The sequence below is a fragment of the Diadema antillarum genome, unplaced genomic scaffold (assembly GCF_040938485.1).
Source record: "Diadema antillarum isolate AM-2024a unplaced genomic scaffold, OU_Dant_1.0 seq00000860_RagTag, whole genome shotgun sequence".
NCBI lineage: Eukaryota > Metazoa > Echinodermata > Echinoidea > Diadematoida > Diadematidae > Diadema > Diadema antillarum.
In genome coordinates this window covers 482763-610043 of record NW_027271730.1, presented here as the reverse complement: position 1 = coordinate 610043, position 127281 = coordinate 482763, and the positions used below count along the sequence as shown (strand labels likewise).

At 39.4% G+C, this 127281-nt stretch overlaps 1 protein-coding gene across 1 annotated transcript; it reads left to right on the top strand.

Annotated features, from left to right (window-relative positions):
* The first annotated feature begins 8228 nt into the window (after positions 1 to 8228).
* Positions 8229 to 80483, top strand: LOC139740543 (carbonic anhydrase-related protein-like). The gene is made up of 9 exons (XM_071651133.1): positions 8229 to 8394; positions 28136 to 28330; positions 29110 to 29157; positions 31805 to 31929; positions 56720 to 56815; positions 61183 to 61245; positions 71298 to 71349; positions 79164 to 79276; positions 80349 to 80483. The coding sequence occupies exons 1-9, from the start codon at positions 8229 to 8231 to the stop codon at positions 80481 to 80483; spliced, it is 993 nt and encodes a 330-aa protein (XP_071507234.1).
* The last annotated feature ends 46798 nt before the right edge of the window (positions 80484 to 127281 follow it).

Here is a 127281-nt window from a genome sequence, read left to right as displayed (position 1 = left end):
CGTCAACAATAGCAACACAAAGATCATATGTGTAAGTTATGTGAAAGAAAACTTATCAGTGTAGCAGAGCTGCTGACTGGTAAACTTTTATGATACCACATGTGCTTTTCTTTATGAAAGTTGAGAAAATGTATTTTTGAAATGGAAAATATGTTTGATTTACCATCCATAGTATGCTCACCTTTTCAAATTTCAACAAAACTATGATTTGTTGTTTGTTTGTTTGTTTGTGTGTTTTTCAGCAAGATGAATTTGTTGTTGTTCGTTGTGGATTTCTACTGTGCACCAGCATTTTTTTTTTTAATACATGCATAATTTGGCAACCCTGATACATGTGAGAGAAAACATCGAATGGAGCATGTGGTCATCTCCTGAAACTTGTTACTTTTGAAGCCCTCTGGTATGGGGTACATTCAAACCCCATATGGTGGTGGGTACCTCCTGAACAGTACCCCTTTGTTGCTGATGGGGCCAGGATTATTCTGTGACTAACTTTCACAACGTAGACTCTATGACAACAAAAAACAACCAAACAAAGGAAACATGCTGTGTTTTACATTCTATCCCATCTCGTATTACATGCAGATCAAGAGATGGGAGATTAGGTTACTGTTTCTTTGTGTTTGACTCCTAGATCTATACAATTGAGTCTGGACAGCCTGCAGTGCTAGTATAATTGTAGTGTAAATCCCTCAATCACTGAAACTTTTTTGCTTTTTCTTTATTCCAAGCAGCAGAAACCTCCAAAGCATAACAGGCAGACAGGCCGAAGATTCTCTCAGGTCAGTGAGTGAAACTTTTGTTGTTGTTGTTGTTTGCTTGTTTTTTGTGGGATATCTGAAATGTACAATTTCCTGATTTTAGAAAGTGAGACAGATTTAGATTTTCCTGACTGTTGTAAATATCCAGATATTGTAGTTATTACAACAGAAAATGATTTGCATGGTGTATGTATGTGTGTGTGTGTGTTGGGAAAATAAGTGACTACCATCTCTGAGTGTTGATTAGCTGCGGTGTACATTTGCATTTTGTTATGGATAATGTGTTTATTCCCAATTCATCAGATGCAAGCCACAAAGAAGAGGATAGTTCGCTAACACAGTGTGGTTTTATTTCATTTTTGAAGTATTTTTACTAGAAGATAATATGACAATATGCATAATCCAAAGTAGAGTTGAAGTTATTAGGTGCATCGATAATATCCCTGACAGGGTGGTGACAAGTGTGATATCAGTTCCAGGGCCATTGTTGTAGCAACTTATTGTTAAAGCCTGCATTTTGGATATATTTTCTTGGGTCCTAGAAGCTGAAATATGCTGTTATATTTTATCCTGAAATAGGTAACAACACTTGTGAGTTACAAATGGCAACTTCTGACAATAATGCACTTACCTCCCGAGTTGAGTAACATGCAGAGAACTGACCCATATCTTTTTGCCAGTCGCCAGAAACAAAAATCTTTGGAGAAGACATTGTCATATTTTGAGGTGTAACAGTGATTGTAATGCAGTGCATGGACAATAATAATGTTGCTGTTTTGGTGATGATGATGAGGATTACTGTTAATATTATTGTCATTATTATTATAGTTATCTGTGATAGTAGTAGTAGTAGCAGTAGTAGTAGTAGTAGTAGTAGTAGTAGTATTCTTCTCCATCCACTCATTATCATTGTCATCATCATCATTAGGTGATCTGAGTATCCTCTCGTTACCATTATCATTATCCTTCATCTAGCGTATTTATTTTGTTGCTTCATGCAGCCGGGACTGTTTGAGAGTGAGGGGATCGTGGAGAAACCCAAACGTCCTGTCAGCGCAATCCATCAACAGAGGACCGACGCCCAGAGGTCAAGACCTAAGAGTGCAGGTGAGAAACGTTGAGAGATGAGTTGAACAAATCAAGCAGAACAAAGGCACACTATATCTTGTGCAATTGCTTCAAGATTGAGTTTATCTTAGAGTTCAGGTTAGTGTCAATCCCCACCACCCCCGCCCCCCGCTCTTGTTTTCCTTTGCAGTAGCATTCATAGAAGTTGAAAGTAGAACTAATGAAGGAATAAAGTAGCATATCAGAAAAAAACAAACCTATGTATACATAGAAGATATATTAAACTACTATGAGGGAAACATATTATAATGTAGGTCTTACAGTATAGAAACCCAAAGTCTGTGGTTTAGTTGTAAAAGCTCTGGCTTCCACAATGAAGATCCTGGGCTTTTTGATGATAGAATGGTTTACCAACCATACCCCTCTTACCCCAAATGCTACCCACGTTACTAAGGTATTGATAATGGTACTGCTCTCAGGGAGAACAGGCTTCTCTGGGTACAGAAGACTGTGTCACTATCATCTTATTATCTCCTCTATTTCAGTTAAATCGGTGAACGTGAAAGGGGATAGACCTCTCAAGTACGAGACAACTCGGCCGATATCCGCCAAGAACATCAGCACCACTTTCCTCACCAACCCCACCAACCCAAACCTCCCCAATGCAACCAGAGATGGCAAGAAGCCCAGGGCCAAGAGTGCCAGGGCGTATCTTGGCATCAACTCAGGCGACGCCTTCTACCAGGGCGAGGCAGCCGGAAGCCACCCAGCCCCCACGCCCATGCGGGACCACGAGGCGGAGGATATGGGCCATGTCAGTCCCTTCAGGGACGGGGTGTCGGAGGACCTCCGGAAGATCGAGCTGATGGAAGAGGACTTCCGGAAGACGGCTTCCCTGCTGCAGCAGAAGCTGGGTATCTCAAATTGCGGTGCCATATGACCGGAGCAAGGAGGAAATTAACCCGTTCATCACCGTCTAGCTGAAGCGAACACTGCTCTGGTTGATTTACACAGAAAGTGCTCTCTATTGTCTGCATTGTTTACCCCACCCGTGATCCCCCCGTACAGAGTAAATGCAGCCCCATTATATATCATTCTCTCGTTAATAGACCAGTAGGTGTTAAGGACTCCCTCACTCTTACAGTACTTGTTGTCATGAATATAATAAAAAGACTTTTTGCCATAGTTTGTAATTTGATATTTATGTTTTTAAATATAGTGCTGCTGTTAATTTATCACTTGTGGTGTTACAGAGTCAATAGAATTTGTACATAAATTGAGAGGTTTGATTTTTGTACCCCCAAACTAAGTAGACCAATGTCTTTTTCAGTCAAGCCAAAAAAACATCAAAAAGGTTGGTTTGAGAATACCAGGTATTTTGTCTGACATTATTAATCAAGTAGCCTTTGTTAGATCAAATGATGAAGCTGTATGGATCTTGCAAGTCAATTATCGCTCAGATCATCAACTGATGACTACAGAAGAATTTTAGAGTGGTGAAACCTACAATGTGATTCGTGTGGCGTACACATTACATCTTACATTACAGTAAAGTTTGTTGCTAAAGTCGTATGTATGTGCTTCATTCGACTGCAAAGTTTCATCACCATAAAGATTTCCATGGAAGGTCTTGTAAGGGGTTTGAGAGACCAGGCTATATTTGTAGAAAGCTGGGCATGTCCAAACAAACCACATCACTATAGGCAAAAGCAGCAAAATGGCAAGTAGAAGTTGAGGGACTCGTATTATAAACATATTTACAATATATTCAAGTTACCTGAGTGCATGCAGCTACAGCACAACCAATGCACTTGGGGAGTCTGTGTCGTCGTGATTGTAACTGTTGCAAGTACCGTCTGTTGCACGCATCTTTAAGTGGAGCGCAAGTGAGGATACCATCAACTGTCTGTGAGCGGGGTTAAAGTAAGGGGTAAAGGTTGGATGTGGACAGATTAGTGAGGATTTATCTCATTTGTTCTAAAGTTTTATGTGCCTGTGACTTTTAGATGATGTCACAAAGAGTAGTTTTAGGGTTTGATGGATAGCAAGATGCATTTTTGGCCTAGGGAGTAAATTTGCGTGTTTCATGGTAACACCTGTGATTCAGTGGATTTCGGACCCTGTAGCTCCTAGCTTGCCAAACTGCAATATGGCATCTTATATACACTACAGTTGCAGGGATTCGTTTGTTTTGTTAGTATGTGATGTGACTATGGCTTTATTTGTTTGGTTCTTCACTCCCTCAACCATGAAGTTTCCTTGGTGCCACCTTCTCACTCATGTAAATGATCAGGTCCGAGGTTTATTTTGATGCAGAAATTATCACTTTGTCCTCTAATATGTGCAACTCTGAATTTCACAATGTATTCTATGTTGGAGAAAGATTGGATGGAACTGGTGTTAGTCATCGAAAAGGTTGATGTGCACAAGATTAAAAAGATGTGTGTATATATACTGTATATTACACCCTGTTAAAGGATTTTCTCATTTGAGAAAGAAACAGGAATTGTAATCTTTGAAAATGATGGCAAGATGCTAGTTGCCGTGGCAAAATTTCCCCAGAACACTGAGTTAAGGTGATCCCAGTTCAACGGTGGGAGCCCTTTATAGTTAAACTGCGGGGAAGGAGTCTGAAACAAAAATGGCTACTTTCGGCTTGACACAACATTTTATGTGGTGAATCAGAATGCGTACAAAATTCAGTTCAAAACATGTAGACTTTATTATCTACCAGACAGCACTGACTGTCTTGTCCAGCAGCCCTTTCATATCGAGCTATCAGTTTGCTTATTCCTGCCAAATACACTTCATTACTTAGAATGTAGTTTGCAGGCATTAGTAGTGATGCCGTGTCAGGCAAGTCTCACGGTAGGCTCTCTGGTTGTTGGGGATAACCCCTTGGAAAATTGTGCTATGGTTTGATATACGAATGTACAGTGAAATGTAATGAAGTTGGATATAGCCAGATACCTGATATTGCAAAGTACTTTTGCTGGTCCCATTCCTTTTATATGCTTTGTTTTTATCCCTGATATAATGAGATACCTTATACAACAAGGAAATTTCGGCTGTCCATAGCAGCTCGTAATAAAGAGGTATCCATGTATCAGTTAAAGGGACTGTACAATACTGGTTGAGGTGATGATTCAGCTACATGTTTATCATTCCTAAGTGAGATAATGAGAAACCTCTTATGAAATATGAAAGAGCATTTAATTTTATAAAAGGATGCAAAGTTTATTTGATGAAAATTGGTTTTCAAATGGCTGGAATACCCAAAAAAGTGATAATAATAAATGGCGACAGGCCACACCTTTTATTAGGATCCCTTTGTTTCACCTTGTTATGGGATATCTCAGCCATTTCAAAACCGATTTTCACCAAATAAACTTTTGATACAGTCTCTTAGAATTGCATGCTCTTTTTTTTACTTTCATAGAGTGGTTTCTGAATATCTCGTAAAACGTTCAATAAAAGCTAAATCCTCACCTCAACCAGAACTGTACACCCCCTTAAACCCATCCATTGGCTACAACAGCTCCATCCTTTGCATACACATGTTGTAATGGAGGCTGTGCTGAGTACATCGAGGACTCTTTGATGTACAATATTTGGTGGTAGTAATGAGAGTAGAGCCCTGATATTAGGACCTTTTTTTTTCACACTTATTGGGACTAGCAAGTGGATAACGATGATGATGAAACAGCATCTATAGAGTGCCATTTATCGGTAGAAGTATTCAAAGAGCAAAGAGTATGCAAGATGAAAATGGCATAGAAACTTTACAATGGCAATAAACTTAAAATCGAGCCTATGCAGCCTTTTGTATGGTTCCTTAGGGACCAAATGTTGTTATGTTATGCTGTAGAGGGCTTTTAGCATAGCAGTATGATGGAATGTTACCATTCATTCACTTGTAGACGAAATACTATAATTTGAGACATGCCTTGAGAGTGTAAGCATGCTCATTTCTGTTGAAAATAGACCCCGACCTCGCCACACATACACTTCGGGAAACTTGATTCAATGTCCGTATTGACGCTTGAAATATGGACTGAAATAAAAGCAGAAAAGGGAAGATGTCATAAATATCCTTTGGATTAAAATTCTAGAGTCTTGATGGTTAATCTGAATTAGAAGTGATAATGGCTTAATCATTTACCGGCAAGTGATTTTAAGCACCTTTGAGGTGCAAACCAATATTTTAAATGTGATGATATTACCACTTGGTCTTATTTTCTCATCTGTTTTTGATCCAATATAGATATTATTCAAAATGCAGATGTTTTGAGAATTCCTATGATGCAATATTGAGTTTCCAATTTCAGTGAAACTTTCACCATATTGTTTGCTTGCCTTTGCTGTCTCTGGTGAAGTCAACTTTAATATGGACTGGACATTCTCCTGTAAATCAATTATAGTTGTAAATGCCATTTTACCAGGCAAATATTAGTATAGTCATCTTATGAGCGCCATCAGCATTATGAATGTGGCTTACCGATATGTATAAGAAAACATTACCAGTACTTGATACTTTATCCTTTTTTTCCTTTGTTGATTAGGGGTTGGTACAGGGTGTGGTATTTGCGTGACTTATTTTGGCGAGATTCCATGTATGGAAAGCTCTGTTTCATCATCTTGACAATCAGCTAAATTCTTCCAACTAGTGTCTTTCATCAGTATTTCAGAATACAGACCATTTATGCTTGTTTTGTTTTTTTCATTCGAGTTACACTTGATGGCATAGGACATAACTGTACGCCATAATAATGGTGTCTTGAAGAACAATAGCAAAATTGAATGTCATTGTGTCCTGTGATGTACCTTGGCATTAGCTTTTCCAATAAAGGGTTTTTTGATCCTACTATCGACGAGACGTTTGCAGAATGTTTAATTAAGAGTGATGAACTTTGCGATGCATTCACCTTGATTTAGGGTGCTGGGTATCATATCATATCCACGGGTTTTTTTTTCCCCCTCTGAGCTTCACATGGAAAACTTGCTTAGTGTGCGTTGTGTGTTTGTGTGTGTGTGTATGTGTGCGTTGTGTGTGCGTATGTGTGTGTAACTGCGCGTGTGTGAAGTATGTGTGTAAGTGCATTGGCGGACTGTCTACCAAGTGATTTTGCATGATTGCTGCGCTTTGAATTGGGTCAAAACAATTCACGCCACGCATTTTCTCCTCAGAACTTTACAAAACAACAATGGCAACCCCAACCGCTTTCTCAAAATTTACATGATACAGGTGTACCTGCGAACAGCTGAAAAATGCAAACACCTTTTTGTTACAGAAAATAGAACTATAGAGAAACAGGTGATTTAGATGACTCGCCAACAGACATTAGACCAGACTGTACCTTGCATGGGTCCGAAATAGTTAAAAATCTGTCTGCCGTATGAAAAAGAATTGCACAGGCTCTCCAGCAGGTGTTGTTAGATGCTATTGGTATCTTAAAGGGATAGTATAGTTTTGATTGAGACGGGACTTCTGGTTTTCAATTTTGTGAGGTAGTGAAAAACATGAAATAATGAGCATACATTTGTAGAGAAATTAAAAGTTTATTTGATAAAATTGGTTTTGAAATGACTGAGATATCCAAAAACAAAGTAGTCCTTATAAAAGGCGAGGCTCAACTATTATTATTTTTTAGGGCCACTTTGTCTTACTCTTTTGCAATATCTAAGCAATGCCAAAACTAATTTTCATCAAATAAACTTTGAATGCCTCTTGGAATTGAATGTTCTTTAATATTTCATAAGTGATTTCTAATTATGTCGTAAAATGTAAAAATCTGAATCTCCCATATCAAGCAAAACTATACGCATCCCTTTAAGGTTTGTCTGTGGTTTTTTTTTCTCTTTGTTTTATGTATAAAACGAAAGGCCTAGGCACAGACTTGTTGGAAGTTGAGTAAGTGCTCGTCAGTTTGACTTTTGTCTCTGAGGAGTAAAAGGAAATAACTTTCTCAATCTCTAAAACGGCACTGACATCGCGACAAAAGAGGGAATATCAACAGATCAGTTAACACAAGAAAGCTATCCCTTTCGAGGAATGCGGTCTGGGCGCAACTCTGCTTTATTCCACAGGCAAACGTCGGCAGTAGAGCTACCATTCTAAAGCAGAAGTCACGCAGTCCTGCCACCATGCCCTCGGAACATATTGAACTCAAACCACTGCGTACTGGAATACTGGGAGCGAATCTTCCATGCATTAGATAATCGTAAACGATATTGAGCACTTTCTGGAAGGCAAGGGTTTTTATTCTACCAAGTCTGGACCTAGTGTTGTCATCGTATATACATTTTACCATGAGTCGCAAAAGCTTCAGAGCTAGGGTGCTACTTTATTAAGTTTGTTGACTGATTAAATGAGTGCGTTTACCAGCGAGGCGGAGGGGCATGACGTCCATATTGAAGTTCACCAAGTTTCGAAAGCGCTATTTGCGCGGGAGAATCCTGACACGACGCAGCGCCTCCCGAGAGAAACTCCTGCCGTGGGTCAAGGATGAGCTGTCCGAGGAGGCCGTTATGACAATTTTCCCGGTCTCAACTTATTCTTACAAAGGTACGTATACTGATTCATATCGTATCTTGAAAACATCTCAAATCGTAAACCAAACAATTAACTCATAAAGAATGCCACAAAATCTTGCCACGCGGTCCCTTTTTTTAAGCTATCTTTTCAATGTCTGATTTCGTAAATTACATGAAATTAATGTAACTTGATTTGTCTGTAATCCGACTTTACTAAATACATCAACGAAAAATTGTTCGTTATTCCATGATAAAATACATGTAATTTACAGTGGTTGAGACTAGTCTATATCTGCATTTAATGTAAACAAATTTACATTCTCTGCAATAGTTCTGCAAGTACAATCTAAGACAAGTGCAGAGTTATGTAAGGGCAGGTTAAATTATGGTTACGTGACAGCACATTTTCCGTATACCATTGGCCATAGGACTCCTTAATCATTTTTTCTTTACAGTTATGCAATGGTCAAAACCTTCACCTGAGTTTGTTTTTTTAATCCACGTTGACATTAGATCTTGGCCCTTGGGTCCTAGCTCCAGGCAACTAGGCTACTTGGTAGTATCGTGCTTTTTGCCACTCCATTCACTGCCGTTCAGTCATTGTATGTAGCTTTACGTGGTGAGATCTCTCAGCTCTAGAACTCGACTTTAACGTAATGGATGGACGTCCACTGAACGGGTGCCATGTTTTACCATTAAAGGGTGCATCACATTCCCTCTGAAACATATTCTGTCTGAGCTCCGAAAGTCAGGAATGCCCTGGCCCAAAGCCATTTTGAGAGCCCCGTTTATGTCATCACACAATCGCGTCATTATTGATAAGGCTCGTTCACTAATGAGGAAATTTTATCATTTTATCATTTTATCTATTTGTTTGTACTTTAGTGGGGTTTTTCCTTTTGTGTTGTTCTTTAATTGATTTTTGTTGTTTGCTTTCGATTCTTTGTGTTTTGTTTTTGTTTTTGCTGGGGAGCTAGACGCAATATCGAGTTATTCAGTTGTTATTGTTCATACTTAATTTGATTCCCGGAATCCTGGTTGCATGTGTCTGTTGTAACTATGTCGGGCGAGCCTCGAGCAGCTGTCGGAAAGTTCCTTATGTCCCTTTTGAGACATAACCTTTATTTAGTTTATCATTAGTAAAAAAAAAAATAGTAATTTATTTATTTTGTGCAAATCAGTGGGGGGGGGGGGGACATAAGGAACTCTTCCCCAGCTGTCTAACTATTCGTCTACAACAGTAACGCAGATATGTAAATGATGTCTGCAAACTGATCTATTGTTACTATTGTTTTTACTGCCCTTTGTGGTCAATAAATATGTCCTTTCGCTGATTTCGCTAATGGTTTAAGGTACAATGTACATTCATGGAACTTAATGAATATTCATGTTCTGATTGGCAGTGATTGTCTTGGAAACTTTAGAGTCAGCGATCCACGTCAATTCAAACTTTCATTATTTTTTGTGTATGCAGTGCCTGAGAGTTTCTTTCTTGTTCGAATTGTTCTTGTTTTGTGTGAGCCTGCGTGTTATTTTGATTTTGTAATTTTACATTTGTATATTTATGTTATACTGTGTGTGTATATTTTTCACTTTTGTAAAATCATTTGTAATTCAGCCCCTGGCTGCGATCAATGATTCGTTGAAAAAAGGTACCATTGATAATAAAAAATATAATAATAATAATATTTCAGTTGCATTGCTGTTCTTGTCCCGTGTGCTCTTTCCACCTAGGAATTGAAATAATTATACTCTTGTTCTCGAGTAGATAGAAACAGGAAGGTGTTTCCAATTGCTTTAATGTTCCACGCTCCAACAAGCCGCTCTTCCAGAGAGTCTGGGTACATTGTCATTGGGGCATGGCGACCAAAGATAAGTGATTCTTAATTCAAACGATAATTTAAAACCGTATTTCAGAGGAAATGTTGGAATCCTCCACTGTAAAAACATCGGTGTTAGATTTAACACCATGGGTGTTAAATCTAACACCGATCAAACTTCAATAGAGGACCACACCCACAGGTGTAGAAAATGTATTGTGACGGTGTTAAAAGGTGTTCACCTGGCACTTCGTGGTGTTGATTTGACACTGTGGCTGGTGATATTTTTGACACTGCGCTAGAGTTAATTCAATAATGACACCGCATGGTGTTGATTTGATATTTTTGGTGTTAATTTCAATGGTATAACACCCTTCCAGCTTCAATAGGGGACCACACCAACTGGTGTTACTATGGTGTAAATGTATTTTCACATTTTTTTTCAAAAATCAAGTACTTTATCAGAAAATGCTTTATCGTCTTGTTGAAGTTCGAAATTACCAAGAAGTGCAGTAACTAAGAAACTATTCAAAAAACAATTTTAAATTTTGAAGTGACACCCGGAGGTGTTAATCTAACACCATGAATGAGCACCGGAAATTTAACACCAGCTCGGTGTTTCATATTTAACACCGGACTTTTTGCAGTGTGTATGGGATTAGGGCATGATATTGTACGTTACCTTGAACTTTGGATCTCGAAGTACTCTCACTGAAAAAAAAAAGCGTAGATGCTGTCCTGGAGAGGGTTGCGCTGTATCAGGTGCTGCTAGTGCTCTGGATGTTACAAGTGCCTTGTGGCATCGGTACCCTGATATTTACATTGCATAGTGTGCTATAGGTGTAGTGTGCAGGTGATGTATGTGTGTTATGGGAGGCAGCATGTCTCGAATGACAGTTAATGTTACTCCCGGAATCTAGCTACCTAGAATTTGAAGCTACGACAGAGTTTGGAAGAGTATTCTATAGATGCAAATAGATCTTAGATCTCGAAGCGGTTCACTTACTTCTTGACTATTCTGCTGCGTTTGACACCATCAACCATGTACAGCTCCCCAACAGACTAGAGTCTGGAACGATCTTAAAAGATAGATTGCATCTTACTTATATGACCGCCACCAGATGGTTAATGGCGCCTTTTCCCGCTCGTTTCCTCTTAGACATGGCGTCCCCCAACCAGCCATGATCCGTATAATTAGTCCTTATGCTGTTTTTTTTTCTGTTAGACACAGCCACTCTTTCCTTTATAGTCGTTGATTCTTGGGAAGATGTATATATAAATCCTGCTATGTATGCCCTACGCTGACTATACTCGTGTTCTACAGTATAGTATTTGTAATGAGTAAATAATATTTCGCAATGGTGTTTTAATAAATGTTCAAAACCTAAATTGCTTTAAACCAGAGTTTTTACATATACATTCACAGTTCAGGCTACGCGTATCTCTCCCAGAACTTTCTTTTGAAAACAGTGCCTTCCAGTCCATCAGAGATATTGTATTCATAGTCATTTTAGATAAGCATCCAAATCGTCAACAGCACATTAAGAATTCATTCGTGCTGCTGTACGTAAAGCGTGTTTGTAAAGCTGGTAAAAACCAAAAATTATTCGATCAGTTTCCACTGAACTTCTTACTCATGCAATCATGGTGTCGTCTCATCTCGATTACTGTAATTCTCTTCTTGCTGGCTTTTCTGCTTCAACGTGCAAAACTCAGAGAATTCAAACTACAACTTCTACGCTACCCTCTCAAAAGATCTGATTATGTGACTCCAGTTCTCCGATCCCTACATAGGTTTCTCTTAAATCAAAGTATCACCTTATAGTCCTTACCTTAAGGCTTATAAGATATGTAATATAACGTTGCCACATCATAATATTAAAGACTTGATTGTCTCCGCTCCTCTTTTTCAACCCGACAGCACATTCTGTTCTTCCTCTACTCTGCAATTATCATAATGAGTCTGCCATTACTCCGTTTCTTTTGAACAAAGCTTATCTCATATTCAAATCACTCAAAATTTAGACAATTCTTTATCAATGCTCAAAACTCACTTATTTTAAAACCTTTTTTTCCTTTGCTATATACATATCAAAATTTTTGTGATTATCGTAATCTACCTTAATTTAATTTTTCAGTTCTGTATTTGACAATGCTCCTAGAAATGCCTGCCTCAAGCGCAACATTAATGTTCTTTATTAAAATATAATGTACGTCAGGTTATTGAGAGCCATCTGATTGTTTTGTATATTGCTTATCTCGGTCCTTGGATCCCATAAGCATACACACAGATACAAACGTACATCATCACACAAATACACCTACACAGAGAGAGAGAGAGAGATACGTAGAACGAAAGAACACGATTAAAGCTCACTCTCATAACCCACAAAGTAGAAACATAAAAGCTGCAGTGCTCTGGGGGAAACTTGTTACGCACCGAATTATGACTAGGACCGCCTTAACGTCTGAGATAACGTCTGAGATTTTATAATGCCAGTGTCTTTATGACACTAAAACACCATTAACATACGCTGTGCTTTCAAGTTGAAGCGTTTGCGCGATTACCACGGTGTTTCACAGCATCACACACAAGTTGTACCATATGCGGGTTTTTTTTAAAGTTTTGCTGTAGTGGTATAGTAAATTTGTGTATTATCTGAGTGAGGTATCTGCCACCTAAAGTAACAGAAAAGAACAACAGCAATGCCTCAGTATATTTCTTTGCTTCATCATGTTTTTGGTCAGGTTTTCTTTGTTCACATGTTTTTGCCCATACACAACAGTTATGTTTAATCTTTGCTTGACACCATGAATTCACCTTGATTAATTTGTCTGCTGTGGCAATGAAAAGTATTTAACTTGCTTGTATTATCGCCTTGTGCCAATTCTAGCATATCTTTTAATGGCATGACTCGTTCAGCGTATCGGTGCTATAGCTTCACCGATAATTCCGTATCGTATTTTTTCTCGCCAACAGCTGACGCTTGCGACGCAATGCATTTTCCATGGCTCTGTATTCCAGCATTAAGCAGCCGACCGTTCCTCCTTGAGATACAATCGAGCTAAGGACTTATCACGCTATCAAAGTTGCAATATCTAGTATGCCGTTTCCATGGCAACAGCAATCTACCGTCAGTCCGTCCGCTATTTTTTTTTTCTTTTTTGCCTTCACCTAAGTAATACGAGCATTATGCATGTGGAGTCTTTTCTCCCTCTCCCAAACGCTATTTTTAAAGCGAGTCAAACTGACAGGACATATTTTTCTCTTACTTATTGTGCGTGCCTCATTGAGATGCCAGCAGCGAAACCCGCGATATTCTGGTTCTTCGCCTTGGATGCTTCAGTATTCTCATAGGAAATAGAGCAAGAAAGAGAGAGATGGAGAGGTAGAGAGGTAGAGACGTCTATCTGAATCAAGGCTGCTTACAGACGAGCATCCATCACGGGTTGGGAATGTCCATCGTTTGATTACCGGGAATCATCTTTTTCTGACGGCTGCGGAGAAATTAATCGCTTCCCATGCACAAGAAGAGCTTCTTGTCGCGCACTCCTGTGTGATGCTGATGCGGTCATCTTCGTGTTTTTACGAGGAATACATATTTAAGTACACTGCTATGCGTGGATAGATAGCCATCCGCGGCATGTAATTAATATTGCACGAAAGATGGAAGTTTGACACGTGAATAGCACCTGTCTCGACATCTTCTTCTTCTTCCGTCTTGTCTCTACCCCTCCTCTTCTTTCCTGTACTCTTCTTGTGATCGTTTTCTGCTCTTTTCGAACCGACGTCTGCAACCAACATTGCATCGTCTTTTGAAATCTGAAATATCCCTAAATAAGACTGTGAGAAAAGCAGGACCACAACGACTCTTGCGTTCTGTCTGCATCTTGCGAAGAGTCCAAGCAGCAAGTCGAGGTCGGAAGAAACCATGACGACGCCGACGAAAGTCAGGAGTATGGCCTCCTCGTACGGTAAGACATCCGTTTGGTTCTGTGTGCCCATGTGTAGGAGTGATTAATAGCTAATTATCCGTTGTCGTGGCTGGAGAGGAAAACATCACATTACATCTAGATCTTGATGGTGTTGTTTTAATGTCTCCTCTTTGGAGACTTGGCTTCTTTCTCGACCCCCAGCCTCCCCCTTTTCTCAATCACATCCATGTTGACTCGTAATGTTTATGACTGCTCCCTCTCCAAGCACACAAATCAGTACCTCATTAAGCTCACATTTTATGGCCTTTGGCGGATATTGCGGCCTGGAGTGCGCAGTCTGGCGTGACAACCAAGCCAAACATGTCGTGGGAGTTACGAGAGAGAGAGAGGGAGAGCGTCAACAAGTCATGGCGACTGCCCTGCGGCCAGGCCTTTCCTACGTGAACGGTGAAAAACAAAAAAAATTAACGCATCCAGTCGCATTTATGGGGCCGCATGGAGTCATTTTCTTCCTGGGCGCATGCGCATTGCGAGTAGCCGAGGTGCGTTCGTATGCGTGCATAGTTGCTCTCGACTCGGGGGGAGGTTCTTGTTTGCTTTCATCTAGACATCAATCGGCGTTAGCACGGTCATGGTGAAAGAGACGAGAGCGGAAGAGAGAGGGTGAGAGCGGAGCCGATGTCAGTCTAATTCGTGTGTGACGTGGGGTAGGAGGTTGCGATCTACCGAAGATGTCCGGTTTTGAGCAGACCACCTGTTCTGAGCAGACCACCATTCGGTGGAGCTACCTTGATGATGGTAAATATCCATTTCGGCAATGCTTATCCTGGAACTTATCTTTATTTATCTATTAGGCCGTGCGACCGTTTCGGTCAGCTATTCGCTTTTTCATTCATCTTCCTGCCAGCACGCCTTTTTGTTGCTGCGGCTTTTGTTGCCGCTGCGATAATGGAATCGTTTCTGTCACTATAGCAACGCGTGCCTACCTCGAGCAAAGAACTGTGCAGATTTAGAGAGAGAGAAGAAAAAAAAAAAGAGAGATGCATTTTGTGTGTGCATTGTTTCAGTGTAAATCTTTCTTTCACGAAAACAAACGAGAGCCGAAAATATAAACTCTGTATACGGAAACCAAATGTTCTAAATGACCTTATCAAAACAAAGTAAATTGTGCTGTGTATATTCTGTGTCTAGACTACGAGGATTGCCATAATCCTAGAGAAAATGGTTCAAGAAATCTCTGATACGAGATATTGTAAAGAAATGTAATTTACCAACTGCTGATTTGCTATTGCTTAGGCCATACTTAAAACGCATTGGTGCAAAGAATCATTATACTCATATAATACTAGCTACTGCCATATGTTGCATTTTTATTCATTTGCCACAAAAAAAAAAAAAAAACAGCGGCAAGAGAATCATACTGGCCCAACTCCATATCTACCTGTCAATCAAGATTTTCCTCCGCGAACAAAATACGATCGTTTTAACAGTGCCATGTCGAAAGGCTTGTTAGCCGATTCGGCCGCAACCGGGTCCTTGCCTAATCATGTACCATTGTAAGCGAGTTCGCTAATTGGAAAATTGTGGCAACCCCCATCATCCTTTCTGTTCATTATCTCTTTCTCCCTCCGCCTCCCCCTCTTCTATCTCTGAATCTCTCCCCTTCTTCCCCGTTTTGATTTCTCATCATCTATACGTACATCTTGATAAATTCGCGTCGCTTAATGAGGTCGATTAGAACTACACTAATTTGCTAAAGGGTCGGGAAAACATGTGTGGCGTGTTTCTCAATCCGTTGCTACCATGCAGCATCAATTGAAACAAGGTTGCATGGGAAGAGGAGAAGATGAGATTGCACGGTGAAAGACTGATTTCTGATATGAAAATGATGTAAAGAAATTTCTCTGTGGGGGGCTTGCAAGAACAATATCACAACACCGATTATTTGCAATGATTGACCAGAGTGTCCTAAATGCAGCAATTTCAAAGGAGGTTCGCCGCAAGTCTGAACAACCCCTTTAAGGCTTCAATTTGTTTACTAGTATTTGCTTGGACGCCACAAATGTTTTATTGGTCTAAATCGACTGTCATGTTCACTGTTGCTAGGTTGAGACAGTCTGTGCATGGCTTTGCTTGTTATGATATACCTAGACCCAGGTCTATCATCATGATCATGATTTTTTTTTTCTACAGTCTGATCATTGTTTGAGGGTTTTTTTCCCTGACAATTCCAGCATAGCAAAATAAAAGAATATCGTTTTATCATCTACTCCCCTAATTTTACTGCATCAGGTGGTTAATGTATTTCTGGTCCGAGTTTTCTGAGAAATGTATTCAGCGTGAGAGATTGTATCCATTAATGTCTTACCACTCTAGCAGCATCAACGTTGTATAACTTTCTTTTCTTGTACAAGTATAAAAATAAATGAAGTCCTATTGTATACCAAATGCACCTTCAGGTATAACAGCCGCGCTCGCACTCTTTATTACTTCTTGCGGGGATTATGGCAAGATCTATGGCACAATAACGAACGGCGAATAGTAGGGCGATACATCATAGGTATCACGAAAAACTCTTTTTTTTTCTTTACTGCTCCCTCATTAACTAATAATTTGTTTACCAACTCCTACATCCGCCTTAGAAGCAGATCTAATGACTTTTGAAAAGTAGCTTGCTTGACCCACAAACTAAGACCCCCGCATGATGCGAACTGAAAGCATCTTAATCTCACTCCGTTTCCTGTTATTTTGATACTGCATATGGACTGGGATTCTGCATCATACAAAAAAAAAAAGACACACATACACAAAAAAAAAGGTTGCACGGGCTGCTTTTCCACTAGCGTGAAAGTAGCATTTTGGTTAACCAAGGAGGTAGACCTACTAGTACGAAGCGAGTCCATTTTGAATCCGATGTCACCCCTCCTGTCCTAGCTGTCATGAAGCAGACACTCAATCCACCTCTGATTCGGATGTTATTATTATTATCATTATTATTATTGTTATTATTATCATTATTATTATTACTATTACTATTATTACTATTATTATTATCATCATCATTATTATCATTATTATCATCTTCATCATCTTCATCAGTATCATCATTACTATTACTATTATCATTATTATCATCATTATCATTATCATCATCATCATCATCATCATTTATTCGACCAGATAAAGTGTACATACCACAAACTTTACAAACACCAAACAGAATCTAGAGTGAACATTACAAGAGGATACACTGTACTATTACATGTAGCACAAAATCACAGAGGTAAAGATGGACAGGTGACAACTGTGGGTCGGGGCACACATAAGTAAAGACATTTACTATTGCCCGTATTGTATAGCAGGTGACCCAAACAGTCATCTTGCCCCCAAGGAACATTGATAAAATCCAGAGGGTGTAGGATTTCGATCCCAAATGTGAGAAAGTCGCGCACCCCTCCTTCACCCCTCTTTGGAGAGGAGTAGGTCCACCCCTCTTTATACCATCCCCCACATGCAAGAGAGCAACCACACCCATGATCATAACCACGCCCTCATCATCACCCATCAGAAGCACGCACACGAACATAATCTGGATACAAGTGGTTACTGAAGGAAGACAAAAGTAGGCATTTTGTGACATACAAAAGAGGAAGAGGAGAAAAAGAAGAAGAGAGGAAGAACAGGGGAAGAAGATTGGAAAAGAACGCGAGAATAGGAGGAAGATAAAGGAGAAGAGAGAAAGGGAGCAAGAAGAGAGAAAAAATAAGAAAATACGAAATAAACAGAGGAATAGAAAGTATAGAGAAGAAAACAAGAGACAAGATGGCAGATACACGTGAGAAATGACATAAATGTCGATCAAGTATCTCTATTATCAAAGGGTCTTTGGGTCATCTGTGAAAGCATTTAATGATTTGATGTGATCTTATCGAATCACTGCCAAATACTGTGATGTGATGGTGATACACGCTTACCAGATGAGCTCCCTCCTTTTCTTTCTTTCTCTCTTTCTCTCTCCCTCTTCTTTTGTTTTGTTCATAAGCTAATGATGAGTTGAAGATTGTTACTTTATCTCGCTTGTCTGGGTTGGAATATGATTTAATTTCGAGATGAAATCACCATTTTTAGCTTAAAGATGTACTCAAGCTTTTAACTCCTTCTTGCTGTTGATGGCGATGAAAAGAAACGTTGCCGTAAATTAGCCCCTAGAGCTGTGGTTCGCTTAATGGATTCCCTAAATGCATGAACTGGTTGTTCTGTGTTTGATTAGAACGAAGACTTATGATCCCCAAAGTTTTTGTAAGTTTTACCTGAGCGACACCTTTCCGATTCTTATCCTCGAGCCGAAAGCTGATGTTTGCATGCTTCAGCTTTCCGAGAGATTTGACATCTTTGCCTTAAGTGTCCTTTCCCAACACGGTTGATCTCAGTCGTTTCCGCTTTAAATCAATTATGTCAACGCGGCAAAAGGCGGTCTGCAAACATGAATGCGTGGGCACTACCTTTGCTCGGCAAGCAGAAATCGTCGGCGTATCCACCACCTTTCACAAGATCATTACATGAATGATTCTCACGTTTTATTTGTGAAAGATATATTGCTAGAGATTTTTCCCAAAGGAAAGTGGCAAAGATAGGCCAAGGGCTTGAAGGGGGGGGGGGGGGGATGTCATGGTTTTATATTTTTGTCCCCTCCCCAAGAAAGACGTTCTTAAGACGGACACACATACATGACCATGCATCACATTAATTTCATTTGTGTCTCCATGGCAGTATGCGACCGAAATTTATAATACGAGCAACGCGTGATAATAATTCTAAGCAAAACCGCATCGAGTAAATGCCGTTATGAACCATTATTTCGATCTCCTTACTTGAGAATGAAATCATATCATGAAAGAACTTACAATGACGCCTAATGATGTGCCAGCAAAGGACGGAAGTCATACACAGAAATGATTTTAGAGTGTGGGTTAAGATATTAGAATAGCAACAACAGTCTGTGATATGACTGTTTCATTCTATTCTACTTTAGGTCAACGCATTTTATTGATCATATACAAACAAAAACAAATACGTTGGCTCCAAATGCTACAACTGTCTTTACACTTTTTGTATAGGGTGGATGCCCCTTGTAATGAGGTCTCTATGCGCTGAGACAAAGCGGTCAGGCAACTAAACAGGGATTTTTTTTTTCTGAGCGATTTATTCATAACGCGTAAAATCAATAACACAGTTGACACCTGTGTAGAGGTTTCTTGACACCTGAGAATGTAGATTTTATTGATTAATGCAAGCTTGGGAGAACAATCTGCGCTCGTGTGAATAGAGAGCATAAGATACTGAAATGAAATCATTTCCCTCGCCCACGCGCGTGCTATATCAATCTTACGTGTGCTCGCACTTTTATGGGTTTCGTGCAATCAAGGACATGGACACTGCGAGGGCACCATATACACAGAGATGATACTGGTGTCTCTATAGGCTGGGAACATCACTCTCCAGTGTGTATAGCTGTGAGTTAGGAGAAGGTCAAGTTTTTAATAAATAATGACAGCGTGACACTCATGTAGTTCACTCCAATAGACTTGCATTATTAATGGCTATACTCTGTGAATCCCCTCTCAGATGAGTTCGAGGAGCGTGGCGCTGCACAATAACTGGCCGGATGGATACTGTGTATGTAAGTGACGCTGCCAGTCGTTCGCGGTAATGGAAGAGAATTACCGTTCCCATGGTTACAGATGATACCGCACCGAATCCACTCGCATCACCGCATTGCAGGTGGTTATAGGTAGATGGGGGAGGGGCAGTCTGTTTCCAATAGAGATTCCCCAGAGATTGTGGTTCCATTAATCGTTAATATCAGTCTGCTAATAGAAAACACTGCGGATCCGTGTTCTCTTCGTAGCGACTCTGCTTGTACATGCGAGCTTCATTGTATTTAAACACAAAATAACCAAAACACACACTAATACGACTAAACAAAAAACACGAACACATACATTACACACAGAGGAAAGCACAATACAACAGGATAAATAAAACTGCGTTTGTTACACAAGCTAGTATGAGAGTACTGTATGCATGAATATCATCTGTGCACTTTGAAGTTGTATCCGTCAGAGATTGATTCTGTTCGACGTTGCTATTGAATACGTCACCAACAAAGCGCGATTATGGACCCATTAGGAGTTAACTAATTACTTACGGGAGACGGGCGCGTTATGTATCAAATCTCATGGGGATTGCCACATCTCGGAAACATCGAGTTAGTATTATACAATCTGATATTATTATGTGTGCGAGCGTGTTTTTTTTTTTTTTGCAAATACAGTAGGGCCTATAATGAAAGCACGCTCACACGCACATATCATGCATATTACCCATACTAATGAGTATGTGTGTTTATATAGGCCTAAATAGATTGTATGAATGTACACACACACACACACATACACACCTACACACCTATATAATCATATATCTATCTATATATATGTATATACATATACATATATATGTGATATAATTATATATATATACATATCAAATTATACATAAACATGCATATAGATTTTATAAAAGCTTTTCTCCCATTTCAAGACCAGTTATCAATCCACCAATCTCTGCGATGAGACATTTATGAGGGCTTCGTGTCTCCATAGTTTACAGAAAGGTAGATTCCATTTTGTCTCCTTTTTTGTTGAACATTAATTTCATACGGTGAGTACAAAACAAAACGGGGGGATTTTTTTTTTTTTGTGGTTATAAAGATGACTTTGGCCGTACTATCCTTCAGCAGGTACTTTAAACAGCATGGATAATCTGATGGCTATCCTTGGTGTCTTAAAGATATTTAGGCCTACGTCAATACTGAAACAGGTCTGATGTCGAAGTTTGGGATGCATCATGTTTTACCGGCTTTTCTCTTCCTGTATAAACGTGCAGCTTAAGCCTAGATTCTAAAACATGGTAAACCAAGTTTGGATCTCGGAAGACTTTCAAATTGGTATGGCGTGACTAATATTCTAAAGATACACTGAAGCTCATTAACAGAATTATCGTACTTAAAACACTCTGCGTGGATTCGACTAAAACCGATGGAGAGTTTGATTTGAACGTTTGAGTGCAGATTAACACAGAACAATCCCATAGCATGTACACACTGTCGAAAGTCTCTGGCACAAAACGGGTTAAAGACGAACTATACTTTCTCTTGTGGGGACAGTGGGTACCCCATCGTGGTTAATGATGCGAAACATCAAAACAGAGCAACACGCACAATTGCAGCCACAAGATCAACGTCGTGACGTCACCTAAAGTGAAAGACAGCCCCATCATATTCCGCAAGTTAACCCAAAGGAATTCACTGATATCAAACGGGTGCAACAGCGAATCCTTATACAATATATACATATTATAAAAGATCAGAAAATAATGGATTTTCCAGCTTTCAAATGTTCTCATGGAATACGGAAATTTCAATCAAAATAACATTGTTATACTTTACAGTTGAGAAGATTTTATACTCTTACAAATTTCCCGATGGCTCGCACTCAAACGTTGACAGTCAATATTTCAAGAAATATGAAATAATAGGAAAATAAAAACGAAGAATATAAAAATTCTGTTTTCATCAAAGCCTACTGGAGTTGTTCAGCAGTAACTAAGGAAATTAGAAACACTGAGTTCTTTACTAAGGATCTGCTTTACCCAGGGTAGTATCTTCAATGTTGCCACTGTTCTACCAGAGGGCCCTGAAATTATTATTACCCTAGCTTTGCCAAGTATACCCATTAGGTCGCAAGGGACATGGTGGGTAAAAACATCTTGTCCAAGGACGTAAGCACTCGACTGGATTCAAACTCGGCTCCTCCGATTGGGAGTCGGGAGTCTCATCCATAATGCCACAGCACCCCCACCCTTTTTCGACTCAAACTAGATTTTTGAAAAAGATTCAAAAATGTTCGATCCAGAGAGAGATTGTTTTATGTGACGCATTGGTGTCCTCACCTCATCTCATTTAAATATGTGATTGTGAAATAATGTTTCGTGAAATAAATGAAACTTAGAAATGTCAAGATTTCATTTTCTTTTCCTCCGATTTGCACGAAACTTTAATTTCCTGTCTGTCTGAATTATACACCGCACTCCCGTCATAACAACTTTAAGTCCTCAGGGAAGGCGGTATTCTGTCGTTGTATCGAAATATCCTTATAGCCGAACATTCTAGTATACCTGAAGATAATTATAGAGATGTTATCATTTGTTAATTTGTCATGGACCTTAAGTTTAACTTCGTTGTAAGGAAAAAAATTCGCTAAAATCGTGTTCGTTAAAACGGGGAGTGCACTGTATTCCTTATGATTGAAATCAACTTACTTTCAGAGTGGATATTTCCTTTAAAGCGCGCTGTCTGTACATGCACTTGCAAGAGCAACTGGCGGCGACATTCCGATTTCTGTCTAGTCAAAATGTCAGTGTTATTCCTGCAAATGTTCACCTTTTAATGGATGGGATGTTTCATTTTATTTTCTTCCGATTTGCTGCATTATCAAATTTTGTCCTCGTTTGGAACGCATTTCTTCTCGTTCAATTTTCCGAGTAGAATAGTGATAGTCTGTCGCGGCAGATTTTGATATTCACGATTATATTTACGATTATCGCAGGATTGCTAACGTCGCTCCCCGAACTTAGCGACTCCTCTATTAATCTACCAGGTCATCGAATAGGACGCGTTCCGATGGCGTAGCAGTTTTGTTTATTCTTCTCTTGTTTGTGCGTGTATATGTATGTGTGAGAGAGAGGGAGAGAGAAATGGGTGGTAGATGGAAGGAGGGCTTGTTGCCCTGTCACGTGACTCGCCAGAGCTCCTCGGCGTTCCTCTTGTCTGGCGCGCTCGCGGAGGCGGCTAGCTGATGAACCAGAATACACAAGGCCGAATGAGTTGAACCATGTAAAGCGTAATGGGCTACACCGACCGTGACATCCCGCGTCGGTTTGAATCGTGTCTCGCCGGCTGGCGTCGCAAACGAGGCAAATGAAGACGGAACAACGGATTGTTCCGAGGTGACTCGCCCCGTAACTATCCCGTCATCAGCCGTAAAAAGATTCTTGTCATGGCGCGCAGGAACCGGAAACGGCGGGCGAAAGCGCACCTTGACCCAATGTCTGCTGCTAATCGCCGAGGCTAGTGAACACGCGCCTCGAGAGCAGACAACCCCACGACGGAGAGTTAAGTGCTGTATAAATTCAGTTAACCCGGCAGATTTGCTCGGCTCACCGCCGTTTGATCTGTTTGATAATACGCACTATCTCTCGGGAGAACTCTTATCCAGGGACCTCATTAGCAGATGATTGAAGCTAAATCTTCCAGTGGCCGATATTGTGCCAGGGCTGATTACCGTCTCCTTACAAGATGCAGCGGAAAAAGGAGTCGATATTTCTTCCCCGGCTACATAGCTGTTGTATCCATTTTTCCCAGAGATATCGTTGTTGCGCACCGATGTATTTTCTGGTCCCTTTGGACCATTAAATCTATAAGCTGATTTTATTGAATAGGACAATCACAGATAGAGACATTTCTCTTGTGACTTTTCTAGAGGGCTAGTTTTGTTTCACTATGACCGATTGTTTGCGTGCATGTTCTCCTTCAACTCGTGGACTGGATTATTTTCCGTTGAGACATCGCAAGTACAAAGAAAGATTAATTAGAATGCATTTTCTTGTATTGACACCTGACGAGCCATTCACTGCAGAACGACGTTTGAAGTCTCATGTTTAGATTTATTATACGTATCTATTAGTTGCGGTGTCTCTGACACCGACGTTTTGGGGTTGTTTGCTTGTTTGTTTGTTTTCCACAGTGAGTAATATTATGTTTAGAAAGATATTGATATTCACAACCATCGTCATCATCATTATGACCACCATGCAATAATCGCCAGTCCTCTGGAATATTATCCAAATTATTGTCTGAGAATCTACTGGTGGACAAACACGACGAGATTAAAGTGGAATGTTGTTTTGCTGCGTAGACAAGATTCGTTTTCACTGCCGAAATGGAATGTAGATGGTTCTCTGTAATGACGATCGTTTTGTGTGTGTTTGTGTCGTGTGTGTGTGCTTTCATAAAGAGTCTAGATATAATTTTCATATACTCTTAGGGAACGAGAACATCAGTTTTCTAGGAAAGACGAATTTTCAGGATATTTTGAGTCTTCCACTCACGGACTTCACGGATAGATTACAGGCGGAATACGCTGAAAGTCTTTCTACAAACGTTTGATTGGTATTACCGGATGAAATCGAATTCACAAGAGAAAATATTGCCGCCAGAATACTAAGATGTCATTGGCAGTTAGTTAGGCTCATGATATTCTTTAAATTTCTTTACTTCGCACAAAACAATGTTGTTTCTGTCAGCAAAACATGTACGACTACCAAACAACGCGGTCACCATGCAACAAGGGTACAATCGACGCGTTGGTCAGCCTTTACAGTCTATCACGGAGTGCCGTACTTTTACTATTTTGAGGATGTAAAATTCATCTCCAATAAGAAAAGATTGAAATGGACAATTAATACCGACAGATCGTGTCTTAGTATTCAAGTTACTATGAAGGTTTTTCGCTGGTTTTAACAAATCCTTTGTGGTGTTTCAGAATCAAAGAGGAAAAAAAAGCACAGATTTTTTGCGATGTGAAAGACGCGTTTGTGAAACGGACGAGTTTTGACAAACTCCCATTCTTCTCATCCATCACACTTACGGGGCTGCGGTTGACTTATCTCGCTCCTATAGCGAATCAGAAAATCTTCGGCCGTTAAAGACGCCTGATCGTCCGCAAATGATCCAGCGGGTCTCCGCCTTTTGAGGCAATCAATTGCCGTAATTGCTGGCAGGAAATTGACAAAATGTACTCTTTTATATCCCTTTGCTGCTCTTTTTTCGCCCTTTCGACCCCGAAAGCAAAGAATCTTAGATGCACGGAGCATGGCGGTTTCATGGACTGACATGTCTTGTAGAACCATGTGGACTGGGGCAATTGATTGGAACTGAATGTGCGATGGCCGAGTTGGAACTGCACTTTTAGTCAGCTAAGAATCGAACTTCTGCCTCGAGTATGGTGTTACACTTTTTTTTCTTAATTTTGTCTATTTTTGTATAAACTTGTTTTGTTCTCGTTTTGTTATTTCTTACTTTGATGAAATCCATTTACACATTAAAAACAAATTTGTTTATTTGTATCCCTTGTATTCGTGTTCCCTTGCACAATCCTGAAATAATGCATTTAAATCAGCGGTATAGGTCCTTGGTTTCAACTTCGGTTTCTGACAACAGACGTGCTTTCGACGTCATTAAAATGGCCCTTCTGTCTGCACATCACACTTATTTTTGGCACCGTATATCAACGTGGAATTCACAATCACAATTTGATATTCCATGACACAAAGTCATGTTTATCACCACAGTGTGACGCCCATCGTGCGAAAAAACACAAACAAACGAGCGTTTGATATTAAGTCCACATTTAGGCCTATAAAGGAAATGAAATATCACTTTCATGTCATCAACTTTGAGAGCAAATCCAGGAGGTGTTATGATTTGAAACCATTCTGATTTCATCCAGCAATGTTGATGTCATATGCCAAGTTAATCACGTTAAACGAAAATACTGTACTTTCACTAAAACACGCCGACAAAACAAACCGTATGGGTGAGCGGAAGAGTGTGTAAGGCTGGAGCCCTGGGCTGGAGTTCCCCGCCCATTTGGTAAAATGGGTGTTGGGACATGGTCAGCATTTATGGCTTTTTGCTCATCATCGACTAGAGCTGTGGAGAGAAATAAGAGATGGGTTACTGCTTCTCAAATGCCAGCTGAATGTATTCCATTAGTTGCTTTTCTGAGGCCACTTCAGCTATTAAGAAAAATATATTGAAAAAAAATGGCATCAAGTTTTAGATGTCTGTCAGGCGGGGGCCATCATTGGAACCAGTTGTTCATTTCGGTGTGGTAGCAATGAGTATCCACAAAACGGTGCTTAAAATATCCTTCAAATTCGTCATCTCTCTCATTCTCTCTTTACGGTACTGTATATAGCGGCCACTAACCCATACCAGCCGCAGCCTAGCCAATAATTCAGCGTGTTTCTCTGCTTTGCCAGTCGAGCATGCATGGCGAACAGTTCAATGATCGCCACCATCACTGCATTTACCCGTCGTTCAAGCATAGTCATGCAAAAGGGGAATTAAAGCTTGCTTGCTGTATAGTGGTCTCTTATTATGCACGCTAGTGTGCAATAACGCGATCAATAACCGCATTGTTCAATGTGTGAAAAACATGAATATTTCTCTACATTAAAGGACAAGTTCACCTTCATAGACATATGGGTTGAGTGAATGCAGCAATATTAGTAGAGCACATCATTGAGAGTTTGAGGAAAATCGGACAATCGGTTCAAAAGTTATGAATTTTTGAAGTTTCTACTTACTCAAGGCTGGATGAGAAGACTACTATAGCTTGTAATGTCACATGAGTACAACGGTACAAAGAAAGAATAAAGAAAATTCAACATATTTTCACTTTTCTCGCATAACAAAAGAACACTTGACTTCTCTCTTTCAGAAGGCAGGGGGAATAATATTACCCTTAATATATGTCAGTAACAAGTCGAAGAAATGTGCACTTTATTCAAAAAGTCAAATTTTGTGAAATTCTCTTTTTATTTTCTTTATACAATGGTTGTACGCATATGACATCATGCACTGTAGTAGTCTTCTCATCCAGCAGTGACTACGCAGATACTTTAAAAATTCATAACTTTTGAACGGATTGTCCGATTTTCCCCAAATTTTCACTGATGTGTTCTACTAATATTGCTGCATTCACTCAATCCACATGTCTATGAATGTGAACTTGTCCTTTAATGTCCATGACTATATCATCAATATACTTACACATGTGTACAGCAATGATACAGCTAGACAGGTTTGACTGTATAGAATACAAGAGTGTGATGTCATAGTTATTCATTGCCATTGAAACTGGTTCTAAACAACAACCTCACCTGGACCAAATATCTGTGAACACTATAGTTGCTAACCATGCTCGCACCTGATTCCATCCAAAGCTATAACAAAAGCCTCTAGCATTATCACTTTGATACTCATGGGTAACAGCATAATAAATGAATACATGCATCAACAACCAGATTCCAAGACAGTGTATAAAAGGTTTCATTATATTATATCTGTTGATTGCTTCATCGTAATCCCTCTACATAAGTATCATCTGTTTGATATCTTCAGAAACTACTGTCTTGGTTTTGCGAGCTTAAAGAGCCGCGTATTCTTTGAAGAAAGAAAAACATGAACAGAACATGTTTACTAAACGGTTCATTAACATTTTCATATTTTTTGCACTCCTGTACAACAAAGGGTGATGCTATCAACTGGAAAGTTTGTTTTCCCAGGCTTACCTGACGTAGCAACATTTACTACTTGCACATTACATTGCAAGAATAAGCCATTTCACAGTTACAATCCGAGCATGTGCGGATTAAGATCATTGCAGACCTCTTTGAAATTGACCTGCAACTGAGGTATTATATAAAAAAAGTATAAGTCTTCATTATAACGATATTGTAAACATTTATGTGTGTACCAGGTGCATGATATTGGAATGAACAGGTGCATAGCATTGGAATGTACAGGTGAACGTGTATTCTTTTCAACCAAATTAACAAGACATTTTTTATGCAGCACTTGCGTGTATATTACGCTTTCTGCTTGGCTATTTCAAACTGCTCTTCTTAAAGGGAATATCTCTCCTACAATTTAAATTTGAGAGGTGAGAGAGCATGTCCTAAGAACTCTAAAGAAAATTATTCAATGTTTTGTGAAGTCTGTGGTTCTAGAGATTATTGCAGACTAGTGCCAGCTGTGAGTGAGTTTTGATATTGAAATGCATATTGTTTCATTAACGCCTCTTTCTCACCTTTACCGTGATTACCTAGGAACGGCCGAGTGGGGGCTCCATTTCAGCGAGGCCAACGGTGACTGTCAGTCTCCGATCAACATCAACTCCCGCGAGGCGGTTTTCCGTGACAGCCTCAATCACCCACCGCTGGAAACCAACTACGCCCTCTGTCGGGAGTGCGATCTCATCAACATGGGTACGGGGATACAGATTATCTTCAAGTACAAATCGGGTGAGAACCAAAATTACATGTGAACTTCGAAATTCCAAAACTTCCGTTATATATCATCGATTTTAATAAAATGTCTGTCACTTGTGTGTGTGTGTGTCTGATATAAAATGTTCTTGTAAAGTTAAGTTAGACATGTGAAATTGTACTTTACTCGAGCGGCCGTCACACACGCCTTAAAACACACACTTAAACCCTTAACCCACTTCGCAGCAGTGAGCACCATGTGCTATTCATGTTGCTATCTATGTTTTGTTTTTGTTTTGTTTTTGTTCTTTCTTTGCGATCATGATGACATAATAATTACAGTAAATTAAATCCAAAAAAAAAAGTATAATGACTTCACTATCAAACAATTTGTACAAAAGAAGGAAATGAGTCTTGGGACCAATGTGGCAAAATAACTGAAATTGTCAGATTATCTTCATAAATCTTGTGGTTGAATTCTGTCGCAAAGTAAATGTGGTCATTACTATCATCGAATCGATAGGAATGGATAATTAATAAATTTATTTTCAGATGTTTTCATATTTGACGATATTCTATTGAGCACCTGGTGAAGATCAGGGCACTGTTTCATGAAAGTTGTCAGCCCTGACAAGTTGTCAGTCTCGGACAATTTCAGTAAAATCATTGGTTTTGATTGGCAGAGAAGCTTTGGTCACTGACTGTTACTATGGTAATTGTCAGAGACTGACAACTTGTCAGGGCTGACACCGACTTTGATGAAACGGTGCCCTGAATTCATCTGTTGCCATAACCTTTTCTTTCCGACATTGCAGATGGAATATCGGGTCTACGGGATACAAGCATGGATGTACCCAAGTCACGTAAGAAAACACTTTCACAAAGTTCTTTCTTCAGTAGATGTTTAACAAAATTAGAGCAAAAACTATTTGTTACGATGTTTATGGACGATAGCATCGCCCCAGAATGACAGTTTGTAAAAGCATCATTAACCAAACCCTCGTAGATATCACAAATTCATGTCACATTGTTTCATGAAACAAACATGCCGAGAAAAATATAAGAAAAAAACAAAACAAAACAGCCATGGTAGCGATATGAATATATGAACTGGCAATAAATTATGTAGGGCCTAGTTGCAGGGCCTTGTTCTGCGTCTTTTGTTCATTTGTCATAAATCACATCATATTTTGTTTTATTTCAACAATGACGAAAGCTTTCAAAAATAACAGTTGCGTCACCTCGATGATCTCCATGGTCTTGTCTTTCTACAATTTTTGTAGAATAAAAGATCAATTTTGTGAGAGAAAGGAAGATTATACCTTTTCAAAGTAAAGTTTGTCGTTTACTCGTCGACAAAATGAAATTCATGCACGGCAGAAACTACTACTATAGCGCCCTCTTTTGTGTTGGAAAGGCGTTGCCACAATTTCAGACAAAGTAAACGATACATAGCACTTTCATTGCGAATCACATGTAGGCCTACCGCTTCGCACTTCCCAAGTACAACAATGCTGACCTGCGTACCTGCTGCTTAAAAAAAAAAAATAACTAAACACACACCTCGATTTCTCCTTGGAAAACCCAGTACCATAGGCGCCGGAAGTGGGGGGACAGGGGGGGCGGCCGCCCCCCCAATCCAAAAAGTGGGGGGGCAAAACGCATTTTTGCCCCCCCAAAAATCCCCCCTCCCAAAAAAAAAAGAATGAATAAACAAATAAATAGAAATAGATGAAATAAGATAGATATGTATATAAATGAATAAACGCGAAAAAACATAGCTACAAACGGCAGTTTTGGGACTGCAAAATGTCAAAATTTCCAAACTCGCTCGCTCCGCTCGCTCGCATTCAATCGCTATGCCATTCTCCTGATGTTGCTGCCAGTAATTGCCAGCAGTTGTGCCTGGGTCGCCCCCCCCCCTTAATTTCCAAAGCGAAAACAAAATATAGCTACAAACGGCAGTTTGGGGACTGTAAAATGTCAAAATTAATCGTCAAATTTATTCGTTATGCCATTTTCCTAACGTTGCAGCCAGTAATTGCCAGCAGTTGAGCCCGGTGCGCCTCCCCCTTAATTTCCAAAGCGAAAAATATAGCTACAACGGCAGTTTTTGTACTGTAGAATGTCAAAATTTTCAAGCTCGCTCGCTTCGCTTACTCGCATTGAATCATTATGCCATTCTCCTAATGTTGCTGCCAGTAATTGCCAGCAGTTGCGCCCGATGCGCCCCCCATTAATTTCCAAAGCGAAAGATACAGCTACAAACGCCAGTTTGGGGATTGTAGAATGTCAAAATTTTCAAGCTCGCTCGCTTCGCTCGCTCGCATTGAATGGTTATGCCATTCTCCTAATGTTGCTGCCAGTAATTGCCAGCAGTTGCGCCCGATGCGCCCCCATTAATTTCTAAAGCGAAAGATATAGCTACAAACGGCAGTTTTGGGACTGTAAAATGCCAAAATTTTCAAGCTCTCTCGCTCCGCTCGTTCGCATTTTATTGTTATGCAATTCTCCTGATGTTGCCGACAGTATATAATTTGTCGTTTCACACCGTCATTCCATAATCCATGTAAGGAAAACTTACAATGTTGCTCAATGACTGCGTTGTTGAATGTATCAAATTCCGTAATGTATTGTAGACCCATTATTGCGCACGCACACATGCACCAGCATACACACCGTCAAAATTACTTTTCCACAAGGTGCCCACCCCCAATGTTTCGACCCATCGCACGCCACTTTATATATATATATATATATATATATATATATATATATACACACACACACACACACACACACATATATATATATATATATATATATATATATATATAGAGAGAGAGAGAGAGAGAGAGAGAGAGAGAGATGTGTGTATGTGTGTGTGTGTATGTGTATATATTGTGTAACATATGTATGGTCTATCGTGAGCCCCCTCCAATATTTGCCCCCCCCCAATCCAAAACTGCTTCCGGCGCGCCTGCCCAGTACTGTTTATTCCGTCAGGGGATCTTTCTTCCCATTTATTTTCTGATCACCGCAGATAAATTTTACATTATGGCGGAGTAAAATGGAATTTGTGACGTGTGCATACTTTGCAAATAATCGTTATTAAAACATATTATCACATTAACATACACAGGGACAAAAAAAGAAAAATGCAATCATAACATGAATGCCAAGGTATAATTCCGACATTTGTGACCTGGATGATCAGTCCATAGTTAAGAATTCTCTCTGACTGGCCGAAAATAAAAGAATTTCGAACCGGAAAAAAAAATACAGGTCACTGTCTACGGCACGCAGATTGATTAAATCAACAGAATCTGGATATCTTCCCAACCCCACCCAGCCCAAAATTGTTGTGATGAAGTTCTAGTGCATAATTATATTGAAACTGTTAGAAATATAATGTATACATCAGTAACTAATAGTTTCGACAGGATAAAAGAAAACACCAAACGTAGTGAATTATAGACGTTCTCCATTTTTCCCATGTCCACTGCACAGTGCTGTCTGGTGGACCTCTCCCGCCAAATTCCAAGTTCGAGCTGGCCGCCTGCGCCTTCCACTGGGGTCAAAAGGATGACCGTGGGTCGGAGCACACGGTGAACTTCAAGGCGTACCCAATGGAGGTGGGTGAACATAGTGACAGTCTTTGGTTAAACATTACAACATATATGAAAGCGGACTCTTCAAGTTGCTACGAAAGTTTCGAGTGCGATCGTCGAAGTCTTAGTGCTGAGTGAACGCGGTGATTGGGTAAAGTTAGGTGTGATGTCACAGTGAGAACAATTCTTTATCTCGAACGACGGGCACGTTTAGGGTGGGATGCTATCCCGACCCAGATGGCGAACAAGTGAGATGACAGGGAAGCACGCACAGAGGTTAACGTTACGTTTAATGACCAATGTGTTGCCGGTATTGCTCTTATTGAGATCTATTTTATGTGATTAGCACTATTAACCTTATAATTATCATTACTATTGGTACTAGAATGTCTTTCAACATTCAGCGTTGTTCTTGTTTATTTTTTGTTCGTTTATTTATTTATCTATTCATTTATTTGAGGGAGAGATTGAGGGAGGACTGATTTTTTGTCTGTTTGTTTGTTTGTTTTTTGTGTTTTGTTTTGTTTTGTTTTGTTGTTGCTGTTGTTGTTGTTTTTTTTTTTTTGGGGGGGGGGACCAAATGAAACGTCGTCGCAAATAAGTAGCTGCGCAAAGGGGATAATAAGCCAGTTTACAGTTTCACTTTGCGCATGAGCAGAAAAGGGTCATTTGTACAATCAGGCGTGTTTGTCTTTGAATTCACTGAGATAAACATCCCTGATGTAATGATTATTCACGTAACCCTTGTAAATGGTGCTTGTTATATCCTAGCCACCTGACAGCAAGCCTGGTATCTAGCAATGTTGATAGAAAGACTTTGTGTATGCATTCAACACGAAACTATGAAATGAATGCCTGACGAAGTGTCAATTGACAGACCATTCTTTTTACCTGCTCTGTGCAAGTTCATTCTTTATTTGAACGTGAATTCCATAAATTGTGGACATGCTTATGCATCATGCTACTTTGAAAACGAGTGAAGTGCCTAACCAACTGAGAAAAAAGAAAGGCCATTTGTACCAATGTGCCCATGAGCTAACTGTGAACAGGGAGGTGTTATAGAGATGGAGTGGCAACTCTTCGTAATTCATGCAAACACATGTTTGGGTTCAAGGCGTTACAATGGGATGTCTAGCATTCCACTACGCTTTGAAGTCATGCTCGGCACCGCTCTAGTTGCAAGACGAAGTTCGGAGAGGAAGAACGCATTTCACCTTTCGTTGAATTACAAGCTTTATTTCACTGTAAGATTTTAAATGAAATACTCGAATTGATTAAGAATAGTTTAGGAAAGAATTCAATATTATAAACATGCATTTCTAGTTTCTTCGTAATACGCAAATGGAAATGAAATGAAAATAGGCCCTCTTAAAAACCTATTATTTTTCTATAATGCGCACATTTCCGCATGTTAGTTTTTTATCTTTTAATCTGGGATATTTTGATCTTTCAAATAAAGTACTCCGCTAAAGCGTGTTCCAGCGTGCTTTTAAACTATTTGTTGTTAAAATTGTCAGTTTTACACTGCATTTTGATTCGCTGCTCCAATTCAAGGTACACAAATTCATTGTTGCCATCACATTGAAAGAGAGAGCGAATTGCAGTAGGGGCAAGTATTTCTAGATGTGAGAGCGCTAGTCCCGATTATTGATGCTCTCTTTTGTTAAAGCACATGGGTAACACCTGTAGTTGAACGCATATAACTTCTCGGCGGTGCCGCGCATGACTTCAAAGGAGAGCAGTAGTTGTCTCTCCTTCTCTAGCACCTCCCTGCTGTGAACTGGCTTATTGTGATGGCCACCCCTGAAAGTTAGTGAACGAGCGCCCTCTCTTGTCATATTTTTGTCACTAATGTACTCGGTCGATGGCATTGTGCGTAGTACATAAACTAAACGAGAGAGAGAGAGAAAAAAAAAGAATACAATCATGTTGCTTGGTGATTGCACTGTCTTCCTAAGCACTCCCGTGTTCCAAAGCGCCACTTATGAGCCTACCCTGATGTGAAACGCAGGCTTTACATGAACTGCAGAGTTGATCTAGAATATCAATTTTGTACGAGGAAATACGGGGACGAGATCATTGCGTGCCATTCTAAACTCCCTCTTGCTGGACAGTCAAAATATTTTCAAGGGGAGGATTATGAACATTGTGCTTCTTGGCTTTTCTCTCATTCAAATCAAGGCCGAATTGCAAAATGTCCAATCGGCAAAATAACATTAGTCATCGAAGGGATTTATTACGATGGAATTCACAGTTTTATCTAAAGTTTAATCGAAGGATAAACTTAACAAACAATCTTTGTCAATTGAGTAATATAGCAATAACATAGTAGTATAGAGACAATGATAATAGTGATGATGATAATATTAATAAAACATCAATGATAACAGTAATTGTCAAGCATATCAGAAGCTTTTGCAACGAAAAATCATATATACATACATATACATTATTATTATTATCATGATACAATGATAATTTACATTTCATAGTAGTAATGATCCTGGAAAATGTAAGTGCTTCGTGCTGAGATACGCTGTTCATCTATATACGGCCATTGTAAGCTTCATTTGCTTTGTGCATTCAAAAAGTTGCCAAACATCGCCCCCATGTTTATTGGTAAAGCCTACACTTTTCCAGCTCGAACACAGCAGATAAACTGCGCGCGCACACACACACACGTGGATAAATTTACAGTCTCTTAATATTTTCCGATTGGTAATCTGCATTGAATGTTCAGTGATTTCGAATTACGGACTTGTGAAAAAGATGATTGCGCAAGCGTTTTAAAACTATGTACAATATCATTATCGCCTTGTCTCTCTCATCAACTTAAAGTTCCCCACGATGTTTCATTGAGGTCGGAAGGCCTCTACGCGTTCGATCACCCCTATCTTTAAGTATAATTACACTTAAAACAACAACAGCAACAACAAACAACACCTACAGCAATCTTTTACTTTCTTCAAGTGATCCGAATATTAAAAAAGTAAGATGACTTTGCAAATCGTCTTATACATTTCATGACTCCATAGGCGGCAATGTGTCATTCTGATAAAATTTTTTCTTCAAATTTCTGTTTTTAAAATTCCTATTCGTGACATAGATTTGAAAACATAATATTCCTTTAATGTTGTATATCTCACGCTTTTGAGAGGAGTGGGGGATAGATGGAGGAACTCCTCATAGACCTGGCACAGGCTGATAAGAATTTTAAAGCCAAAAGGTTTCACACCCTTAAAGATCGTTATGTCCTGACATAAGAACTCGTGTTGAACACAATGGAAATGGAAAAAAAAATCTGAGTTATTCTGTAAAATTGACAGAATATTTGTAAATCCTTGCCCTTTATGTTTTATAAATTCATTCAGATTGCTTCACGTCTTATTGGGGGTCGTTATCATAACTAAAATTGTTATGATTTCTCTATTTTTTCCCCTGTATAGGAATTATTTTTTGTTGTTGTTTTATGCTTATTTTTTACGGACATGATTAATCTCTTTCTATTTAACTAAGAACAAATCTACCGCCATTGTGGGCACTATGCTTTTCTAATGAAACTCCTAATTAGGTCACAGCTTACCTTTCAGCATCAAAGTTGCTTGGTTTTTGCCGTCATTTTGACTTTATGTCCAATCTAACTTAATAAATGGTGCGAATTTGTGGCTCACAAACAGTTACATTAGGAGACTCGTGCACGGAGTAGGAATTACGCCCTCTTGCGATCTTGACTTTTCGCAAGCAAGTTTGTGATTTTTTTTTTTCACTACTTATGGCACACGTCCTTTAACTACAGACACAAAGACATGAAGAGGATATGCTGCTTTTCCCTGTGACAAATGATAACGCACAAATAAGATTGATAATAAGATATTTTGTGTAAAGGAGAGAATAACATAATGTGAATAGCACGGAGTATTTCCGAAAGGGCATTCGTGCAACTGTTTCGGAAATCTCAAGTTTTTGCATGAAATCCGCCCGACATTAATATTGGTAACAGTCACTGATAGGAGCGAGAAAAAGACGCGCAAATGTTCCTTTGGCTTGAAAACATACAAAAAAGAACAAAAAGAGAATAGAGAGAGAGAGAGAGAGAGAGAGAAAGAGAGAGAGGGTGAGAGAGCATGACAACTATTGTTATTGTTATTGTTATTATTATTATTATTACTATTATTATCATCATTATTATCGTTATCACTATCATTATTATTATTATCATTATTATTATTATTATTATTATTATTATATCATTTAACTGAAACTTTCAGTGTTTAATTTGTTTCATTTTAGTCTTTCTAGAAGTGGAGAGAAGTGGAGTCTTACGTTGTTATCATTGGCAAATTAATGGTCAAATCAATTGTTGTTTTGTACTGTCTTCTTTGTTTAATACCCTGCTTTTTGTATACTAATTCAATAGCCTTGATAAAAGTTCATTTCATTACCAGAAAAAGCATGCTTAATCAATCGAAAGGCAAAGAAATGAGAATGATGGAATGTATTGGTGTTTCGATCTATGTCTAAAGCGGACAAACGAAAAGCTAACAAATCCTTTTGTCTGTCAATGAAGCCAAAGTAATGTGTACAACTGTTGTCTTCAAAAACGTTGAATAAGATAGACTAAAACAAGACTAACAAAAAGCAAAACAAGCTAAACCTAACCCGCTAGGCCCGAGCTTCACTGAAATGTTACCACCATCGTGGGTTAATGTACCGAAACTTAATAAGACTTAATGATTCTTAAATTGATTGTTCGTTTATGAAACCTGTCCACATTTTTTTTTTTTTTGTACCTGCGGTGTCCTCTGTTAAGTTTAGGAAAAGTACTCCATCAATGAGCTAAAATTTCTCTAAAATGTACCCCGTAATACAAAGCGGCGTCTTATGGCCTTAGGTCCTGGGATCACAGCATAAAGAAACCTTTCGAACTTCTAATCTCGGAGGATCGGCCTGTACGCAGTCATCACATGCGAACAGTGGTTTCAGCAACCTTATGTTAAAAATCATGAAAGGTATAAAAAATGATATTAAAAAAATGATTATCAAGGAAAAACTGCTATGATATGGGATAATTATTGGTATCTCTGTCACGCCTCAGTAGCACCAGGACATCCGAATCCAGCACCCATCGAACCCATAACTTCCCCGCAGTTCCCCAAGCCCCACCTCCACTCCTCCTCCTATAATCTATTATGTTTATTCGCATTTTGTGGATGCCCGCGACGCATGGAAACTTGCACCGTTGACAAACGTTGTCATGACTCAAACACGATGACTCGCAGAATACGGGTAACGTTGCCGACGAGGAAAACAAGGCAACAACAACGACCACGGCTCGCATGAGGAGGTCATTCGTGAGCAATGTTGCTTTTCGAAAGTAATTCGGGCGGCCCCCTTCCCGCCTGCCCTCACCAGGGGAGGAAGCAATCTTCATGTGGAGGACATTTTCTCCAAGCATGCCAGATTTGATTGACATTACTTTCGACACGCTATTTACACCACAGCATTGTCTTATGCTGTCTCTAGACACAAACAGACAAAGATGGTAAACTTGGCACTCCTTTTCTTCTCCCCCTCCCCCTCTGTCTTCTTTCTTTCTTTAGAAAGAGCCGAAGGGGGCTTTTGGTTTGACTTTTCATTTGCTACTCGTGAAAGACCAGCAACAATAAATGAAATACATTTCATTTTTTTAATACAAATCGTACATTATCTACATGTGTTTTTCTTTGTACTACCTGCTAGATTCATAATTCGTGTGCAATTAAATGGATTTGGAAGATTCGTTTTCAAGCTAATCGTTCGCTTATATTTTCTAATTTTCTACCAAGATAACACTTCTTTGTGACATGCACACACGATGCCGAAAAAATATGAAAAAAGATTAATCAAATCTGCCCATAAATGATATGGATATCTAAAACAAACAAACAAACAAAAAACACAAACAATACTGAGTAAAGAGATTAGAGAGATTTCTCTTGCGGAATTTCCGAGCATTATTTCGGGGGGAGGGGGCATTTCGCGTAGCGCAAATTTGCTCTCAGCCAATCAGATGCAAGGATTTCAGTAGCTCATAATATTTTGTCAGAAAAGATATCGGACAAAACGCTTCATGAAATGCCCCTTGATTACTGCATTAGAAGTAAGGTATTACAGAGGCCGAGAAGTTCGCATGCCTTTCCTCCAACAACCTAAACAACAACAACAACATCAAAAACAAAAATAAAAAAGCAAACAAACAAACAATAGCAAGCAATGGTCTGCAGATTAAATTACTTAATGAACTCGGGAACCCAGAAAGGTATGGAGGGGAGGAGGAGCGAGCCAGATTTAATCTTATATCCTCATTACGAACGACTTTCTCTCGTTATATTGATTTTCATTTTGCCCACTCTCGTATATCATGTCAGTTATCTTGGCAACTTGTGTATGATCAGACTAAGTAGCTCTTATTGAGATCAAATTGTCATCAACAGTGATTATCATGCCCCAACGCAAGCATAGGGGTATATTATTGCTTTACTGCCACGGTAACCGTTCATAGTATTACGATACGTCGTCTCACGATATTCATACAATCAAATCCGATTCTTTTTCTGTTCACTACCGAGACCCTTTCTGTCAGATCTTAATACGGACACTGTGGGAAAGGTTTTGTTTGATAATATCAAAAATGAAAGATGAGGTGTTTGTGTTTTTGTTGTTATTGCTTTGTTATGTGTATAGACGTTGCGTGTTTAAAGGTCCTGTTCAAAAAAATGTTCGAGATATCACTTTTGATGCATATTGTGTAGTTGCATCACAAAACATCCTACCATAATTATACAACTTTTGCAATAAAGCCTAGAATATAAGGAGACATCTCTACTTTTCTCATTAAACCATTACTAAACGGTTTAGTCTGGAAACATTTTTTTTTATAACTATTGTTCACATTTGGTATATTTAACAATACTTATTATCCATTACACTGGTTCAAATTTTTACATTGGCTGTTTCTATCCCTAACTCACATTTTAGAACTATTTTGAAGCACTAATGCTTGGTATTTGTTTCATCTGCAAATGGTTGATTATGCCTTTAATGGTAGGGATTACCTGCGACAACAAACTGACCTCATTTGCTCTTAAGGGGATTGCGCTTCTGAAATGAATCAAAAGATTATGACGATAACATCGGTAGTGTGATGACGACAATAATAATAATTATTTAAAAAATTGATAAACAGCTCCTGATGTGCCTGACTCAATGGAAAACAGAAAGGTCGCTGCCATTGACATGAAGTGGAGAGTTGCAAGGACATTTTCACCCCAAGTTCATCTTATGTGACGATTTTATCTCGCCCAGCCACCGACAGTAAAAATATGCTATTTTGTTTAAAAACAGAGAGCAACTCAACAAAATTTCGGAAAACAAAAGGATTTAGCTCGACCATCAACTTCCGGTGATAACATTTTGATTTGGGTTCGACGCGCTCACTCTTTATAACCTTGTAGCCATTTTGATGCCAGCATACGATAAATAAACGGAGAAATCGTTTAATCCATGCGATTAACTTTTATTGGCATCATGGGAAAGCGGCACTACTAACCGCGTGCGTCATCGTTGGAAAAATCTTGGGGTCTCCTCGACTTCAAAGTTATGTTTTGAACTCGGCATTTGCTCGCAGCAAAACATGAAAATGTCACGGGAAAAAAAAAAGTGGCGGCCACTTGACTGCGGGAGAAGGCGCGCTTGTGTATATACGAAGGGAAAAGTTCAAGTTACGAAGCAAGTACCTTTCTAATTTGGCATTTGCCAGAACACTTTTGTCAAATGGTGATGAAATAGATTTATTTCTTCACAGATCTCATGCAATTACGTTCCATCTCTGCATAGCCGATTGCCATCACTGACCGTTGTTACAAGACACCAAAGTCTCTATTTCTTGTCTGGTGAATATCTCTATCGACGAAGCGCTTGTCCCACTCTTGCTACATAAAGTAACACTTTCTTTATCGTTGGTCGTTGGCTCGCGCGCTATAGACAGTATTTCGTACCAACGAGTGTTGGCACAAATTGAAGCCAATACGATTCTCTTTTCCTTTTTCTTTTAATATCAACAATGCTCGTGATTTCTAGAAAGGCTTTGCAGTTGACGAGGCTTCAGCGTATGGTGGGTTTAGTATTGGTCTCGTTGTAATTCTGTTTCGATGAATCTTCCATAGAATGGCCAAATCGTATATTACGACCGCACAATATTCACGAAAGCACTTTAGCTTGTGGGAAAAGAGTTGCATATATTATCATGTCTCGAGAAGTGCAAATTTCAAATATTGATAAAACAAGAATTATGTGAGATATTGATTTTATTCATCTTAAACCGCCGTAGCATCAAGTTATCACAAAAAGTCCAGGGCCCAAGCGTGTTTGTATAAAGCGAACCTTCACGTATATCAATGTTTCATCGTTGATATTATACTCAACCCTATCTTATCAACCAAAATACACTCTTTAACCCCCTGATTACCACCACCCTTTAAACTTATTGACTTTGTTCATATGGATGTTGCCGATGGGACTGAAAGGAATATGTACCAAAGAGCTCATTTCACAAATATCGCAAATTTCCATTCAGGATATCCGAATTAAGTGGATCCTAACAAAAAATACTCACGAACTTATTGATGTAAGTGTTAGAAATGTGATGAAAAATGACAATGTCAATATTACTAATCCGTGGAAGAGAATTTAGGGGAAAGAAGAAATCCAGGCCTTAAAACTATAAGCACTATAGAACAATACAATCCAAAAGAAAATGAATAGAAACCAAAATTTGAATTTTGTTGGAATTGTGTTATCATGAAGTAATTAGGAGATATTCAAGAACTTTGAACACTTCGGGAAGTTCCAGAATTTCCTCGTCATAGTTTGTTGAATATTTAAAAAAGCCACTCAATGTTAAAACACTCGAATTTCGGTCAGAAATGTACCCCATCCCCATCGCAACTCACGTACACACATTTTGCGTTTTGTCAATCTTGTATCTTTCTTTCTTTTTCAAACAAACAATGATTTATTTACAAATTACATGATACAAATTTCATTATGACAATATAAATTCCACAATGTCAATATTACGAATGAAAAAGAAAGAATTTTGTATATAAAGAAGGGGAAAAGAAAAGGGAAAGGGAAAAGAACAAACACATCAAAACAAAAAAAGAACAAAGGCACCCCCAACACAACCCCATATCCGGTGAACCCGCTCACATTCTCACTTCCTCAAATACTTAAATCACAAAGTTACAGTACTGGTACTGCCAGGGAAGCATTGATTATGTGTGTGTAAGAAGGTAGGAAAGAAAGCATATAAACAGCAAAAACAAAAACCCAAACAATTACATCCTACAGCCTGCCAAACAAAATGATCGGAAAGGTTCGATAAAAACAGAGTATTATACACTTCAATTCCCTAAATATTTAGCTCTCCCCATTTCAGTGAAGGGAGCCCTATCTTACAAGTTTAATCGCTAATTCCTTTTCCTGATCTTTATAATCTGTAATCATCATTGAAATTTCGTTCGTTGAAGCAGGGAGGTATAGAAAAGGAGAGATAACTCTTCGTAATTCATGCAAACACATGTTTGGGTTCAAAGCGTTACAATGGGATGTCTAGCATTCCACTATACGCTTTGAAGTCATGCTCTGCACCGCTCTAGTTGCAAGTTCGGAGACGAAGAACGCATTTCACCTTTCGTTGAATTACAAGCTTTATTTCCCCGTAAAATTTTAAATGAAATACTCGAATTGATTAAGAGTAGTTGAGGAAAGAATTCAATATTATAAACATGTATTTCTAGTTTCTTCGTAATGCGCAAATCGAAATGAAATGAAACTTAGGCCCTCTTAAAAACCTAATATTTTTCTATAATGCGCACATTTCCGCATGTTAGTTTTCTACCCTTTAATCTGGGATACTTTGATCTTTCAAACAAAGTACTCCGCTAAAGCGTGCTCCAGCGTGCTTTTAAACTATTTGCTGTTAAAATTGTCAGTTTTACACTGCATTTTGATTCGCTGCTCCAATTCAAGGTACACAAATTCATTGTTGCCATCACATTGAAAGAGAGAGAGCGAAATGCAGTAGGGGCAAGTATTTCTAGATGTGAGAGCGCTAGTCCCAATTATTGATGCTCTCTTTTGTCAAAGCACGTGATTTCCACCTGTAGTTAAGCGCATAACTTCTCGGCGGTGTCGCGCATGACTTCAAAGGAGAGCAGGAGTTGTCTCTCCTTTTCTTACACCTCCCTGGTTGAAGGAAGCACTCCTTTAAAGCTAATAGATCTGGAAAAATATCCTATAATGAAAATAATGGAATTGCACATATTAATGCCATGAAAATTGAAAAAACCCACACACATACAGACAGACAGACAGACAGACAGACAGACAGACACACACACACACACACACACACACACACCCACACACCCACACACACACACACACACACTCATAAGAACCGGAAGGAGAGAACAACACCAACACCACTACCATCACCTCCACCACCACCACCAACAACAACAACACCAAAACAAAAGACAGACTCGACAAGAGGAGGTGCTGCCGGTCAGGACGAGGTTGAGTTTGGAATCAAGAGGGGGAAGATGCCCCTCTTCTCAAACATGATAACAAAATTAGCCCGCACTCTACCGCATCCCAAGTGCTTTGGAGCAAATCTCAGCAATCAGCCCCCGCCGGATACCGCTACTCCATAATTGGGCGACAATTAATTGAAGAGTGGGGAAAATTGTACGTGCGCCCGCTATGTTCGTCCAAGACACTTCTCCTTTTATAGTCTTCTCTCTTTTTTTTTTTACCTCTTTCCTTGTTGTTTATTGAGAGCTGTGTCAATTTAATCAAACTTGTGGCGCTATTAATTACGTATTAAAAATATCGCCGAAGATTGGAGGGCAAACACGGCGGAAGGGGAAATATTATGATGAAGTGTCTTTGATGGTGATCTATAATCACAATAAAGTAATTAAATCTTCATCCCTGCTTCCTTGCCCGAAGTACCTCTTGAAGTACCTGCTAGGAAAGAGAAAAAGAGAGAAAAAATGAATTAAACATCAAACAGGGACGTCTCCAAACAGTATCGCGTGCAATGTTAAGTTTGATCTTTTTGCAGCAAGGGGTACATAAAGATATCAAAAAGAAGATGTATTAAATCACCGAGAATGAAGAAAAGACTGGTAATTTATTGCGTGGAAAGTCATTCACAGGTTATTACGTGATGGCCTGGGACGGTCTACACCCTTGAGTGAGAATGAAAGGCCCCAAACGCTTAAGAGGGTATTCATAAAGATAGTGTTACCGTCTGGAAATAGTAATTGAGTCTGGTGTGCAAGAGTTTACCAATGGTAGCGACAACGTATCAAAGCGAGTATCTAACCATAAAAAAAAAATATTTCTTTGTTTTTGGATGATAAAGCAGGCTGATGTAGGTTTGGTTTTGGTTTTGGTTTTTTTTTATACTGAAATTCTATACATACCAGTCCTCTTCTCTTACCTGATAACATAATATCATGCTCAGTAATATACATATTAGAAAGATGAGTTTGTTTTACTTTGTATGATACATCGCATTTTTGTTTTTCACTTCATTGTATCTTAAATGAATTTCCGCAAATTACATTTATGAAACATATCTACAGATCAAACAATAGCATCAAAATGTGAAAATCCCATGTATACAGAATTAACTTTGCACATTAGATAATAAAAGTTACAGAACACACTCAAATAAATCAGTCTATATAATAAGAGTATGTCATATTCATATTTGGAATCCAAATAATGTGGGGGAGAGAACCTACAGAAAAGCGATGGGGGTATAGGTCCCCAGAAAATGGACCTATAACAGTAAGTGCTACGAATCTAAAGTTTTCTAAGCCTCAGACGAACACAAAGGTGTATCAAGTTATGCAAACACGTGTACAGAATCAGTCGGTCATCAACATACTTTTAAACCCACCTGTGAAGAAAGAGAATACAATAACGAGCTTTAGATCTGCGACGCGAACGCTAAAACGACGCAGCCTCCTGGGTTGAACGACGGAAACGGCTTTCGCGCGCATGTGTAGAACACCGTTTTTGCTTAATTAGCGTCCTCAAAGCGTTCGCGTCGCAGATCTAAATTTAGTTATTAACAATGATATACTAAGTAGCAGGGGAGATGTGTCATGGAATATGGGTATCTATGCTCAGAAGTGTGAGCAACGAGGCATGCTTTGACCGCTTTGTCCTGGAGCATCATGGTAGCATTCTCAGATGGGCTCAGTAGCCTTCTCGTAGAAAAACAAAAACAAACACAAAAACGAGGAGCCTTCTTTCCATTTCCGCTCAAAGTGCTATTGCACAACGTGTTCGATTCTCTTTTCAGAATACATGAACAGACAGGATAAAAGATCGGGGATTCATCAAAATCAAACCTAAAAAAAGAAAGAAAGTTCAGGGGTGTTTAATTTGGTTATGTTTTCACGTATAATTGCTCAAAGCAACAACCGCATAAAGGCAAATTAGCTGAAGTAATAAAATGATGGTGGTGTCATGGCTTCGCATCGTGTCTCATTCACCTTCACATAAAACCTTGTTTTGTTTTGTTTTGTTTTTCACGAAATTGACAAGGAACACTTTAGATCATGTATGTCAAATTCCGTTGTATTGCAGTAGCCTACATTAATGAGGAAAGTGGTTGTAGTGGCAAACTGTAGAAAACCTGACTAAATTTGGATCATGCTATGTGGTCAAGGGCGTACCGAGGGGGGGTGTTTTGGGTGTTCAAACACCCCCCTTTGCCAAAAGGGGGGTGTTTAAGGTGTTCAAACACCCCCCTTGGGCAAGAGGGAGGTGTTTGAGCTATTCAACACCCCTCTTCAGCAATGCTTAGATGTTGACAAATGAAACAAAAGCTGTCTTTACCGCTTTTATTTCCGTTTTGAATTCCGCATTTCCTTTCTTTTGCGTTCATTTTTTTTCTCTCTCTCTTCCTTGTTTTAATGTTTGTGTGGATGATGATACATTATGGAGTTACATAATATCATACGCACTAAAGAACTCGTGTACAGTACGTGTTAATACTACGTTACTGCACCGCGCGCGAAGCTGACGCGCAAACAGAAAACCAAATCAAACAAGATAAAAACAAAACATGAATTCCATGTTTTGTAACGCTGAAATATACAAATTTTCGGCTCGCTCGCTGCGCCCGCTCGCCAAAATTTATCCAAAAAAAAAAAAGAAGAACAAAACGTAATGATGACTTGGAAATATAAAAATTTCGGGTCACTCACTCGTAGTAATTTAGAGTATTTTTCCAAGTCCTTAGTTTGTTGGCATAAATCGTTATCTATGAAGCCGTCACTATCCCATCTTGATTAGAATTGTAAGATTTAATAATCAAAAAATGACAAGAATTCCATGTTTTGTAAGGTGAAATACAAAAATTGTCGGCTCGCTCGCTGCGCTCGCTCGCCAAAATTTATCAAAATTTATCAGATTTTATATCACCCTCAAAAAAAAAAACCTTTTAAGTGCTCGAAAAAGCACATCAAGTGGACTTTTTTAAAGTCACTACCGGGATGGGATTGGGGTTGAACACTGTTGGTATAAATCGTTATCTATAAGACCGTCACTATATCTTGATTAGAATTGTCATTCGAAGATTTAATAACCAAAAATGACAAGAATTCCATGTTTTGTAAGCTGAAATACAAAAATTTTCGGCTCGCTCGCTGCACTCGCTCGCCAAAATTCTTCAATATCTATTACATTTAAAACACCCTCAAAAAAACCCCTTCTACAAGTACTTGAAAGAGCACATCATGTGGACTTTTTTTAAGTCCCTACCGGGATGGGGTTGGACACTGTTGGAACAAATCGTTATCTATAAGGCCGTCACTATGATTAGAATTGTAATTTGAAGATTTAATAACTAAAAATGACAAGAATTCCATGTTATGTATAAAGCTGAAATATAAAAATTTTCGGCTCGCTTGCTGCGCTCGCTCGCCAAAATATATCAAAATTTAGGGTTGCCTATTTATACATTTAAATCACCCTCAAAAGACCCCTCTTAAATTTATCAGATTTTATATCACCCTCAAAAAAAAAAACCTTTTAAGTGCTCGAAAAAGCATATCAAGTGGACTTTCGCTCGCATTTAATCGTTATGCCATTCTCCTGATGTTACTGCCAGCAACTGCCAGCAGTTGCACCCGGTGCGCCCCCTCCCCTTAATTTCTAAAGCGAAAAAATATAGCTGCCAACGGCAGCTTGGGGACTTAAAATGTCAAAATTTTCAAGCTCGCTCGCTTCGCTCGCTCGCATTTAATCGTTATGCCATTCTCCTGATGTTACTGCCAGCAACTGCCAGCAGTTGCACCCGGTGCAACCCCCTTAATTTCCAAAGCAAATATATATATATATATATATATACACTGTAAAAACGTCGGTGTTAGATTTAACACCACGGGTGTTAAATCTAACACCGATCAAACTTCAATAAAGGACCACACCCACAGGTGTTAAAAATGCACTGTGATGGTGTTGAAAAGTGTTCACCTGACACTTCGTGGTGTTAATTTGACACTGTACCTGGTGTTATTTTGACACTGTACTGGTGTTAATTCAAAAATGACACCACATGGTGTTGATTTGATATTTGCTGGTGTTAATATCAATGGTTTAACACCCGTCCAGCTTCAATAAGGGACCACACCAGCTGGTGTTACTTTGGTGTAAATTTATTTTCACATTTTTTCAAAAATCTAGTATTTCAATGTAAAATTCTTGATCGTCTTGTTTAAATTAAAAATCAACAAGAAGTGCAGTTACTAAGAAACTCTTCAAAAAACAGTTTAAAATTTGGAAATGACACCCGTAGGTGTTAATTTAACACCATAAATGAGCACCGAAAATTTAACACCAGCTCGGTGTTCACTATTTAACACCGGACTTTTTGCAGTGTATATATATATATATATATATATATATATATATACATATATTATTATACATAGCTACAAACGGCAGTTTGGGGACTGTAAAATGTCAAAATTTTCAAGCTCGCTGGTCATACCTCCCCTAATCATGAACATAAACCGACACCCTTGACGACCAGTGGCGGATCCAGGGGGCGCACCGGGCGCCCCCTCCCTCCAATGCGAAAAAAATATATATATACATGTAGCCACAAACGACAGTTTTTGGACGGTAAAATGTCAAAATTTTAAAGCTCGCTCGCTTCCCTCGCTCGCATTTAACCGTTATATTCCATTCTCCTGATGTTATTGCCAGTAATTGCCAGCAGTTGCGCCCGGTGCGCCCCCGCCCCCCCCCCCCCGAATTTCCAAAGCGAAAAAATATAGCTACAAACGGCAGTTTGGGGACTGTAAAAATGTCAAAATTTTCAAGCTCGCTCGCATTTAATCGTTATGCAATTCTCCTGATGTTGCTGTCAGTAATTGCCAGCAGTTGCGCCCGGTGCGCCCCCTCCCCTTAATTTCCAAAGCGAAAAAATATAGCTACAAACGGCAGTTTTGGGAATGTAAAATGTCAAAATTTTCAAGCTCGCTCGCTTTGCTCGCTCGCATTTTATCGTTATGCAATTCTCCTGATGTTGCTGTCAAATTGCCAGCAATTGCGCCCGGTGCGCCCCCTCCCCTTAATTTCTAAGGCGAAAAAATATAGCTACAAACGGCAGTTTTGGGACTGTAAAATGTCAAAATTTTCAAGCTCGCTCGCTTCGCTCGCTCGCATTTAATCGTTATGCAATTCTCCTGATGTTGCTGTCAGTAATTACCAGCAGTTGCGCCCGGTGCGCCCCCTCCCCTTAATTTCTAAAGCGAAAAAATATAGCTGCCAACGGCAGTTTGGGGACTTAAAATGTCAAAATTTTCAAGCTCGCTCGCTTCGCTCGCTCGCATTTAATCGTTATGCCATTCTCCTGATGTTACTGCCAGCAACTGCCAGCAGTTGCACCCGGTGCAACCCCCTTAATGTCCAAAGCAAATATATATATATATATATATACATATATTATTATACATAGCTACAAACGGCAGTTTTGGGACTGTAAAATATCAAAATTTTCAAGCTCGCTTGCTTCGCTCGGTCGCATTTAATCGTTATGCAAATCTCCTGATGTTGCTGTCAAATTGCCAGCAATTGCGCCCGGTGCGCCCCCTCCCCTTAATTTCTAAGGCGAAAAAATATAGCTACAAACGGCAGTTTTGGGACTGTAAAATGTCAAAATTTTCAAGCTCGCTCGCTTCGCTCGCTCGCATTTAATCGTTATGCAATTCTCCTGATGTTGCTGTCAGTAATTACCAGCAGTTGCGCCCGGTGCGCCCCCTCCCCTTAATTTCTAAAGCGAAAAAATATAGCTGCCAACGGCAGTTTGGGGACTTAAAATGTCAAAATTTTCAAGCTCGCTCGCTTCGCTCGCTCGCATTTAATCGTTATGCCATTCTCCTGATGTTACTGCCAGCAACTGCCAGCAGTTGCACCCGGTGCAACCCCCTTAATGTCCAAAGCAAATATATATATATATATATATACATATATTATTATACATAGCTACAAACGGCAGTTTTGGGACTGTAAAATATCAAAATTTTCAAGCTCGCTTGCTTCGCTCGGTCGCATTTAATCGTTATGCAATTCTCCTGATGTTGCTGTCAGTAATTGCCAGCAGTTGCGCCCGGTGCGCCCCTCCCATTAATTTCTAAAGCGAAAAAAATATAGCTACAAACGGCAGTTTGAGGACTGTAAAATGTCAAAATTTTCAAGCTCGCTCGCTTCGTTCGCTCGCATTTAATCGTTATGCAATTCTCCTGATGTTGCTGTCAGCAATTGCCAGCAGTTGCGCCCGGTGCGCCCCCTCCCCTTAATTTCCAAAGCGAAAAAATATAGCTACAAAGGGCAGTTTTGGGACTGTAAAATGTCAAAATTTTTAAGCTCGCTCGCTTCGCTCACTCGCATTTTATCGTTATGCAATTCTCCTGATGTTGCTGTCAGTAATTGCCAGCAGTTGCGCCCGGTGCTTCCCCTCCCCTTAATTTCTAAGGCGAAAAAATATAGCTACAAACGGCAGTTTTGGGACTGTAAAATGTCAAAATTTTCAAGCTCGCTCGCTTCACTCGCTCGCATATGCAATTCTCCTGATGTTGCTGTCAGTAATTACCAGCAGTTGCGCCCAGTGCGCCCCCTCCCCTTAATTTCTAAAGCAAAAAAATATAGCTGCCAACGGCAGTTTGGGGACTTAAAATGTCAAAATTTTCAAGCTCGCTCGCTTCGCTCGCTCGCATTTAATCGTTATGCCATTCTCCTGATGTTTACTGCCAGCAACTGCCAGCAGTTGCACCCGGTGCAACCCCCTTAATTTCCAAAGCAAATATATATATATATATATACATATATTATTATACATAGCTACAAACGGCAGTTTGGGGACTGTAAAATATCAAAATTTTCAAGCTCGCTCGCTCCGCTCGCTCGCATTTAATTGTACAATTATGCAATTCTGATGTTGCTTCCGGCCATGAGGTGCGCCCCCCCCCCAATGTCTTGACCCACGGTACGCCACTGAACACCCTCCTCTAAAAAATCCTGGGTACGCCTATGTATGTGGTTACAACTAATATTGTTTTGTTTGAATTTCAAGAAGGATCAAACGTGTGGTACGCTTTTAGTGACATTTCTGCCATTCTGCTTGATAGTGACATTATGCTCTCAGTAGTAAACTATGGCTGTGTTTGGCGTACGGACATGACTACAGATCGCGAATAGAATGCAGAGCAGTATTTGCCTTCTATGTGCTTAACAGCGAGGGAATGACATGTGGGGGGGGGGGGGGGATGGCTGGGTGGTGAGCATGCAGTTAAAAGGCGACGCAGCCCTTCTCTGTTTATCCTAACCACGACACTGCCCCTTTTTTTTATTATATCTTAGTTGAATTAACAGTCTGTATTTTATTTATTTATCGTTTGTTTCTTTGTTTGTAGTTCAACATCTTTTGATATTTTAACTTGATCCTTTGATATTTTGCTCGTAATTAACATCAATAAACCGTGGTTATTCTGCCCAATTTATGTCACATTATTTCAGAATTTGTTTGTTCTCCATGTTATGCGGGAGTAGGGGATGCCATTGAGGCAAACCGCATCACAGAATAATTGACAGATGCGAGATGGGCTAAAGAATCATTTTAGGAGCAATTAAATAGGCTCTCTTCGTGTGTCAGTCTGAAATGACTCTACAAAATTTGTCCGAGGTTGTCGTTAGGTTTGTCTAATACTGTATGATACAGCAACAATTTGCGTCAGACATCAGTATCTCATGAAAAAAATATTGAAGAGATTTTACGACAGGTGGCTATATGTGATCACGACTGATCAGGTAGGAAAAATCCAGTTCTTGTTGCAATAATCAGCACAAAGGATTGCCTCCCAGAAGTTTAAGTATGATATGACCTTTAATCATCGTCGTCGTCGTCACTGCTGTGCTAGATGACGACTACCCCGATTTTATAATCTCACCATGAGGATATTAGATTTAGTAGAGAGACGCCTCGTCATAACAAATGTGTTGACCTATAGTGAAGAATATCCCGTGGTTCTTTTCTTGCTCATTTTTTCTGAGGAGGGAATAGTACGATATGAAGTGCAGAAATAGTGCAGCTAACGTGGTCACAAGTTCGATAGCAACGTTGTAGCCTGTTGGTTTATAAGGCTTAACTTCATTCGAACAAAAGACGGTAGAGTGTGGTACATGAGACAAAGCCCATCACTGACTCATGTTATTCATGGGTTTGGGGTAAGGGAAAAAAACCCTGAACATATCAAGCCAGACATTGGGCGCGCTGGGATGATAAGGTTAAGGAATTATCGGGCATTGTTCAACATTTTACATGCTCTCGCTTAAAACACCCCCTCCTTCTCCCTCCTCCTCGCAGCAGAACTGTTAGATCATTCCACTTTGCAGTCCTGATCGGGGCTCCCCATCAATTTGTGATGAGGGAACTTCGCGAGTGTCGGTGACAGTTCGTTTTTCTTTCCCTTTTCCGTATGCTGTCAATTTCTGTTTGTATTTGCAGGCATTTCTCTCCCCTCTTTTTTTTCTCTCCCTCCCTCCTCCTCCCTTCTCTTCCTCTTCGGTTTTTAAACGAAATTATGTGAGTAAGACAGTTTGGGAGGTTTACTCTGGCGATCAGGATTCGTGTTTGATGATCGTATGTTTCCCTCAAACAAGAGACGCCACTCCGCACTGAATACCGATTTATCAGCTCAGCATTTTTTTTTCAAAGCTGCTATGTAATATCTCCAGGCTATGTGTATCTGCGCACGGCGGCGGTCGGAAAAGGAGCGTTCTGGCGGACGATCCACGACAATGGTACACACACGTCGTTGGAGACCGAGCGATAATTGGCAAAGTACACAGTGCCCGGCAAACAAAACGTTTGGGAACGATAACTGGTAAATAGTGGTGTTCGTTTTTCCTTTTATTTTTTGCGCTCCGTGAACTGCTCATTAAGCAATAACGTTTTCTTCCACCTGTCACGTGACTGCACAGAATGCAAAACACGTTTTGCCCCCTGGTGTCCGCTAGTGGAAAAGAGTTGGGCGCCATTAACAGTCGTCTGGTTGCACCGTGTCTCCGTGGTCGAAAACACGAGATACGATCAGCCGATAAAGCAACGATGGAAGAAAGAGATGTTCGGTTAGAAGAAAAAAATACAATTCAAATGGAGAAACGGTCCCGATAAAGCAGAAAGAGAGCGAAAACGTTCAACTTAGATCAATTTATTGACACAATATATTGATTATGATGATAGTATACGATAAACCGTCGGCCGCAGCTCTTTACCCAAGGCTGCACTACATGTTTGAAATGCGTCGACGACATAAGCCAACGTCACATTTAAGATTGAGAATCCTGAAATTGACAGAGAGACGGCTCATTTCAAAACAACCTTAAAGTGCACTAGTTATCATAATATAAGTTATCATGTAATATATTGTTGTATTTGTACATAACTGTTTTATTTTGAGGGAAATAAATACATAACAACTTACCAGCCAGAAAAGCTTAATTACCGGAATCTCACTGCTCTGGAATGTGGACTTGAAATCTATTGATACGTTGATATGGGTTTATTCGTCTACAAATATGTTTGGATGAATAAGAAATCATTAAACCGTTCTGGTGTGAGCCATGTTTATGTTGCTCTGCACTGATGATAATACATAGCTGTTTCCTAGCACCCCTCTATCCTATATATAGTGTCACCCTTATATCACGCCCTATCGACGCTCCATTGCACCATGACATACTTCAATCTCATGTCTTATTGGTGATAAATAAAATAATTTCAAAGCAGCTAAAAATACATAGCCTATAACATCTAGGCCTATGTTGGATCTGTTCTAAAAACTCAAAACATCAGATGCATTGCGATATTCTACTGTCACTGACACCCTTTAACCGGATGACACACATTATTCAAAGGACGCATCAAAATGTCGTTTCATTCGCAGCTGGAAGAAAATGTAATTACGACTCCTAAGCCTCTTTAGGGTCATAACTTACACTGCGATATTGCTCATAAGTGCATGGCTTGAGACAATTGGTACGATTTAGTAAGATCCCTCGTGCTTGCTCTTTGGATCATCGTTTAGCGCTTTTGATGACGTCACTCCATCTCATCTTATCTTGCACGTTCCGTCTTCTTAGTGCTCGTCCGTATTAATGATGAAATGATTTGTGGAAATTAGAAGGACCGCGAAATGGGCGGGCAGTACTATTCTGGTGAATCCAGGCATAGCGCAGGAATTAATTACAATGGATTCAAGTAATTACTGAGAAAGGAAATGGCTTCATGCTGACGTCGTATTGCTGTCATGTGTTTGACTACTGTAGTAAAATAAATTGCGATGGACGGTACTTAGTAGCACTGCGTTTCTGCCTCCTCCGCCAATGCAGATTATAATATTCTATACCACTGGATGATTGATCGTTTGATTTTAAAGTAAGTTGTTTCAAGGATTTGACTGTTCTGCGCTGGTTTTTAGGGGACCCCTATTTACTACATTTTTTCTTTAAGGGCCTTGTCAAAATGCCCATGTTCCCCTCCGGTGTGTTACCGGACACAGTGGATTTGAAACGAAAGAGAATCGACTATAACCGATGTATTATGCAATAAAAAACAAGCAAAACCACATAAGACAGTCATTCCCGCTTATAGACCTTTAGTGATGACTCTTGAAGACACTCACCCCCCCCCCCCAAAAAAAAACCACCCATACATGCAAAAAAACGCACTTACACACACACACACACACACACACACACACACACACAGCGAAATAAACGTAATATTATCACTTCACCATTTGCCCACTTTGCATCTTAATCTAAAGCATTCACAAAGAAAAGAGTAGCCATACGAACTCGCCAATTGCCACTCTTCCATAGATACATAATAACAGAGAGATGTAAAGGGATTGTGTAGTTTTGTTTGAGACCTTACTTCAGGTTTCTAACATTTTTGGGTGAGATAATGAGAAACCTCTCATGAAATATGAAAGAACATATAATTCCAAGAGGAAATCAACGTTTATTTGATGAAAATTGGTTTTGAAATGGCTGAGATATACCCAAAACAGAGCAATCCTAATAAAAGGTGGGACCCACCTTTTATTACAATCGCTTTGCTTTACTTTGTTTTTGGATATCTCAGCCATTCCAAAACCGATTTTCATCAAGTAAACTTTGAATTCCTCTTAGAATGGTATGCTCTGTACGATTTCACAAGTGTTTTCTTGATATCTCGCAAAAAGTTAAAAGCCCAATCCTCATCTCCACCAATACTAAACCATCACTTTAAAGAGATTAGAAGAGAGAAAGATAAATACACCCCAAAACACACATACTTTTTGTTTTCAGTGATCTTTTTATTAATTCCATTTCCTTTGAGAATATAACAATTCAAAAAAAAATTACGCACATTCTACATAACATCTGTCATAAATCATGTAGATATTCCTACAGTTATGAGACATAATCCATAATCCATAAAACAAAAATAATCATTCAATTCATTTTAAGGCAGATATCAAACAGAAGAGAGGAAATAGAATGAATTATCCGATCATTCCTTTTTAACTACAAAACAAACAAGCAGAATTCATATATGCAATTGTGAGCAATTTAGCCAAACACTAAAAAAAACAGGAAATGAAATTTCTATTATATCAAAAGAACGATGACAACAACAACAACATAAACCACCCTCATTCCCACCTTTCCACCATACCCAACCCTCAACTACTCATAACTTTAAACTTTAAACCCCCCCCCCCCAAAAAAAAGTCCTTCTCATCTCTAAACCACCTCCCCACCCTCTACACCACATCCACCTCCTTACCCGAGACAGACACACTCCCTCTCATCCACCTCTCATCTCATCCACCTTTCATCCACCCACCCATTTACACACCCACCCTGCACACACATCCGCTTAACACACACACACACACACACACACACACACACACACACACACACATCCACTTAAACACACTTCCACACCCCCTGCACACACATTCACTCACCACAACACACAGTTATTTCTGCTCGCATTCAGAACATAATAATTATGCTAATTATGCTTAGGATATATGCTGCATACACACAATACATGCATGCACATACACATATCATACATACAACATACATATCCACATACCTACATATATATTTTATATACACAATACTTATCTCTGAACTCAAAAATATCTGAACTCAAAAATATCTAAAAAAAAAACAACACATGCGCACACACACACACACACACACACACACACGCATACATACACTGCACTCAGAGCATGGGGTATAAACTGGAAACTTACCGTGTATACTACGGAAAGTTTTGCTATTCTCTGGCATTTTCTGTAATATCTGATGATATTGAATAATTTTTTCTACCTTCCAGTCATATGAGTATACCTTACGAGGACAAAAATGCGCATACAGTGTGTTTTCACAACATTCCTCACGTATATAATTATACAGCTGTATAACTCTTGACATACGCTCACACATAAACAGCTTAGTCGGACCACGAATTCAGTCTTAATTATTAACAAATGTCAAATCATATTTAATGCAGTGTCAGAGATGAACAATTCATCAAATTCAATAACAACTTCGTTCCGATGAGCTGTTCTGATCTCCCTTTTCTTGGCGAGCTATATTCACGGCGGGGGAGATTGAAATACAGAAATGTGCGATGACAATGCATACAATGGGCAAGTAATTTGTAATTTCCTCTTTTAATTGTCCGACTGTAGACCGGGTCATTGACAGTGTCACGCTTCGCCAGCCCTGATCTCCCGCGCGGTGTCAGCACGGATTGGCGAGCGAGCGACTCTCAGGAAGTGGAACAAGAAGCGGGGACGAATAGTAATATTATCTGGATACAAAACAGCCGTACATCATCATATTCTCATCTGTGTTTTATGCAGAAGGGATTGTAAACGGGGCAGATAGAGAAAGAAAAATCCGGAAAAGCCCGCAATAGAAGGACAGTTCAAAAGCAATTATTGCGATATTTTAATTTTCTTTGTTATGAATGATGATCACCCATTTTCGTCAGCAACGTCCTCCAAAGTTATGGAGGGCGCGATCTCACTTTCTTGCTTCCAGAGAGATTCAAACAATTACGAAAAGCAACGCGCTACCAACCAGGTAAAAGAAAGAGAGAGAGAGACAAAAGAATAGTCCTCAGAACACAAACAACAGATATTGTCTGTGGGATTTTGTCGTGAGCTTCACGCCCATTGTTGGAAACTAGACCAACAAGCTCCGACGCACCGATCCAAATTCATATTGATCCGGGTGATTTGGATTCATTATGTTTACAAGGTTGTTTCTTTTTGTTGTCGATCGGCGAGTGCTGAATCTATTACTCGGAGATCGAGCGCTGCAATTTTATTGTTTTATTTATTTTCTTTTTTTTGTGCGTGTGCGTGTGTGATAGAGACTGATCGGGCAGATTTGAACAAACTTAGTACATTGTAATATGATGACGATCTGTTTGAAGTGAAAGAGAAAATTGCTCGATCGATGCGTTGGCATTTTTGTTTCTAATTTTGCTGGGGGAATTCTGTTTGATTAAATGAAATAGATCTAGCCTCCGGAAAGGGGGAGGGGGAGGGGGAGGGCATAACGCGAAAAAAGGGGGAAAATCTATACATCGTAGCAAACACGAAAATCGTTATTAATATCATTTGATATCTCAAGACCTGAGCGAGCGATGCAATAATAGCTGTGCTAGTCCTGCCATCGATGTTTTGTAAACGATTTGTCCAACTCACTGAATCTCCGAAAAAAAAAGAAAAAACTCATTAAAAACTCCGAATCATTGTTTTCATTTACTAGTAAACCATTTTGTGCAGCCTGATAACAGGAAATTCGTCCAAAATGGAAGAAATGAAATGAGCATTACCGTCTATATGAAATATGCCCCGTTGCATAACATTCATAAACAGTCTTTATATTTGTGTCTGACTCGGCTCATCTATTCATGCGTCACTTTGTTTTATTTTTCAATGTTTTCATTAAAATCTGCCTTGTCTGCCTTGTAGGCAGAATAAAAACAATCAATTCTGGCCCGCCTGTCTTATGTTTTCTGGTTTCTCATAATTATCAATAAACTTTGAAATTGAGGTAATTGACTTTTTTTTCTCTCTTTTTTCTCCATTCACAGTTACATCTCATTCACTGGAACTGTACACTGTATGGCAGCCTAGAGGAAGCAATGGGGAAACCAAACGGAATCGCCATCATTGGACTCTTCATCCAAGTACGTAATAAAAATGAATACATTTTTCATGTATTCACTTCTACAACAGGGATCAATTTTTGTCTCAAGCCTTTGGCTTTCTTTGTAAACTCTCCGACACATTTTACACTGTATTATAATGTTTATGTATTACGTGGAACACCGTTAAGTAAAAGTGTGGAGGTTGTTTCTATGGTTCCTTATATTCCACTTAAAACAGAACAAGTCTGGACAATGCTGAATGGGCCTTTTCAGCAGTGACTGCAAGCACGTCATGTGCGACAAGTCTGAACTATGGTCCGCGTGTTTACGCGCCGGTCAAGATTCGAACCCGTGTCCTCCAATGTTAGAACTGGCAATACATCGCGAGAAGATTGTAATACATTTATCTCCAATCACGGATGAATATATTGTTCATAGCATAAGGTCGTTAAAATGATGATGTATCATCGTCCCTTTTGCTATCTCTTCATCTCTTCCCCCTCCCCCATTACGATTACCTGTATAGCGAGAAGAAGAACAACAACAACAAAATGCTGCTCGTTGGGCGACTGATCAGTCATATTTGGCTATATCGAACACAACCAAAAACCACTCATCAATATAGTTCTCTGACCCTATGTGACTCGATGTGACTCTGGTCAGCTCTGATTCTTTAAGCTCGTCATCATCCTCGCTGCTAGGGTCATTTTCTGAAATGAAAATTGAGAGGGAAGAAAAATAAATCTGAAATAAAGATGTGTTTCCCCCCGTTTCAGAAGACAATTTGCCTTTCTAACCACATTTTTTTTTTTTTTTTTGGGGGGGGGTTTACTTATTAAGTTTTATTCATTGTGATGTGTTCATTGTGAATTTAAAATTGGGATAATGCGCGATATTGCGACCTGCAAGTAAGATGAGTAAAATGCTTCATTCCCCACCCCACCCCCGATTCCTCTCTTAAATGACTCAGACGATATGCTTGCCCCCCTGCCTCAAACGCCAAATATTCAATTTAGCTCGCCTCCTCGCCTCCGTTATTGAGCTCAATAGAGAAAGACGCTATTCAAATCCTGCGCCCGTAGCTATGAGAACGAGCGAAGCCATAACATTAAGCCCTAATTTCACCGTCCTATAATATTGGCTCGGAGCGCGGCTTTAAGATTTCTTCATTCTGGATGGAAATCAAACGTAATCTGCTTTAGTCGAGGGATTGTAAATGAAGCCGCTTTAGACGGTATCATCGTTAAACATCTAAGCACCTTCAATTTTCTCCCCATTCAGCTTGAAGAATAAATATGAATTATGACATTTTGAGCGTCGATATGCCGTAATTTTTCTAATAATGACCGATTAGGATGTTTTCCGCATAAGAGAGAAGGGGACTCAAATGGGGTACAGGATGTTCGGTAGTTGGAGACCGACGAAGACGTTAACTTTGTTAACTTAACATGGAAAATCATTCTATGAAACACGCGTCTCCGCGTACAAAAATGAATAACGGTAAATCAAGTCGTTTTGTGCGATACTTTTCCCTTTATGAACTTTGTTGGTGCTTACGTAGAAAGGAAACTTCCGTTTCAGTGAGCGGTAAACTAATACTTTGATATGTTAACGTTCTGTTCAATCTCTCACATAATTATACTCAATGCTTTTTTTTTCGGCCTGTCATTAATTCACTCGAAGTTACACGCCGGCATTGAACAAGCAGGCGCAGAAAATTATGCTATACGTCGTAAGCATGGTAAGAAAACCTCCGTGACACTTTGCAATATATTGTGAAATTCAATAGTGTGATAGAAAAAGATTTGCTGAATCACCGTTATTGTATCCTTTTAACCCGTTGAGGACGGATTGATTTTGCTACAACACACATTTCCCATAGACACCTGCCCGAGTATACTCGGGACTCGTCCTCAACGGGTTAAGTAATATCCCGGTGAACGCTTGCTTCTACATGCAGAATAATTTGCCGTCTTTGCAACACGAACTTTGCTGTTGGCAGAGAAGAAGCTACTATTTTTTTTTCATGATAATAGTTGATGGAAATGCGTGCGGGAAAGAATTTATTCGAATTCAGGCGAACAAAAGATGAAAAACAGATACTAAATGGTTATCCATTTTTACCGTTTTGCAGAAAAGATTCCCCCATCAAGACTACTGTGTTTCCGTGGGATAAAAACAAAGGATGATTTCATTGTCATCATTATATCATCATGACGTCATCGAAAGAAAAAAAAAAAGAGAAGGAAAAAAACATCGGTTCAGATAAGCAATAAGATCAACTATCCGGAAGGTTTGTGGTGACAGGGCAACGATGTCCTCATCAAGCCCGAACAAGATTAGACGGAAGAACCGGGGCGGATGAAATGAAGGGGTGAAGAGGGAGAGGGAGCGAGAAATGACAATCTCCTATTGTGTTTAACCCCTCGCCAATATGACCGGCACCTTTATCATTTTTCTTTGGACAACCAGTGTTGTGCTCCCCCTCTTCGGTCTCCTCTGGTTCATCAACTCTTTCACTATCGCTTCCCTTTTCCCCATTACCCCCGCTCGCCTCTGAGCTCCTTTCCACTTCATTTTGACTCGGTTTCCCTCCCCCCGTCGACCCATCCTCACACCCATCGGTGCCTTTCATCTTCCCGACCGGCTAAGAGCCCGCCGATGACCCACCATGTTTTCATCTCATCCGATCGCTGAACATCCCGCGGCGCTGTCCGACAGTTTATGACGCCGATACGGAGCCAATCAACGCGTTACTCAGAATAAGTCGTCTTTTTCTTCAAAGTTTAAAAAGAAGAATAAGAAGGAGAAGGAAAAAAAATCCGAGAAGAATACGAAGGGTTGAGGTTAAGGACTGCGAGCGGAGGAGTAAGTTATAACGGAGTCCTTACCAATCTAACACATGAAATTGCTTTATATTCAGAATTAATTATTACGACTCGACTGATGGACATGCGGAGTTCAAAGGCGTGACATTTTTATCGCCGACAAGTGGTGTGCCGGACATGATTATATAAGAGGAGGAGGATGAGTCTGTGCGCGGGTTCTTTGCTTGCTAACAATGTCAGATATAATGAGGAAGAGACGAGAATTGGGCTGGATGTGATTAAAGTGACAGTGGACGGTTAACCTGCTTAATGAATAAGTGGTAACCATCCAAATGAGCCGTCCCAGACAGACGCAGACTGGTAGAACGTCCTATAAGACGTACCCCGTATACCCCTTAGATTGATGATACTCGTCTGAGCTTGGAGCGATCTCTGAACACACGTTCGATGTAACAAAGAGATGGCTAGGTCACACAATACATCCCCGCTTATACCACGCGTTAACATAATTGACCCACTTAATACAAGAAGGGTTGTGTTTCCGAACTGATTTTTTTTTTTCGTTTTTACGGACCAAAGAGTTCCAACGAATACCCAACGAATTCGAAAATTTGAAGATACGTTCTCAACCGTTGCTAATACCAGAATAATTCGAAACATGTTTGACGTTCTTTGTGTTCATTATCTATTCGTAGGGATTCGCAGAGATACACTAGAGATTTTGGACATGTTCAGAATAAGGAAATCGGATCCATTGTATCTATGTAATTTCTTACCGATAGCTAATAAATACAAAGAACGTCAAACATGTTTAGAACTATTATAGAATTAGCAACGGATGCGAACGTATCTTCAAATTTTCGAATTCGGTGGGCATTCATTGGGCTTTCGCCCTAGTGTGACGGGGCCTGAATACTGCGTATAAAAAGGTCTGGAGTTTTGTATTTGGATGCATTTTTTTGCACCTAAAACAGAAGAAGAGCTTATCAAAGATAATATACAATTACCATGGAAAAGGTTGAATGGACCTCTTCAACTGTGACTGTACAGATTTAGGAAGAGAAGGACGTTGTCAATTCAGAGTCTATAGCGAGTGTTTAGACTATTTGTTTTGGTTTGTTTTGTTGGGTTTTTTTTTTTTTTTTTGCTCTGATTTAACAGTAGTTCGAAGTGCAAGAAGAACGACAAAACCGAGAGAAAATTTGAGGCTACTTGTAAGCAAATATCAACCAATCGCTGCAAGAATTTCTGAGGATCTACATGACATCCTAATTCATCTTCCAAGCGGTACGGATGATATGCGCGCGACCATGATAAACAGAACGTACTCATTCTCTTGAGTTTACATAAATCTCTTCAATCTATTGTGACTGGCATCATGTTGATCATTTAAAAAAAAAAATTAAAATAAAAGAGTTATTCTAATTAACCACCCCCCCCCCCCAAAAAAAAATGATAATAAGAGAAAGAAAATATAGCCCCTGATTGTAGTGAAAGCGCTTACCGCATGAGATAACATACACTTTTTGCGGAAAGTCATGTTAACACTCTTGTATTTCTCTCTCTGATTTCTTACAGGTTGGACGCGAGCACACAGGTCTTCGCACCTTCACCGACTACCTAGAGGCCGTGCAGTACAAGGTGAAAATGAACGAGGGTTCCACATTCAGGAAAGGGGCTGGAAGGGGATGGGTAAAATATAGAAACTAACATAGGGGTGGGATGAAAGCGATGATAGTTATCACCAATGATACGCAAATAAGTCAAAATCCTGCTTCCTCGAATGTTTGCAATTCTGTTCCTAAGAGGAGAGAAAAGGTAAAAATTAAGGCGGCCATCATTAATCGCACTTTGGCCAGGCAACAAAAGACGCGCAGAGTAAACATTAGAATAAGGAGAGATAAGACCATAAAGCATAATTATGTCTATTTCAAGACCTGTGTGGTTCATCTTCCCCCTCCCCCACTACGCCCCTCTCACCCATCTCTCTCTCTCTCTGTCTCTCTGTCTCTCTCTCTGTGTAAAGCAGTATTCTAATTTTGACAATTGCCCATCTCTCGACTTGATTTAAAAACGACAAGAACATCATTACAACTTCAGATTTTTTGGGCACTTATTTCATTTCATATCGAGAGATCATTAGTTTCACAATCTTTATTTTTCCTGCAGTTTGCCACCTCAACGTTGACTGTTATCGAGATTTTATACAAGGGTGGTGTACACATACGTGTCGAATATGATTGTACTTGAGGCGAAGATATACATATTATCTTACTCTTTGATTATCTCGCTGAAGAAACGAAAGTCATTAAAGAGTGCAATCTATCACGGTTAAGTTCCAGCAATGTAGTAATTGAGTGACTTCGCCTTTTTGAGATGCCGGTCACTAATGATTATGAGTTCCACTCTCATATCACGAACGTTTTTTGCTACCAATATGAAAACAGAAGTGGAAATAGTAGAATTCTTTTTTTTTTATTTGACTTTGATTTTTTTTTTGTCTCGCTTTTTAGTCCCATCAAATGTTGATTGGAAGCAACTCTCGAAATTCAATTAAAACTTCAATAGAAAACACCTGTCTTTTAGCGTCTTTGTTTGTAAGGTATCTGATAATGAATATCTTTTTATTTCCTCTCCTTCTGCGTCTTTCATTATTTACATCCCGCACTTCTATCGATGACTGTCGGACGTATATGGAGTCTGAATCTCTCGAGATGAAAACTCCCAAGCTTCCAAACAATGGATCGGTCTTGTATTTCTGCTGCTCCGTCCGCGCTTAATTAAATCTCATGGGTATGTTTAACAGGACTGGTTACATTGGGGGCTATTGTAGCGAGGGCTTTTATCTACCGGGTTGCGGCGGCTATTGGGGTATAGGGGGGAGCATCACCAGCCCCGCGGCCCGAACCGGCCCGGTGGTATCAAGCTGTCAATGGGACTATTTCTCGCCTCATTCTCAGCTCTCTCCTTGATTGTGAATTGTTTTGCTGTCTTGCATCTCCGCTCCTGAAAGATTTCCTTTTTGTTTTTGTTTTCTCATAAACAATGAGGGTTTTTTTTTCAGTCAAATGTTGTCTCCTCCGGCTTCATCTAAAGAACGTGTGGGTTCTCCCCCGCGTACCTGCAGGCTGCCCCCAACACGGACCCGAGATGTCGTTAATCAACCCCGAGAAGTGGTAAACACTACATTCGCCAAAATAATGTTTGATTCTCGTCAGCTTGACGATATAATCATTATTTCTGATCCGTGCCAGGCGCATGCACAGTTGAAGTAGCCAAATCATTGCGTAAGCTGTGAACTTTTCAATTTCTTAGGTTTCAACTGAAATTGATAGTTTGTCATTCAGCTTTGCAAATTTACTAGAGCAAATTGTAACCCTGGTATATTCTTGTTCGCGATACACGGATGAGGAAAAAAAAAAGCATATCGGCCACACTTGAACTGGAAAGAGGGGGAAAACCACTCTCTCTCCCTCTCTCTCTCTCCCGTTCTGCTCCGACATACTGGTGGCCGCAGGCTGGCAGTATTCCTGTCCAAATATCAATATTCCTCGCTCTCAACAGCGAGAATTTAATGAAGAGATCTCTGGCGTTATTTGCGCGCCATATCATGGCTTCGAAGTTTGAAACAAAATATCGGGTACGCCTCCCGCGGGCTACGGTTATTTGCACTTCACTTCAACAGGAAACGGCGCGCCTTCTTCGCTCCTCCAGCAGGAAGGGATCCGCGCGCTTTTTCTCCCTTGCTCTCTCTCTGTCTTTCCGTCTCTCTCTATATATATCTCTGTCTCTCACCTTCCTGTGAGAGATAGAATATATAGCAGCACAACGAACATTATTAAAACTCTGATGCCTCCTCGGTGTTTTTCTTTTGGTTCAGAGTCGATAAACTGATTCTACAGGCGTTTGCACGCTCTGTTTATTGAATAAATAACAAGATATTAAGATGTTACAAAGAAGTCGAACAGGTTCCTGATGTGGCTGGTATTTGTTGAGGAACCGCGTGTGCGAATCGTGAACTAGAAAATTGACTTTTCCCTCAACACGGTTATCCTACCTTTCCTTTTTTCCCCCTTCTCGTTCAACGCCCACGAACCGGGCAAAGATCTTTGCCATCTATAGTAAGAGCAAACATGCTACAAGAAATATAAAAAGACGAAAAAAAGTTGTGCGTAACAGTTGATCTTAGCTCGGCGCGTTTTCTTTCAATAAACGTTGGTTTCCGTTAGAGAGGGATCTTGGAATGAAACAGAGATTCGCAACTTGAAAAGAAAAAAACCCAGCAAAACCCGAAACGGTGCGCTTTATCTGGATTTTTGCTTCCATTTGAGCATTCTTGAAATCACGTGTCAATATTGATCAGCTAGAAAGAACGAAGAAAGAAAAAAAAATCGCCGCACAGTTCAGACAAGAGCAGCGGTTGTGTCGACAACAATCCAAAGAGACTCACGCGCGGAAGAGACCGGGACGAGATGTCAAACACTGTATCTGTTCAGAAATTTTGACTGGCTGAAGTAGCCAGATAGGAATAGGACAGACATCAGTTCTTTTAATTGATTTTGATGACATGTCGAAAAAGATTTGCACTTGATTGATATCACAAAACAAAACACGCACTCACACACAAATGTACAATTAGGCCCGAATTCACGAAGGTGATAGAAATGAAACCATGGTTTAAACCATGGACAAAAACCATGGAGCGCCAAGTGTCGCATGGAATATTTCGTTACGAAATCAGTCATTTCGTCAATGAAATGATTATTTTGTAACGAAATGACAACATTTTGTAACTAAATGAACATTTCGTCCACGAAACGATAATTTCGTCAACGAAACGGTCATTTTGTCGACAAAATGACCAATTTCGAAACGAAATATTCCGTGCGGCACTTGGCGCTCCATGGTTTTTGTCCATGGTTTAAACCATGGTTTCATTTTTTGTACCATCTTCGTGAATACGGGCCTTGGAGGCTAATGATTATTCGGCCTTTGGCGAAACAAATGAAGCAAAAGAGGGCGCTCCTATTAAACCAGTTTCTCAATCTTCTTCCTTGTGAACCTTCTACAAAAGGACAGAAAGTAAGAGAGACTATCTGAATAAAGATTGGCATATGAATAAAACACAAACTTGCTTGCACACACACACACATACGGACACCCCCCCCCCACACACACACACATACAAACATCTTGCCATACGGTCTAGTCAATGCAGGCGAATGGTCATCTTTATTGTATTATAGGCCTACCTCAGGTGAGAAAGAAAAAAGAACAAGGCACTCCAAGGATTAGAAATATACATGAACAAAACGGAAGCCATTCTTTCAAATTAATGCTTCCTTTAGTTACGACCTTTCTTCAACACCCCTTTTGTTTGTCTGTTCTCTTTATCAATACCCCTAAAACCTATTGCTCCTTTTACCATCTTCAGTACTTGTCACTCAATAAGCGATCTCATTACGTGGCCTTCGTTGTTAATAAAAAAAATACCCATAAAGATGAAAATACATTTAATGTTTTTTTCTTTTCTAACCAATAAAGTGACACGACATTTGCTCCTGCGACAATTGCTCTGGCCCTATTTTCTCCAAGGACTTATAGGGTTAGGTTTAGTTTGACGTAAAGATTAGGATTAGAGTTAGGGTTATGTTTGTGGATAAAATCTATGCTTGGCTTAGTGCGCATACAGATGTTACATGAGAGCAATTGTCGCATGAGCAAAAGTCATGGAACCAGCCAACAATTATGATTCAGGTTTTGGAAGACTAAGCAGTTCCTCGACGTGTAACGATGTACATTGAGAGAGAATTGCTTGTCAAATAGAAACATGCAACTTTGGCTTTTTATCATTATTTTTAACACGTACATGACCTACAAGAGTACTGGACTGGGGGGGGGGGGGCGGTGTTTCATAAAGCTGCTCGTAAAGTTACGAAGGACTTACGAGTGACTGGTGATCAGTTCTTGTGCTGAATTATGGAAATTCTGATAAGTATAGCACATCAGAACTGATCACCAGTCGCTCGTAAGTTGTTCGTAACTTTACGAACAGCTTTATGAAACAGGGCCCTGATCTACCTTGTGTTTAAAAACTTGCTTATGAAATTTGTTAGGAATCAGGTAACAATAAGATTTAAAGACAGAATTAAACACGCACACAATCGCATCCAACACGGATAAACTTTGGTAATCTAATGGGTCCATTATCAATTTGATGTCAACCCGACTAAATGCAAAGTGTGTTTGTATACATTGTTTCGTATTGCTTTACTAAAGCTCGTTTTACTGATACATCAACAGGGGAAGAAATTGAAGCATGTTGGCTTATTATATAGGCCCTACATGTATTTTGTTCCCTCTGTTCTCGAACAATGGGTTCAAAGAAAAAGGTTGAAGGTAAGAGGGTATGAAATTTTGTCGAATAATGATCTCTTTAGCAATGCGCTGACTCGCAACGGCATGTAAAATAGTGACGCGAAAGAAAACAAGACGTTAGGTTAAGGCAACCACGTATACGCGCCAGGCCCGACTCTATTGGCGCGCTCGGAACGAACGAGTTCCAATCGGCCGTCCTCCACATTGCAACGCGCGCCCACAATGCTCGAGCCGCATTACCTCATCGCCGCGATATTGTATTTCGCCGTCAAGTGGAAATTAATTTAATCGTGATTTTTCATTAGTCGGTCTCCGCTTTCTCTCCCCACCTCCGCCCTTATTTCATCCCTTTCCATTTCTCGTCAGCGCTCGAAACCGAGTCCGACGCAATAGTAACCTACCCATCTGATTTTATTAACTTGATTACCCAGCCCGAAACTTCTCGTATTTATTGAGCTACTTCAAGTCCCAGGAGCGGCGTTATTTCTTGTTCTTATTTCCCTCCTCATGAGGTGTCTCCCTCTCCGCCCCCCCCCCCTCCTTAAAAAAGGAGGGAAAACATGCACCAAGAAAGATGAAGTAACGTTTCTTGTAAAACAATATCACTAATAGGATGTTTATTTGATTTGCAAAAAGTGGTAACATTACCATGCATCCGGCGACAAAATGATGTTAAAAGTTTCTCGGCAGAGTGCAGCTTGGGGGGCAACTGCTGGCGTTGGGGCGCAATGCTTGGAACATTAATTTCATTGCAAGGGTGGTTGATTGGAGACATACATTGTCACACGCTTGCTTCTCGCCTGGCTTGCAGTGCTTTGGCGAGGGCCATCATCAGAAATCTAGCCAAACCTCATTTTCTCTTCATTTCGGATTTGATATTTTCGTAGGCTCGAGGGTCTTTAAAAGAATCTCTTTACCTTTTTTTTTTCTTGCTGTCCTCTTCTGCGTTAACTCATTACTTTTCCCTCTGCCCGCACGTATAGCAGTGAAAGAAGGAAGAAAGTACGCTGTACCACGGGGCCTTTGATTCAATTAGACGGGATCTTTCGCTTTTTTATGATAGTTTTCTTGTTCTGCCCACATATCTGAAGGGAGGGACCATTTATGAGACTGTTGCTCTATTTCTTCGCCGTACCATTCTTCTCGAATTGTTTACGCGTAATGCTCCCTTCGTACCATTTTCACGAAAAAAAAAACGCAACCAAATGTATAGGAGTAAAAGTGAGGAGGGGGAAAAATCCCGCCCTCCCACACCCTACGGGGCTATCGAACGGACTCGGCAGCGGACAGAACCATCTCCCTTATTACGCCCTGACCGTATGATTTTTACTAAACAAAACAACCGCAGCACTCCGCACCTCCGAGTTATTGGCATCGATCGAGCACCACACTGGTTTACGGGCATGTGGGTGGATCGATAGAACTAAAGTTCATTGTAATCTATGAATCGATTGCTTGCACGGCGACTGATTACACGCTAGGCTTACATGGGGGCGACGACAGTCTTTTTTCCCCTTGTCTATTCCTCCTTTTTTGCCACCTTTTCAAATTCGACACGAAGTGAATGGCGCAAACAGTAAACAAGCGAACACTATTTTGGCGTTTACAACGACGACTTTGATCACGTGAAAGCTATACACAAATTGAAAGGAACTGGTACGAGTCATCACTGAAGCCAAACTATGGCGTTTTTCAATCTTGCATTTCCTTCTCTTCGATATTAATTGCAACTGATTACGAAATTTAAATGACTGTGGAAGAGCTGAATGACGTGATTATCCACGACGTAATGCAAACATAAATGCTGCTTTCTTCACCATTTCCATTATCTATTTTGTTAGTTTTCTAATGAAGGAACTGTGATGGATACATTAGACATTGTGGTATTTAATTAAGAGATGATCATCTAATAACTACGTATGGATGCTGTGTTTGTGGTAAAATGGAAATGTAGATAACAATCCAGTTTATAGGGAGCGAATATCACAACGACTGTAAATGCACGATATAGGGCATATAGCGTATCGTAATGGAATTTAAACGTACGGAGAGAATCTCAGGTGAGAAATGCAGAATAAAAAGCCCACTACCTGAGTTGATGAAATTATAATACATTATGACTATCATGCCTCTACTTTGAGTTTTAAGGTGTGTTTTAGGTCTGTGTTTAACCACCAATAACCATTACGATCGCCTTTGGTTAACTTTAACTTTTGCTGTCTTCATAAGATGTAGACTTACTTCATACTTGAAGCAAGAAAAATGACCGACAGTCTCATTATTTGTACGTAAGTGAATAATATGTGAGAATTGTACTAAATATCTTTTGGTATTGTACCAAGATTGTGACATCCGGGACTTTGTCGGCAGTTAAGATAATGTTTGATTTCATAGCATAATCAATACACCGTTGGTTTTCTTTGCTACTATCTGCCTCCGAGATACACTGATCTGCAAAAGGGTGTTACATGGAAATCCGACTCACTTCTAGCAAGCTGTCTATAAAGACATCCGCAATGGAGATAAAAATGGACATGAAAATAAAAAATCAATATGGGTATAATGTCCTCTGGTGATGATTCAGGATTTACATTAATTTGTCGTTTGATGTGGTGAGGCTGGTTAGCTATATTACCCCCAAAAGCGTTGCGTGTGACGCTTGCAGACAACACTATCATCAAAATGAAACACACGTGAACCATCTACCACATCACCAACAACGCTACAGGGCTCCAATGTGCCCTCGTTTCCCCGCCATAGTCTCATGCGGAACCGGTGTAGAAATATTGACTCAATTAATTTTGACGTCACGGGTACTTTATCTTTCACTAATAATCAGGCAGGGGGTATGGGGCTAAATTTGATTTGATATTCCAAGACCAATTTTGTCATTAAAATATTCTTACTCTTATGTCTACATCAAAATAGGAAGCGCAATATTTGTGTGTGTGTGTGTGTGTGTGTGTGTGTGTGTGTGTGTGTGTTTGTGTGTGTGTGCGTGCGTGCGTGTGTGCGTGCGCGTTAATGGCATTATCTGTGACATTTCATACCTCCTAGTCACAGACACTCATAGGGCTTCTGGAATATGAAAAGCTTATAGCAGTTCAAAATAAAAATCCATGAATTACATATGATATACGTGCCATTGTCTATTTATGATTTCTAGGAAACACCATCTTGCCTAAATAAAGTGTTGGATCTTTGAGAGCGACTATGTAGAAGACTAAAAGAACCGACAGAAAAGTTGAAACAAAACTGTAAAACACTTTCAAATCCCACAATTTTAGACGCGATGGCAGTTTAGTTATTCAAGATTTTGAACATGTTATCTTCACTTCAACAGCATAATTTTATCTAAAGTTTGTGGGAAAGAGAATTGCCACCCCATTTTTTATGTCAGTTACTAGTACTGCGAACACGCAACATTCTGAGACTTCTATAGACTCTGTTCATCAGTCTATCTATGATAAAGCGGATCGGGTGTGCCCCTATTGATGCAAAAGGTATACGATGTCTGCCTTTGGTAATGAAGTCAGACAAGTTGGTGCTGCTTCGTAATCATATATATAGATCTGTGATGACATGGGAGAGGAGCTGCTGTGGTCAACTGAATGAGACCACGGACTATCAATCATTAGGTCGCTGGTTCGAGTTCCCTGTATGGCAGCAGTGACTGTGCCCCTTCGCGAGCACGTTATCCTCATTTCGTATAGTCTTTTGGAAGGGACGCATAACCCGTTGGTCCAGTAGTAGCTTGCTTGGATACTGGCGTTCACTGCTTTCTTATCGGCCGCGTAAAACGAAGTATCTATTGATTAGATGCCGTTTATGTTACCTAACCGACAGTTTCCGGAAATCGGTAGCACGTACATTGTAGTTTAAACCCAACGGCGATTCGCAACATCTTGGCGCTTGAAGTATCGTGAGAGCGTTATTAAGTGAACACTGTCTTATTCTAGATTTTAAAGAATTACCATACCACGAGAGGGAAATTAATTTGTTTCGGTGGAGAATAACATTAAAAAAAAGAAGAAGAGAAATATCTATGAGAAAGGATGAAGAATAAGACACGAGACTTGTAGCATCCTAAAAAAAAAATGAGGACAAATAAAGAAGTGCTTATACACTCGTTTTCTACCGGGGTAGTATTGACTGTTCAGAGATAATACGGTAACTGCAATTTGTCAGAAAGTGTCACGAGCGACGAAGTAAACACAGACAGAGAGACGGACTTCCATCCTCCGACAGCTGGTCCCCCTCTTGAGATTTGAGCATCACTGAAGCGCTCTTATCATCAGGGCGAAAATAATTTTTGTCCCTTCAGTATTTTGTTTCTCTTTTCCTCAGGAGGTTTAGTTATTTTATTTTAGAATACCGTTTATTAAGGTAATGCCGCCAACCATTTTTAATGCCTTTTTTCAGTTTGGAAAATTTAATTTAATGCTTAAAGAAATGGAGTACACTGATGATAGCTATGGTGATAATATTAAGAATAAAGATATTTGCAATATCGTCTGATCGAGAGTGTCTTCGTCATAAATTTTTATCGTCTTCATCTTCGTAAATCATGACATATCTGCAAAGTCTACACTGGCTTGACCACCTGTCGAACACGGGGAAATTGCATCCTTTTTAGCTCATTACAGGAGGTTGATATGTGGCTGAAAATTAACTTCCTAATCAAGTCCGCTGTTCGTACCCATCTATACGCTCTATAAAGTGATCCCTCCAAAAAAAAAAAATAACAACAATCAACCTCCACGAACGTATAGTTTTAATTCTAGGCTTCATCCTCCGAGTAATCATAATCTATCATTTTGATTTTGACCACATTGTTCTTGGAGAAAAAAAAAAAGAGAAGGAAGCTGTGAGATCATACCCTCCACCCTTTCTTTCTTTCTTTTTTTTTTTTTTTTTAGTTCTGGCACCGAAAATTGCCTCAAATGTTACAAAATGTTTTGATGGTTATCTCAGTTGCCTTCAGTAGCTGCTCAGAAATCTTTGCTTATGACTAGCTTAAAAGCAGCTATTCTGATTTTCTACTTCTTTGTATTTTCTAGTTCTCTTTGTCGTTATTGTGATTTCATCAATATCAAAATTATCATCACCATTGGTATTTTTATGATCAATGGTTGTCACTATTATTTAGACTTTTTTGTAACAATTTTTTTTTGGTCACAATTATGTTGTATTAAAATTATTCCATTTGCTTGATGGATAATTTTTTGTTAAATCCACAGACTAGCTGGAGGTCTGGTTCCAAATGATTATTTTGACTCATTTCCCCCTTTGTTTTATAATTTATCTACCAACAGGGCAGGACCCTATCTGTTACTACGCCATTTCACCCAAGCTGCCTTCTACCAGGTAAGAGTACATCTTTCAATCAATCTTCATAGCAGTCCATCATTTCAGAGATCAGTTTTGTCGAAATAGTAATAAGTTGATAGAAATCAATGGATGTAAGAGTGACATCTTCATCTAAGTTATCTCCAGCTGTTTATATTGTGATAGTATCTATGCAAAATGACTGTTTATAAATGAGATTAGAAAGTGAAAACAATCATCTGGCCCAATGACTTCGGGAGTACGAACCTTCAAAATACATCAATGCACTTTGTTATATCTGTGTGTATTGAATTGAATTGAAAAAGGTCTTTACTAAGATCTGCCTGGCAACCAAAGCTCGAATTGCACAGATACCAAAAATATACATTGACATATAGGAAGAATAATTTCCTGTACAAAGTGTGCGCCCGTGCGCCGCAAACGAGTGTAAATTTAAATTTCAAAATGGAGATACTATTGGCAATGCAGGATTACATTAATCTAAATTCCCTTATTCAAGTAAGTGAAAACCCTGTTTACTGGTTACAGGATTTTGTGGCTATCTTGCCAAGATGACAATGGGTTGCAGATAACAACCCTATGACCGTAAAACGTTGAGGCACCAGTCTCATGAACATGAAAGGATTGATCGGTTCACTACTCGACGAGCATATGGTACTAGTATTAAAGGTGGACAAGCGGGTGTGTGACACAGCTATGGCCCATGCAAAGTTGGTGTGGGCGTCACTTTTGTTTTTGTCGTCACTTTGCAGTCACACAGATTAAAACGTAGCGTACTGAAAATCTAGTTTTATTTCTGCCCCGATAGGAAGGTAATAGCGCACTACGTTTTCCTTTTGTGTGTGTGTTTGTTCTCAAATGCTTTTGCAATGTAGGCGACGTGACGGCTCTGATTTAAGCTCACGCAAAAATCTCTTTGAAGGTAACATTTCACTCGGACAAAAACCGATACCACGTTGCAGCGAAGGTTTGAGAACACCTGTTCGGCAAACGCCCCCAAGAGGCGGTCAGCACACAGCGACATGCTACTCCAGCGACCGTCTCGTTTAGTCGGTCAAAAATGCACGAAGTTTCTAGGTTTTCAATAACAATGGAATCTCGCCGCGATCTGCCTGCGAAGAAAAAAGGGGGAAAAAAGTAAGAAATTCTGAAGAAGCATTCATTCTCTCAGCCGAAATCTCGGACATGTCCTGGAGATATTCGGCCAATCAGGGAGCCGTTAGAAGATACACTATCCAGCATTTTATCGTACATCTGTGAACATGATCGAGGGTAAGACGTGCCGCAACCGGCCCAGCGTGGCTGCTTCCCGCCCTCACGACATCGATTCGACTCGGCCCACCTAAGATTGCAATACGATCAAGTCCCTCCACAAGTCGGCTTGCCTGGCCGACACGAGGAAAGGCGACACAGCCGAAAGGGCGGGTTGTACTTTGTAGCACCGCAAAGCTGCGGGATGACGATAAACTGCTGAAAATCGGAACAGACAACAACTTTTTTTTTCGACTTACTTATTTAGTCTTTCTTTCCTACTGATAATCATCCGTCGCCAGTTCCTTCTGCCTATCCAATTTGTTGTGACGGCTACCTCCCTTTATTTTCATATGATTTATTTTCTCCATTGTGGAAAATATAATAATTTCTAAATAGGTTTGTACGTTAATGTTTTTTTTAACTTTTTTTATCAAATATTTCCATCGATCAGCCTATGTCCGCTGTAACTTTTGTTGCATGAACCTGGTGCTTATATGGATTGTTGGATGTAACCATTAAGTCAATCAACTCCACCTCTATGATGAATTGTCGTTCAAGTATAAGAGCAATAACAATACATAAACACACAAGGAAAGCCATGTTTTCAAAAACTTTATGGTAACGGTAACGGATCACCAACCGATTTCAGAATTTACTTTCTATTCGTAAAAGAGAATGCCGAAAGTTTTCTAATTCGTCCATCACACTCCCACCACATCTATCATACAGTGTATCTAATACTGTCGTCAATATTCCATCACATTATCACATTTCGTCATTCTCTCTCTCCCCCCCCCCCCTCTCTCTCTCTCTCTCTTATTGATATATTCCTGTTGTCATGTGCTGTTGCTACCATGTTGTCCTTATTTTTTTTTGTCTCTTTGTCATCACTTCACCCCTCATCCTGATGATGTTAAATTACATTCCAGTTTTGTCTATGTTGATGATGCATTCTCGTCATTTCAAAACCTATATCTTACATTATATTCTCTTTGTCTTTCAAATTCACTATCCCCAACAGTTTCTCTCCTTTTCTCTTTCTATTTTTCTTCTGTACCCCCCCCCCCCCCCCTCTTAATCTTTCACTTGCGCGGGAACTGTGCCGGCGCTCCCCGAATTCAATCAAATTTGTCGAAACTTCAATTAAAGTTTGGTGGGCAACCGGCACGCCGATCAATCCGGTTCGACTTCCCGCGTGTATCGGGTATCCGGCTCGACTTGTTGGACAGTTTGGACAGATGTCTCCACATCCTACTCATTGGACGCCACGAAAGAATGCAATGGCCGCCACTCTGCGGAGACTCGCATAAACCTATCCATGCCTTCATGGCTACAGGGTGACGAGAATGCACGCGCCATTATGGAACATTTATAGCGACATTTATGGTTTCAAAATGATGGAAACATTTTTTAAAATTACATTTTCATCAGCGCCGAACCTTCCACACAATCAGAGATGTCTCTTTGACTTTAGTGGATATTTCAAATCAATTGCCGGGATTTGTACCCTCATTCGACCGATCATTAATGACTATGAAACTGAAAATAGGAAGGGAAACTTTTGTATACGGAAGCCACGTGATTCACGCAGTATGACTAGGGCATTTCACTTTAAAACAGTTTTTGTTAGCAAATTTTTGTTTTGGGTGTAATTGATACTTCACAAGCCTCTTATCTCTTAAAGGGGAAATCCAGTCCAAATATAAGTTAGTCTGATAAGAAAGAGTAAAATGTTACGAGTTCAACAGTATAAATTTTATTGAAATCGGATGAAAAATAAGGAAGTTATGACATTTTGAAGTGTCGCTATTTTTCGGGGAAACAGCTCTTGAACAGTCAATATGAAAATGCAAATGGCAAAGTGAGCATGTCACTCCCTCACAACTTAACATATAGTTTGTGCATAAAATATTGAAATTTCCCATTTTTCATTCAAACGCAATTATGCCCGAGGTTCAAATCCAGGTATATCTAACTGATCACTATTCTGAAGTTACTCAACCAGGAATAACATCATGTTTCAGACTTCAATGACAGAAACATTGAATTTTGGACATTTTTTGTACACGATCAGTGGAAAGTTGTGAGGATATGACATGGTTAGCTCACTCATTTGTATATTCATATCCACTGTACAAGAACTGTTTTGCAGAAATTAGGAAAGCTTCAAAATGTCATAACTTCCTTATTTTTCATCCGATTTCAGTCAAATATTTACCGTTTAACTCGTAAGATTTCACTCTTTTTATCAGACTAACTTATATTTGGACTGGATTTCCTCTTTAACTCTTTCTGTGCCAGTAAGTCAAATGTGCACAAATCGGACACACAAACCTATGGACAGGAAATAAACGTGGCACTCAAAAGAGTTAAAGGTCAAGATCGTCACAATCCTACTACTGGAAAATTGTCCCGATAAAGCGGAGGAAACTGTAACGGTCAAACAATTATACAATTTCTCCGTGACAATCTAACAATGACAGAATTGTCGTTTCCTTTTCTTTCTTTTCACTTTCTCAATTTAATCAACGTCTTTATCCCGACTTCCGAACAACTTATCTGCGTAATGCAATCCATGAAAGTAGAATGCTTGACTTTCGAAAACAAAATGAATATACTGACCTTTCTCGTGTTACACAGCATGGGAGATATGGTTTTCTTTGTAAAGGAGGAAATTTTTAAAAAGAGAGCATTTGCAATCTGTATTAGATCATGATTGTTTTGATCATCATCACCATTATCATCATCATCATCATCATCATCATCATCATCATCATCGTCATGGTTATCATCATCATCATCATCATCATCACCATCATTGTCATCATCATCATTATCGTTATGACAGTTTTCTTATGATCAGTTTGTCAAATGTCGTCAGAGTCGCGTTACATAACGCCCGGAACACTGATTGCTACCTAGAAGTATAGTCTTTAAAAATCAATAATTGAGGAATCAGAGTGAAATGTTCAAAATAATGGTGATGAGCACTGATGATTTGAATGATTTTATGTGCTGCAGTGCTAAGGTACTTTTCAGTTGCTTTTATGTGAAAAAAAGTATACTAAATATACACATTCCATGACCTTTACGTTCATGATAAGGAATATATATGTATTACATATATATATATATGTATATATGTTTATATAATACCATAAAAACTATTGACTCATTGTGCAGTTTCTGATGTAAAAAAAAACAAAACAAAAATAAGACATGAAGAGGTCACAATCTGCACAACTTAATAGATGCCAAAATGTATTTTGTCGTAAAATTTGAAGAAAAAAAATCATCTAGTTTTTTTTTTCATTGTAACCTGCATTTTTCACCAAAGAACTAAACCACGTAAAGGTCACGTGCCAAACGGTAATTGATGACGGGTGAAACGCGATAGCATAGATCAACGAAAATGATATATTCATTTGGTCCTGGAAAGCAACACATCGCGTACAAATAACGACATGGCCCTCCCATTGATGGTAACCGTGCCACTTCGTGCTCACTGGCAGGCGCCTTCTTTTTTTCCCCTCGTAGTAGTTTGCTCCCCTGTTTAGGTAATAAAGCTATTACTGAAGGGCAGTGTTTATAATTCCGTGCACCTTTCAGCCGCACGTGAAATAGTTTCTCCAAACAGCGCTCGTTCCTTCATCGATTGCGCTATCACCAGTGGAACCTCACCGCGAATGGAGGATGCAAACAGCGCGCGTCTCGGTTGGCGGGTTTGTTTTCAGACGAAATAAATTCTCGCTTGCATTCAACGCGACAGGAGTGTGTGTGTGTGTCAATGTGTATGTGTGTACATACGTGTGTGGCGTCATAATTCAATTTAACCTTCTTCATACGAAGACACTAAGAGTTTTAGACCGTTACGGGACCCATTAAGGTAATCAACATGGGGGTAAAACAGAGAAAGAGGGAGTGAGAGATAGAGAGAGGGATGAGGAGGAGGGAAAAAGTCGACTTTCACGTTGCGCGCGAGCTCGTCCGCTGACGACTAACGAAGATTGCAGAAACAATTTGCGCCGCCGTAGATTAGCGAGTGTGTCGATGAAGCGAACTATAGGCCAATCACAAAGGCATCACTCCTTCATCACTCATAATCAATACCTATGGGACAAAGCAAATAGAACCAGACTTTGACGCTCGAACGTGTGGAAGCCATAATGGCGGATCCCCGCGCGGCTGGACGCACACGTGTATTAGTTTGTATTTAAACTCCAGTTAACACACGGGCTCGTCCGTCAGTGACTGGCGACCGTTGGGTACACAAAATCTGAGCGCGCACCAGCTCTGAAATGCTTGCATATTCGCCTCTCGAAAGACGTTTATAATGATTAGATTGTATTTTATTAGGTGCCCGTATTTGAATAGGGTGGGCTGGCGGTGGAAAATTTTCTTTACTCCAGCAATAGGTTTTTAATAATTCGATGATTTTTAAGGTATTGACAGTTTATGACTAATAACCTAATGCCTCAATCTAATCTCGCTCTTGGCTATCGGCAGCATCACTATTTTTTTGTCGTTTTGAAGTTGCGCCATCTGCACCGTCTTGTCGGCAATGAACGGCGATGAGTAGGGGCAAGAGGCTTCTCCAGTAGCCAGTCCTTGTTTGCTTGACTAAAGATAACAGGTGGCCCGTGCCACTTTGTGTGCATACACCACTCTGACCAGGAGCAAGGAAAGATGTGTCGGAACACGAGGTTATCGTGAGAAAAGAAGAAGAAGATGATGGAGGAGGAGGAGGAGGAGGAGGAAGAGGAGAGAACACGATGGCTTGTATCTTAAAAACTCCTAATTTTGATTCAGTCACATATATAGGGTCCATAATTATATATCATTATGCTACATGTGAGTTTAAAAAATATATCTGAATTCTAATTAGGGGGCCTAGGCGAGTGGTCTGAAAATTGCGAAAACATGATTTTGTGAATTATATTTAATATGCTTTAAAATATGTTTGATTTTTCAGTGTTTTTATATTCTCCTGAATTTAATCATTTAATGAATATAATTTTTCCTCGAGTTTATATCTCAGAGTCTTCTAGTTCTCCACGCCGAAGTCATGTAAATTGAAAAGATAACTCGAAGTTGATTTTTTTTTTTTTTTTTTTTTGGGGGGGGGGGGAGGGTCTAATCATGAAATAATGTTGCCTTCCAAGTAGAAGACAAAATAAGGGTCGGTTTCTTAGGAGTAATATAACAAGGCCACGAAACATAACACCGTTTGCACGCGAGTTGGTTGTTGGTTCAGCAACACGCACTCACGCACACACACACGCACACGCACACACACAAACTCCTATTATTGAGTATTGCATTGCGATTTCAAAGCAGACAAACCCCCTCTACGATAGCAATCGCCACCTCCGACTACTATACAACGTCGGATGTCTGCGCAGTAGTCAAACTGTCCTCACTCGCCAAAATGATCCAGGCAATGCGATCGGTGCCGTGAAGACTTTAGAACCGCCCGGTTAAAAACAAAAACAAAACAAAACAAAACGGAACAGAAAACATGGTGACGTCACTGAAGGGACCAAAATTACTTAGAAAAATGATGATAATGACAATGATTGTGATCATGATAATGATTATGAGGAAGAGGACGACGACGATAACATCGTTGTAGTAATGATAATGATAGTAGCAGTAATTTCAAGATAGTGCTAACATTGAAATATAATACATTATGTTACATAGTGCTAATATGAACAAAAGGAGGAGAAGGGACGAAGAGAAGGGAAAAGAATTAAAAGATGGAACCTCGTCCACCCACCATTTTTTTTTTTGACACTGTCTTCTCGTGTACGAGAGTTAATCCTCACCAGCCGTACACTGTTCGTTCGCCAGCATATATTTGCATACTCGGCGTTGCGAATTTAAACGTGGTAGAAGGCCTTGTTTCTGTGAACGTGAAATGCATGGATGCGATCACGATATCTCTATTATAAGCTGAAGAACGCTTAATTTCACTGAATATTGTTTATCCGTTCCTGTAAGGGTTTTACCCTTGTTTTCGTTTCCTACGTACATTCCTACACTCCTACAACCATTTGCGTACGTTCAATGTATGCCAGATAGGGGTGGCAAGTATAAATAGTATTCACCAAGAAGATGTCGATGATGGTTACAAAATAATAATGATATCAACGATGATGATAATAATGATGATGAAAATAATGTTTATATAAATCTATTTTTTATCTATTTATTTACTAATTCATTTATATATTCATTCCTAATAATTGAAGTAAGCATTTATTTTAATCACCCTCTGCGTAGACATTGTTCAGTATTGGTGAATAGCCCAAACTTTTGCATTGACATAACTCATATTTTGGCGAAACCATAAAGATGACTAATTGTAGTTATGATTGTGCTAATTTGCCAATTAGTGTTCAATGGACACGTGGAGTGGGTTTCACAAAATGCGTGCTGGACGCATGAATTTCTGTCTCATCTTGTGGCGTAAATTTCATTGGTGCATTAAGCATGTGTCAAGTTACCAGAGCCAATGAAAAATAGAGATATTGTCACTATTTTGTTCTTCGCATGTTTTACCCTTTTCTGTACAGATCCCCAGCTGCATGACTTTTGGACTTACCAGGGATCCTTGACCACGCCCCCTTGTTACGAGAGAGTCACGTGGATAATCTTCCGATATCCCCTCACCATTTCGATATCTCAGGCGCGTGTCTTCATCTATCTCGTCAATCTATTTGCACATTAAACAAAATATGCTTGTTAACTTTTCCCCAGCACCACACAGGCATTTTGAGTCATATGAGTGACCCACTTAATCACAAGCTTTTGTGACTCAAAATTGTTTAGCATGCTTGCCATAATAAAAAATATTAATAAGTAAAAAACTGTGAATGAAATAGTCTCATTAGAAATACATGCATGCAAAGTTATCATAATATGATAATATTATGATCATGTTCAAAAACACTTGCCTGCTCTGACAACTCATTCGTAAAAGTATGTGTATTACAATTATTTACCAGCCTGATTTTGAAATCTAACTAGCTATCTGATATTGTTTCATGTCTGCCGGGAATATTATGCTTCCGTCATGTCAGTTCAATTCAATTCAATTCGATTCAATTCAATTCAATTCAATTCAATTCAATTCAATTCAATTCAATTCAATTCGATTCACTTCAATTCAATCAATTCAATTCAAATGAAATCAATTATCATTTATCGTATCAAACAAAAGAGTGAAACAAAATACAAAGATTATTCATGACACAAATCACATGGTTCATCAATTTCAAAGAAACACATAATCCAGTGTGGATCGTAAACGGTATAACCAAGTACAACCATGCATACTTTGTAAGGTTGACAGAAAAGTAAGTGTGCAAAAGAGAGATACACTGAACAGCAGGGCTTGTAAAACCTGGATCACTCGAAATGTAATATGTAACCAAATATCATCCCAAATCTGTGGTCAGTCAGTGTAGAAATCAATTTGATATTTTGTGCCCGTGTTATACACCAAGGACAAAGCTGATATTAACGTAACATGAGATTTTGGAAATATATTGTATCATGTAAACGGTAAACGATTTTTACATTTTCTCATAATCTTATTTCTATCGTATTTGTTTTTCAAAACAATTCCATTTATACCATGCCATCGTTCAAGTACATTTTGGGAGCTCCAAAGTGAATAGTTAAATATCATAATTCATCATGTCCGAGGGGTGTTTTGGGTTCTTCATCAAGAGAATTATTTTTGTTTTCAACCGCAGATGGAGGAATTCCGACGCCTCAAGAACCACGTAAAAGGAGACTTCTCTTTCCGAGGCGAAGAGGGATTGCTTGTCGACAACTTCCGGCCGACGCAACCCTTGAACGAACGAGTGGTCGAGGCGTCGTTCCAATGACAGCCCTGCCAGTTTAGCAGTGCTCTACTTCTGTAGTCCCATTAAGTCCAGCTCCAATTGCGTTTTTGGTCCAACTTATAATAGACCCACATACGACATAACCCAAGAGGAATTGTTACGATTTAGGCGGAGACTGATTCACAAGGTTTGTGATGATATGAGTACAAAGAGAAAAGTGTCGGAACTGATGTACGAAAAAAACACAACAACAAATACGTTGCATAGTGCCCGGAACTGTGACTAGTTGATTGGTCACACAAGCTTTGAATGAACACTACCGAATTTCATCGTGTTCAGAAATGTGTACATCCAAATGTGTAGCATACTGGATAATGTGTGATCAGTTCCACAGTTTGCACCGAATGTGCATTGTTACGTAGTCAATTTTGAAATATTGCACACTGGACAAATTATTCATTATAATGAAATCTTCATACCATTTTGTTATCACTAACTAAGTGCATCATGCCATATAATTATATATACCCTTGTTATTCTTTTAAAGGAATCAAATTAGATTATTCTCGTTTGTTTGAGTCTGCCTATCCTAAAAAGAAGTGTAATACATGTACAGTCACTTTGTAGATATGTTATGAAAGTGTTATGCCCACGCCATGTGCGATCTGCATAGTCTATTATGTACATATTGATAGAAGAGATCCTGAGGAAAAGCTGTAAGATAAGAATGTGGAGCATTGTGAACAGATTGGATTCCCAAGCTATTCATGATTATAATCATAAATATTCATAATTTCTACTCAGTGTCAATGGACGGAGACTATCATTCTTGTGTTGTTCTTTTCTTTCATGCTCATTGTTTAGTTGTTCTTTTTTTAACCAAGTGAAGCGATTCAGCGGTACAAAATATCATTATGCTGATATCACCTTTCTTCCCTGGTATTAAAGTAAAGGCTAATACTAGTAGATCATACAAGAAAATTTTCCATTGCCACGTGCCTGTTGCTCTCTCGATGCTAGGGAGAAAAAATAACTTTGACAAAAATTTTAATTTTATGTTGTGTATCAAATTGGATATCATTCAGCATTGAAAGGCATATCGGGTTCAATATTTTCGGTTACAAGAACCACGTCTTTTTTAACATTTACAAACGTAGAGGCAATATGCGCAAGAAAGATAGTGATGACTCAGGAATACCGCTACTAAAGATGGGTAATGTAGCATATATTATAATCATTGGCATGAAATGCTTGATCGAGCATCTTTCAGTTTGTTTGGGGGGTTTTTTGTGTGAAAGGAATCAGTTTATGAATACAACTAATAATGTTCGTGCTTGTTCTCAAAGAGGACTGTTTTTGAGTACTCACATGTACTCATGATCTTTTTTTTTTCTTTTATATTTCGGCGTATGATTTTTCGAACGAAAACCACAGTCAACGCGATGAGTTGTAAATTTTTGTGATACTCAAACACAAATGTCGCCGTATGTGCCCCGATGTGCAAATGAACAACTAACACAGTGCCTGTCTATCAGAGTAATTACGTGAGATTTATTTCTATAGGAAGTCGTCATGTTCATGAGTAACAAGAAAAATACATTTTGAAACTGTACATGGTTGATATACGATGTATTTTATCAACTTTTAAGCAAAATTCCGGATCTCTCTGACCTCCTGAGGGAAAATACACTTTCTTGAAAAACGAAATTGCGATGCGTTTTGTTACAGTAAATGAGAGAAAACATTTATTTGTTGGAGTAACAAATGTAATACATGGAAAAAGAATAAAACAACAAACAATTAACTCCTGATGTCTTGTCGAAGTTGATTATTTTGATGCCTGTCGTTTTATGTGTTTTAGAAGGGAAATAAGAAGTTTCATATTTTTTAAATAGTGCTAAAACTTTACAAAGGAAAAAGGTTACTCTTTTGACGAAGGTCAAACATTAAGAAAAACAAATGAAGAGAAAGAAAGAATCCTGATTTAAAGGACAAGTTCACCTTCATAAACATACGGATTGAGAAAATGCAACAATATTAGTAGAACACATCAGTGAAAGTTTGAGGAAAATTGGACAATCGATGCAAAAGTTATGAATTTTTTAAATTTTTGTGTTGGAACCGCTGGATGAGGAGACTACTACAGCTTGTGAGTCATATGCGTACAACAGTATAAAGAAAATGTAAAAGAAAATTCAACATATTTTCACTTTTTTTCGCATAATAAAAGAGCACTTGACTTGCCTCTTTCTAAAGGCAGGGGGAATAATATTGCCCATAACATTTGTCGGTAACGAGTCAGGGGAATGTGTACTTTTTTCAAAAGATGGAATTTTGTGAAATTCTCTTTACTATTTTCCTTATATTGTTGTACGCATGTGACATCTAAGTTATTCATACACTGCAGTAGTCTTCTCATCCAGCGGGTACTGCACAAAAACTTCAAAAATTCATAACTTTTGAACGGATTGTCTGATTTTCCTCAAACTTTCAATGATGTGTTCTACTAATATTGCTACATTATCTCAATCATTATGTTTATGAAGGTGAACTTGTCCTTTAACGATGGAAGCAAATTCTCCTACTTTTTGTAGATTTGTTGCTTTTAACGTTTTTTTAGACCGTTTTGTGAGGGTGTGTGTGTGTGTGTGTGTGTGTGTGTGTGTGTGTGTGTGTGTGTGTGTGTGTTTGGTTGTGTTTTTGCGTGTATGTGTTCATGTACTTGACATTACACTGACTCCGTATGGCTATCGGGTTGTCACAGAATAGAACTGACAGTTTGATTCTCCGACAACAGAAATAATGCAACTTGCTCTATCAGTGAAAGGCGAACTCATTGACAGAGGGCGTAAAGCGGAAATTACAAACACGTGAAGGGGTTCAAAGGTTATTTCCCTTCTCCACTAAACGTAGAATTTGAGGTGTATATGGTAAGGAAGGGAGACGCAGAGTTTTCCTTGGGTTTTAAGACAAGATCGCCAAATGGTCTGAAAATCGAGTATAACTTTGGAAAACATTCAGACATATTCTATATATATCTATCAATCTTAACATCTACTTTAACATAACTATGCAAGTTTGTTTTTTTTTCGAAATTTATGATTCAATTTACTTTCTTCTGCACAGTTTGGGTTGTTTTCATTTGGAAATAACAGTCTAAATAATTGCAGGTCTCTCTTAAATTACAAAGCGAAATATGAAGGCCAAAGAAAATAAAGTGCATTTATTTTAAATATACCAATGAAATTAAAAGATGAGAATTGCATTTCCGAACATATCTCTTGAAAGTTTATGATATCGTTTCCCTGTAGATTATCAATGTCTTGCATAAGTTATAATCGTCGACATTTCTTGTCATGGGGTCTGACACCTGATGAACTCGAACCCTTCGCTTTTCTTCGGGATCCTGTTTCTATGGAGGGTTATAATGTCTATAGTCACCATAAAACAAACAACGTTTACACCACCCATCCAACTGATAGTCTTATCAGAATGTCTGATGTAAAACCCAAAGGCAATACATCCTTGTACTAACACTCGACGCGTGAGTTCCGTTACCATTCACTGTGTTGCTGTTGCTTTCTTCTGATAACAGCAGACTACAATAATTATTTTATTGATGTACCCTTCTTGCCATACTTGCAGCGAAATTCGATTACGATTTCCTTACTGACAATCGCGACAGAGGGCCGTGACATAGTTGTCGTTTTACTTATCAATAATTCCAACCTTGACGTCACAAAGTAAGCATTAACTTCTCTGAGACTTCCATTGTTTACCCTATAAGGCGATAGTGTGAATACGCCGACAAAATGACTCTTTTTGAAAGCCAGTGTTTGGTCGGTAAGTCGTCACTTTGCTATGAATGATTGCTCGTTTTGTTCCGGAGAAACTCATCAATATCCAGCAGTTCACGTGTGTGTGTTTGAGTGTGTTTGTGTGTATATGTGTGTGACCATCTTGCGTCTCCGTCAGTCCGAGCCGGTGTTTTCACACGTGTTCCCGCCTCTCACAATAACACATGAACAATTTGTTTTCAATTAATCATAGCTATCGATCGTGAGGCTCAAGACCGCCGGCGGAATTCCGCTGTGCACACTATATCGCACATCACTCATTAAACATTACAATACAATAAACTTAACCGTTTCCATGGCGACCGCATCCCTCCTTCCACCCCACAAAATTGGGCGAGTGGCTCGTTCCTCCCTGCTGAGTAGATACTCAATCAACCTGCTCACCCATGCCCGTGTACTTTGCTACACCGTCCATGAATGAGGGTTTAATCTAGCCCGATCGATGGAACTTCAATTTGACACTGCCGAATCGATACCTAGCACTTTTACCTCTCGCCTCGATTAAATCGTCAATTTGCAGCCAGACATTCATATTGACGACCACTCGCTGACACGAAATGTGACAACCTTTTTTTTTTCTTTCTGTGTTTGTAGACAATTGTCGAAGTACTCCATTCGACAAAATGCATGCATGTTATTGTGTACTTTCCGTTGCAGCTCACGTCGATACTCTTACTACGCTATTCCATCGTGGCGTTTATCTAAATGGAATGTTTGTATAATTTCTGCTTCTTTTTTATAACGTTTTTCTTCTTCTTTCAGCTGATCGTCTCAAATTAAGTTTTGAAAATCAACGTCGTCTGTCATTTGGCGAGATGTACATCCCTGGCTCCGTTTGAGGTATTCATTGATCAAAATAACTGTCACTCGTTGTAATTGTAATCGAATTACGACCACTTCTTCATTCTTCGTCTGCGTATACCTCCAGAAGCATATGTTTTGAAAAATCAAACAAAGCAACAACCACACACACATACACATATGAATACTCACACACGCACACACATATACACAAATGCATTATATATATATATATATATATATATATATATATATATATATATATATATATATATACATACAAAAAAAATCGGTATTTAGAAGCAACAGTAATAAAGCACATTATCTGGGACCAACAATTCAACATCGTATCTGGGACCAACAATTCAACATCGTATGTGCCAGTAAGATTATCAGTGTCGTGAAATCAGTGAATTTTGGTGTTCCGTGGATCGACGTAATATCATCTCTCATTGTACCACCACCCCTTTACCATCACCACGACGAGATCTTTTTCTTCTCCCACCCTCGTGCGAAAAAGAGAATGCCCAATGCCATCTCTTTATACGGTATCGAGTTCATCGTGGGGCCTGGTTTCAAATTTTATTAATATTGTGGGTTTATTATTATTATTATTATCTTTTGTGGGTTTTTTTTTTTACCTCCTTTGGTCTTTCACTCCTTGCGTTGGTGCAGTTCAACATCAAAGGGATTGCGTGGATGTATCAAAATCGAGATTAGCACCTTACTTCTTTGAAAGGTGAATGTTGAAATATTTCTTGACTGTTTTAATATTCAGATGATGAGGGTTTTTCTGTAGATTCCAGGCCCTTGCCCGCTTCCCCCCCCCCCCAAAAAAAGAAAAAGAATCAAGTCAATGTAATACTATCATGTCGAAAGTACTGTTATGAAATATTGACGAGGTTTTTAAGCCATCATCATGCGGCTAGAAGATGACGACGTTTCGCCTCAGCCAACGACGCTCAACGTGCTCTTCAAGCAAAAGTTCTAAAGATGCAACTGTTTGTGGCCTGGATATGTGGCTTTGGTATCACGTCTTGTTCGGTGATAAACATTGCATTAATTGCGAACTCCCCTCCCCCTACTTAACAGCATGTACTTTAATCAACCCTCCGAAAACCCAATTTCTGTCATCACCAACTTTTAATTCCTTTAGCTCTCATAATTTTTTTCCACACTAAATGGGCGGATACTCGCTTTTCAAGCACGGTTGTGAAGCCCTATAATGCGTTTTGCTTGCTGCACGAGAGCTGGACGATCCTTTAATATGCATTCGTGTCCGATTAGGTGAATTGTCAAATGCCATTGGACTGGAAGGCTCGGAGATGCGAGCGGGAATGCCTTTCCTCTCTCGCCCAGCGTCTCCCCGGTGCTCTCCTCGCTCGACTAAGTGCTCATTTAGCGGCTAATAAATTGAAAATGGATCGCGTCGATAAAACAATTGCTTTCACGCGACCCGGGACTATTTTACATGCTTCTCCGTGTAAACATAAGAGACGAAGCCGGGAGAGGTTCCTTTCGCCTCCAAGCGATTTTCTTTTTCCTTTTTTTAAAACAGGAACGGGAAATTTGTCGCCCCGTAGAGCGACTCAATTGAAGACAGAGAGTTCAACCATTTCCCAAGATTGGCTTGTGTACACACATCAAGAATAAATTCGGGGGTTAGGACACCTGAACATGATCGCAGCAGTGTTTTCAATTAAACTCTGACTTTTTCCCCTCTGCTCTTTCTTCCCTACAGATTCTTTTTCCCCTCTCCTGTTCTCTTTCTCTCAATAGAGTAGGGAAGTTCATTGGTTTAGCGCATTATCGCTGAAAACTGCGGTGGGTGATGAAGTAAGGGGGAAATTACTGTAGACGAGCAGAATAAAGATGGAAGGGGTCGAGCAGAGAATAAATGCGCTTGAGTTCTATTAGCTGGTGAAGAAGTGAATAGTGACTAAAAAGGCAACGATGAGAATTCAGAGATAAGAGGGGGAAAAAGAAAGGCATAAGGACCGTTTCATCAACTGAGAACGCACACGCGCGCATATTATAACGAGAACATAGAACAGAGCGGGTTGCCCCGAAAGAAAAAAATCATATGACATTATAATGCAAGCAGGATATGTGGCCGTAATACAGGCACTGAGGTTAAGATGTTTTGACGTTCGGAGTTTGGGAAGGGAACGATTGAATAGCTCTATGGGCAATCATGTTTGACAGAGTCGAAGCTATTAAAGCACCGAGTGGTATTCTCACTCTGAGCAAGGAGCACTTAAGCGGCGGAAGTGGAGCAGTAACAGGAAAAGCTCGGGCCCCCGAGCCAGCCTTGTCTCGTCTCGTCTCGTCTCGTCGCATCTTCTTCCCCCCGATATAGCACCGGTATCTTCAGTGTTGCGAGAATTCAATATTGCTGCTCATGAGCTTATCCTAATTGAAGCGTTTTGGTACACCAGAGCAGCAAAGCAATTGGGATCCATTAAATCATCAAGTCTTTCCCATTTTTGTCGGGTTTCTTTTCCTTCCTTAAACTCATGACTCCCCCTTTCCTCACCATCCTTTTATTTTTCGAAAGAAGATCAAACGTCCATTGTGTAGCATCAGGGATGATTTTTGTCTGCTGATGTTTAAAGGAGAAAGAGAGAATGAGAATTATCTGTGAAATTATCTCTCATTTGATGAAAGGTCAGGACGATTAACCTAAGTGGCTCGAAAATTTTTGCCAAATTAATAATATCTTCGCATAGGCGTCCAGTCCCATCTCATTGTCATCACAAGTGCGCAAGTAGGATGACCCAAGGTGCGTTTTGCAGATCGGACAGTTTATTAAGGTTCTGTCCTCTTCATCCCAAAGGCAATAATCATGAAGAGGCAAGATTATATGGAGAATATTAATAAAATTCTGTCGCGCATAGCTTATATTGCCAATTTGATATACACAATTATTATTTTGTGAGAAAAAAATGTGAGAGTTTGAACAGTCGTGACAGCCACACACACACAAACACACGCACACACACACACACACATACACATACAGAGAGAGAGAGATAGTTGTCTGTGGTATGAAATCTACGAAAGAGTCAAAGAACTTTGTTCGAAATAATTATTGTCTCTTTAGAGTCCGTTTCCTGTTCTAGCTCGTCAGATCTCTCATGCCACGCATATTATAACTCATCCACCGGTAATAAGCACGGACACATTGATATTGTGGAACCTATAAAAATGATTCCATATTTATCATTCATAATATAATCAATGCATTATGGCATCAATCGATGAGTAGTTAAAAAAATCTTTGAACAATCACAGCGTCTCGTATCTTTCAGTGGCCTTGTAAGACTTAAGTTTTGGAAGAGGTTAAAAATCGTACTCAGTGGACGTTTAGAGAAATCATATTTTCATCTCTGGATAGCCTGTCACTGCTGGCAATCACTCTGTGTTATTGCCAAGATACCCCTATGTAAAGAGGGCTACAGTTCTAGATTATCTGTCCAATCCTTTACAGTTCCATGGCAATCGGAGAAAAAAAAATCACCATGGCAACGCTGCGAAAAAAACCTCCGATTTCTGGCCGGCGTCTGGTCACTCACCACAAGAACTTATATTCCCTCCCCCCCCCCCTCCTTTCAAAAAAAAAATGTAAATGTTGCCGGTCACAGACCTGCGATGGGAGGTGTAAAACATTTTTCATCTGCTTGGTGGGCCAAGGAACTCGAGTATCTGGGCTACCAGAGACAAGCTGAATAAATGCGCCCGCCTCGGGACTAGGGCAGTGCTCTACTTCCCAAGCCGGTCACATTAGCGACAATTATCGCGCGATTTTCGCTGCGTGCGCGACAGGCCCCGTGCAACGGCCATGCTGCGTTCAAAGGGAGGGAGAGAGAGAGAGAAAAAAAAAGAGATGGAGAGGGAGAGGGGGAGAGAGAAAGAAGAGAGAAATATAAGGATATGGACAGCATGGGACGAAGAAGAATAAGAGATGAAAGAATTGAAAAAAAAAAGCGCGACCTGAGTGTAAACTTGTGTCATTCGCACGCCCGACGCCATGAACTCCGAGGAAAAAAAAAGTAGCCTTTTTTTTTCCTTCTCTTTTTTTTTCACCCCTCTCCATTCGTCTTGGATGATGCATTCAACTCGTAGAAATGACGAAGTGATTTAGGTATTTGACGCCCGAAGCCAAAGGCAACACTCCGCGGTTGTTTGAGAGGGTCCCATTGTAGCTGCCCGTAAAATCCCACGGAGAACTGTGAATAAATACGAGCGGTTCGAGCCCGTGGGAGCACACATGTCAAAATCTAACACTCCACCAGGTAGGGGCCCACCGACACTCGAGTGTTTAAACACCCTCTGTTCTTCGAGCTCGTGTATTATGGTATCTTTTCATAAAGGGAGTAATTGTGCGTTCACGTTACAAGTAACTCTCTTTCTTTCTTCATGGTGTTACACCTAGGGATATTTTTGTGGTAAACACGGGTTTCTAAACCAGGCCTAACATGACTTCGATCACTTCGGAGCAAATTGGTTACATGTCAATAATAGTCTACAGATGGAAAGCTTTTAGCGGGAGCCAAATAAAAACAGAGTTTTGTGCCCCGCAGAAAGAGCAGTGGTAACCGAAGCGACGTGTTTCGTGCGTTTCTGTCTCCCTATTGTTCCCCGTGTTTTTGTGTGTTTCTTTTTTGTCCGCCATTGTTCAAAACTCACACCTCTGTTGACATTTTCTTTCTGCCAGTTCTGTCAGACGTCAGTTTGCATTAGATCCCCGCTACGCGGCTACTGCTCCCCGCTTGCTCGCTCCGACATCGATTGGAAACCTCTCCGTTAGACATTAACACTTAACCACATTGAATCAGGCGAAGTGAGGGAGGGAGAGAGCGAAACGAATAAAATTCATGAAGCCAATTGCGCTCGTACGAAACTCTTCCCATTTTCACTATAAATCCGCCAGCAGGAAATTCTCCCCCCCCCTCCGCCGAATTGTTTCCATGTTGAATGAATAAAAAAACCCAGCCCTCCTTGGCCCCATTAACACGTTTTGATATAGTACTCTATATGCAAATTAGCATGTCCGATTATCAGCGTAGCGTTTAATCACGCGTGTCAGTTGCTGCAAAGCTAGCCGTTTATTACATTTCTATTCATCCTCCCCACTCGGCCGTCTTCCTTTGGGTCGGAGCAGACGTACCCCCGAGGGAGTTGTGTAATCGGCTACCTGCATCACCGACACACTTTACTTCCAATAATGCTAATTGCAAGTAACAACCCCAACTTCCCTCTTTACTTTTCCCCTCTCCCCCCCTCTTTCTCTCTCTGATCGTCCTCCCCCCCCCCCCCCTCCTCAATCCAAGATGGGTGAGAAGCCCCCGGACCACCTTTTCTTGACTCAGTCTCGCGCCAATTAGGCTTTCAATTTTGGCAGATCGATATTCCCTCGATTGCGAGTATTCTTTTCTGCTTGTGTTTTATGAGTATAGGAGGTGAGGGGAGGGAAGCCTTAACACAGTGTCTCACGCTGAACTATACAGATATAAAAAGAAAGTAAGAGGTGTGAAGAGAGGGGTAGAAGGGTAGGAACGAGAGGGAGGGGGAAGGGGAGGGGTGATGGGATAAAGATGTGGGAACTGAAGAGAACACGAGAAGGTTTTGTGAGGTGGGTCTTCTATACGTGCCCCCTTTTGCCGCAGGCCTGGAAACTGAATGCGATGCTGGGGCCCCCGTCGCCCGGGGCGGTGATGTCTGGGTGAGAGAGAGGGAGGGAGAGGGAGAGGGTATGGGGTTTGTATCGTGCTGCCGTGATGTGCTGGCGCTCGGGGTACGGGGCGAAGACGGATATCAGGTATCTCTGCCGTGCCTCCATCTCTGCAGGTGTTCTCGGTTCTACGCCGCATCACCGGAGAACGTAACAAAGGATGCGACGCTCAGGAAAAACAGAAACCCAAGACCTGCTACAAACTTGTCCTACAACCTTTCTAACATCGCCAGCGGAGCTTTCCTACTTTTATTAGCTTCTATCATTCTTTAACTCTCCCAGCCCCCTTGGATCCATTCTTATTCCTTATCATCTCGATAGTGTTTTTTTTTTTCCCTTGCGATTCCACGGGTCCACGGATGAAGGACGTGCATCGTTCACTGAACCCCATTAGAGACCCGTGTGGACGATGAGCAGGGCTTTCTGGCGGCGTGCATGTAAGGCTTCCGGCGTGACACACGGGTGCCTGCTAACTCATAGGGACGGACAAGACAATTTAAAGCGTTATGGAAGCTGTCTAAACAGCCCCGCTGCCTGGCGCTGGTTTAACTCGGCGAGATGGCTTCACTGCAGGGTCACGTGTCATCTGGCACCGCCCTTTCGTCCCGCCTCTACCTCCCAAGCTCTCTCCTGTCTCTCTCTTCTCCTTCTCCCTCAATCAAAGTCAATCCTGTATCAAACAACTCTATGAAAAGCGATTTGACAATGTCATTGTGCTCTTACATTTTGTACTGACAGACTCACTGTGAGTTGCTTTTTTTTTTAATACGTCACATTGAAAACGAATGTTCAGTGTCTAAACTATGCAATTTTATATCGCTGTAAATAAAAAAAAAACAACTGAAAATTGAGAAAATGTCTACACTAAATAATTATGGCAAACAACAAACTACACGAGAAGGTCACAACCTAATTCTTGAACGTTTTATATTATGTTTGATGATCAGAGACATGTGTAAAAAGATTCTTCCGGGTTTTTTTTAAATCTCTGGTAATGTTTTACGTTACATTGCTACCTTTCGAGATAATACAATTCTTTTCTCGCATTACCTTTCGCTCAGCACTTTTAAACTTCACAGACAATATTTGTGAGTGATCAATGGTCATTTAAGATCATTTCTTCTGAATGATGTCTCTTGTCGGTTTATAAAAGTGCTGTTTCGTGCTTTCAGGGAACACTAAAGAGTCTATGTCTTTGCGAACACTGATCCTAGCTGTGATTACAATTCTTTGCAAACAGTTGATGTTATATCATTAGCTTGTATTTCTCTCTCTCCCTCCCTCTCTCTCTTTCTTTCTGTGTATGTGTGTGTGTGTGCGTGTGTGTGTGTGTTTAGATCCAGTCGACAGGAAAAGATCCGCTACAAAAAATAATAATGCTAATAAGCTGTTAAAAGGTGAGGCTCCAAGGGCGAACTTGCTATTCATCGCCAAACGGATGAATTAGTGCAATTTTACGATATTTCGGCGGCAAACACAGCGATGAATTTTTCTCAATGATAGTACACGAGTCCTAAAAAGAGTCAACATACACGGCGTCTACCTCAGCATAATCCCACTGGTGGTATTTGCTGGGAATTTAACGCTTCGATTCCGCCAAATAATCCTCAATTTCCATCACCATCCCAGTTTTGTCTCCTGTTCACTGGACCGGGCATGTGTACATGCCATTTACCACTTTCCAGTGACAAATTTGCTGTTCCAATCGCTTCCTCAAACAAAAAAGCCAGCAAAGCTCCACTTTCCGTGAAAATTACCGCCTCCTAGTCCTTTCAATCTAAAACAAAACGGGGCCGATGTTATATCTAAAAAAGTGAGAGGCTTTTGATACCTTTCAGGCAGTAATAATTAGTGTCGTATCCATTCGTTTGGAATAATACCAAATGCATCAGGGTTTGATATGCAAATGATGTACGGTCGAATTGTCTTGGTAAGAATGGGAAAAATTATCCCTTTGATTTTTCTTCAGATGGGTAATTGATTGTCCCTGATTCAATTCATAATTACGAGAGTTTACTGTTAGCTCTGTCTGGGCCAACCCAAACGATGGAGAAGAGGTTACGAGCACTTAGGCCATACTAAGAGGCGTTTTGCTATTATCAACGAATTTTGATCGCATGGCGGGAATTGGGCTAATGGAATGATCTTGCCTAACTAAACTGAACTGCTCCGCGAGCATCAATTTACTCAACTGCAAGGCCGAACATCGTAAACTAGTGATAATGATCACACTGTACTCTTTAGAGCAATAAAGGCTTTGGTGCAGAACATTGTCATTGGAGTACATTTTGTATATAACGCCCTTGTCGCTGAAACGTAACCGAGTCTTGCCAGGAAGATTTCACTCATTAATTTGCAAATTATAGTATCATGGAAATCCAATGCACTGTCAAACATACATACCCTTTCAGCTGATATTTTGTTAGTCACGTTTTTAAGTTAGACATCATTATCATTCTAACGCTATCATCATCATCATCATCATCATCATCATCATCATCATCATCATCATCATCATCATCGTCATCATCATCATCATCGTCATCATCATCATTACCAGTAGTCAAGTCTATAAAAAAGGTAGAGTCATCAGCTAAGCGAGCAAAAGCGAGCAAACCACATGAAATAAAACAAAACATCATGTCTGATACAATGATGTTAAGTTTACATTGTTTCAATCTTCATTATGGTCTCCAGTGTCAATCCAACATCAATCGATAGCAGAAATGATAACATTAGCATGGAGATTCCAACGTTATATCTCTTTTCTTTCTATGTCTTTAATCTTCCTTCATCGCTACATTCAACTGTAGAGGCTCCCACCCCCGACATCCAATTCTCGTATTGTGTCCATAGTGACTTCCGCTGATGTGATTTAGGTCTTCACAACACAAACTCAGAAATTGTTGGAATGACATATGTATAGATTGTTTTTTAATAGCTCATCCAAGTGTTGTTTTTTCTGCACCCACTACGCTCCATCCCTCCAAAATCTTCTTTGCCTTTCATGATATCATCAACAGTAAAGTCAGATGAAATAAGTAAACCAATGCTTTAAGGTATGGTCCTTGCCATCACCAGGTGAACCCATCTCACAATAGCAAGACAGGTTTCACACAAAATGCCTCCACACCTTTTCTTGCCATACCCTCAATCCTGGAACATTTTCTACCTAGCCGTGACCACCATAATTATCTGAAAGGTTCTGAGGTGTTATTCCACGAGACCTGTCTTGCTACTGTGAGCTTGTGCATTGTACTAGTCAGTGTAAGGTGCATAACATTAAGCACTGTGATGCTGCTCCCTTCACCTGACTTTGCTGTCGATTACATTACGAAAGGCAAGGGAGTTGATATTTCAGGGGCGAATCTTAGTGGGTGCCGAAAAACTGACCCCCCTCCCTTCAAAAAAAAAAAAATCAAGAATTTGCGTGACATATTTTGATTAAAAAATCTAAAATTTGTGATTTGTAGACATATTCACTTCAGTTGACGTGAACATGTAATGGATGTCGGGGACATTTAAGCCGTTTTTAAAGAATTTAATCAGTACAATACAATAGTTATCAACATTGCAACAATCATCGTCGTTACCAGTGCTATTATCATCGTCATCAATATCTGTGATGTCATCGTCTACGTGATCATCGTTGTCTACATCATCATAACCATCATCAGTATCCTCTCATCATCCGTGTTACAAACAACCCATCTAATACTAGTTACATTTTTATCGTGACTGTTATCAATCGCATCACCTTTAGCCGCTGCCATGGTTACCGTCATATTATCGATCACGTGGGTTTATGCCGGCCTGCACGAGCGATCTTCTGAGTCACTTGCGGGCCAAATTGATAACTCGCCGATCTGCTGGCGGTTGATGCGGTCGCCGAGCGTTATCGGCTCCGATTTCCCGAATCTTTCCGACCACAGCCGATCAAGTGGCCGATCGATTCGGGTACTATCGATCGCGAGCCTCGCCTCTTTCCCTCTCTGAAATATCAACAGGTAATAGCGTGCCGTCTGTGACTAATAACAAGATTTCATAACAGTGCAAATCGGGACGATGACATACTACATTTTTTCCTTCCGTTAAAGGGATTATCGGTATTATTAAATATCTAATAGAAATGATAATAATAACACGTCTAAATTGATCAAACACTCTGTATGTTTGCCTGCTAAGTACTTCATGTAAATAAACTTATAACTTTATGAAGACTTTTTGAGTAGAGTCAGACAGAAATTTTCGTCAGATTTTTTTCTTCTTTCTGTCAGAATGGCAACAAAAATACAATTTTCGAGTTTGATTCTTCTTTTTCCTACTGCGCCTTTGCCAAGAACTTAGTTTTTGGGCATCTTCAACTAACTATTTGCACATAAAGCACGCTGAAACGTCACTAAAAATACTGTTTGAGCAAGAATATTTTCCTCTTTGTATCGACATTTCCACGAATACGAAATGCAACTTTAACAGTGGTGTACAAAGAATAATATTGTAACATCCAGATTGATGTGAATAGAAGCGAACGCACAATATCAGATTTTCACGTCGCTCTTTTTACGTCACATTTGATGATTAGGCCTGAGAAAAATCCTGACAAACATGCATTATTTCTGTTGCGATGGTTTTAAAGAGACACGATATACTGTCTTTCGAAACAAGTGTATCTATTTGGCCCTGTGAAGTGATCATAATCATACTCATCAATATGCATGTATATTATGACTGCATGATACAATATTATACTATATGTGCGAGAAAACAGAAAACACACGGAGATCAATTTCTAAAGCATTCGAGGGTCATGAAAGAAGATTAATGTACACTGGCTTTAAACTCACACACACACACACACATACACGCACACACACACACACACACACACACACACACACACACACACACAGAGTTCATTTGAATAAGGCCAGTTCTTCCTTGTTAGCAGTGACTGTGAATGAGGGTAATTTAAAGAACACAAGCTGTTTCTCAGAGTGAAAATCGTGTCACGTCAATGCATATAAAACGCTGCTAAAAAGTGGAAAATCCTCAGAAAATGAGAAAAAAATCGACTTGCAGCGTCCTTCCTAACACCACTATTAGCACTGGTTTGTGTGATACTGCAGTAGTTTTAACAAAAAGTTATTTCATTATCCTTTTTGACAACATTATCACCAAAAGTTTTGTAGGTGAGAGTGTGTAATCATATGCCGTAATTAGTACGATCGACTGTTTATTCGACATTATGTACACTGCAGTTACATTGTAATGTATGTGACTTCACTCCTCAGGTACATTTGATTGCAGGGCGTGTCATGTAACGTATCAAAAAGGAAATAATGTCAAGGAGGTAACGTTCGATGTAGGCATGTCGACGCCTTTCAACTAGAACTTTAAAGGATGACTACGCCTTTAACGCCATGTCCACATCTTCGGAAGAAAGTAGGCTAAATGAATCTCGACGCTCGTCATATTCGAGGGTGGGTAAAAGAGGAGGGGACTATGGGAAGGGGGAAAAAGCGCGGTCGGTGTGCCGGGCGTGCGTCCCGAAGCCCAGGGCTACAAACTCTCATCTTACTACGGCTGTCCATTAAAACTTTCACTACAGACGAGTATTCATCGACCGCGGCAGGTACGTCGACTCCCACCCGCCCCCCTCCCCCCGCCCCCTCCCCGGGTGGTGATGGCCAACAATCGTGCAGGTTCAAGCGTGACTGAAATCATCAGGCTCGTTCAGTGTCAACGGGAAATCTCACCACGAGCACACAATTTGATGTAGATAATCACACGGATGGAAGTTTGTATCAGTCATCCCACTTCCATGCCATACACATTTGCACATTTGCACGCACCACACGCACAGGAATATTCTCATAAAAAAATGGGCCGTTTTAAAGGTTGATTAGTGTTTTATGTATAGCCTTTCCGTTATCCAAAACAGATTCTAGAATATCATACAAAAGTCTGTAATGTGCTTGATATATTTTCTTCAACATAATTTCACACATGAATCAGAATTCTTTTCAGTAATATCTTAGACAACATCAATAATATACATTACTATGTACATGATACAAAAGAGAAAAGATAAATGTGTATATTGATTCCATTACCAAAAATTATGTATTACCAAATTTGCAAATAATTACCTAAGAAATTATGCTGAAGGACTGCCACTATAAACGGATGCTTAAATGGCATGAAGACTATTGCCTAGACAGTTTCCGCCAAAATTGTATTAAAATGTTGGCCTAAAAAATCTTTGAGGAGTAACATTCAAAAATCCTAAACCACTGAAAATGAGAGGCAAGTTCGCTGGCTAACAAATATTTGACATTCAGAAAGATGGATGATTTGTGGTTCAACACTCAAAGAGAAGAAGGACAAAGAATATCCTTTTGTTGTTGTGATAACCCATGTCGGACCACTGACTGCAAAATTTTGAAACAGTCTGATCAAAGGGTATCGATAATTGTTCTTCAAATTGAAATAATTTTGCACTCTATTGGAGAAACATTGGGGAGGGGAAAGTGGTCAAAAAAAATGTCAGTGCAGTGTAATGTATTCGAGAGATAAAAACCGAACCCTCTCCACTAATGGGATGAAAAGCCACGAAAATTATTCCGTCACGTGTGGAAAGAGGACAAGAAAACTCGGCACAAGGGGTCCCCAAGGGCAAGAAGGAGGTGGTAATTTGTGCCCCCTCCTTCCCTCCATCTCCTCCTCCTCCTCTATGTCGTTTGGGCGGGTTTGAAAGAGCGCACGCGCGGTATCCACCCTGTCAGAAACATTCCACCCCGACAAGCGACTGGAAATCGTTAATCGTTGTAATTGAATAATTGAACACGTATTTGTTTACACAGAAGAGTGTTGAGGTGATGCGGGTGTGTTGAGTGGAGGGCCATCGATGGGATTCGGGGGAGCGGTCGGCGGTCGAACGCGGTGTCCGAGACTGTAGTTTGCCCGGACTTTTATTAAGTTTTCACTGGGAGCTGATACCATGTTACTGTCGAATTATGGGTAAGATCCCATAGAGAAAAATACGCAATGACAAGAGATGGAGAGGATTGGAGGAAAAGATCTCGAAGGAGCCTGATAAGATCACAGAAGATTGAGAGATAAAAAACACTTTCCTACACATGTCACTGCATGCTATATTGTATCCTAACGCCGTGTCAAAATACACACACAGCAGCAATGCAGCCATCCCGATACAGGCATAATGTGTGAGCAAACACGTTTAGCTCTACACAAGAGTAGGCCGAAACAGCGAAAATTTGCACTGTTTGATATCGATATGATATCTCAGACATAATGTATAATATAAAATAATACAATATGATATAATATGATATGATATGATATGATATGATATGATATATCATATCATATCATATCATATCATATCATATCATATCATATCATATCATATCATAATACATAATATAATATGATATAACGGTGAGGTACCGTTGTGGTTAAAGTTGTTTTACAGAACATTCATTCATGCATGTCTAAATGTCAAGTCAATGATAATATATGATTGAAATATATGATTTTGTCAAAAAATATTTTTGGTTTGAGGAAGACAAAGAGAGACGCTTTTTAGCGTGCGTCAAGTTAGATGCATGATAATTCCAAAAAGAAGTTTACATGAAATGCAAAGAATGAGCGTTTCTGGACCTTTGAAGATAAATGACATCGGTGTTTCACAGATTCAGTTTGCTATCATGGCCTCCACATTCTCCCTGACGATGAGAATGAAAATTTGCTTGGTGCCCTCTGATATATGTATGTACAAGCATCACACTCAGTGACTTCGTCAGGTGTAAAAAAAAGTCAAACAATGTCGATGTATTTTTGCCGAAGGAGAAGCACAGAGAACCAGCTAAAATTCTTTCCAATGTGTAATTTATATATATATATATATATATATATATATATATATATATATATATATATATTGATGTTGATAAGGTAGTCCACGTGTTGGCAAGATAAAAAGATAAGTAACAAAGCTGCAACAAAGTTCATGCTGTATTCACCAACGGTTTATTTCTTCACACAAATTTTCGAGCGTCTCGCCGCCCTTTCTCAAGTGTTGATATATATATATATATATATATATATATATATATATATATTATATATATATGTATATCATATTGATATATTGATATATTGATATATATATATATATATATATATATATATATCAAACTTGCTTCCAAAAGGCGCTAAATCCATCAATTTTCAATGGATTTAGAGCCTTTTGGAAGCAATCTCTTCATATTTATTATATATATGTGTATGTGTGTGTGCGTGCGTGCGCGTGTGTGCTCGTGTGTGTGTATATAAATTTACGTATGTATGTATGTATAAAATGGATGTATTCTTGTACAAAAAGCTCATTTCTTTAAAAAGTAGCACATTAAATATTTTTACTGTTACAAGACGGTGCGAACATAGAATATTCGCTATGAGGATTTATGCTCTTTAAAGCTGAAACTCATGCAAACTCTGGATGACGTGTCAACCATACACCAGTCGTATAATTCAGCACGGTTTACTAATGTAATCATGTCTAAGTGCTTTGAATGACATCATCGCCAATATCGACTCACGATGAGTGGTAAGTGCTTTCTTTGACGCGATCATTTTTACACACCAAACGGTCATTTAGCGATACTCCGCGATCACGCTCGTCACTCGTACTCGGGTAACCGCTTTCGATCGATAGGCAACATTGGGTTTCGAGATGGAAGCGCGCGCGTGTGCGTGGATCTCCCTGTACGCCTTACAGGGGACAGCTGGACGTACCGTACTCATCTTTTTATTGTATGTGTATATAAATTCCCCCTCAAACTCCTACTTGTCACAGGTCTGATCAATAACGCCTGATATTAATAATATTGCCCTGTAACAGTGGAGGAAAGGGGGAAAAAAGCTGCTTTTATTGGATGCGAATGGGGGATGCTGTCAACATGAGGCATATGCCGAACAGCGGGTGTCAATTTGAAGACGCCACTGCAATAAAAGCGCAGGAAACGTGTTTTCAAGATGATACACTGAAATCAATCGGGTGAGTGTACGATCATGCACTCCCTGTTGTTTCAACCGATGCTTACTGTCAGAGAGCGCTAGAGCGGAAATTGACTTTTTCTCCTCGGAGGACAAAGTATGAAGTTTGCTCTTGGCCTTTTTGCAATATAGGGAGCTTGATCCGTCTGCTCCTCCGTCTATAATATACACGCCATTATCGGTAGCATTCGGATTGCGCAGAATATATAGGGTGGAGACACTAATTTGAATGAAAAATCAGTTTGCTCTGTAATGTATTCTCGCGCTATAATACTTGTGGGGCGTCCCCTATGGAAGATTCAAGGGAACCTGAGCAAGGGAAATCGAAAATCCTACAGGCTCAAACAGTGAGCAAATAGGAAGACGAGATAAGGGAGAGAAAAGGGGAGAAAGAGAGAAAGTAAGAAAGAGAGAGAAGGAGAGAGGGAGAGAATGAGAGAGAGGAAAAGGGCGAGGGAAGATAGATAGAGTAGAGATTCATAGAGTACAGCCCTTGAGCTATGAGCAGCAATGGTGGTAAGCGCACATGTCCGCTTTCTTCGCGCGTTTGGTGACCCCAGGTCAAATGACGAGCGTCGATGCCCTCTCGAAAAATCAATCAAACTTTCTCCTCCTACTTCTATTTACGAGCCACCCTCGTCCCCCTCCCTCTCTCTCTTTCTGCTTCATCGTGCATACAACACAAAGAAAGCACAACTATTTGGGAGCAAACATAATTTGCTTAAGGTTGCTTAAGATACAGAATGGTATCTTTTTATGAAACGTGAAAAAATGAACACTATTCGTGGTTGAGCGTTCTTGCTTTGATCATCTAGTCTATTTACTTATATATATATATTTTTTTTTTTTTTTTTTTTAGGGGGGGGGGTCTTTTTCGTGATTCCGAGCGGATAGTTATGCCAACATCACCTCAGCACTCTATTATGTCTTTATCATATGCACAGATGGGTTTGTGTATGGATTTAATATATAAGATTTACTATCGACTGAAAGTGATTACGGCTAAATCATTTTACGTCGATTCTGTAGCAAGTTGATGATTGACATTACCGCCCATCTTGTGCTCAAGCCCAACTGTTTGATGCTACGGATAAGCTAATGTACAGTAAACGAGCATAATAATGCCAGCAACGCGACAGACACTGACATACTGATACAGAGTGTAAAAAGGCAATGTGTATATCTTTATAATACAAGCTGCAATTCCTTGAGCATGATAAATGATTGCATGATATCGTCTTTTCTACTCAAGATGACGACTACCTGGACTCTGATAACACGGATAGTCCAACGGAACAGATCGCTAAATTTCTCGCTATTGCCTTCTCAAATCTTTGCCCTCCTTTTTTTGCTCCCTTTCCCAATCTCGACACCCCCCTCTGTCATTTCTCCGCCACCTAGCCCTGTGTGGGTCAATATAAAATACATTTGGTTGATTTAGCTCGTCCTGCAACTGGTTATTGACGTGATATTTGAAGTTGGCGGGGAGAGGGGAGCGGAAGGAATGGGGATATAACTTGTGGTTATGAATGTGTGTCAATGAAAAAAACGTACCTAGTCTTTGTATCTTTTCACTGCCATTTTCGAGTATCATGCAAATATATTTATACATGTATGTATATATATATATATATATATATATATATATAATTAGGCATACACATATAGCCAATATATAATAATATACATATACATGTGTGTGTGTATTACAGGGTGAAAATTCATGCATCCAACAGTACACATTTGTACATCGCTGAAATGATAGCAGAGGAACAGAACTATTATAGTATGTTCAAAACCCCACTGAGACAATATATATGTATAAATATATGTATATATAAATATATATATATATATATATATATATATATATAAATATATATATATATATATATATATATATACATATATATATATATATATATATAATTATACATATGTGTGTTTGTGTGTGTGTGTGTATTATAATTCCATTTTTCCTGTCTATTGAAACCTTCTTTGCAAATAAGACAGTCATTATTGAAGAACTCAACAGCGAAAAGGGAGTCAAAACATGAACATTTTCAAATTATCCATTTTTTTTCTAAAATGACGAATACCACCCATCATTATAATCATTATACGCACGTTGTTCACAATTTTTGTTGATATCTTTTGATTTTTTTTACCACTTTTTAAGTGCATATGAATAGTTTCAGACGGCAAAATTCAATTGAAAACAGACTGTGTTGCCTAATTACCCTACAGATCATATAAGTCCGCGCGAAGCGTTTCAACGTGCATTTCGATGTGTTCACATCTTGGTAAGACGAGTATGTCAAAAATCATATTTTTAGGCTCTCGGAGGTGAAAGAATCAATGTTTGTGACTTATTACACAACGTAGTTGTCAAGGTTTGTTAAAAGCAAAATATGCCCCCTATCTTTAGTTATATGTTTTATATGCAAATATTTTTTTCAATGCTTATTTCATTGGCTTCTGCCTGCTGTTATCATATCTGTCTTTTTATCGCCAAAGCGAAGTAGATTTTTTTTTTAAATTGAAGTGCAATGATTCTAGTGCAGAGTTTATAGCATAAGTTTAAAGAACCGGAAAGAAAAACACTAATATCTTCGATGAAAAGATGCACGCTTTCTTGGCCAAATAACTTGTAGTCCTTCACTTCATATTGTGTGTAAATTTGAGCAAATAACCTCATTTCTTTTCGTGAGTGTGTGAAATGCTACACTCTTACTTATCTCCTACACTCAGCTATTCAATATTCAACCACCTTCTACACCTCATCTCACTGCTGCTGCGGTGAAAAAAAAAAAAGGAAGAAGCGGCGATGTCTCTCTTCCACCACATCTTATACGATGTCCAATCTGAAGCATATATACCCAACGACAATTCGATTTGATAAAGCCATCCTTCAAAGCGGGATCGAGGAGGTACTATGACACTTCTATTACTTCTGAAGCGGAGGGCAGATGTTAGCCGTTTGCAACATTTATAGCGCGCCTAATTGAAGTCATGGCAAAATTACCGTGTCAGCTATCTTCCCGCTGCCTGTCAGGCCTGGATGCGTGCCCAGAATATACCGGTATTTTTCCACCTGTTGGAGTGAAATAAGAAATACGATTGCCGGGCGAATTACCGTGTTAGCTGTTTATCCTCCCCTCTATCTTTTTTTTTCTCCTCCTCAAACTGGTTACGTACTACTCAACCGGACATGGATGAAAGGAAAGTTAGAATCAAGATCCTTGTTCCGGCTAGTCTTCGGGCATTGTTGTTTCGACCTATTATATGTGACAAATGAAATGTACAGGGGTGATTTTCTAATCGAATCGGACACTAATGATAATAGGAAGATGCTCAGAGATATTTTTCACGTCGGTAAGATTTTTGAAGAAGCTTCTTTTTCAGGTATCTACAAGATAATCACATCTGCTTTAGTAAAAAGAAAAGAAGTACAAATATGTCAGTTTCGAATTCAGTGATTTGAAAGGTTATGACCTTGCAAAAAGCGTTAAGCATTTCAAAAAACCTAAAAAAGATATATATAAGGTCACTTACAGTAAGAAGTTTTCTAAAAGAAATCACCCAAAGAAAGTAGCAGCTAGGTACAAAACAATGTATATATATATACATATTATGTATATATATATATATATATATATATATATGAGATATGAGAAAGGAAGAAGAAATCGGTGCGTAGCTTTGACATCATTCCTCTTACTGTTCCTCCTTTTCGGGATATATATATATATATATATATATATATATATATATACATACATATATGTATATATGTGTGTGTGTGTGTGTGTGTGTGTAATTCCAACAAGAAATGAAATTGATATTCTACCTTCTAGTTGCTGCTTGTATCCCCCATTACTTTCAGTAAATATCCAGAGCGCTGCGAGTGAATTCACGGACATTTTTTTTTGTATATCTGTACGGCTAGAGTTATCTGAACAGAACACATGTCGTTTTATCTCGTTCAGAGGGTTTAAGAAATGCAAATACTTATCACTACGACATTTAGACTTGCCACTTAACTACTTTCTGCAAGAGATGATAATTGTTATTTGTCTTTTTTTAAATGAATAGCGTTTATGCTTTTCGTGATCTTAATCATAGCAAACTGTTGGCGCCATGTAGCCATTGAGTCGCTCTGGAAAATGACCCAAAACAAAAAAGAGCGAAAAACCGATAATGGAACCTTAGTGAGTAAGAACTCACCTTGTTACTGGACTATCGCGGCTACGGTCGGCGTGTTGTGAATGCAATCAGGCGTGTTGTGACACCTGTTAAGCCCACACTCCATCCTCTTACTATCGACCGATTTCAAACGATTTGCGGGGAATTGGAAAGTAAATCTAGGCGCAAAGTGTCATGTCTGGAGCGGCGTAAAACATCCCCCAACTCCATCCCAGCCGCTCTCGCCCTATCTTACGGGGTATTGGCTTGGTCTTGTTGAATCAATTAGGATTAAGGAATTAGCGTCAATAAGCCGAATTCACCCCTCTCGTTTGGGAATTCGATTTGTCGCCCCACTCTGAGAAAAACCCTGTGAGAGCCGCGAACAAAAAACAAGGAGTGCGCGAGTGACTGAAGTATTCGTCACTACTTTCTTTCTCAATCGTGAATATAATGTCATTATCGCAACAAAAAAAGAAATAGAAGAAAGAGAGAGAAGAGAATGATACAGAAAGGGACTGAAAAATAAGAAACAGGATTGATATAGAAAGATAAGAAACTGAGAAAATGATAACTAGAATGACGAGATGATAAGAACGCATGACAAGCATAGAAAGACCTAAGCAGGGGCCTATGTTTGTAGACAAAGAGAAAGAAGAAAATGTTTCGAAGAAATTATTATCTTCTCTGTGAAAATCATTATTGTCCGATACTAACCTTGAAACACTGATATTAGACTCGATTTGTTGAACTACAGAAATCAAAAGCGCCCTCTCAATGAAGGAAACATACTTTTTTCTTTAAATTTCCATCAGCGTTGTAGATCTTTAAAAAAAATGACTATTAACGGGGAACGGTTGAAGAATCAAGTTGCTGGATTCGTCACTATAATAGTGTAAACGTCTGAAGTCTCTACGTGGAAAGTATACATCTGTGTTGCATTTTCAATATAATTTTCAATAGCAATGTCTTGTCTCTTCTCAAACTCATTTCATGTTTCTTTGGTGTTACCAATTTTAAACAGTCATTTCGAGATAATGTCCAATCGACTTGGAGCAATGTTGTTTCATAATTGTAACGCTACTGCAAACTCTATTAAAGGCTATCTTTCATTCATAAGGAATAAAAGTGGTACTGTTCAATATCGCCAACATGATTATCTTTTTTATGATTATTTATTTCTTCATCAAAATTCTTATTTTGAATGAATTATTTTCAATAAAAATCATAAGTAGGTATGAATAGAACGTTGATCGGTTGTTCAGAGTAAATTTCGAAACAATTAATCATTATATGGTGCAGTGTGTGCAGCTTGACAGTAGAATCCTTGCACAATCCAAATAGTAATGATACGGAAAATGCCTCATAATATTACTAGCCTAATAACATTACAAAGAAGATGGAAGCGGAAGCAGCAAAAAAAAAAAAATGCTCTGACTCTTTGCTCTCTCGAAATGCCATCCATAAAGTCAAATAATAAACCTTTCAATTGCGATGGAATATTCGTGAAGCCCACACCACATGAGTAGCACAGTGGCCAATTGCTACGGTGACAACATTAAGATATCGGGAAATGAATCAATTGAGATTGAGAGAGAGAGAGAGAGAGAGAGAGAGAGAGAGAGAGAGAGAGAAAGAGGGAGAGAGGGAGAGAAAAAGCGAGGGTGAGGGAAAAACCAGCTCGCTAATCAATATTTACACCTCATACCCGCAGTTCTACACGCGTCCGTAACACCCACTGCGGTATAATTGACCAAAAGTGGTTGACACCTTACGCGCGCACATGCCAACATCCCACACTCAACGTGATGGCGTTGTGCGACATACCGGTTCAACGACCACCGCTAAAACCGTTCGATTCTTCTAAAATTCAGTGATGAGGCCCCCCGTTCAGGTGCCGCCGCACCTCAGGTTCACCCGGTAAACCGTGGAGTGAAATGTCGCATAGTGGACAGACTATGACGAAACCTGAGGACGCCATAACATCTTTTAAATGAGGCGTCATTTTTTCTTATCATCTTTCAAGACGTCGTCATCTATGTCTGAAAAAAAAAATTGATTTCACGCCTCTTCGCGATGTTGTTTCATGCGCTGAAGGGTTATAATTGTGACGGTCAATTTTCACCGTGCATGGAAGAGCACTGCGATTTTTCTACACAATTACGAAATACTTGCGATTGATTCAGTAGATACAGGAAGCATTAAATCAACGACAAACGCAATGGTACTGATATCGTTAAAGGAGACCTCCGGATGATTTTCAGACTTTTATATTTAAACACCTATAAATTGGTTTTACTGGGTACAGAGTTTCAGAATTTATAGTGAGTTTGAATGAGGAATATGAATGTTTTCAAAATTCATAACAAATCACAATAAACAAGGCTGATGACATGGCAGCTTCATCATAAGAATGTATGATTGGGTTCTAATAGAAGCAGAACATAAGAAGAAAACATGCATGAATTCTTTACTGGTGAACTTGCTTAGCAAGCGATATTGTAATTGAATTACATTGGAACATTTCTGAAATATGTGAGCCTCCTATTTCATCATCCTTGTTCAGTATGATTTGTGGATATGGGGGGTTTTCAGATGATTTGTTTCTCTTCCTAAGGACCACAATAAATTCAACAAATGTAAACATGGAACTGTCGATTTATATACCACATGATAAGAAATTATGAAAATCGCTTGGACTTCCCCTTTGATAGCGACAACATCTAAAACGCACACACACACAAACACACACAGGATCCTTTTTTTTTAAGGAAATAAACCCAAATCATATCAAAGGTACTGAATGAATCCTGTTGTTTCCTCAAACATTCTCCAGAATCATCCTACGAATTGAAGATCAGAAGGAAATTGGTCCATCCTCCTCAGCAGTAAAAACGAAAAGTTACAATAAAATTATTTTACAACAGGGGATTTTATTTTCCCCCAGAAAATTTAAACAGTGGAACATAACCATGATTTTCACACTCAAATTTTATTCATGGATGATGCATGTCATCGGTGCGGTTAGGTAATTCCAAACAACGAATGATGTAATGTATACTGATAAATGGTTTGTATTCTAAGCTCACTTCCACGTCATATTCAAGCAATATTTCAGCTTATTGTAATTTTCGTCATAGGAAAAATGAAAAGGAACCAGTTCATTTAAGGCCATCAGAACAAAGCGTTATTCACACAATACAAATATCCGTTCAAATGTGATTATCAATACCAATCCGTTCCTTGCGATATTCTCTTATCTATATCAGACTATAGACGGGACCCACGAGGTTCTCGCAGGAAATAAAGAGGGAGTTTAAACCGCATCATTCCCGCGATGTGTCCCATAGCCCCATGAGACTAGTATCTTTCCGCTGACAGCATGGCTTTTACCTCGAAAAGATCATGCTATGTAAGTTCCCTTGTCACGAACTGTCTTTCTTTCTTTTTTTCTTTGCCGATTTGAAAATGTCAGTCTGCGCACGCCTGCATTGGATTGACATTATAAGCCATAGCACCTGCAAGGTGAGCATGTCTAATAATATTTTTCACATTGCCCTAAATACCGGAGCCATTACGTCACAAGCACATCGTTTTCCGCGTCAGTATTGTGTGTGTGTGCGTGTGTGTGTGTGCGTGTGTGTGCGTGCGTGCTTGTGTGTGTGTGTGTGTGTGTGTGTGTGTGTGTGTGTGTGTGTGTGTGTGTGTGTATCCGTGTGTGCTTGTGACTGCAAAATTCTTCTCTGTCTCACTCTGTTTCAGCTAAGGCGTCTTCTTTGTTTTACTTTTTATGTAGGAAATAGAAAATGACATGTAGGGACAGAAGGGAGTTGGGGGGGGGGGGGGGAGTGAAAACTCTTGGGTTGACGTATCTGGGCCATTGGGGGATGATTGGACCTTGACAGTTTCTGCTGGGGAGCCGGAAGTCCTCTTGGGCATTTGCCTTAACTACTTCCGGTCAGGTCGGGAGAGCAAGGTCATCCTCGCTTTACTCGGAAGAAGCCTGGCAATCGGATTTACCCTGTGCATTGGTCACCATGGGACGGTCACCATGTGGAGAAAGAGAAAGATGATGATGAAGAAGAAAAGGAAACAAAGGAGAGAGAGAAACAACAACAAGAAATCGAAGCAGAGAAAATATAAAATAGGAAGAGGGGAACAAAGAGAAAGAATGAAGAAAGGAGGAAGAGGAGGAATAGAAGAAAAAAGAAGAAGAAGAAGATGGGGATGATGACGATGATGATGATGATGATGATGAGAATGAAGAAGAGGAAGAGCATGATGACTCCTATAATCATCTGACAAGTTTTCATGAATAGTGGAAGATGACGCGGTCATTTGAGCACTTCATTCATTCATTCATTCATTCAATTTCCTCACGAGCACTTGCTACAACCAAAGGCTGCTCTTCCACAAGTCAAGTCCTTGCATCTTAAAAAAACCCAGTTACATAACATGATACAGGAAAATACAGGAACATTATATACAAAAAGCCTCGAAATATAGGCCCAAAAATGTAGGCCTAGAGTAAAAACACAAATCTACAACGAAAAACAGCATCAACACTTTGAAATTACAGGCTGCAAATCACATTCCCTAGCCCCCCTCCCCCCCCCCCCCCCCACACAAACACAAACACAAACACATACACACAGACAACCAACCTTGCACGTGCATTCGTGTTTGAACTTCCCCAAAATCCATCTTTACTATGCAAATATTAAGTTCAATGAATCATATGATTAAAGTCAGTCTAACTAAATAACAATTATATTCACTTTAAATCGGGTGAAACTCATGTCTTTCAAATTCCTAGGTAATCGTTTCTCTTCTTTAAATCCAAGATAGAAACCCTTCACTATGGTGAAGGGTTTCTCTCCTGTTTGAACGAATTTGATTCGACATCATTCAACATAATCAGTACCATTTAGTAGCAGTAATATGAGTATGTGAGTATATACACTGATGACAAGATCATGAGCTGAAGTTATTGTAGGGACAGAGGTCTAAAGACTATCCCTTCCATGAAACCATTGCGTAACGATTTCGTCAAAGACAAGTTTCTCAGGGATCGCACGAGAGTCGACTTGAATAGCACTGGATTTCTGGAGGAAAGAAATCGAACTCAAAAGCAAACCAGAAGGCTCGTTTCGACTTTTTGTTGATGTATAATTCACTGCTGATGATCCACTGCACCCCCAACACCTGAGTGTTAAGTTATTCCCTGCAGTTTCCCATTTCTGTTCTTAGCGTTCGCAGGGCCTCTTTGCGGCCTAAGTGTGATATTGAATATCGGATGTCCAGAATATGCGCGGGAGAGGTTTGGGGGCTGTCTGCAGATCGCATCTGTTTACCGATACACCGATTTGACAATGATCGAGAACATCGATCGGGCGATCTTAATATGTCACTCCAGGCAAGATGACGTCATTTTCATCGTGCCTATTGCCGGTGTCTTTGAGATTAGATATAGCTTTATCTCCACATTTGTTCTTCTCCTGCGTCTTCTTTTGAAAAGAAATAAACAATCAGAGAAAAAATGTGTCACGGATACATGATTCTGAATAAGTGCCAGCATAATTCATTCTATGCAGGGAAGAGTGTCAAATGTTTGATACAAATTTAATGTAATAAATAATGTTGGTTTGTTTACGGTGTGCCGCCCTGTATGAGCTCTTCATAGGCTCCCTTCTTCGTCCTAGCTATTCTTATTTATATCCACGCAGTCTCATGATCAATTTTACTTCATTTTTCTATATTGTTTTTCTATTTACTGGCGCCGCGAGAATGCCAATGGGCCATGGTTAACATGAGAAAAGATAATGGCATCGACACGCATGACGCTCAACAGGCGGAGAGCTATTGACTATGATCGCGATGTCATCTGAAACAACCAAAATAAATAGGGTCTTTTCTATGGGAGCTCGAGTTGTTGGCGGCGACTTACAAAAGTGTTGTCACAATGAATGGAGACAGTGAGTCATAGAAAATGTAATATAGTTTGAGGCTCACAAGGAGAAAGGTTAGATTTTTATCGTGGACCGCTCGAGTCTTTCTATCACTGCGCTAATATTTCTCATCCTGGCTTTTTAAACAAGGAGAGATCTCACGTGCTTGAAGCCAAAGTGAAAATAATAAACGGAGACCTGTGCTCTTTTTCGAGCTGTAAGAAAACAAAGTCTTTTTGGTATGTATTATCAATTAGATATACAGTCAGTTTCTTGGCATGTCATTAATCATAATTGGTAAATAGGTTTCTCTCCATATATCACAGACACACAATAAAATCATTCATACATACATTTATAAAGACATTTTAAGGGAAATACTTTTCAACTCAGTGCGCTGATCTTCAACTATGAAGGATGCTCTTTTACAGAAGAAGAATAATCTTGTATTATCTATTTCTAAAACTGAGAGCTTATAGTCGGCGCGTGTTCTGTGCTTCAGTGCCGGGATGGGGTGAAACATTTCTGGACATGACAGACTCCGCTCAGATATTCAAACGTGCGCCATCAACGGCTGAGATTGAATACGTCTCTGTCAAACCCTATTTTAGCAGTGTAGTTCACCTTTGCGATAATCAACCATTTACCTAGGAATAAAGTATTTCCATTTTGTGAGAGATTATTACCTTCATACGTAGTTTTTTTTTTTCACAATTCATATCTACATCTATATATTGTAGTTTTAATCTACGATGAGGGTAGTAAAAACTTGCCAGAGATCTTGATTTTTGACAATTATTCATTTATTTTATATTGACTTGACTTTATTCTTCGAAATCGCAATGTTGCTATACGCGTTGTAGATCATAATCATCCTTACATTTGATTTACTCTGAGATATGTCATGTATCGTGAAGTGTATGAAGAGATGTTATTGCTATCGTTGTTAATTTTTCAGCTAAATAATCTTCTCTATCTCATCGCAGATGTAATTCAAGATGGCGAGACAGATTTTCCTTTTCATTGGTAAGAAAAGATAACAATCCATCTCTGAATTGCGGTGAAATAATCAGCCATTCAAACGCATCAATATCAGTCAAATTAGAGACAAGTTTTTCTTTCTAGCGTTGTGGTTATACGCAACGATTACGAATTAACCAGAACGTCAGGCATTATCTCTGGACTTTGACGCGGTATACACTCCCCGAAAGCTCGATCGTGATGCCGTACAGTGCTCCCTGCCCACGCACTTGGAAGGCTAGCAACCGGGCTGTGTAAGCCCTTCAACGACCAAGGTATAATCTCTCATCCCTGGATGTTGAATGACAAACAAAACTGGTAGAAAATTAAACAAACCGATCCACATTTGCAATTGTTAAAGATACCGATCATTTGGATAACAGCAACAACAACAAAGAATTTAACACATCATCTTCCCTAATCCGTTCTAGCTGTGCGCGGTTAAATGCGATACAGCTGACACTGATAACGAAAAAGAACGAAGCAAAAGAGTATGTCGTCCACAGTAGCTTTAACAAAAGCGCTAACTAGATATTATTTATCGATTAGTCAACACACCTCTTGCAGTTGTACACTGTGTGGCGATAATCGGTTTGACATCCACTGATAATGCACGTGTCCTCTTCAGATAAAACTATTACGTGTGTGTAAGTAACATTGAAATCTGCGTACGTGCTGTAAAGCTTGTTCGCATAGAGGTCTGTCGCTACCATCGGGAATCTCTTCGTACGCTTTAGCAACGGCATCACGGGGTGGTTGGTCTTGAGAGAGTTAAACGCCAAGCCAACTTCTATCGGGTTGAAAGATCTTGCTCCTTTGAGTTTGCATGAGTTGCATTTTGTGGTTCAAGGTTGAGCAAATACGTGCAATTCTATCCTTGTTGTACCCCCTTAACCCCTTTCGATCACTCCAGACATAAGTTTCTTTACAATCATTAAATTTATTTCGAGATGATGTTTGAGTACAACTTCAAATCAGTATACTGTGCATGCGTTCATCAAATATATATATATATATATATATATATATATATATATATATATATATATATGATATTTATGTAGGTGTTGTGGGTATTGCGTATAATAATAGTTATGTGTGCATGCATGCATGCTTTTAGGTGTGTGTGTTTTTTTTTTGTGTGTGCTGGCTCTATATAATAAACACTGCTTAAAGTGGCATTGAATTACACGCAATGTCCGCGAATATACATCATACTAAGCTGTGTATGTAGGCCTATATACATTCATGTTCCACTTGCTCTTATATTCCCCTGGATCCACGCACCCTTGTTTCTTCTTTGAGAGGCTCGAATAGGCTATCGGGTTGTTGTTGTTTTTTCAGTAGAGTCCCCTCTCCCTCATTTTCCATTTTTTCTCTTTCTATGCATTTTATTTTCCCATCAGCCTCCGTAATGCTTAACCGCCATGTACCGTTCAAACAATATACCCACTTATGTACGTTATACACTTATTACTTTACGGCTGTCATTCGAACAGCAAAAACAAACAAACAAGCAAAAAATAACTCCTCTTGATTGAAAATTGCAATTCATGTATCACTTCTTTCCTGTTATGTTCCAAACTCGCGTATTATGATCAGTTGGTGTCGTGTTTAAGACGAAATGCGGAGAATAATACGTTATCGTGAAACGTGCATGTTAATCGCGTATGTGCGTATCCATTATGTATGCACACATTACCCCATAGCCGCATAAAAACATTCAAACGTAGGTCGCATAAAGTTGGACGACTCTCCTATCCTTCCAGTAATATAGTATGACTGCCAACATGATGATGTAACCAAATATTATGTGTATTTGCACAGCTGGAAACTAAAAGAGGCAATTAGATATACATTTTTTTGTGGGTGCATTAAGAATACGGAGAGGAAAATGTATCTTTGTATGTTTGTTTGAATGTATTGAAGTAACATACGGTAGTAGGTGAGGGGACTGCTCTCTTTTTAGCAGGCCCTCAATTTCATTTCCATTCTTGAATGAAACAAGATGTGTTTCTATTGATGGATGGAATATACTATAATTTTGACATGGAAATATACTATCATTTTTATATTTTTTGTAATACATATGTTTTATAATTATATTGTTTGGAAATCAAAATAAAAGAGGAATGAATTTTAAAAAATGAAAAGAAAGTTATAAGTCTGCGATGAATAATTGTAATTTGAAGTCCGACAGAATCACGGCCGTTTCACCTTGTCGGTTATCCTTCGAGGCGCATGACCCATTGTATGTTTCCCACACTTCTAGTAAAGGGACCCTTGACTGTATGGTCAAATCAAAGGCTCGGTGATGATATTACTGACCTTCATGATAGCCATGTCTCTCCCCACCCCTCCCCTCCTCCCTCCCCCGCCAGCATTCACATTGTCATATTTGCGCTATGTTTTCCAGCCTTGTCTATTCTAAAGCTCCTGCGTTCGGCCTCCCTTTTTTTTTGCTGGTCATTTAAGCCGCCATCCCCTCAAAAACCCCTTCTCCCTCGCCCAACCCCTCCCCAAGACCCTTCCCCAACCCCGCTCCTTCGTCCCTCTTGTCAGAGCGCATTTCGTCCTTGACGGGTAGCGGAATGTCACGAATATTTGACACCCTACAAATATAAGCAAGGCATTGGGAAATTGCGTTTCTTTTGAAGTCCTTTTTACCCCTTCTACTTTTCTTTTTTCTTTTCAATCAGAGACGAGCTCCCTTTCAATTCGTAAGAGATCTGTGGTTCAGATGCTTGCCGAAGGTCAATTCTATTCCAGCTTTCTGCTCTATGATTGCACAAAGGCGGTACTCGCTTGAAGCAAAATAAAAGTTCCTAACCATGAAAAGGACATACCGCCTTTAGTTTTAACTCGGACGGAAAGTAAATGAGAAATAACGTGGCATCGAGCTAGGAAGAAATGGGAGGAAGGAAAAAAAAAACACCACACTATCCTCTGATCGCTAAATATTTGTTTTCTCCTTTCAACTGTACAACCCAATGAAGGAATAAGCTTTTCCATCGGCGGAAAATTGTTTATGACGTTTTTGATCACAAAAATTGCCCTAATTTGCCTCGCTCTCCGTACATAAGTACGATTCGAGAGGAAATTGAACCGTACAAGAACGCCGCCAAATGCCGATAAATACATCGTCATGAGTGATCAAGAAAACCTATGTTCATCCCATTCAGTCGACATTTTTCATTCCCCCATCCCCCCAAAATTCCATGTTTTCTTCCACTTTAATCTCCCCCGATGATTCCTCTCGATCGTCGATTTCATTCGCCGTAATTTCGCCCTCCGAATGATCATGATGATCTTGTTACTTTTTTTCTTCTCTTTTTTACCCTGGATGCACCATTGGCGCTGTATTGCCTCAAGGGGTGCCGACGGATCAGCGAAAAATTAGATGATACAAGCAACTCGGCTGCAAACACTGATTTACTCTCCAAATTCATACGCGAGATTTCGTTTCCTACCGAGGTTATGACCTGGACGATTGCGTCATACCAGAAAAATCCAGCCGTGCCTTGGCAAAATTTTGAGAAGATGATAATCTAGCGATCGGACCGCTGTGGCGAGAATTAAGACATGTAAAGAGGAGATAAGACAGAAAGAAAGTGAGAAATTAGAAAGAAGGGAAGAAAGCTAGGGAGAGAGAGAGAGAGAGAAGGGGTAAAAAGATGAAACGAAGATTGAAAGAAGGCAAAGGAGAGAGAAAACTTGACTGAAAGATGTACGGCCAATCTTGCAAAGTAAGAATATTCAGCGATGAGTGGTATCAGGATGGGCAGCTAATCGGAATTTGAAGCGAAGCAGTGAAAGAGATGACATGCGATGATCTCTGCTATAATATTTTGTAACATTTGAAACATCACGATTTCTAACAAATGTACCTCTTTTGATGATCTGTGCTATACTATTTTGTGACATTGTAACATTATAATATTATTTTCTAAGAAATAGATATCTTTTTGCGTTATATTAAAGAGATTTCAAAATCATGTTGAATATCGCGTCATGGTGTACAATCTAAGACATTGCAATTATGTATCTACGTCTCTAGGTCCAATGAGAGCGTTTTTGGGGTGTGTAGGTTTGTTGGGCGGACCACTTTGCATGGAGGTTGAGCGGGGATCCTCTAAGCGCGTGAGTTGTGGGTTCCTCACCCACGGGTCTTCCCTTAAAATATGCGTCCTATCCGAGAAGCAGAGTGTTTTTGCCTCTTAACCCTCTCTGTGTCAATAAGTCAAATGTGTGCACAAATTACACACACAAACTTATGGGCAGGAAATAAAACGTGACACACAGAGGGTTAATAGAGGGGAGGGCGTGATTACACACACAACATTGCTCAGCTAGACGCAATCATTGCAACGGGCCTCGAACTATTTGAATGTAATTAGGCAGACGGGACGGGCCAACCCCACAGTCCCATGCAAAACAACCATGATGACCGGATTTTGTAATTCAAATTAGTCGACCCCCCCCCAAAAAAAAAAAAAAAAACAAACAAACAAACAAGCAAACAAACTTGTCTCAAGTTTAACTGATCTTACTCTGCGTTTGTACAATTGAAATTTACGTGAAAGAATTTGCATTAATGTTTTTTACAGTTAATTTAAGTCAGCTCTAGAACATATCGCGTGTTGTACAATGTTGACATACTATTGTGCTGTGTTGAATTGTGTCGTATTTATACTGTTTAGTTTCATTTACGCGCGTTCGGTAATCAACTTTGAGAGTAGCAAAGGTAGACGAATAAATACTCAAACATTACACACACAGACGCACGCACACACACACACACACACACACACAAAGTGCTTTCTTTGCAACGTCGTAGAAAAAGAATTCTTATGTGTCAATATCTCTTGCACCTCAAAGAACTCTCAAATACGGATTTACATCTGAAAGGAGAAAAATTTTATCACATTATGAATAGAAGCCAATCGGAATACCAAGGCAAAATCGGGAGCCATTTTTGATGAACATATAAGGTTCCGATTCAGTTTGATCGTCAAGAAGAGTTCATTAGTAATGTGAACCGTCGATCATATTTGCAAATAAATCAGGAGGGGGGGGGGGGCATGATGTCAAAACCCATACCTGCATCTTGTCCTTGGCAAAAGGAAAAAAAAAATAGATGAAGGATGTCTTGCAATTGGAATGTTGAGAGATCTTAAAGAATACCAAAAAAAAAACAACAAACAAAAACAGAGAAGAGATATACATGTAATATCACAAGATATGACTGCTACAAGTTTGTGGCCGCCAGAAGTCCAATTCACGCCAATCACGGGGAATCAACGTAATCAAGTAGCGGTTCCTAGTCTGCTTTCAGCTGCTGATTCACTGATTACATTGCTATTTTTCAGTTGCACTCTTCGTCAAAATAGCCCGGCATCCCACAAATTGATGTCGACTCCGACGCAAAGTATTTATGGATATTTTGCCCAGAGCTGTATGTTGCGCCGTAAATGATAGGCGCAGTGAACTGCGCGCGTTTCGACATCATCCCGAAACCCACCCGAGGCCTTAGACGATGAATATTACTGCACAAGATAGAGAGACGCCCGCTAGATTGGATTAGCAATATATCTGTGTGACGAATGTAGGGTGGAAAGAGAGATATGGGAAGAAGAAGAAAAAAAAAACATAAACAAACAAACGGAAAGTTTGGCTTCATATCGCCCGAGATGAATTTGATAAGATGTGAAGATATTCTGGCAAAAAAGGCTGGGATTTTTGATGCTATCATGTCTGATTAGGAGGCTTTCATTGTAGGAAGCTGCGAAAATTACGAGCACATGTACGTGACATGCATTGAGTCTTGAGAATAGGGGGAAAGTGTTTTTGAGCATCGGTTATACCGATAGTTATTACAGTTACAGTGGAGAAGCGGCAATGAAATTCTCTTGCCATGTCGGAAGAAGAACATCGCCAAGAAAATGAAATCAGGACATTTTTTTTTTCCGAGAGACAGCCAAAAAGCACCGAAGGGGGGAAAATCAGATTTCCTGGTTGTTACCCCCTTGCTCAAAAAATGGAGCGGGAATTATGAGTTTTGAATTCGATGTTGCGAGAAATGTCTGTTGCATCGTCTGCATTCGAAAAACTCCCCCGCGCGTGCATGTCTTTTTCACTCCTCGCCCGAAGTTGCTCCCGAGACCGCGGCGCTGTTTTCCCATGATCACCCCAATTCGATTCTCGTAGTCCTAGGCGAGACAAAGCGAGTAATCAGAACTCAACAACTTAGCTGTTCCTTAATGCGCAGAACTAAGAGACAGAAACCGACTAATCCTATTGAGTCGCGGCGAGAAGAGGCGCTAATGCTCAACACGTACTGCTTGCAAAGACAAGAAACGCCATATCAAACATAACAGAGGATCCGCCATTTCAAATTTGTATCGGCGTCGGCACGACTAAAATCAAACAGAGTCTCGGGCGCAGAAGCGGAATTAGATTTGCGTTTCCTATCTCGTACCGTCTACTGAAGAGGCATGTAAACCGTGATTTCTGTTGATCTTGGGTAATCGTAAGCCGCTCACTATCGCCTTGCATGTACGGGACTATGACACTCGACAATGTGAAAGAAATAGTGAGCTTGTTTGCAGAGGTTGCGGTCGCTTGAAAGTCATGCCTTCCTACCCTCTTATCAAACAGCGGTCAGTTTGAACCTGGATCCTCTAACCTTTAACACCTGTTTAAAAGGGGGGAAAGTAGTTTACCAAGATAATGCTCACTTTAAATCCCTTTTTTGTGTTGTTATTTTGTTGTGTTTTTTTGCTTTGTCCTACGTGTACTATTAACAAGCATTTTTAAGACAAATGTGTTTTTACTGAATTCCGTGTTCTAAGAAACGATCTTCTATCAACGGTATTCCACGAAAACATTTTGTTTGCCGTAATGACCACAATGATCACAATCCAATTCAACGCTATTTTCGTCATCAACGCTTTTTCGCCTTTGCCATGTACGCTTAGAATGTAAATTTTTAGTTAAAAGAGCAATGCCAGCCATGGCGTTGATGATGATGATGATGATGATGATATTACTACTACTACTACTACTACTACTACTACTACTACTACTACTACTACTACTACTACTATATACTACCTACTACTCCTCCTACTACTACTACATACTACTATACTCCTACAACTAATGATGATGATAATAATAATAATAATAATGATAATAATAATAGTAATAATGATAACAATAAGAGTAATAATAATGATAATAATAAAGATGATAACAATACTGATAATGATGATACTATTTATAGTGATACTATGATATAATAAATATTAATGAGAAAAGACTTGAGACAATGTCAAACTAGGATTCAAGGTCTGAATGTGAATACGAAGGAATGAACATATAAGTTGTAAGGATATTTTTCTTTTTAATTTCTAAAATTGCGTTGGCACGGTTGACACTCTGATGGAGAGTACTACACGCGTTAGATACAGCGTACAGAAGAGAATCGCGAGCAATGAAAGAATCATAAAAGGAAATCGAAATAAAAAGTATCTCTCTTGCATTCTCGCGGTGAGATTGGTGTGCCCTCATTATGCCTGCGCTTTCAACAAGATGTAGCCAAATTAAATTCATATTATTTACTTACATTAAGTTTTTCATACTCTCCGAAAAAAAAAAAAGATAAGACAAGGCGACAAATTTGGATGATGTAGTGAACTATATGCAGTAGCACGATCTAATGCTTGTGTAGATGGGATGTATCATCTGACATTGAAACATTCAGATGGTATGGTATGGTATGGTATGGTATGGTATGGTATGGTTTATTAGATAAAATGTTCTTGCAGCCAAAAAGCTGAATTGCAACCTTTGTTTACAAAGACATATTTTACTATAATACAAATTTGATTACAAAAATATTTACAATTTTCAAATCATTCATCACTATTGAAAAAACAAACAATTGACATCATTTACAACATTATTCATTACAAAATCTATTACATTCACTACATTCAACACACATGAATGAAACAGTTTCAGCATAACCATAACACATAGTTCTTCGATGGGTTTCCATTATTGCGTGATACCTACAATAACACATTGCAACATCTCAACGGACCTCATGATAACGGAGAAATAAACAGAATCTACAGATCGCACCACAACTATGGCATGGCAAAGAACATCCCCATAATATATCGGCATATCAAATACTGTATATAGAGACATAGAGAAAAAAAATTATAGAAGAATGCCATCACTTTTAACCTTTTGACGCAAGTGAGACGTGAGCTTAAGCTTCATTATTATGTCATATTACATTATATTATATTATTGTTATATTAAATTATATTATATTGTATTATATTATGCTATGTTATGTTATATTATATTATATTATATTATATTATATTATATTATATTATATTATATTATATTATATTATATTATATTATATTACATTATATAATGTAATATTATATATTATATTGTATCATATTATATTCTATTACATCATATACCATATTAGATAACTTTATAAGCGCGCCTTTCAGCCAACTTGATGCAGAATTGGAGAGATTTGAAGAAGAAAAAAAAAAAACTCCAGTATCCTGCAACCAGAGATACATTGACTTCCACCAGTGTGCAAGCAGTGACTCTTTAATTCATCTCCCAATGATGTATAATATAATATACTTCATGCATAAGAATAGTCCTTTATATCGAAAGTTTCCCCACGAACAAATGATTGATGGCGTTAGAAATGTTTTTTTTTTGTGCTATTTTCAAAGCTGGACAATGATAATGCTCGAACACCTGTCTTTAATTGTCAGTGCTCTTCTCTTCCTTTCATTTTTTTTCCTATTATGTGTTGGTGTGTGTGTGCACGCACACTTGTCCAGGTGTACGTTAAGTATGAGGTGTGCATGTGTGTGTTCGTAGATGTACTTGTGTGGTGACATCTTTTCTGGGGACCTACCCCCAACAAGCATCTTCTTCTCTCTTGGTTCCCCACATTATTGTTACATCCAAATAATGAACATGACATAATGTATAGATTGATTGGAGGATGTAATGTAACTTTAATTAGGTCCTAATAGTAAAGCTTCATTCTGTATACACCGGATTTTCATTTCTTTCGTGGCAATATTGTATGAACTCTCAATGTATATCTCAGGAATGTAATTTGTGAAAACTTTAGAAATGAAATGAATAGGAAAGAGCATGCGAGAGAGGAAAAGAGACGGAGGGATTAAATCAAGGAGATTAAATACAGAAAGAGCAAGCGCGTGTGTTTGTTTTTGATTTCTTGCGTGTTAATGATAGAGAAAGAGAGAGCGTGTGAGTGTGTGTGAGAGAGAGGGGACGGGAAGAGAGGGAGAGAGTGGGAGCGATGGAGTAATGTCGATAGGAATAAACGCTAAGTTTCTCTCCTAATTACCAATTCTTAGAGGGCTACGGAGAGATGCCGAACACCCGCGGAAGAAAGGACCACCTCCAGCGCTCAAAAGCAAGAATTTGGATATAGGTCACTAGACCCTTTGATATGTTTCACTCATAACTCTAAAATTCCTTCAGAAGACGTCGGTCGTAAAACAAAACAAGTCTGACTGTCAACAGTAACATTCGTTTTGTCTGAACTGTATGAACGTTCTCTTTTCCTCTGTTTTTAACATGTTTGAAGTCTTAATCTGCCAGTACGTGTCAGAGTGTGTTTGTAGATTGTAAATCAGTATTTTGGCAGGGGGAAAGATGATATAATCGAAGAAGACAAAAAGACGTGCTCATGAGTAATTGAGGTAAATGGAAATGAAAATAGCCGGGAGTTACGCTGCGACCCGGTATTCGCTCAGTGGGTCGGGGATTTACACGCCTACTGCGGCTTCAAGTGCACAAATATCTAAAGGAGGTCTGGATATTGGCACACCAGCTCTAGACATTTATTACTACAAGCGTTGTGAATACACAGTAGCGATACCTTAGCAGCGAGATGACTTCCACTTCCCTATTCGTCCTTATCCTGTTTAATGGTTGTATATCCCTTTTTCAAACGTCACGAAATTTTTGCATGGTTGAAGAATAATGTCTCCTTACATCGTGAATGAAATCTGAAATATCTGAAATTATTTTTTAAAAAAGAGATGAAAAACTAACTCCATGTCACCCGAGAATACGCTCCTATGATTTTTTTTTTTTTCGGGGTCCGAATAAATTCACTGGAAATCTATCGTATTTATTTCCCGTCCTTCACAAAGAAGCTTCCAAATTTGCCAATATTCTGAGTAAAGGACCAAATAACCCACTTCTGCAGTATATCAGCTTATGAAAGGAATCTAATTTGCAGGGCTGCAAAAGAGATACACGAAATTTAGATGGGTGAAGTGGATGGCGAAATACTCGGACATCTTTATGTCCTTAATGCTGTAGATATTTCGCTTTCAATATTATAATGCAACCCAAACATCATTCTCATGTTGTGGAAGAAAAGCGAGCAGCAACATTTCAATCACGGCAGGGCAATTAATTTCTATATTTTTTTGAAGACTACCGATCGCTGCACAGATGTGAAAGTGTTATTACACCTTCAAGACGCCAGTGGTGGTGTCCTTGGCTTGGGCAAAAGTATTCTGGCCGAATCACAACTTATAATTATACGTCTTTCTGTTAACATAATACATGTTCTAGCCTTAGGATGAATGAAGAAAGATGATAATCCCTCCATGTTATCCCGTCTGTCGGATGGAGACTAACTTCGAACTCTGAAAAGTTATCAAAATGAGTGTAAATCCCCCCCCCAAAAAAACTTCCCCTATATTATCTTCCCATGCATCAAAATAATGTCATACGACTCACCTTAAAAAAATCTTTATTCCAAAGCGCCAACGATGAGTTTGAGTAGGAAAATAATGGCGCAAACTTATGACTTTAACGGTTAAAGAAATAAAGTCCAACTGTGTGGGCCAAAGTATATCCAAATTATAGAATAATGCATTTTCCTTCTAGTTTGATACGTGGAGGAAAATCAACACAAAACTAAGTAGAAGTAAGCCAAAGTAAACCAAGCGTAATCATACCATTGTGTTTATACGTATAGGCCCTATCTCTGAATGATTATTTATGAGAACAAAGAAAAGCATACCCGGGTATTGGGAGGGGGGGGGGGTCAGATAGGATGGTTCAGAAGGAAAATTTGAAAAGCTCACGAACGTCTGTGTAGGTGATACCCGATCTGGGAATATTCAACAAAATTTAGAATTAAGATTTGTAATGAGGTTCCGTAAAGCATCGTATCTTGTCGTTCGATATGGTCTATCACTGACGACGACCATTCTTATCAAATGCTCTTCAAAAAGGAGTAATTGCCAATGACATCACCGGTCTCGTGTAATTTCTAAGGCAGAAAAAAAGCATCATATTTTTTTTTCTTGCAGCCACGTCAGGCCGTCTGTGATAGATTTCACGGCGTTTTGTCAGGAGAACCGAATGCACGGAATATTGGGTCTGTAATCACAGACTAGACCACCGAAGAGAAGTTGTCAAAGGAGTTGGTGTCGGGACGACATCTTCGTGAAGAGAAACAGAATCGCGAGCATCTTGTCTGGCGGGACTAGACCGTGCCCGGGAGGTTGGACACGTTGAGGTACAGTGAGGCTGATTGGAACTCGAGAGGGGGCCCAGACTGACCCCTTGTTTAGTAAACCCAGGTGTGAAAACTTCACTCCAAACTTCTGACAGTGTTCTCTTTCCCTCGCGCTCTCTCCCTCTCTCTCTTTTCCTCTCTTTCTTTCTCTTTTTAGCAGTTTCTCTTTTTTTCCTGCTCTATGGGAAGAGATGATCGTGGCTTCAGGATTCTTTGGATTTCTGTTCAGTCAATACCAGCAGAGTAGTGCATCAGGAAATGGTGAAATACTTATTTATTTCTCTGAAATAACAGCATTCAGACTCCATTAGACGAGTCATCAGTGTCTGTGTCATAAGATGCTCGTGAATTGCATTCCTATTCTACCTCAGAATAATGATATTTGGAGTGCTAACACGAAAGACAATGCCTAACATAGAAAGTTTCATCGTGGCAGTCTTTCTTAAATAGAATGGGACGTCACGTACAAACAAACCCAAGAAAATTAAGAGGAAGAAACGCATATTCATGATGAACCCAGACAAAGACAGAGAAGCATTTGGGAAAATGATTATGACGAAAAAATATATATATATTGACCGAAAAAGGCCATAAATATTAATTGGACCACAGCCATACCTTATCATAACACAACATAAACTTCACTACTTCGATTTTTGTGGTCGTTTTTGTTGCTGATAGTGCGATAAGAAAAGAGAAGATTGTTCAGACCACCCTTCAACATTTAGATAATTCATTATGATCTCAGCTCGTTCTTTGACTTTTACTTTTACACTGTGATTACTCCGATATAGCCTCGACACCATCTTCAGGTAACGACCGTTGGCAAGCTACAAACTTTCAAAACATTTGACGTTTTTCCAAATTGATTACCACACACTTTTGGAAAGTTTCTCACTAAAACCGGATTCCTCCCCCATTCTACCAGGCAAGCAACGTTGGTGCATCGCTGGAAGAATCTCACATCTCACCGAAAGAGAGAAGAGGGGGGGGGGGGGGGGGGGAAGAAAGAAAATCCCCGCGGCGTGGAGTAGTTTTTGGTGAGTTTAAGATTGTTTGTGGAGTGTCATTACTCCGGGCTAAGTTTTCATACACCTAGAGGAGGTTACAAGACGTTTTTGTTTTTCCAAATCCCGGGAACGAACAAGAAGAAGAAGAAGAAGAGAACGGGAGAAGATGATGATGGGAACACAACGACTTGAACTTCGGCTGAAGGAGAAAAAAAGAGTAGAATTAGGGTGAACGACCGAGCGTTCATTGACATTAACCTCGAAGAGTGGTGGAACCGTGTTAAACAAGTGTTAATTTTTACCAGAGATCCGTGCAGAGCGATGGCATGTTAATGAATACATGTAGTTCCAATAAGGTATGATCCTTTTAGTATCTATTTTGAATTATTCGTATATTTGTTTGTGTGTTTAATGGGAATAGGTCTAATTGATGAATGATAATTTAGGTTCCATTTATAAGCAATATTTATTATTTTTGCTATCATAGGAGATCGTATAATACTCATTTCAGTTGATGTTTTCCTATTTCTCAATCTCAATGATCCTAATATTCTCAATGTTGTTATCAATAGTGTTTAAAATTGACATGGCATTATATATTGAAAAAAAGCTACAAATCTACTTTCCAGCACTTTCGATAAAGGGATAAAAATTGAAAACTACTCTTTGGGGGGACATTGTCTTAAAAGTGAGAGCCATCCTCAAACTATTTTCCTTCCTCCGTCCATTATTAATCCCTTTCTTGGTCATCCACACCGTCAAATCACCTGAAGACAACATTACTGGTTTTTACTCTCCTGTCACGTTGTTTTAAAATGTCTTTTGTCACTGATTTGGTATACAAGTCCGTTCGAATTTTCTGCGCAGATACGTCGACTTATACTTTGCGGTATATATTGGGTACACTTGTATATATACTTGGAAAAAAAATCGTACTTGGAAAAAAAGGCTCTTAATTGTGGTCATTCCTACTTTTTCTCATCTGAACCAACATAATGCTTCATACTCGAAGAAAGCTTGGGATATGAGAATGATAATTCTTTATAATTTCATGAATTCTTTAATAAATCTAAATTGTCTAAATATGGAAATTAAGATTGCATTGAAGCAGAAAGAATCTCTATATTTAAGCTGGCTAACTGTTCTGCTGCCGTTTCATTCATGAGTACGATTTGATTGATCTTTACTTGATGTCACAATCTCTGATGATGGAGATGATGACGATGATGATGATGGTGACGATGATGATGATGATTATCAAGTTTGGACATTTAGTGATGAGGAAGAAATTGTTACTGCAGGAACGTGTTCTGATCATTCAGATGCAAAGAACATTGACGTTGTAAAGGAAGTGGAAAATCCTCAAGAAGTCTAGAATTATTAAACACTCTATATTGTACCGTTCAGCAGCTGCAATCTGAAAAAGAATATATCAAGTGAGCAATTAGGAGGGAGGAACTTTTTTTTTCTGTCTCTCTCTATAATCCTCTACCATATCGGTCCTGTTTAGAAGTATGAAAAGCATAAAAAATACTGCAATTATTCCATATAATGCCATGAATAAATATATATATACACGCACGTGAACATTTAGGTGCGAATAGAAACACTTATTGATACATGCTTTGCCTTAAAAGTAGGTAAACAGTCTATCAAAATATACTGTACATAAACTAGGTGTGAAAAATAGCCCCATCCTGATATGCCCACTGAATGTACTGACTTCCAATTGAATGTATTGTCTTTCAGTTGTATAAATTGTAATGTATAAAATGCGCAGTGGAGTGTTCACTAAAAATGTTTGCTGATTTTTAGTTTATCATTGTCTTCAGGAGACTCTATCAAGAAGTCCTGCTTTCCAGTTTCATTGCAATTCAACTTCTCAAACCTTGTGTTTGAAAAGATGAAAAAAGGTATATAACTTTACACAAAAGGGCAGAAGAGCAAAGTCACAAACAAACAAAAAAGCGAGGTGCCGACGTATATTATTGACTCTGTTACTGACGCTCCCTGTTTGTTTTACTTCGCTCACTTCATCGCGCTCTATTCGTCCAGTCTGCCATTCAGCGACGTGCGATTCCACCGTACACCGCCGCTGCAGCTACTATAGCCCCTCTATCGGTCCAGCTCCCCGGAGAGCGACGGCCGAAGGGGCGCAAGACAAACGGGTGTGTTTTTGTACCGCGGGGTGCGGTAATGTATCCCACTAGAAGCGGGTAGCGTGTCGAGGAGACGCGAACATAAGAAAAACAGAAACAAGAGTGTTCTCAAATTTGTGAAGAGAGGAGGAGGAGGAGGAAAAAAAAGGTGAGCATGAAGAAGAAGAAGAGAACCCAATGAACTCTAAAAAAAGACGAAAAAGAAGAAAAAAAAAGTAAGGGTTCAGGAGAAAATTCTAATGTGAGGGGAAAGGTGATGGCACGGACCTCCACAGAGAGATAAGAATGAAACAGAGTAAGGGAGGACTACCAGAAGGGGGAAAAGCGCGGGAGCAGAAGAAGAAAAAAAAAAATAAAGAGCACAAATAAATGATGGTTTAATGGAATGAAAACTTGAAAGCAGTGTGAGGAGGATGAGGTAGATGAGCTTGTCAAGGTCTACTTGTCAGCCGGTCATTGGCCTAGATCTCGCGGACGCATCCCCGCCAAATAATCGTCAAATAATGGGAGCGAGTGAAAAGTCACACGGGGGACTAACATTATTTTGTTGGGAGCTCTCTCTCCCTCCCCCCCCCCGTCTCTTCCTCTCTCCCTCTCTCTCTCTCCCTCTCTCTTTAGTTTCCCAAAGCCTATCTAATATCTTTCCTTTTTGTCCTCAAGAAGACAAGTCAATTTGAATCTTCTGATCTTGTATTCACAGCGAAATCACGTACAGAGGTATATATATATATATATATATATATATATATATATAATTATATATATATATTTATATATTTATATATCTAGCTGATGATTATAGTACAACATTTAATAGGCTAGAAAGTGTTGTTTTAAAAAGTGACTTTAATAGCTGGACAGTCTGTTTCAGGTTATATTAATGAAGCTTTTTTTTTGCGCTTATACTTTTGCTTTTTCGATTCATGTGGTCTATAGGACCAGTCTGTGTCTCAGGACCAGTATGTGAAAAAAAAAATAATTCAATACCTTTTGAAACTCACAAACGATAAAAAGGAGGGGAAGAGACATAGGGTGAAAGACAAAGAAAAAAGGTGGGACTTGTAGAATAATCTTTGGTAATTCTGTCTGACTGTAAACATGTGGAAAACAAGACAAACAAGATATACACAGTGACAAACGTAATAAACGGATTTCTCTCTACCCCCACCTCAAACCCCAACCCCTTGCAAAAATAAACACGTTAGCTGCTATTCACGAATGTCAGTCATTGGTAGAGACATGACATGTATACATGCGACAGTCGTAAGTTTCAGCCCAAAATTTAGATTTCCAAATTAATCTACATGTATCATAGCTGGGTGCAAGCCTTATATTCACTTTCATGTAAGTGTACTAGTTTGCTGATCATTTAATCTTCTATATTTCTATCTTCTATAACTTTCTTATTTTTTTCTT

Coding starts and splice junctions, on each gene's coding strand:
- LOC139740543 (XM_071651133.1), top strand. CDS start 8,229: ATGACGTCCATATTGAAGTTCACCAAGTTTCGAAAGCGCTATTTGCGC. Junction 8,395..28,135: donor CTCAACTTATTCTTACAAAG/GTACGTATACTG, acceptor GTGATTACCTAG/GAACGGCCGAGTGGGGGCTC. Junction 31,930..56,719: donor TCAAGGCGTACCCAATGGAG/GTGGGTGAACAT, acceptor CTCCATTCACAG/TTACATCTCATTCACTGGAA.